Genomic DNA, 141684 nt, shown 5'->3' with positions numbered 1-141684 from the left:
TTCTTTGACACATAAACTTCGCTGCCCTTTCCACCTCCGGCACCCTGTTCCCTGCCAGCTATTCTTATCTTATCCCGGCTCGGCACCGTCCGCCCGCCCGCCCTCGCTCGCGCCGCAAGCCCCCTGTGGGCAGAGATCTATCAGGAGTTCACGAACAGAAACACAACAAACCAACGGTGGGCGTCTGGATATCCTCTCCCCCCCCCCACTCCGACTATAAATACCTCGTCGGCTCCAGACGCAGTGTCATTCTACTCACATCAAATTAACCAATCAGGTCGGACATGTCCCCTGAATTCTCTTCTCGTCAGCTCAAGTGTGATGTCCTAATGACTGCCCCGGCCGTCGATACCGGTCCACATAACAGTGCGCCCTGAGGGGGGACAATTAGGGAGAGTAGGAGATGTTTTCCTTGATAAATGTTGTCACTGCTGGTATTGGTACTAATAAGCTGTAATTTGCTGTTGCAGACTCCGATGACACACACACACACACTGTAACGGCACAACTGCAGACAGATGGGTGAGCCCTGCAAGGCTTTACATTAAAGTGACACAAATGCTTTCATTAACTCAGAAGAGTGGGATTCACAAAAATGTATCCGCTGTTTATGAGATTAGGCCCGTGTGACACGCTGAACATTTACCAAATGTGCAGTAGTAATGTGCTTTAGGTGAGATAGAGAGGGGAAGAGAGGAAGACTAATTTCTCTATCCTGTTCCACCAGTAGTTCTATGCTAGTTTTATTGTTACTATAACTATATTGTAGCTGAGGGTTAATTTTCTTTGACCTCAGCTTGTAACGGTGCGTGGAAACTCATTTATTCTACAAGGCAGAGGGCAGTGAGTGGAAATATTAGTGAGTTTTGTTCTGCTCTGAACATACTTCACAGAAATATTAAAAGGAGTTTGCACATAACTTCCAAGTTCTTTTTAAATAATGCTCAAAATGACCGAATGACAAATAGCCATCACAAGTTATCAACAGTCAAAATACAGTCCGAAACCTCACAGACGTTCAATTTGAAATGATATGACAGCGAAAATCCAAGCAAGTTAAATCCTCATTTCTAAGAAGCCCGACCCGGCTCTAGTGTCGTGTGACACTTTCAAAACTGTCACTCGTGAACTTTTCTGCCAATGGAATTATTGATTATTCAGATGATTTCAGCTACTGAAAAAAACTGTTTTGATGGATTTCCTCCTGTTTGACTGTCCAACAAAACAAAGAGAGCTCATTTCTACCTGATCTACGTGCTTTTGGTACCAGAGACTTCTTTTTTTTCTCCATTGCAGATGGGTGTCGATAGTGACAAGACATAAAAGCTATAGTGATGTCATCTTCAACATGATGCACACACAAACAATGGAGGATACTAATGGGCTGCCAAACAGAGAGACATCTGCACTTTCTCAATTGAGCACGGCGTGGGTTTGCAGGTTACCATGGTAAAAGGTATGGCAAATAAGAGAAACCTAACATTTATGTTAAAGCAGTACTAAAGAACTTTCAGTTTTGGTTGAGTTTGGCGGCGCCTGTGGACCAAAGCGGTAGTGTTTTGCCTGAAGGAAGACTCCATTTCCCATGAACACTAGCGTGAAGCCCTGTAAATATCCTGCATTAAAATTAACAGAAGACATCAAAACTAAGTTTCTGTTTCCAGTGGATCATTTCAAAGTGAAAACACAAACATAATCCATTGCTAAAGTGCCGTTTTGCCTGTTCCCTCCTTGTTGTGACTCGCAAAAGTGAAAGTGAAAGTAAAGTGAGAGCAGGGTTCCTACCATGCTCCTCAAAGCTGCTTAGTGCCAGAGAAAGAGATACAGACCCCCTCAGACCACGACAGAGGTGTCATTCAAGTCAATGTATCATCACAAAAGTTATGAAAATATTTTATGAAGGTTGAAAAGTTCCTTAGTGTTGCTTTAACTCGGATAGCTTTAAAAAAGCTTCAGCGCAGTAGGAAACACTGGTGGACAAAGAGACCAAGTAAAAGAAGTGAACCATAAGTAAAAGTGCTAGTGAGGCATGTTTGGTTGTTAAAGGTGTTGTAACAGGCTACAGTGAGCGGTGCATAGTCCCTCAGCTGCTTAAAAAAGGGCCCTCTCGCACAACTACGACTAATCAGCAGTGTTTTTCATGCCACCTTTTGGTGTCGTCTAAGCTCACCTGAAACCTCAGTAGAGTAGCCTATCAGATACTATCAATAAGTACAGGTGGTGTGGAGTCAAAGGGCTTTGTGTTGCCTTGATCCCGTTCCGTGCAGTGGAGACGGGGTTATTGGGAAAAGTGGCTATTCTTGGCTCCGAGCAGAGGGAGCAGATGAAGAGTTAAGAGGCCAGGGAGACGGATCACCACCAAGACACTGTGAGAACACAGGTGGCGTGAGACCGCGGCGCGCTGTCTGACGTGCGGGTGAGTGACGGCTACCAGTGGAGCAGGGCTGACTTGAGCCCATCAGCAGATGCGACAGCAGCGCCAGTCTGCAGCAGCCAACCAGCATTCAGCATGAACAAGTGAGCAGTAGCCTCATCGGACCGCTCCCCTTGGCTCCCTCTCCCTCTCTCTATCTCTCTTTTCTCAACTTTTTACTTTCCCCCTCTGTGCTGCCATCCTGCCAGAACCGCGACGGACGGATGGACGGACGGATGGACGGGTGTGTAGTACTGTTGACATTGCAGTGGAGCCGTCGCCCTAAACTGTCATGTGCCGATTCGCTTGAGTCAATATTTACCCTGATTTGAATATCCTTGTTAGGCCGTCATCTGACAGCAATTCAACTGATTAAAGGACTTATTCAAATGTGGTGTAGGCAGGGAGCAATCCCTGGGAATTCACTGGGATTGGCAGTGCATTTGGGGAAACATTGGGAGCTTGCATGTAAACACCTATAGCACCGTCACATATCAGCCTGACACTGCTCTGTAAGGGAGAGAGAGAGAGAGAGGGTGGGGGTGGGTTGGGGTGGGGGAATCGCATTCAGCCATCAACAGCAAAAATAACTATTCATTTAAAGATGAGGTGACTCGTGTGTCACCATGGATAATAACTGATGACTGTGGGGGTTGTTCCGCTTTCTGCACGCATAGCATACAACTCAGTCAGCGTTTCATGCATTTATTTACAAAGACCCTTAAAAGTAGCCCAAGTAGATCTAAATAAAATCTACAGTATCCATTTTCTTTTTCGTATCATCTTTCGCAGAAGCCCCCAAAATCCATCCTTTATGCCCCATACCAAGCCAGGTCTTCAATTTAATTCCCCCATCTGTGGCCAGCTTGAAATATTACCCAAGAAATGAGATCCGTGACCCTGAATACAGAGTGCGAAGCAGCACCGGGAGCAGGATGGAGACATGGCCTGATTTCGTGGCTAAGAGGCATGCCTTAGTGGGGGGAGGAGGGGGAGGAGGAGGCTTGGATCCCCTCCCCAAGTGGCATGGCTAAATATTTGCCCTCCTCCACTTGGCTGTCTAGACGCATCCACTCAGCCTCCCCTTCCCCATCACTCCTCTGTTCTGCTCAGAAGCGGCGGCAAGAGCTGGCACGGTCACCCAGGCAGGGCGCCAAAGCCACGACAAAAAGTTTCTCCTCACTGTCATAGGTCACGAAAGTTCGCCAACCTGGTGAGGATGGGCTTCGCATTTTTAAAAACCTCTGGGCCACCGTTCGGGGGGAGCCGCACGCACACCAAGCGAGGGACGGGAGGAGAAAAAACACTGTCAAATGGTCTTTGTGCTTTTCAGTGACTTGGAGAAACGAACCCTCAGAACTCGACGAGCGGTCTCTCCGGACTTCTCTGAGTTAGTGTTCCATATTCATTACCTTTTTCTTCCACACTCACATGGCGGGGTTTTAATTGCCTACATTTCAGACTAAAAGGCAAGAGGAGCGGAGTGAAAGCGTCATGCCTCCTGAGAGGGAGATGTGGGAAGTCCACCACCAGCACACTCAACCTGATAGACGCATAATAAGAGCCCTCATTACACATAACCAGATTATTCCCTTAGCCATCAGCTCAAGTTAATTTTTCCCCTCCGCAGAGACTTGCAGTTGCCGGGCCCCCCACCCCCAACAAACTGATGAACCAGCGCGCATCACTGCTGTGTAGCCACTTAAGGTGGGGTTCGAGTAACCCCATACAGATCATTAAACAAGTCAAATAAAAACACATTTCGTTTAACGACTGCTCTTCTCTTTATCCACCGGGTGTGATGGAGGTGAAACTGTGAAACGGACATGTGGTTGGCCACAAAAGAGGCAGTGCAAAACTTTTCAATTGGTGCAACTCAACACTTTTTTTCTCCTGAAAACCTGCAACTTTTCAAAATTGATTGACCAACTGGCTGCTGATGTTTATTTTCTCATTTATTTACTTTTTTCCCCTCTTTTTAGCTCAATCCATTTACTTTTTTGACTGCTGTGTTGCAGTGTTAGGTCTTCCCTGTCTATGTCTTTATGTTTGTTTAATGTTTGTCACTGGTATTGCACAATAAAAAAAAAAATTAAAAATGAAGCTATGGTCAGCAGCTGGTTGGTTCAGTTTTAGCACAGAGAGTGGAAACAGGAGAAAGAGTCCGTCAAACAGTAATATCCCTTATATGTCTTGTTTATTCTGTACAAAGACTAAACTGTAAAAATGATAAATTTGTCATTTCATTGCAGTGCATGACTATTGTTGTGTCCAAAATTACTTTATAATTCATACATTGCTTGGTTAGTAAAAGTTTTACACTGCTTTTCATTAAGCAATGACTATGAGTCTACTATATCGGCTTCGATTATTTTCACTACACACTTAGACCACTCTACCAAACTGTACAATCACTAGCACTACAGTGGACTATAGGGAGTTATTTTGAAGCCTGGTTGCCTGGCAACTGCCCCACTAACAAAAAAAATGAACACATCACGAGATAAACCCCTGTCAAAACTCAGACTATACTTTTTACACTTTCTACTTTTGCATTAATAAACCAATGAGGTTTAATATGATAATTAGGAAGCTTTAGGGAAGCTGGTCAGCTCATCTTTGTCTCCCAGTGTCTCTGCCGTGTCCCACTGCGCTCTCTCATACCACTTGACCTCAAAGTGAAGTATATATCCCATAATACCTACCTCCTGCTTTAAGCTATAAGGGCTTAGTTCTGATGCCACCAAGATCAAATGGATTGAACCTAATTGCTAAGTAACTTTTCCACCACAAAATCAATGAGCCCTGCCACACAATAAACGTAGAGCGGCATTCTTTCAAAATCTTTAGCTTTGTCTTGCAGAATCAATAAGTAATCGGCACTGTTTAATAGCAACAACCTGACACTGATGGATGGACAGCAGCAGCAGCAAACCCAATGTTACTTGTGTTCTTTAGACAGCTGACATTAAAAGCTACTGTAACGGTAACATGGAAACAGTCTCAGAAGAGAGTGAGGTCAGGAGTGCATGTATATAATGCATGTCGACGAGTGCATGAGTGTTGAGAGAAGGAAATGTGAATAAAAACATAAGTTTGATGTCTTAGCGGTGATAAATAACAAATGCAGGGGAAGATATTTAATTCATTTGAATTATCATCTGTTGTTGCACTTACGGTTGATAAACATTTTAAACAGCACCAGCGACTCTGCAGCCCTCGTTTGGCGCCCATCCACCCGTCAGGTCTCATCACTGAGGTCATATCCTGTACGGCCTGAAATTATGAAAATGAATTATCATTAATTAATCAGAATTTAATAGCACACTCAATTCTGTTATAAAATATTGCACTGCTGCACCACCAATGCCATCAATTTGATTTCAGTCATAATTCACCCCACAGTAACAGAACTAACTGAGATGCTGTAAGTGTAAAAAAAAACCTGGTCTGTGGATTTCAAAGATATCAGATTCTGCATACGTAACAAGTTCATTCAACAGAATTAACAGAATTTTAAACTTTCAGCTCGGCTGCAGTCGAATTACCATGTGATGAGGAAGCAAACTGCTGGAGAAGATGAGGGAACATGCTTCTTACACATGCTGTTTTCCATTGCTCTGCACTGCCTAGTTGTTCTGGGCTCTGGTTATATTCTGTCACATTAACGTTGGGATAGAGGATATGTTGACAGAGAGAGGACATTGCACATTGAGACTGTAGGGCTTTTCTAAGGCTGGTGGCATTGGGACATGAAGACAAGTGCATATCTGTGTGTGTCTGTGTGTGTGTGTATAGAAGTAGAGGGTTGCCTGTGGAGTGGAGCATGTGGATGCCCACCCACTCAGCCGCCTCCCGGCCCTCGTCATTTCGCATCAATCCACAGCCCCTCAATATAAATAGGACAGGCATCCTAAAGCTACACAATACTAAGGGAGGCAATGGCATTATGCGCCGACCCAGGGCCCCTCAGCCTGAGATGGGACCAAACCAGCCAGTTATAATGGTAGTTCCCTTCTCACTTAATAGAGCACTATTTTGGCAGCTAGTATAAAAATTATTGTACCACTTTGTACAGTAACAGAAGACAGGTGAGCACTAACAGACTTCAATTAAACTGTTGGTGTGGAAACCAAAACATAGCTCTTAATATGGAAATCTAGGGTTTATTTGTATTTGTTTATTCTATTCCTCATTTCCTGTGCAGTTATTGCAAATGTCAGACACTTTATACAGCTTAAAATCCATCAACACTGTACTCAAACATCAAGTAATAGGCTATACACAGGCTTTAAAATGTGATGGTTAAAATAATAAGCAGCTGGGAAACACATCAGCAAATCATTATTTGCTTTGTACAAAAGCACAAAAGTAAGAAGCCGGAGCTCTAACTTATCAGTCTGGTTTCACAACTATTCAAGGGTGTTTGATGAAAGTTAGTTTGAATGTTGCCTGCAGAAAGTACAAAGTGAGCCAAATATCTGAGCAAATGTATCTGGGCTGTAAGGAATTAAAGGTGGTTCACTAAAATAGAGAGTAGTTCCACATGGTAGGTTCCCTGTGGCGTCACAAGCTTCACACTTCATTACTGCAAGGCCAGCGACGTGTGAAGCCATTATGTAGGAGCAGTGGCAAAGGGAGTGCGTGTGTTGGGGGTACGACTAGGGGGTGTGTGTGTGCGTGTGCAGGGAAGGGTGGGGGGAAACTAATAACCCCCCCTTGCACAAAGTGCTTTCTGGAAGCAGGATCAAGCTATTCACATGGAAACATTATTTAATATATTCAAACAGCTGGGAGGTGTTGTCTGTTGTCCCTGTGTCAAATGAAGGAGGACGAACAAACAGCTGGCAGGGCATTTTCTTGCTCCACCACGCTGCTTACAACAATACTTTAACAAACGGTCTCTGATGCACATGCATGGGGCAATTTGCAACGAATCGCATGCTAAATAAGCTCTAGACTACTGTCATGCAACTAAATCCAAGACTCATCCATGTCCTCTGTCTCTATCATAGGCCAGGAGTCAACAAATCTGTGTCCTCTACCTCCACCCAGTGGCCAAGAGCAGGACGTCACACTTGTTTATGCTACTCTTGACAGCAACACATCTGTTTCTTAATGCACAGGCAAGGACACGGGTAATGCAAAAGTTAGTGGTGAATGCTAAATATAAATGTAACCTTGATGCATATGTCTCAGCCTTTGAGGAGGTTGTGAAGGCAGTGCCTTATTGGCTCTGTGCTAGAGTGTAAAGAATAGTTTACAACCATCAAAGTTAATCGTAAAATAAGCCTTTGCTCTCACTTAGTGGAAACAGACTGTTTTTCAGTATTTTGGTATGTTGTGATAATGAATATGTTCTGCCAAAGGCTGTTTGACTGCCAGCTGCCCACTGAATTACAAAAGAATAGCTGATTATTTTGAAATCAGCATTTCAATTAGACTGGTACTGGCAAGCCTTGTGCTCAAAGCCTACGAGTGAGTGCACAAGTACTACTTCTGTAAACTGTGGGACAATCGAACATTAATTTTCAATCAAAAACTTTGGGATTCATGGCAGTATCCCCGGGCACTTATGCGTCTGCCAATGGTGGGCATTTAGCACTGATTGAAATTTTGGCTGGTGAAATTAATTCAACAAGCCAGGCTAGCAGCGTGACAAAGTTGCGCACTGACATTTTCATTCAAACAGACAGTTGACAAGACGTATGCTCATAGACTACAAGCTGTAATTCATTACATGGCTGGTACTGAGGACCTTAGTTCACAGATTTACTCTACAGGTGACAAATTAGGCTCCACAATGACTCAATGAGGAACAGGCCAACACAGATGGGCAACAAGATGACATGAGTGTAAGTGGTGATTTGGCAAGATGATTGGTGAAGAGATAGAGGGGGGAAAAATATAAGCTGTATATTACAGGGCAGGGCCAGGAGCAGTGCAAATCCTAATGCAAGGTATAGCCTAGGCCTGCTGTGGCCAGATGCAGCCCCAAATTCAATAGTAGGCCTAGCCTATATTTTGCATCAGAATAACCTGAAGCTGTGAAACAACAGTTGTTAATGTGGAGCTGATTGTGATAAGCTTAAAACTTTTTAGTTGGAAGACGTGGAAATTATTACAGTGGAAATTTTACTCAAGGAGCACCCCCTCACTGTTTTGGAGTGAGTTAGCCTATACAGTGCAAGAAAAACTAAGTGTAGCCTATAAAATGAAGACAGGTGTAGGGAAATATATTTCAGAAATGTAAAACAAATTGTAAATTGACATGTCACATGAACATGCCACAAAACATTACTTACACGAGTATTTTTATGATGAATGGCGAAACATCTCGTCGAGTTTGACACTTTGCATTTACAAACAAACAGGCGGCAGTTAGCAGTGTCAGTGCACTCGCTGTTCAAGTTGTGTACTATTAGCTTTTTTCTTTATTTATTTCTTTTTTTGATTCAGTTTCTCGGACATGCGAGGTCAATTCGTCTTTTGGTTAGGAGAAAGGGATGCATTAGACCCGCGCAGGCCTTTATCATAGACTGTGGCCTTTATTCGCCTTTTTTGACAGGCAATGACAAAGGACAGCCGTGAGCCACGGGAGGACCCCAAAGGGCCAAGATGGCGGCGCCCGGGACAGACGCCGGGGAGTTTGAAAGGTGGCTAAATGATCGGCTGGACGCCCTGGAGGTGGACCGTGAGGTGTACGGGGCTTACATTTTAGGAGTCCTACAAGAAGACGAGACTGTCGAGGAGAAGGAGGAAACGCTTCAAGGGATTTTATCCGCATTTCTGGTGAATAAGCGAAGCGGCGTGTCCCGCTCAGCCTCCGAGGCTGCGGGCTCATTTGTTGCTGTCCGTCTCGTCCGCCATGCGTTACTGAGTATCAGCTGTCATTTATGGAGTAGGATGACCATGTTAAGACGAGACACAGCAGTGTTTATTAAGCTGAAATCCATGCGCTGCAGTCAGCGGTCCAGGCTGCTCTCCCCTGCTGCGCCAAACCCCATTTAAAAATCTGCCATTTTTAAAAAACTTAGTTGTAGTCCTGAGTAATACAGGCGGCAGGTACTATTGTATAACTCGTTACATTTCCTAAAGGTAGTCTGGTACATTCGGCTGTACTACCCAGAATCCATGATGCCATGTCATGCTGATTTGATGTATTTTATTTAAAACCCCGTTAGCTGATGCAATATTACACATCAACTATTCTTTCTAGGGTCCGCTTAAAACATAACAATAGGAATAACAATCAAAGCATTAACAAACAAGAATTATCTACAATTAGACCACACAAACAATGTACAGTATATACAAAATAAAATGACCAATCAGATACCGTCATGTGTTAGAGACGCACATTGTGCACAGCTGTGTGTTGAGTTAATTTGATGAGCTGTAGCCTGAACTTGACTTCTGAATTGTCCTTTGTGTGCAGGAAGAGGACAATTTGGAAGATGTCTGCAAACAGATCATCAAGGAGTGGACAGAGTGCTGCAGCCGATCAGCAGCAAGAAAAGATGCTGATGGTAAATATGTCACTCTGATTAATCCTTATTCCCAAAATAAATGAAATGTGAGATGTTTTTTCTCCTAGAGGCTTTCTTAATAAGATTTTTTTTTTTTTTTTTAAAGATCTGCTCTTAGGGAACAGGTTATTAAGGTTGGCAGGATCTTGGGGAACTCTTGCAGAACAGTAGATACAGTACTGAAAAGTTTCTATAAAAAAATAAAAAAGACACACAATTATTTCAAAAAGAAGTCTCACTCCCAAATCAGGACAGCAGGCTCATCGGCACGTTTAAATCTTGACCAAACAGCAGAGACGGCCTGCTACTGAGTTAAGTCTTCAATACCAAATAAACATACAGAGGGATTAGCTCTTTGAGCTTGAAATCATTTGCTTTGAGTTTTGGAGGCAAGCGCGCAACGATACTTTGTTTTGCAGAGAGATTAACATTTCCTAAAAAAGAATTAAACAGAAGCAGTTCCTGAGTCTACTGAAAAGTTTTAGTGCTCCGAGGGAGTGTTTATGCTAAAAAGTCATTTCCACACAGTTTGTTTTTTTTATCAGTGTTGTTATTACTGCAAAGAGACAGTGTACTGTCTACGTAACCAAAACAATGAGTACTCCAGTTTTAGATGCTTGTCCTCATGGCTCCTTCTGTTACTTTACCCTCAAACTGACTGAAAAGAGATGTTTTTTCATTGTAATGTTCATTGTGATTGTGTTGTTATTGTGGTTAATTTGCAGTTTGACTCTGTTCTGTCTTTTTGTTTTTTTTTTGTCTTTAGCTGAAGTCCAGGCTATCGCCAGCCTGATAGAAAAGCAGGCTCAGATTGTGGTGAAACAGAAGGAGGTGTCTCAAGATGCAAAGAAAAGAAAAGAGGCCCTCCTTGCCCAATATGCCAACGTGACAGATGAGGAGGAATATCCTTTATTTTTTAAGAGGGTCAGTGTACACATCCATGTACTAATGATCTTTTACTGTAACTGTACAGTAACATATACAGTATATAAGGGAGATGCTTTGTCATCCAGTGAATGTTACCCTCAGAAACACATTCAGTTGTTTCCTTGACAAACGCACTGAAGCTGAAGAGGAGGAGCCAATAAGTCCAGTTCCAGGGAATGATAAATGTATCCTTTCTGAAGCTGTTTGTGATCGGAGGCTGTTCAAGTCAAAGATGTGTGTGTGTATGTGTGTGTGTGGGTGGGTGGTGGAACAGTTGCATGACTCTGACTACACAACATACTTACTATCATTTACACCTATGTACTGGGTGACACAGTTTTAGAACAGCCTTACATCTTTCCAGTTTGTATTGGTAGCAGAGTAAGAGGGCCACTCGTGAGAGGGGGGGATCTTTTTTTTATTATGCACTTTGAGAATTGAGTCAAAATGTTGAGAAAGAGTTGAAATGTCGAGAAAAAAGTCAAAATACAATGTCAAGAATAAGTTGAAGACACATCGATGATATCAATTAAGTATGCAGTTGCATAACCTACTTATTACGTTTACACTAGGATGTATGCAATTTTCAGTCACACTCCACTTCTAATTTGATGGACCAGAGAGGAAATCTTGACTTCACTCTCGACAATGTATTTCGACTTTATTCTCAAAGTGCATAATAGAAAAAAGATTCCCCCTCCTCTTCTTTTTTTTTCATGAGTGGCCCCAATACTCTTCTGTAAAAACAGATGTTACGTTCATAGAAAATATAGCAGATTGAGCGTATCAGTATTAGTACAATTACAACATGTCTCTGAAAAAGACATAAGTTACAATCCTAACAACTGGAAAAATGGAAGTGTTCCAAAACTTTTCACCACTAGTGTATGCAGAGGAAATGCATGAGCAGAGTACATTTGCTTTCATCCAGCTGTCCTTCACTGAGAGTATCAGCCCTGTTTAAGAACACCAACGTGGAGGAGGTGCTGAGCAGACAAAAGCAAAAGCGGGACCAGGCTCGTGATGATGCTCAGAAGAAGAAGGAAACGGACAAGATGCAGCGGGAGAAGGACAAACTCGCCAAACAAGACAGGAAAGATAAAGAGAAGAAGAGGACACAGAAAGGTGAACGCAAAAGATAAAACCAAGAGAGAGGACACTTTATTTAGGAAAAGGTTTTCTAACAAGACAAAAATTAGAAAAGAAGAAAAAAGTCATTGCCTATTTTTAGTTGAACCTCATTGGCACCTTCAGTATGTGAATGACTTCATCATAGCCTCCTTGTGAAAAATACTTTCTGCAGCTCTCTGTGTAAACAACAATGTGCTGGATGTTGTGCAGGTCTGGACACTGATATGTGAAGTATGTGGTCATAGGAATAAAGCTGCAAATCTTCATCTGATGATTGCAATAGTCAGTCTTGTGTCAATGACAAAATAAAATACTTATTTAAGTCTCTGCCAGTATCGCTTATGGTACCCCTGAAAGTTACCCCCAACATGAACAAAGTATTCACCAAAAACATAAATTGGATTGATTTTGGTAGTTTCTTTTATCATCCTCTGTGCCAACAACTCGCAAATGCCTTCCTTTTCTGCACAACCTCTAAAGGCAAGTTTTCATTGCTCTCGGTTTGAGTTTTACCGTCTATGCATTGTGTGAGAATAAGAACAAAAGGACCGGTTGCTAAATTATACCTCAAATATATCATGTACCATGATCTGAATGTTTATAATGAGGTTCATCATCTTTTTAAGGTAATAAAAAAACACTTTAAGCAATTTGAATTGTTTATTTTTTTTTTCAGTTTACATGGCAAGAAACAAAGGAAAAACAAAGGATGAACACATGCTTTGTTTTTCAAGCATAAAATTAAAGGGAACATAACAACTTGCATTAATATTCACAAACCATAGTGCTGACACAGAGTAAGTCTCCATACTAATGCCTGGAGCTTTACTCGCTTGGTTATGCATACAAGCTTCAGTCCCTAGTGGACAAACAGTTAATAGTTTAATGATAATGATATCTGATCATACTACATGAAAAGTATCAGGTGAAGCATGTGATTAATACAGTTAAATTTAAAACCCCAACGTTCAAAGTTTCAGTATCTATTGTTACAGTTTAAACCTTTGACTAAATTGCAGATAAATAAGTCAAAATTAAAGTTTCAGAAACTAACTAAAACATTTCAGAAAACATTGTATAATTTAGCACATTTCAAGTTTAATTTTTTAACAACTATGTAACATATCTCTGATAAGAAGCTTAATAATAATGCATGTTTTTCAAAATATGTGATTGATACACTTTATATTTAAAACTTAAATTTTTCTTCAGGAGTTTGAGTACTTTCACAGTTCAAACTTCACCAAATTGCATACAGTATGAATAGAACTTTTTTTCTGATTAAAGCATATTAAAGTTAAATAAGACAACCTGAAGCGGCAGAAACAAATCGGAACATTTCAGAAAACACTTTAATATTCAGCATGTTACTTTTAAACTACTGCCCTTTTGATTCAATTATTGCTTGGGAATACCCACAACTGCGGTTCCTTTACATTCCAATAAATAAGTAAAACAATGAAGAATTGGCTGAAACCCTTCATATAAATAGTGTCTTTAAATATAACTGTGATGGATCAAGATTGGTGTAAATTTAGAACTGACACTAATTAATGATAAATGAAACGAAGTTAAGATGCAGCAGCATAAATTACATTTCATGCAACTCCCACATGACCAAAGTTATTGCCCTGGAGGTCTTTACTGCTAAAACACGCAGTCATCATTAAACTTCAAATCTCATTCATCTCATATTTTGCAGTGATCAATGTGTTGCAGGTAAAACGTCACTATAGACTTGCAGGTGAGTAATACTATTAAAACATGTTTTTACATCACCCCGATGTCCATGGGAATTTTAATCAACGGGCAATTCTGGTGTGGATTTAATTAAATCAAGACCTTTTCCTCATGCTTATTGCCTGTTAAATCCTAATTTAAAAGAGTATCCCTCAAAGGGAGAAGAGTACTGCTCTGGATGTGTGGCCTCCTTGTCAACGTAGTGGTCTGCCCTTTTCACAGGTCGTGGCAGTGTCATCTGGAGAGCACACCACAGGGCTTTGCGGAGCTTCCTCGTAGTAGCAGTAAGGTCCTTCAATGCGATGACCAGTAGCTGGACATCTAAGAAATTAAAGCAAAATTAGGACGGGCTGCATATCAGACAGAGGGTTGTAGTTATGTGTAATGACAATATGAGTTACCTCTGTCCTCTGTGAAATGAGCTCTCTGCTGCTGGTGCTTGGACATGTTGGATAACTCCTCCTTGCGTCGTGCTTGGGTGATGCAGATAGCCATCTGATGCCTGTTCAGTGCCGTGTGGATGCCGATATGGAGGGGAATTTTACGCAGAGACTCCATCCGATCCAGAAGACTTGCCACCTACAAGATGGACACACACATCAGAAAAGGTGATACAGAATATTTCAACTTTCAACTTGTCACCAAAGTTACGGCAGCCGATGGGATTTATGCTTCTTTGCTGTTGGATTTATAAACTGACTTGTTAAGAGAGGTAAAACTCGCTGCTCAGAGTTGAACCTCTGGATTTTTTACTTTCTTAAACAAGGTCCCATAAAAAGAAAACAAGACCAAGTCCCATAAAGTTGCATTGCAAGAGGAACAGGTATTCCCTGTGGTTTTTCTCTGAGAAGAATTCAAATGTACAAAATTAAGCTGCACACCTTCAGAGCATAACATAGTAGCTGTGACAAAACTCACCTGCAGATGTCAGTATAGAAGCAATGTATTCAGGGGTCTCACCTTTGCCTGCTCCCTGTTCTGTTTAACAATGAGATGATCAACTCGTGTCGGGTTCGGTGGGGTTTTGGGAGGAGTAGTGTTGGCCCCTGCTGTAGTCCGTTTCCCAAGAAATGACTTGCTCAGGATCACCTCTGTCTAAATGAGAAAACAAATAAGAACATGACAAAATAACTCTTCTGAACAGTTCTGATTTGGACATTCTCTGACTAGACAAAATTTTATTTGGTAAGCATACCCTCTTTCTCTCCTTCTCCAAACACCTCCACTGCTCGTAACACTCATCCAGGGAGAAGTAAAGCCGAATCATGGGTCCTCCTTGATTCATCACCATTGAAGTGATCATTGCAGACGCCATGCCATTGTAACTGCTCTCTCCTCCACGTCTCATCATGTCACTGACACGAGACTTGAAAGCTGCGGACTCGCTGCCCGACATGTCGCACACATCCATGCCAGGGCCGCCATTTTCATAGGGGAGTGTGGATCTGGAGCTGAGGTTAGAGTTGAAGGGCATGCTGGGACGTCCTCTGAAGTCACAGATGGGATATATGTAGGGCATGCATTGCTGTGTATTTCCTGAACCAATCATGTTGTTTTCTCCATTAAACCTCTGAGACTGCATGCCGCCCTGAAGGTCAAAATGGGAGAAAACCTGCTTCTTCTCGCCCTCTCTCATGCGAATGTTGGTTGAGGGTCTGGTGGAGACGCCTTCTCCCAGAAAGCCGGACATTTGCATCATCATCTTTTCTCTCTGCATCTGTGGCTTGTTCTGTATCTGGTCCTGCTGCATCATGTGGTGTTTTGAAATGTTCTCTTGAATGTTCTCTCTTTGCATGCTCATCTTGTTCTTGTATTGGTTTGGGAGTTTTACAGATGCAGAGAGTGGTTCTGGTGGTTGCTGGAAGTACTCTGTGTTTTGAGAGTTGAAACCAGGTAGAGCTTGAAAGGCATCATGTTTGAATGTTTGTTTTCTAACTCCTCCATTTCTTTCCCTCTGTACTATCCCAAATTCACCCACCAGCTGTTTTTGGGTCTGCATTGCAGGGGCACTTTGTGTTGACACTGCAGGAGCGGTGATTTTCCATCGTTCAACCATGCCATCTTCGTGGAGCATGCCAAATGCCTGCTTGTGCATGTTTGGAAAGTCTCTGCGACTGAGGCTATCATGCTCACCAGCCATGAACGACTGAAAACTGCTGACCATTTGGTTAATGTCTTGTGGCACATTCTGCTCATTAGTCGTGGACTTGGCACCGCTCTGGATGTAGTGGTCTTCATAGTAAGGATCAAAGCAGGGGCTGTGTATTTCGCTTTGAGGTCTAAAGACATCACAGAGGTCAGGGAAATTGTTTACTGGTCGATGAGTTCCTCTGTCTTTATCGGCTGACGTGTTGTCATACTTGCTTTGTTGAATCTGTGTGTGTGGGTATCCATTCCCCATGTTGTGCACCGGCAGGCCTGGTGGCAGTTTCTGAGGACGGAGGGTGTAGCTTTCCTTGTCTCCATTAGATAAATTAAAAAGCCACTGTTGATTGGTAGCAAGGCCATTGGACTGTTGACAAAACTCAACATCTTTGTCCATCGACTGTCCCTGTGCTTTGTTGAAAGCCTCCCGGGATACATAGTTTGGAGGAAAGGTGGGATGTTGTGTTTTGGCCTCTGATTGAAAATACTGTTGCAGGTCTTCTTTCAATGTCTTAGGAGACCAGACAGGATTACATGTAGGTAGGCTCCTAAAAGAAGAATAAAGAATTTCCTGTTAATGTCTATATAAATAATACAATGCATGTTAAATAAATAAATGATAACTACAGACTACAACATGAACATATATACTCAATATCGTGTGTTAAACACTGCAGTATCAATGCCATGAATTATTTAATACAAACTGTAAATTATATATCCTACCACTAAAAGGTTAAAACGTTAAACACTGACATACCCCTCACTGAAGAAACTGTCCTGTGAATCTGCTTCATCCAAAATATTTGACACTAGACCCTGTAGATCAGTCTCTCCATCATAATCAGTATTATCAGTGGGCTTCCTTCAAAAAAAGCAAACACATTGTCAGAATTACACTCAGATTTTCCTTTCTTTCTTTGAAAACGTTAATTTAAAAGCATGGCTGATGGCTTTATTTCTTTTCACTCAGTGTATTGCCTCTCCTTTCCAGAGTAAAATGTCAAATCATATTACATACATATAGCTATGTGATTTCCCAACATTTTTGAATTACATTTAGGAAAGGGCAGAAGTGAATATCACACACTTATTCTGAACATACATACAATTGGATACCTGTTTTTAATGCTGTTTTGGACAGAATTGATAAGTTCATAGGGATCATCATGAGCATTGTGAGACCAAGGCATGTAGGATACTTGGTCCTGTTCCTGCAGTGAGATGGTAGGGACAGAAACAAAGGGCAATATTGTGTTTCCGTTGTTTCCACCACCTACATTTACGCCAGCCTGAAAGAGAGATAATCAAAAGTTAAACAAACTGAAGCTCATCCAAAAAAGAAATTATTACTGTGTTTTTCTTCCCACTGATGATGATCAATGCTAAACACAAGACTTATTGAGAATAACTGTTGTTGGTGCCAAGAAACTTGAAACAATTTAACAATGTAAAAAGACAAATAAAACAATTTAAGTTTGATGATTAATTCATTGATTAATAAGTGAGTTTGTTGATTTAAAGAAATTTAGTTATTTTTATGATGGAACGATGAACCCAATTATAAGGATTTGCTCTTTTTGCTGTTTCACTTTAAACTGGGCTCTAAATGAGATTATAAAACGACTTCAACCTCATAAAACAACATTGGGGGTTTTCTTTAACTCCTGGCTTTTTCACAATGACCCCCTGAGATTTTATGCAGTGTTGTTCACAGTATTATTTTTTTTTAATTCACACTGAATAAAACTAACTCTTTTATTAATTTTCTTTTTTCATCTGCATTTGTCAATATACTTGAATGACTGTGATGGTAAAAAGGTTAAGCTTGGTGTCTGAGGTACGTAAGTGGATTTGAATCTTTTCACCCTCAGGGAGAAATGGCAACTGAATGAGGTCTTTAATAATGTTTATGTTTTTTACACACTACTAACGTTACCACTACAGAACTCTGTAAAGGCAGTCAGTTTGTTTAACTTTTGATTATCTCTCTTTCTCATTCATTACATTTGAATAACTTTGGGATTTTTTTTTTTTTTCAAGAACTGAATTCGGTATTCTTTATCACTTCATAAAACCTAAGTGTCCTATAAAAAATATGAAGGTGACGACCCAAACCTACTACCAAAGATATTCTATATCGTCCTTGCTACTACTGTAAGTTACTTACCTGACGCTGATATGTCGGAAAGAGTGAATTCGCCATTGTGCTGTGATGCCCGTCAAATGCCATTCTGAACTCCCTTGAACTTGATCTGATCTTTTACTCCATTTCTAATGTACAAAATACATAAAAGTGCTCATTGTTAATAGTTTGGTATGACATTGTGAAAGTTATCATTAGCGGACTGCTTTTTCAGATAGAGCTAAAGTTAACTAACGTTAGCTGGATGAAAAAAAACTAGCCGTTAGTGAATCAAGCTAACGTTAGCAAGTTGTTAACGATAATTTGGCTAATTTTGGATTTTGCCTTAAAATTAATTTCCTACCGGTCAAATTTTGGCTAACTTCACCGACACAATGAAGGTAATGTGAATAAAAATCGTATACGTCAAACACGGAGGACTAATTTACCTGTTTTACGTGAGTTAAGACTTCAACAGTTTTTCTTCTTGGTCAGTACATTATCTTCGAGTGGTCGCGTGCCCCCCTGCCCTGTAATTCAACCCCCACCCACGTCCCATTCCATTCACCCCTCGCGACCTGAGCGCCCATTGGCTGAGACGGACGATGATGACGTAACGACTACGATTTTGGTCCAATTAACATCAAGCAAATGATCTGATCGCATAGCAACACGATAGGCACTCTAGCAACACCTGCTTCTGTCACAGGCCGTGGTGTGGCAAGTTACGGTATTGTACACAGTATCAAACAAATTCAGAGTCTAATTTGTAGTGGATATAACTTACCAAAACGAAACGAAATTATGAAGATTATTATTTTCTATTATTGTTATTACTATTATTATTATTATTATTAGTAGTAGTAGTAGTAGTAGTAGTAGTAGTAACTTAGTAGGGGTATTAGTGGTAGCAGTATTTTTTATTGTTAAAAAAATATCATTATATAATATATCATTATTTGCAGGATATCCATATTTGTCCATTTATAGATTAATTAAGTAGCTTGATTTAATTGAAACAAAGGAATTTCGGTTCAACTATCTATGTATGAATACATTTTCTTGATCATTTTCTCACACTGAAACGTGTTGATTGACACATAAAAACACAAATGTTCACAAAGTTGGCAAACGTCTGCCTCCTTCCGTGGACTTATTAGTTCAAAGGGAGAACTTGAAAGTCTGGTTGGGCCACGCAATACAGCTGTGGAGTCAAGTTTTGCCTGTGCAAAAACGACACCGGTAAAAGAGACTTAACCTTCAAAATAAAAGCACGCACTTTTATCAAAGTGGTGCACACGGATTTGAATGAGATTATTATTATCATTATTATAATTATTAGTATTATTATTGAAGGTTAGGTTTTGTTTAGGTTAAGGTTAAAATGGGTTTCGTTTAGTTTTTGTGGCCTTTTAAGAATCCTACATCGGTCATAATTTTTATAGAGTAAAAAAAAAATATATATATATATGAAGTAAACGGAAGTATAGAAAGTGTAGTTGCTATCCTGCTACCTTGGTTTCCTAAACTAAAAACGCTGCTCCGCTGTCAGGATTTTATATTGAAAGTCATTACCGGAAGTCATGCTCCTCACTCTGGTTGCCTTGACTGTGGTGAGGGACGGAGTTGTGGAAAAGAAAAAAAGTCAGCCAGCAGCGTCCGAAGCAGAGACCAAGCGCAAAGATCAGACCACCAGACTTTTTCCTCAGTGGGAAGTTACTCTTGCTGCAGAGGTAGGCTACTACTTGCAGAACTGATGATACACGCCAAACAAAGCAACTACAGCAAGTTAAACGGGATAGAGTTCGTGTCTTAAGACTGAGAAGATGACTTTTTACACGACCTGGCGTGTTGCTCTCCTGCTACTGCCTCTGCTTATATCAGCCCAGTACCAGGGGGACAGCGGAATAGTCGTCCCGGACCATGGATTTTGCCAGCAGATCACAATACCTCTGTGCACGGACATAGCCTACAACCAAACTATCATGCCCAATCTGGTGGGCCATTACAACCAGGAGGACGCGGGGCTGGAGGTGCACCAGTTTTACCCCCTCGTGAAGGTACAGTGCTCGCCAGAGTTAAAATTCTTCCTCTGCTCCATGTACGCGCCTGTGTGCACGGTCCTGGAGAAGGCCATCCCTCCCTGCAGGTCCATCTGCGAGAGAGCCAAGCAGGGCTGCGAGGCTCTCATGAATAAGTTTGGCTTCCAGTGGCCCGATCGGCTGCGCTGTGAAAACTTCCCCGTGCTGGGAGACGGGCAGATCTGTGTGGGCCAAAACGATTCCTCCGCCGCCGCCGCCACCGTCCCACCCATCATGCCTGTGCCGGGGACCCAGGACATGACAGTGGTGTCCACACACGACAGGCCCTTCCGATGCCCCTCTGTTCTCAAAGTGCCCCCGTATCTGAACTATAAGTTTCTGGCGGAGAAGGACTGTGCAGCCCCCTGTGAGCCAACCAGAAGCGGTGGGAACATGTTTTTCACTGACAAAGAGATTCATTTCTCCCGCTTGTGGATTCTGATCTGGTCTGTGCTTTGTTGTGCATCCACCTTGTTCACTGTTACCACCTATTTGGTTGATATGCAGCGCTTCAGATACCCCGAGAGGCCCATCATCTTCCTTTCTGGCTGCTACACCATGGTCTCCATAGCCTACATAGCTGGCTACTTTCTGGGGGACAAAGTAGTGTGCAATGAAGGCTTCAGCCCCGATGGCTACAAGACCATCGTCCAAGGCACCAAGAAGGAAGGCTGCACCATCCTCTTCATGATGCTCTACTTCTTCAGCATGGCCAGCTCCATCTGGTGGGTCATCCTGTCCCTCACCTGGTTCCTGGCAGCAGGTATGAAGTGGGGCCACGAGGCCATCGAGGCCAACTCTCAGTATTTCCACCTGGCGGCCTGGGCCGTGCCGGCCGTCAAGACCATCAGCATCCTGGCCATCGGGCAGATCGAAGGCGACATGCTCAGCGGCGTCTGCTTCGTCAGCCTCAGCAACCTGGACCCTCTGCGGGGCTTCGTGCTGGCCCCCCTCTTCATTTACCTCTTCATCGGGACCTCTTTCTTGCTGGCCGGCTTCGTGTCGCTGTTCAGGATCCGCACCATCATGAAACACGACGGCACCAAGACGGAGAAGCTGGAGCGGCTCATGGTGCGGATCGGGGTGTTCAGCGTGCTCTACACCGTCCCGGCCACCATTGTTATTGCCTGCTTCTTCTACGAGCAGGCCTTCCGCCCTCACTGGGAGCGCAGCTGGGTCATCCACAACTGCAGGAGCCTGGCCATCCCTTGCCCTCTGCAGACCGGGCCCCGCATGACCCCAGACTTCACCGTCTACATGATCAAATACCTGATGACACTGATAGTAGGCATCACCTCTGGGTTTTGGATCTGGTCTGGAAAGACCCTGCACTCCTGGCACAAGTTCTACACGAGGCTGACAAATGGAAAACATGGGGAGACCACTGTCTAGAATAAAAAAAGGACTCTGTATCTGTATGTTGCTGCATGGGACTGACTTGTGTGTTATAACCTGTTTCTCATGAGTGGCCTTACAGCGTTTGCAATCGCCTCAGCTTTACACACGTACGCCATACTGAGGGCTCCAGTTCGACAAAAGGACAAGCTGGATAAACAAGGACTGAACCTCACTGTCTGAACAAATAAAAAGCATCGCTATGGATGCCATGTGCTGAAATACTCACTCTCCCCCCCTCCACCTCTCTCGCTGGCTCTTTTCTTAAAAGCCACCATAAACTCAAGGGGAGTGATGATCCAGCACACAGAGCGGGGAAATGAGCTGTGGACGAATGACTGTTTATTCTCATCCCTGAGCATTTCATGTGTAATTAAGTGAAACTGTAAATAGTATTTGTACAAACACAAAATTATATATTTGTATTTAAAGAAAGTAAATACTTTTCCTTATCTGCCAGTGTACCTGCTTTACTTTTGCACTGTAAAAATGCCACATAAGCATAGGTAGCCATGCTCCTCTTTTTTTTGTTATTATTATTAATCGCTGCTTATGAATCATATTCTTTATTTTTTATAGATGTAAAGAATGTCTACATTTCAGTTTGTTGGATGATATCCAAGAAGCGTTTTTGGTTCAGGCCATTGTATTTTCACTTCATCTTTAACCAGAAACATGTGCCGAGTTTCAGATATCATCAAATAACTATAACAAATGTTTGATTTTTGCATTCCTAGTTTAAAAGGAAAAACAGTATTTGATGTTTTTCTCTCTCTTTTTTGCCCTTCCTTATGTCCACTATATTTCAATGATTAAATACTGTCTTAATTACGAGTTATTTTCTTTGATAAAAAGGTCAGCCATGTTTTTTCAAGGGGGGAGGGGAGGGGGATGGTGTCACACCTGAACATCTGTTGCCTCAGACTGGCAGGCGACAGTAAAAGAGATTATTGGAATTCTTAATGGGAATTAGCTTCTTACACAAGACAGTGGTCGTCTGAGAAATACGAGGAATGAGTTTATGGCAAAGCTGTTGACTGAACTTATCACCCACTCTGTCAGTGGCCTATGTTCTGAAATATTTCGCATCGACGTGTTTTGTGTCTGAGAAACAGGTGCCAACCTGTAAGAATGCGGCGGAGGACTTCCTCGCACATGTACACGAACATCGCCTCCGAGTGCTAAACAAAACAGGAGCCCTCTCTCTGCCTGTTGTTAGAGTGAAGGGCTCAGTTAAATCAACAAGAATCATCTGGCAAGAGAGGAGTTTGTGCTGTTGCATAGGTGTGAAAATGTTCCTGCCTGCCCCGTTTGGTGCAAGGAAAACAAGGGTGTTCAGATCTGCTGTGGTGTTATTTCTCTGGAGCCTCTCCGCTCTGTGCCAAGCTGGAATCCCCCAAGCCATCCATGGCTGAAACTGAACCTTGTCTGCGGTGATGTCATGAAGTAGATGGGTGTGTTGGAGAAAGTTGATCCTCTTGCCTCAGAGCAGAGGCTCCGAGCATTTGAGAGCTGCACGCACATACAGTATTGTGTGCTGTTCACATTGTTACTGCACAGAGGCACATAAGGCTGGTATAGACTTCACCTCTGCAGGCTTTTGTCTAACGACTGACATGAGCTTTAGCAGAGCAATGGACCTCTCATAAAAGTCATGACCTGTTGGACAAGTTGATGTTTGCCTTACTTGCATCCTTATCTGGGGTTAAATAAAGATGGCTTGTAATAACAGACAAGTAAGACTGATTAAAGGTAGGAGCAGATACTCTGAGGGCGGAAAACCCATAAATCTACCTGTGCTCTTTCTATTCTGCCATCTTACACCCCCTCTGCCTCGGCCCTCCCTCCTTCCCTCCCTCCCTCTCTGCGCTCAGATGAATGGGGGGAATGCGAGTGAGTCAGTGGAGCGGTGCTGGGCCTTTGCTTAGTGACAGACAGTCTCCTGTGTGCTGCTCACTTCAAAGCGCTGCTGAAACCTGACTAGCTCCTTGTAAACAGTGCCGTCTGGCCCGAAGGCCCACTTCCTGCGCTTAACTCAACTTAATGGCTGGCTTGTTTGGCTTTGCACTGAAGCAGAGAAACGAATGAAGAGCGAGAGAATGAAGAGAAGCGGCATGTGGGTGGGGTGCTGGTGGTAGAGAGAGTGAGATTGTTTTAAGGTTGTTCTTTTTTTTTTTGAGGAGGGGGGGGTTTGGAGAGCATAATGGAAAATTCAGTGTTATTTGGTTGCCTTTGTCTTTCTCCAGGGGAAAACAACAAAGAGGAGAAGAAAAGGAGAATCCAAATGAGGAGAGACGTGACTGTGATTTTGTGAATATTTCGACTAAAAACTTTGGATCTGAAACCATCAGAACTAAATGGAGTCAGATGCTCTGCATTTAACTCATGCCAGGAAAAAAAAAGCGCTTCTCAAAGTAATTTTCTCTGAGTAGATCTTGATGTACAGTACATGTTGCATGATCCATCAGGGGGATTTTTTTACACAGACTTTACCTGTCGTGCAGGTTTAGAATTGGAAGACACTGAGGTTTGTAACGTAACAGACCCAGTTCGAGGCAGTGGTCTCTAATCCGGAGGAGATTCTTTCCTCTTTAGTGCCGGTGCCCAGTTTTTCAGTGGCTGACGTCTCCCATGTTGTTGATCTCAGATCTTAAATCTTGCATGCAGCCGTTTCCTGCTTGCTCGAGGGCAAGAAGGGACAAGCCGAGGATTGGGGGTAAGACGGGAAGAATGCTCTCAGAGCTGATATTATGATGTTGCTCTCATTGGAAGAAGGCCTTGGCATGTCAGAGAAGGATCACGTTGTTAGTCAGAAGCGCCAGTGTTCTCACTCTTACTGTGGAGCCATTGTTCACGTTTACACCCAGCGTAGCATGAACATCTTTTTTTATTTTTTAACCCTATAAGAATTACAGTATTGGGGCCTATAACGGGTCTTGGAGTGGACAAAGGATTGAGGAACAGAGAAAAACGGGGGGAAATAAAGGGAAAAAAGAACTAGCCAGACATGTAGTAAGCCTGTTTCTAATCAAAGTTTGGCACGAGCTCAAGAAGAACTCATGCTCTGAAGGCTAACGCTGGATTAGTTGCAGTCATACATTATCCTAACCATAGGAGAGCTGCTGAGACTTTCCAGAGCACACACTACATCTATCTGTCTTACTCTGCCTTGAAAAACTCGACAGGAAGTGCAATATGTTCTCTCTCCTCCCATCACGGCTTTCAGAGGTGGCCACTGCGAGTGGGATGGAGCGTAACAAGTTGGCAGGAGACACGGAGGTTTAAATGTACATTTCAGTTTCTGACTTTGATTCAGGGCCTTCAGCCATAAATACTGGGCCTGACAGTCGCCATCAGGGGGGTGTCCTGCTTTTATCCATTAATCTTCTGTCCACTAAAATATAGTTTTTGAAAAATGTCTGAATTCAGAGGAGTCCTTTTCATTGAAAAATGGATGATAAATGCCTGAAAACATTAATATGAACATCATGACATATTTTTCTCAGAGGCCATGGTTGTGTTTCACTGTTTAAGAAGCAAAAACTAATATTGATAGATGAAAATAAATAGCAATAACTTTATTTCTTTTAATATCACTATGATGATTCTGCCCAGTTTCTTGTAAGCTGGCACATCACATTGCCTAAATGACAGTGACATAATACAACAGAAACCGTGGGAAGGGGGTTTAGCCCACCAAGCCCCCTTACTTTATATTCTTGGTGGCTCATTTTCATGCCTCATGCACAACCATTTGGCTGGGATTTTATTGCTCATAGGTGCACTGACCGCTCAGGGGTGGCTCTGACATGAAAACAAACACAACAGTCGGGAGGAGACTGACCCTGTCAGAGTTTTCTTTACCACCACCACCCACTGTCCTTTAGGGCAGAGGTAAAAGTAAGCAAACTGTCCTTCGGGGCAAAGATCAGGGGGCAAAGTGTGTGTATACGGTGTCCGGGTGGAAAGTGAGGGAGTGCCTCAGAGCCTCTCCAGCTGCTGAGCAGAGAGGTGCCGACAGCTGCGTGACAGATATTTTGGGAGCCTGCAGCACGCCTGGGATAATAATGGGCTTGACTGGGAGGGGTGTGTGTGTGTGTGTGTGTATGCGTGTGTGTGTAGAGGAGGGAATGGTTAACGTGCATCCAGACACCACAGTATGTACACAACCATGTCACTCTCGTAAACGTTTGGGGGTGATAGCAAGTAGCAAATGATAACACAAGGAGGGATGAGGTGTCTGGTGTTTGAAGCTACCGTGTTGTGTCACTGCGCAGTTGCTGAAATTTGACTCAGTCGTAGCTTAGTAAATTGCAAATTTTGAGCTGTTGAATTGATGGACCCAAAACCTGAGCTGTAAATAGTAATTCTGAGTTGTTGGATGCTATTTTGGCAACAGTCAGTGGGCGGACGTTAGAGATAATAATGTTATGATGCGTTATAAATCACTAGAATTATTCATATTGTCCCACTGATACAACATTACAGTACAGTCAGCTAAACTGAATAAAGCAGTGCAGCTCTAATCCAGACTGTTACTCTCCCGTGGGCCCCAGTGAGGCCTCAGGCTTCGATGATGACTTATTGAACAGGCTCCTCTCTGGCGAGGGCCGACCCCCCTGTTTTAATGGAGGCCCTCTTAACAGCTCTTCTTGAGGAATTTACAGCCCCGGCCCCGTCCCACTCCGGTCTAGGAGAGGGAAGGCGGGGAGGGAAGCACACTGCAGCCTTGTCCCAACAGAGCCAGAAGTGGAAATGTACAGCTTCAGGCAAGGTGGCAGCAGAGCTCCTGTTGGAGTGCGTGTGTGTGTGTGTATATATATGTGTGTGTGTGTCTGTGCCCGCCTCTCTCTCCCTCTTTCTGTCTGTGTATGTGTGCATTCACTGGGCTGTTATGTGCTTCGGAGCTCGTGTTCATGTGTGTAAATCTGAGTGAACGAGTGAGTGGAAATGGAGGGCTCCAGTTCTGTAGGTTCTCTCTGTAATTTCACTCTCTGCACAGCATAATCGCTTCCATGTGGGCCCTCACCAACAACAGAGGGGTGGAGGGACCTCATTGCAAAGGTGGGAGTTAAACACATAGACACATGCAGGCTCACAAATGCTCTCTCGTGGAGACTGCCAGAGCTTTTCGCTTCACTGCTGGATTGCCTGATTTTTCACAATTGATCTGAAAAAAAACAATACTTTGAGAGTTGCTTACTTACTAAGAGATAATATATATGATTAACTGTTTTGCCATCAGCATATCAAACCACAAATGTGTGATCTCTCAGACTTGCGTGCAACTCTGATAAAATCTTCTGAGTTTTTCAATCTCTTTATTATCTGAAATAGCAGGAAGACTAATATGCCTAATTTATCCTCATTGGTCATTTCCTGTAGAAATACTTTAAACATTTGCGGTTTTCCTTCTTGCATCCTTTTTTTTTTTTTTTTTTGGACTAGTAGCTGGTAGCGGCTCCCACCACACATGTTGAGCTGTCGGCTTGAATGGCCCCGAGCGCTGCTGGACCAGACAGTCACGGTCAATGTGTGAAACCAACGGAGCGAAAAACAACAGGACCTTTTGCACAACAGGGTCAGCATTTAAAGACACCTCTAACCGAGCTCATTTGCTGGTTCAGCCGCAGGGAAGTGAAATAATAAGGCAAGGAAAAAAAATCTCCACAGGAAGGATGGTATTTTAGGATGTAGCTACACATACACATGTGTAATTTAGGGCCATATTTCTGAAATGAACACTTAGTGCTTACCTATAGTGTTGTTGGTTGTGCATTTTATACATATCTGCTTAAGTCAATATTGTTACAACAGTGAACAACACCCCCTGCTGTTTTGGCACATTTATTGCCACAGCACTCACTAAACATAAAGATAAAACACAATGAAATGATCCCACAGGACTAAAATAACTATTAATATTGAATTAGTTTTGACGGTGCTCGATTCTTTGTATAAATGCTGGATGAACTTTAATTTGATAGTCAGTTTTGGGGGGGTTTTTTCCCCAGAGGAGGACCCTTTAAAGAAGTTGCGAGAATAGTTAGTGGTAGGGCAAAGAGCAGCTTTGGCCTCTCAGTAATGTACTACAGCCAGAGGCAATGCAGGACTGTTTTGTCCTGCAAGCCTTGGAGCTGCTGTGGGAGAAGTCAAGGGAGGTCAGTGGTCAGCTCAAGTGTTACATTTTTCACGGCGCCATGAAAGCTTCATGACATTTGTGCGGAGAAGTTTTGTATATGTTTTTGTTTTACCACCTTATGAAGTGAGAGCATAATGTCAATCGATTCTTCAAGCCACAACTTTACTTGTTGTGCAGCCTGCAGAGATCAGGGAAGAGATGGTACTTAAAGCATATTATGTTCATACTATGTCACAGGGGGATGTTATAGTGCCATTTTAGGTTCACCTTTTAGTTTTCCCTTTCAAGTTCTTCTCCCATTGAAGAAAATGCCCTGCAGCCACTTAAGAAAAAGAGCCTGTCTCGATCTTTAGATCTCACCAGTAGTTTGTGTGTGTGAGTACAGAGTGAAATCATTTCACAAGAAAGTTGATTTGAGGCAGAACATTAATTGAAATGTGTCATAAAGCACCAGGAAAACAATCTATGATGAATTCAGATGTTTTGTTACTTTTATTCTGCAGAATTTATAGGTAGGCCTCCAATACCTCAGACTTTTAGCCTGCAGGATTTACATAATTATAGCCTCTAGATGGTGCCAGTCTCCTCTCCAATGATGAGTCAGCCAGCTAAGCTAAGTGGATGTGTAATTAGGTGGACATTCATGTCTTTGGTCATTATTGCATTCTGTGTTGAACTCTGGCTGCTTTTCCAACTAAATGGTTGACCAAATTTTTTTTACCCCCTCTGCCTTTCACTGGAAAACCCATCCTGACTCATTTCCAGTGACAACCACATGTGGCTGCAGGTTTTTCCAGAGAGCACACAGAGACACTAGAGGGCGCTGCAGGTCAGATGTGCAAGTTTATGCAACAGTAAATGCATGCTTTTTGATTTCGGTATTTTCCTTTTTTTCTTTTATATACATCATGATATTTAAGACAGACATGACAATCTAAAATACATTCAGTCTTACAATAACATATCCTATATCAAACTTATACTTGTTGCTTCTGTGCCTCCTGCCCTCTGTAAGTATTAAATATTGAATTAAATGAGCAGTTCACTGTAAAATGTGGTCTTGCTTATAATTTGTTTTTGAAGTTTCTATTAACTTTAAAACATGTTTCTGGTACTAACAATCTTTATAATAGAGCAACTTCCTCAGAGACATGTCACAGGACATGGTGACAAGTGTTCCACTGTTTGGACCTAAATATGAAGTAGCACCTTTATATCTAGCTTCCTATGGATTCACAGTACACATTTGTAGCTTGTTTTATAACAATTACAGGCTGATCATCATTTACCTATTTCTTTTTTTCCCTTTCTTTTATAAATGTCTTTAGGTTTGATTACACACTTGTTGCATCACCCCCATTCTGAGACACAACAAAGTTTCTGATATAGAAACTGAGTCCTGTCTTCACTCTGCTGTGACTATCTTCAGTCTACATCTGTTCCCTGCTCCCTCAGATCAAGGAGTCATGATGGATAAAGACGGATGGGGAACTGCTAGTTTTATCACGCCCGGGCCGTTCAAGCACAGACAGCTGACCAAACTACCTGCTTCATTGATACTATCAGCTGGTAAAAGCTGCAGCATGTCGCGGGGGTGAGACAAATTAATGGGTCATTCAGTACGTCTCCCCTCCTGCTTTAGCCTCTATTGTGTGTAGTAGGTGGCCCTGTGCCTGAACTACATTAATTATCCTTCTACAGACCAAGGCTCTGTGGGACAATGCAACATTATGACTTTGTTTCCTCTTAATGAGCAGCTTCAGAGTTTCTGCCAACTTTCTCTGCATGTGTTTTCATTCCCCCCTGGTGCTTGTCACATCTTATTTAAAGTTTTGAGCCCTACCTTATCACATACTGTGTTCATCTCAATGTGCAACAGACATAAAAATGTCATTTATTTTCGTATTTTGTATAGTAGGCTACTTTTTAATAGTAATTATTAGCTGCAGCCGATGGCCCATAAACACAATTACATTTATAGTTGAGGCCCTTATTGACACTCTTGCACAATGGGATCCAACATGTGTTACAGCAGCTCCCTGAACAGAAAGTAGCCTATCCCAGTGCCCTGACAGATTTTGTTGTAGATTCACCAGTTAATCTTGCTTTTGCAAGTTGGAGCATGAGGCTGTGTTAAGGCATGGACCTCCTATTCGTCCCACAAGCCATCAAACTACTGAACAGCTGTACTTTTTTATTGCACCTAATTCAAGGCGTGTGTCTGTCTCTGTGTGTCTCACTATGTTGTGTTTAATTTTTGTGTGTAATTCAGTGTCCATGAAGTGTCCACAGTTAATGTGTGTCCTGGCTGCAGTTTCACATGAAAACGGGAATGTGCTAAGCAATACAGGATTATTTTTCAGTTTGATTGTGAAGTTATAGTAATTAGTTTCATCTCAGCTTTTTTTTTTTTATCCTCAGATTAACGATAAGGATTCATAACTTTTTCTATTCTAGAGCATTTCACAAATTTGGTCCATACCATAAATGCATGGAATCCCATATCTAATCTACAATGTGAAAACGAGTTTACAATAGCGCCTCTCTGTGTGCAGCCTTTTGGTAAATGTTTGATTTGGAAATTTCTCCTTCACAGAAACTAAAACAAGCCCCTCACAGTGCTTTTCTGTGTGATCACTGATGTGGAATTTGGGAAACCAGGATGGGAGCTGAGCGGAAAGGCGATGTTAGAGCCACCCCAGTGGGGCCTCTGGTGTGTTCACTGACATTTGCCACTTTCAATGCAGTTTACTCGGCTCATTAACACTGATGCACCAAGATTCAGACATGTTACACAGTCAGGTCACGATGGTTTGCTCTCCCTTGTTTGCGTCCCATGATGAAAGATGCAGAGTGTGTGGTTTCACAGCGCTGCTCTGGCTGCGTCGATCGTCTCAGCAACATATGTTCACCATGAGAACAACAGCAGGGCCCTCTTGACACATCTCGGTGTTACCATAGCAGCAGGTGGATCTGCTGAAGTGACGCTTTGAGCCCAGAAACAGCCCCTCCCCGCCCTGCCCGCCCAGGCCCCTCACACTTAAAGCAACATAGAATTTACGAGCCTGTTGTTCACAATCACAGCTTTACAGTCCACAGGCGTAAAATGCATGTTGCCAGCGTCACTGGCATCACAAAGTTCAGTTGCGGCATTGATAAGTGAGAAGGCAAACAGGGAAATCGATAAAGCACAGTGCATTCAACAAATAGCACACACTATGACCTTTGGCTGGGTGGGTAGATAAGTCCCCCGCTCCCTCTCTTTCCCCCTGCCTTTTCTGTCTTTCCTTGTGTATATGTAGTGTGTGTCTATTAGCTGTGACAATAAAGAGAGGGGTTTAGGTAGTGAGTGGTTGAAATGTGGTTGAAATGTGTGTGTGTGGGGGGGGTTGTCCAGCATCAGAGTGACTTTGGAGAGATAAGAAGAGACCTGCCCAGCCTGAAATGGCCAATGTAAAAGAGAAAGATCTCTGATGGAGGTGGAGTTAGTGTAGATCGTGGGAGGGTGAGAGAAGAGGACTCGAACATGTGCAGAGAAGTGAGAAGAGTGAGGGCAGAGCAGCACTGTGCGTGTGTGTGTGCGTGTGTGTGAGACAGTCAGAGAGAGAGAGAAAGAGAAAGAAAGAGAGAGAGGGACAGAGGCTTGTTGGTTTTAAAGCGAATCAAGTTGCAGGAGCCCACAGCGCAGTAACAGAGAAGGAAGTGTGATAATCATTTTGGGAAATGACTTTGTAAAGTTGCTCTTTACTCAGAGTCTGAGGCTGCTCTTAAACAGACATGAGTGCTGATGGCAGCAAACGACGCTATGTGTCAACCTTCAGGATGCAGATCACCATGAGGGCTCCATGTGCATCATCTGCACCAGGGAAAGTGCCGGGAACTATTGACACCGGGGCCTCAGACAGATGTACTGATGCAGGTAAGCACAACAAGAGAGATGGAGAGAGAGAGAGAGGAGATGAATAATTCATCACTGTTTGTTTGTGTTGGACAAAAGTCCACAGAGTGACATTTGGCAAGTTGTTCTTTTTGAATAGACAAGTTTGAACATGGTGATGCTTGGTTTGTTGCAAAAAAACAGAGGACAGTAGATTTGTTTTCATTGTCTCCCGGCACAGTGAGAGATTATTTCTCATTCTCTTATCACATGCTCCACATTTGTTGCTTTTTAACTTAATATCCGGTGTTGTGTTTTCCCCGGGTTTAAATGTCCAGTTGTGTGATTGTTTGTTGTATCGGTCGGACCTTTTTGATTCCATGTGAGTCCACGCTGAACATTGAATTTCCTGTGCTCTCAGAGCTTTGTTGCATTTCAATTGATTTAGTTTCCTATGAACATTTGCGCAATGTGTTGTTTGTCATCTGTTTCACTTTCCTCCTCAGTCACTGCATATAAACTGGATTTGTGGCCTTTGCCCTGAAAAGCTTGTTTTCGAAAGCTAGATGAATTACTGTAACAATAAAAATGTTGCACACGGTTCAAGAATATGTTCTTGTCGAGATCAAAGTCATCCAGCTGTTGATGCTATCTGTTACTTGACAGTGCTGCAGCATCTCTCTTATAGGTCATAATTTCAGGAACTAACGGAAATTAGCTTGGCCACAGTGTCTATCTGAGGCAACCCAAAGTGTTTTGAAAGTTTTTCATGAGCATCATGTGACGTTTCTAACATGCTAATAAAAGCTCTGGGTTCAGTGCAGGGTAGCAAAAAAAATAGCAATGATGTAAAACAACCGTGCAGAGTTTGTGTGTACAGAGCTCAAAGTATTTGACTTGATTGAACAGCATTCAGGGCCTGTCCTCACAGGTCAGGCTGCACAGTAAATAATTCATTCACTGTAAGCACTGGATAAATGTTTGTGGTAAAACAAAAAAAAAAAAAAGTGTTAAGTCGTAAACAGTTCATTGTAGATTGTCTAACATTATAAGATGCTATCAGATTTGGTTCATGTCTACAGAATGTACTGTGTAAGTACTGTGCAACATCTGACAGACCTCTAGTAATTAATTATCCAGGTGACATCATGTAATGTCAGCCTGTGGTTGTGCTTCTGATTCATGAAAGTGGGCGAGAGCAGACCCTACATCTGGCTAAGATAAGTATTTATCTTTAGTTCAGTGGAAATAAACAACTGCATTTGATATTATGCAAGACGTGACCATGAGAGAGTAAAACAAATAAATAAAAATAAACCCACACACACAGTCCAGTCCTCATGATTATTTATGTATTGCATGTGAAGACCAGACCGAAGTTATTGCTGTGGTTTTCTGGGTAATGCTGAGCTGAGTTCATGTGACACATTTAACAAGACAGAAGAGGAAGAATAAAAAACGTGGTGTGAACAGTTACAGTTAATGAGAAGATGAGGAATATCACACCTAAAAAACATTTCTTATTTGTAGCTACAGAGGACTAATGTGATAACACTATAGTTCAGTTTGTGAATTAGTGTTAAACTCAAAATAGAATGGCATTTCTAAACCAAAATTACATTACAAAGACTTACAAAAATAAAGGAGGGAACATAAAAAGACCTAAAAAAGGAAATGTTTTTGAGTTTAACTAGATACACAGAAATTAAGTTTTGTCACTGATAACATTATGAACCCTCGTGCTTGTGTTTCTCTTGTCTTTCGTTCCTCACCTCCCTCTTCTCCCCCACATCCAGGCTCCGTCAACCTCTCCCCTTGTAAACGCGTGGAGCCGCCCGTCTTCGTCGAGCCCCTGGAGGACTGCAGCGTGGACGAGGGACGCGACATCAGGCTACGTGGGGTTCTCACAGGAAGTCAGCCAATAAAAGTGTCATGGCTGCACAATGGTGAGCAGAGGCAATATACACTGTTGCGTCTCAGTGTTTGTTTGTGGGTCAAATGCCAACCCGCATTGTGCGGATACAGTAACCGAAAGTTCATGAATCCCAGTTTGTTTATGTTTGTTTAGAGGAGGGGAATGGGATTGGAGAACCACATGTGAGGTTCATCTTACCACTATTGCAAGCTTACACTGAAGGAAGGAAGCTCAAATAGAAACATTAGGTTTCCTTTTGTACCAGGGAGTGGGTTTGAACAATGTTTCGGCCTTACAAGTCACATTTTCACTCCTGTATTTCATCCTTCCTCTCTCACTTTCCTTCTCTTTATTGTTGCCTTCATGGTGGAAGAGGGTGTTTCTAGTTTGTTTGTTTGCTCCTATGGGCAGGTGAAGTGGCCCGTTTTGGGAGACACTCTTTCGATGGCAGGGAGGTCAGCTTTTCGGTGAGCGAGTGTCTGCCAGAGGATGCTGGTGCCTACACCTGTTTGGCAGAAAACAGCGCGGGGAAGACTTCCTGTTGCGCCGCCGTGTTCGTCAAAGGTGAGGGGGGGAGACACCGGGGACACATTTTCCTGCTAATGAGTTTGTCGTATTGGACACACCACCTCACTAAAGTGAAAAACAACAAGCCAGTTTCATTTCTGATGCAACTTCTTCTCCTTTTCCTCTCACTCACAACCAATCCAGACTTCGAAACTATCTGTGGCGCCAACAGTCTCACCTCAGAGACACCCACTTCTGCATCCAAGGCCATTAAGGAAAATGGAAGATCAGCACAGTCTCCCAAAGTTGAGCTACGGGGACTCGGAGGATCCATTTGCACCTCCCCTACTGGGTCTGATAAGCAGAGCCCAGTCTCATCTCCAAGAGGTACTGAGAGAATGACTCATTTCACATGCAGTCACAAAGCATTTGATCATTTTTGACTATTTAGAGGTCAAATTACTCCTCAAGATAACAACATATATCCTCTCTTTTGTCTCGACCCCTTAACCATTGTTTAAACTTCTTCCGGATATCCAATTGTATATTTATAAATGACGAGGAAACACATCACTTCCAGTCCTTGTGTGATTGGCTGTCAGGCGAACGTGTGGTGTAGCTATAGCAAGCAGGAATTTAGCAGAACTCCCAACAACAATGCAGCTTTCTGAAACACCCACAGAAAGATCACGGTCCCAAGTGAGCACCATGTAGGGAAGTGGACAGTGCACAGTACAGTAAAACTTGCTGAGTCGGTAAACTGATAGCCGTAGACAGAAAAGAGCCACACCTCCAAAGTCCCCGACTAAAACCTACCTGCGCTCCATCTGTCTCTGCAGAAGTCATCCCAAAGAAGAGAGCCAACTCAGGGAAAGGTGAGCAACGCAAACACACATCCATTTTTTTCTCCCCCTCTTCACTACATCTGCTGTACACCTGCTTTTCAATCAGCGTTACTCATCTTTCTCTTCCCCATTCTTCACGTACTTCATGCATGTTCACATTAATGTAGCTGATTACAGTCTGTTTTCAGTGTTTGTGTATGTGTCTGTGTGTATGTGTGTGCTGTTGTGGTTTGCCCTTGAGCTACACTTTATTTTTCAGCCTTTGTTCCTGTTATAATGTTGTGCAGCTATTGTGCTTTCATACACTTGACCTTAGGGTGTGGGCTGCAACAATAAAAGGATGAAAAGCTCATATAACAAGGTCTGAATGTTTGTTATGGGTGCACTGAATATGTCTCTTGCAGCCGAGAGGAATGTGTTTTTTATGGTCTAAAGTAGATAAACGTGTTGCAATAATTAGCTGTGCGAGGAAAGCAAGACTGTAGACACTGGAGCGATTCAAAAGAGACAACACAGAATCAGATTGTCCAGTCAAATTCCCCATCCTGATGCTGTAATATTTGAATACTGACGGCATCACAGGTGATATGAACTTCAGCTCATATATGGGAATTGCTAGTCTATGCGAAAAACATGTGAACATTATATAACTATATAGGTTACACCATTCAAATATGTGCTCTGTGTGTGTTCTTAACAGCTTATTTGTCTCAGTAAATAGTTCAGTTTGTAAAAGTTATTATAGAACTGAGATACATATGTGTCTTCAAAGAACAGGTGATCTGGTTTAGCACAATGTTGATTGCACAAGGACTGGTTGTACTTGTGTGTAGGTCATTTGTGTTTTGTATCTTGTTTCTACTTAAGACACTTTGTGTGCAGTGTGATGCAATAATAAGGGTCTCGGAGGAAGAACGGCACACATCCCACGACCAGACTCCGTCTTTATCTCCCACACCACACTGGATGGTTTCCTTCCAGTGTCACGTTTTAGGAATTTGAATGAGCAGCGATGGATCAACCAGACACCACACCGAGCAGGAAGCAGGACGTTAAGTCAAAACATTCACTGTGTTTTGGCTTCGCAGGTCCGACGTTACACTTTGAAAAACCCCCGCAGCACCTGGAGGTGAAAGTGGGACAGACCGCCCGCCTGACGTGCTTCTTCAGCGGCAGCCCTCCTGTAGCGTCCTGTTGGATCAGAAACAAACAGCAGGTGTTGTGCTTTATATATCCACTCTCTGCCATTATAACTTTTTTTTTTCCTCTTCTCCACAGCTTCTCAGTGTTTACCCACTCTCTTGTCTTTTTCCATCTGATACCTGCAGATAGTGGATGGGTCAGAGCTGTGGACAGAAAACACGGATGGGAGCAGCACACTGGTCATAGCAGAGACTAATCCTCAGCACTCGGGCAGCTACACCGTTGTAGTGAAAGACCGCAAGAGCTCAGCACAACACACTCTCACCATTTCTGTAATAGGTAAGACAACACACAACGCTCTGCAGTTCTCCGCAGCATGCGAGACAGCTACTTGAACACTGTATTCATCATTCTCCCACCAGAGAGGCCGCAGCCTCCCGCCTCTTCCCCTGTGATCTCCCGTGTCTCTGCCTCCAGCCTTGTGCTGTCCTGGTCGGGCCCCTGCTACGACGGTGGCAGTGCCGTCCTGGGTTATGTGATTGAGGTGAAGAAACAAGGACGCGCTGAGCCCGAGGACTGGACTGAACTCACTTCTCAGTGTAAGAGCACTTCATACAGAGTGTGCTCTGGGCTGCTGCAGCCTCACCAGGAGTACTGTTTCAGAGTGAGGGCGTACAACACAGTGGGAACCAGCGAGCCAGGACCAGAGTCACCAGTGGTTACGATGGAGCAGAAAGGTGAGGGGGTATGGGGTTACTAGTGCCACGTTTGAAAATATAGGTGTATTTAAAAATCAGCTTATATCACAACTGTTCTATCTTTGCATAAATTTAGACAAACCACAAGAAGAAGAGGCCTCTCAAACCTACACCTGCGTCACCATCGACTCTTCCCACAAAGTCACAGATCACTACAATACGCAAGAGAAACTGGGAATGTGAGTATCTGTCACATCAAACTTCAAACTAGTTTTTCAAGTTAGAGCTAAAAAGTTACAGCTTCCTTTTAAATCGTGTGTCTTGTCTTGAAGGGGGTAAGTCCTTGCCAAGGGTGGCAGAGGGAAGATTACAGGGCAAACATGTAGAGACACAGTTCTTAAATTGACAAGCTAGAAAATGTACCCCGATGCAGGTGTGAGATCGCCCGTGGTTGCAGTAAATAATGGATGAAATGTACCAGGGAATCAACTGACTTTTTGGTTTAGAGGCAAAATATGATTGAATTCATCTTTTTGTCAGGGGAAAGTTTGGCCTGGTGTTCAAGCTGACACACAAAGTGTCAGGACGTGTGTGCGCTGGGAAGTTCTACAAAGGCCGACGAGCCAAGGAGAGAGAGGCAGCTCGTAAAGAGATAGAGCTGATGAACTATCTCCACCACCCTAAACTGGTTCAGTGTCTCGCGGCGTACGATCACAAGCCAGAGATGGTCATGGTCATGGAGTTGTGAGTATCTTGTTGACGTCCCAAAGTGGTCAAATTCTTACACGCACCGCAGACTCCAGGTGTACCCAGAGAAAGATAATAACAGCTTGCTTTTTGCTTTGCATCTGTCTGTCAGTATTGCAGGCGGGGAACTGTTTGAGCGCATCGTGGATGACAACTTTGAGCACACGGAGCCGGCCAGTGTGCGCTACATGCAGCAGATCCTGGAGGGGATTGCCTACATGCATCAGCAAAACATTATCCATCTGGACCTCAAACCTGAAAACATTGTGTGTGTTGGCACCACTGGCACCTCCGTTAAGATAATTGACTTTGGATTAGCAAGCAGGCTTGGTATGTGAAATGAAAGTCTCTTTTTTATATTTAATTATGCAGGTTATGGTTGTTTTTTTTATAGCAAATTCTGCTCTTTTTGTTTAACAGACAGCAACACACCTCTGAAGGTGATGCACGGGACACCAGAGTTCGTGGCTCCTGAGGTGATCAACTATGAACCCGTGTGTTTGGCCACTGACATGTGGAGCATTGGGGTCATCTGCTACATACTGTGAGTCACACTGTTCTTGCTGAGAGTGACATGGAAAGATCAATACCACTCTCATGTCGGTGCAAAAAAAATATGAAGCTATATAGGCTCAGAGAGCTGGCTTAGCTTAGCAGAAAAGACTGCACAAAAGGAAATCGCATCCACTTATTATATCTTTTATAGCTTTGGCAATCTCTAATGGTTACTGTGTTGAGCCAAGAAACTGTCAGGAAGCCTTCAGGTAAAACCTGAAAGTGGTTAATTTCAAAACCAACAGTATCAAATGACAATATGTGACAGTCATCACCTTAATCTGCTCCTCCCCTAGGCTCTCCAGAGGTTCAGTTCATTGTTTAATTATCAAAGTGTCAAAGTTGGCAAGTAGCTGCTGGGGAAAGAGGAGCATTTAGGATCAGTGCAAAGAAAATTAGTCTTTTCCTAAAGTGCTGAAACAGGGTAAATATTGGACTTTCTTCTTCTGTCTAGAAACATGCTGGGTTTGTAAATAAGCTAACAACATATCCATACCAACTCAAAGGGTTCAGGGTTATTTTACTGAGCTATGGAGACATCAGGGTTTCTGGGCTGAGCAAGGCTGGCTGTCTCTCTCTATCTATCTATCTCTGCTCTAAGCTAATATGTCTTTATGGTAAATATATTTACCATAAAGACATAAGAGAGGTATCTGATGGCAAACAGCGCTGCACAACTCATCTGACCAAAATCTTCCATAGGTGTCCCTGTGTGTTTCAAAAGGCCGTAGTGCAGTAAAAACCCACAGCCCTGTTGATTTGGGCATTGTCACCTGGTCTGTCCTCTCATTCGTCAGAGATGTTATAAAATTTGTTTTGCCTCTGTAACTCACTGCACCTTTATCATATTAAACTAGATTTGATTCAGCTGAACTCAAGAACATCAAACTGATTTATGGTAATCCACTTTATCCCTTGGTAAACAGGTCCTCCGTTAATTGTAACTCCAGAAAAACACTTGAAATGTACCGTGTCACAGTAGACCGAGTGGATAAGTCACGAGGATGAACATGTAATGCCACCTAGTGGATATGGGTTGCAACAATCGATATAATGACTCTGCTGACACTGACACTGCTGTGTTTCTGTCTTCCTGTGGTTTTTCAGACTGAGCGGTGAGTCTCCCTTCCAGGGAAACAGCGATGCGGAGACCCTGGCCTTGGTCACAGCTGCCCAGTGGGAGTTTGATGAGGACAGCTTTGATGAGATAACAGACGAGGCCAAAAATTTCATCAGCTCCCTGCTCAACAAGGACACCAGGTCAGTTTCTAAACGTGGCTGAAGCACAGTCAACGGAGCCCCATGTTCACTTACCTGTCAATTACCCCCTGTGTGCTTCTCAGGCGGAGGATGTCCTGTGAGGAGGCCCTTGCCCACTCCTGGATGGCAGCATTTGACTCTGAAGACCTCGCCGCCACAAAGTCTCTGTCTAAGGAGAAGATGAAGAGGTTTCTTGCCAGGCAGAAGTGGAAGGTAACACATCCGCCCACTTGACTTTTACAAAGCTCTTTGAATTGGTGTTGGTTTTGCTTTCCAGTTCTGACTCTCACACTGTTTGTCTCACAGAAAGCTGGTAAGGCCATGCTTGCCCTGAAGAGGATGGCTTTACTTTCCAGAGGCGATAGCACTGTGTCTCCTACCAGCCCTGGAGGAGGTACCACAGCCTTTTTTTTTTACTTTTTAAACTTATAACCAAAAGCCTGCTGGTTTCCTGGTTATAACCTGGCTGTTTTAGTTGTCCTAAACTTTTGCTCCTCTTTCATTCGCTTCCTTTTTCTTTCTGCTCTATCTCAGAATCACCCCTGAGCCCAGAAGCAGAACATGCCTTGCTGTCTCTGGAGCAGAAGATGCAAGGACCACCGCAGTTCACCCGGTCCCTGGAGGACCAGACAGTAGCTCAGGGGTCCAGTGTCAGTCTCTCATGTCACCTCATAGGTACACACTGACGTCCGATCCTTTTTGTGGCATTTATGTATGCTGTATTGACTTGTAATTTGACAACAACAAACCTAGGTGTTGATCTAGGGAAATGTAATGCCCACATTCAGTCCTTTAAAAGGGTAGTTCAACATTTTGAAATCCGCGGGGAGAGACGCAAGCTGTTCAGCGAACACAATTGAGCTAATGGTGCATCATCCGTTCAATCCATTCAATCCAATCCATTTTAATATATAAAGCGCAATTTTAAATAAACACAAAGGTTTCCAAAGTGCTGTACAGTAAAATAAACACAATGAAAACATAATAAAAAGATAAAATACTGAAGATAAAAAACACAATAAAATATAATAAATAAATAGACTGTCCACCCCAGATAAAATATCTGTGCACATAAAATCAACAACCGACATCAAACTCATCAAATACACAATCCAACAACTCCAAAACGCTCTCATGGACAAGTTGTGACCTGCACATTCACCACACTATGAAATAATAATGTAACATTACGAGACAGAGTTGTTTTTGAGGCAAACGCGTAGCCGGAACTACATCCCAGGCGGAGTGATTTCAAAAGACCAAGTAATTCCGAGTATTTGCTTCATGTGTCGCAATGTTACATAATTATACTACGTTGTTACATGATTATTTCATAGCGTGGCAAATGTGCAGGTCACAACTTGTCCACCAGAGCGTTTTGGAGTTGTTGGATTGTGTATTTGATGAGTTTTGAGGGACAGGGGACCTGTACCGTTCACCTCCATTGTGTTTGCTGAGCAGTTCGTGTCTTGGCCCCCGCAGATCTCAACACAACATGCATCGATAATTAAAGGAAATATATCAATTTCTATGACTATATTATGGCAAATTTGCCAAAATGTTGAACTATCCCTTTAAGTGTTGTGACTCTTGTGACTTGCCCTGCACCTTCTCACCACTCCCCTCCCTCATGGCAGGATACCCTGACCCAGAGGTGGTGTGGCTGTGTGGGGAGGAGCCCATAGAGGAGTCGTCCATGGTCCAGATAGAGTATGAGGAGGACGGCAACTGCACCCTGATCCTCGCCAAAGCCGGGACCAAGGACACCAATGTTTACACCTGCAGAGCCACCAACGACCACGGGGAGACGTTCTGCTCAGCCAAGCTCACTGTCCGAGAGTAGAGTAACTCCTCCTGTAAAGGCACACTTTACATGACCATACACTGAATGCCTTGAACAGTTGTACTAGACATACTTGCTTTAACACAAATGGGGGTCAAACTGTCTGTGGCTGGATATATAAAAAATACATGTATTACTGTACAAAATGTATGAATGTATGAATATTGTTACAGAGCTGTAAACACATATACTATATAGAGGTTATTTGTTCATGGGACTAGAAATATAGTTATACACTGTCTTAATATGTTCCTTCAGCTAAAACTATGAATCTGTTTCTTACTTTGGGTCATGGGTGAATAAGCTTAAGATTTCCTTTCAAACCTGTCGCCTGAAAATATGAATAAATGAAGAAGCCTGTGAATATTCTCATTTGTCCAGGTCATCGTTATCCCCAAAGAAATTTAAATAAAAAGCAACTGGACAAATAACCAAGTCCAGTTGCTTTTGATTTCTTTTGGGATGAATAAATGAAGATATTCATTTTAAAGCCTGACTTTTGCTGGGTAAAACCTTAAAGCTTAATTTGTGCCTGGTGTCCAAGCTTGACACTTAAACCATTGTATTGTGTGTTTACCTATACTTGCTTTATATTAGTATATATTTTTTTAATATTATTGATGTCAATTAGGTTCTAATAGGACATTTTGTGTTACAAAGTGTCCTCATATGGTGCCTGAGTGTTTTAGAAATGATTGTAATTTCCCATGTCAGCGAACAGGTGTTTTATCACCTTATGTTTCATATATCCATGGAGTTCAGGAACCTTTTGCAGAACATCAAGTGGGTCATTTGTGTTGGTCATTAAGTGTATAATGATGGATTGATCTAGTTATGTGATGGCCATTTTCTTCTGGATGATTAGGGTCACCAGATCCCAAAAAACAAATGTGAGACAAAGACAACCATTATGTTGGACAACCATTACCAATGAGAGGTAGTCAAAAATGTTAATTACAAAACTGCATTACAGACTAGAAAATTTCCTTGCAGAAAATTTGCAGAGAGTGCCAAAGGGGGGCGCTGTGGGGGTGTGATCTCTGTCAAACTCACAACCTTAACACGAGATACACATGATCATCTCTCTCTCTGAACACTGAGACAGAGACAGCTGTCAACCTGTCTGTGCGTATATTTGTGTGAGTGAGTATGTGAGTGAGTGAGACTGGATGGTTTGAATCACAGGCGTTACTAATATTTGCCTGAAGGGTCAACAAGATTTGCAGTAGAAGCTTCCTTACAATGAATAGATGTGAAAAGTATTTGCTGTAATTGGTAGCAGAACATTTCATTTATGACTGACGTAGGTGTAATGTAACCTAATTGGATGGTTGACCTGAGCACATCCAGCTGAATAAGTCAGTGGGTAAGTGGACTGGGAGGCTCCTCGTTCAAATCCTACTCAAGCCTAACATGTTGCTTAAGTCTGCAAGATCTGTAGGAGAAGAGCTTGGTTTCTAACAACAAATGTATGTGAGAAGGATTTGCTGCAATCGTGTGTTTTGTGTCATCAAGTATTATCCGGAAGTGCCATGTGAGATAATAGAATGGCCTTGGGCTTGGCCACATGCATTTGTTATTACACAGACATGACATAGTAATTGTCTAAAACTCATCCTACTGAAAAATAAAATGCACTGTCCCTTACTGAATCAATACAGGATGCTTACCCTACTCTATGTCATTATCATCATTGACCTTCATTTAACAAGACAAAGTTGCTAAGAAAGCATTCTTATTTAGACAATTGCCTGGTAAGAGGAAAATGACCTCCTAGGGGCAAAAGGGAGAAGGGTAGCATGTTTTCATATGCCTGGTATGACATCATGAATAGAAAGGAAAATGTTTCATGAGACATAGTGCAGAGGTATTAAATTAGATGACAGGCAAGTTTGTCTGTTACAGTGCCCTGGTTGAAATAAATAAAAAATGATAATACAGTAGGCCTACATAGTCTGTGAAAAAAGTGTTGATGAAAGGTCAGGGGGCAGGGACCCAGTATTTTTTATAGGGGGCCCAGAATTCCTAGCAACAGCCATGACGTGCCACAATAGGATTTCCTCAGGAACCTAACAACAATACAAATAAAGTCAGTCACACTCATCATTATTAAAGCAGAAGTAAGCAGAATATTTGTGTTAATATAAGTCTTAAGTAGTTATATCTTCCGACGGCAATCACTTACACAGAGTGTTTGGTCTGAAACACGGGTCTGTCAGTCACTCTGCTCTGCTGTAAGCCGAGGAGAAAACTTCTTGTATACTTCCTTGTATCCTACAAGCTTTATCCAATGAGGAGAGAGAACGGCATACAGGGGCGGTCCTCTCTGTGTGTGCAGCCAAGGGATGCGCGTGAATGTGGTGACGTAGGGACGAGGACCAATAGATCCATGACGAGGGCGGGGACTGCTAACTCCGCCGCTCTCTCCCAGTCTCTGTCGTAGTGTCCTTGGGCAAGACACCTTACCCAACTTGCCTCGTGTGAATGCGTATGAATGATCATGGTGGTGGTCGGAGGGGCCGTTTGGCGCGAAATGACAGCCACGCTTCCGTCAGTCTGCCCCAGGGCAGCTGTGGCTACATGTAGTTTACCACCACCGGTGTGAATGTGTATGAATGAATAATGGTTACTGTACGCGCTTTGGGTATCGGGTAACGGTAGAAAAGCGCTATATAAATGTAATCCATTATTATTATTATTATAGCCAAAAAGACCGGATCGCTTACTTCTGCTTTAAATGCAACATTTTAAATAAAATAAAAAACAAAATTTACGTTACACTTTCTCATATTGGCTTTACTTGCAGCTCTGGTCAGTTTATTTCAGACTGAATTTCTATATCCAACCCACTAGATGGCGCTCCATCCATGGTTGTGTTTTTTCCCCCTTCTCCCTCCCAGCTACTAAGTATGAGTGTGTAGTTTGATTGGAAGAACAGGCCATAGGACCTTTAATAACATGCTATATGTTCGGTCCTTTAATTTCAGACCTCACGGATCATTTACTTCTCCTGAATCCTGCTGGGCTTTGATTTGTTTGCAGATGGCAGTGATTATAATGTAATAACTCACATGACAAAAATAAGTTCTCTTTTTACTTTCTCCTCTCCACGTTAAGAGCTTGAACCTGTTGCTCAAGGACACTTCGGAGTGTGTGCACTTTGAGGGACAGAACATGAAACCACCACGTTGCTTTTAATTTGTATTAACCTACTACAAATCAACCAAAAAGCAATTTGTGCAAAGAATTCAAGGCGCTTGGCAAATTAATTGCGTTTGAGAGAAAGCACAAAAAACAAAAACTCTGCTCACAACTATCGGTTTGATTAGGTTTGGATTCGTGTAAATTGCTGCAGTGACGAACGATGCAATGATGTGATGATGATGATGAGGTCAAGGTGTGATGATGAGATTTCTGTATCACTGCAGGTAGACACCGTCGCTCTGCAGCTCCGTCCACCTGGGTGGCGTTTTTTTTACAGTGGGAGGGAGCACACGGCAATATTGAGAGAGTCCAATGAGGTATGAGGTAACCCCCCCCCCCCCAGCCACCCCCACCTCCTCCCTCCCCAGAGAGCCCTGCCTCCCAGCGGAGCACTGCATGGGCCAGGCGCACCGGGTTGTTGAAAGTCTGTTGTGTGCATGTGGGGGCCCTTAAAGAGGTGCGCCGAGCGGACGGCACAGACTTTCTCCGTGGAAGAATCAGCGAGATGAAGAGCAGCGCCAACCCGGCACCATGCGCTCCAGGCTCCCACGGACCGCCTGCCTACTGCGACTCATTGCACTCTGCATTCTCCTCTCGCACACTGCAGCTTACTTTGGGTCAGACAATTGTCCTTGAGTTTTGCCTCTCTCTTCTCATCACACGACTTTACCTTTGCCTTAGCCATGCAGTTTACGCACGTACGCGTCAATTGCGCACAGACTTCTGAGCTGCAGTGTTGTTAAGTTGTTCGAAACCTCTGGAGTTTTTTTTGCAAATTGTTATGCGATTTTGTTGCAATAAGACGTGATGATCATAAGTGATGATTGAACTTTATCTCAACCACATTAGGATGAATTATTTTTTGTTTTGGAGTTCGTTCCTTGTGTAGGAATTCGTGTTGTTTGGACATGTCGTGGAAAAACTTCCTTTTCATTTAATTTATAATTATAGAAATTAAGTTTTCACGTGGAAAGAGAGAGAAAAAAAGCAAAAAACAAATTAAGTATCCGAGTGCGCACATGCGTCACAGTGACACCTTTCCTTCAGGAAATGATATTTATGAACTAAGTGTGTAATTATTGGAGGATATTTAATTTTTTACACATGATCATGAACTCTTGATTTCAAAGGCAGGAATATATTTAGCTTTTTAACGAAACCATATGATTTCTAACATCATTTCTTTCTTTCTTTTCCTCTCCCAGGCTGACAGGTCGGGAGCCCTTGGTGTTTTTACCTGGCCCGTTTTCCAATGAGCCCCCCACGGGAAAGGCCCACCTGAAGCAGTGCGAGCAGATGACTCTGACCAGGCGGCAGAAGAGACTCTGTCGCCGGGAGCCTGGCTTGGCCGACACGCTGCGGGAGTCGGTGCGCCTCAGTCTGCTGGAGTGTCGCTATCAGTTCAGGAACGAGCGCTGGAACTGCAGCCTGGATGGCCGAGGGAGCCTCCTGAAGAGAGGTGAGTGAGCTGCTCATCCAGTCGCTCTCCTCTGTCTCATGCTAGTTTTAGCTCTTTATTTAGCCAAAGTGATCAGTGAGCAGGTAGCTACTGTGCGTTCTCTCTCTCGACCTCTTTATTATATTTCCCTGAAGTGAAGCAGGTGCACAGTTGCGCGCTTTTTCTTATCTCCATCACTCAGATGACTGTGTATTTTTATAGACAAGTCTCTGGGAAGTATATGTTATGTCCTACATCTGACTGCATGGCCCTGAAGCTGGAGGCAACAAAAACCAGGTGATCAGATGAAACAGTAAAAAAAAAAAGAAAAAAAAAAAGGAGGAAAATAAGGATGAGCTAATGGGTTTTCAAGAGTTGGAAAAGTTTGAGACACGAATCAGACACGACTCTTGTTTAACTTGATTTATATTGATCCTTTTTTATTAAATCATATAGGAATGTAATGGTGTTTGAAAATGATTCAGCAATTTTCATCTGAATTAATGTGATCTGTCACTGATGATAATATAAAATGGATATCAATTAATTTAGAAAAGGTTAAAAAAAAGTTTTTGTGACTTTATGATCAGAAATTTAAAAAATAAGATGAAAATGTAATGGCAGTTTCCTTTTTGCATCACTGATTTTGACAAGTTAGAAATTAACCTTAGATACTCAAATCATGGTAAACTGACTGACGTCAATGTGGTGCATTTAATTAAAGTCTCTGGCATTTTTTCTTATTTCTAATAGGCCTAGCAAAGCAGCTGAGACAGGCCAAGTTCTGTGAAGTCACATGACTTTATAGTTTGTTTTTCCACAAAGATCTGATCACCTACAAACCTACAAATGCATTACAAAAAATACACAGAGAATATCTCCATATTGCCTATAGCTGATCCCCTGCAGCTCTGCTGTGAACAGCAAATGCTTTAGGATCTCCCAGGCTCCGTGCATATGGATATCAGTGTGTGGGAGAACATGAACAGGTCAGCATAGAGGTAATGAAGGAGTAGGAAGCCAAGAAATGCGGTGCGGTGGAGAGCGCTCAAGCCCTGTGGTTATTTTTATCTGGGGAAAGCGCCCATTCCCAGAGGAAAAGGGTGGCGTGATTACCCACTTTCATCTGGGAAAATCCTTCCCAGTCAAAATAATAATTAATTGGATCAAAATACACCCCGGTGACGGCTCTGCGTGAAGCAAATAACAGTGCGAAACCAAAAGGAAAGGTCGGAGCAGGAATTATGACACATGAAAATTTGCAGTATAATGCTGACGTTGTTTTAAACCATGACAACGCACTGAGCGCTTTGTAAACACTTGGACTTGAAGGTTTATCCGGTGGCACAAAAGACATTGTGATGATTGTAAACTGTGGAATAATCCCTAAAAGCTGCACTTTTTTGTTATCTCAGCAAATCCAGCTCCTCAGACGTGTCCAGATAAAACTTCATTGATGCACTTCTCTGATAGTAATGTTCTCCTCCCTCTCTCTTTTTCTCCTCTGGTGATTTTCGCATCTACTGCAGCTTTCAAGGAGACTGCCTTCCTCCTGGCGGTGTCCTCTGCAGCTCTGACCCATGCGCTCGCCAAAGCGTGCAGCTCGGGCCGGATGGAGAGGTGCACGTGCGACGACTCCCCCGGCATCCAGCACCGAGAGGCGTGGCAGTGGGGGGTCTGCGGCGACAACCTGAAATACAGCACCAAGTTCCTGAAGAAGTTCCTCGGCCAGAAGAGGGTCAGCAAGGACCTGAGGGCTCAGGTGGACGCCCACAACATCAACGTTGGAATTCGAGTGAGTGCGAACAAACAAACACAGAGAGTGGAGCAGAAAAAAAAAGAAAAAACTCTCCTCCACACACACACACACACACACGCATGCACGCACACACACACACTCCTTCTTCTATCTTTTATGATCAAGTTGCCTCCCAAGCCCAAGGCATCGAAATCATCACCTTTACCTGAGCCACACTTTGCCCAATTAGCTGGGCTGCAATTTTACATAACAATTATAGCTCCAGCACACTCCTGCACCATCAGAGGATGCAGGATTGTAATCCTCCATGCCAGCCAGACAAACTCTCTCCCCCCCCACCCCTCCGCCTCCCTGTGTGCTGCCGTCGTTCGTTGGCCTTGGTGGATAACACAGAGGCAGAGGGTGAGGCAGTGCAGCGAGGGGAGACAAGGCGGCTGTGGGATCGTCGGAGCCAGGTGTTCTCAGGCATGATAAAGCTTGCTGCGCAGGGCCTATACAGAAAATTAAAGGTCTCATGTCGGGGGAGAACGATTATAACCGTGGCCTCTTTTTAATATACGAGCGAGCATTTTTTTCCACTTACTGGATCACTGCGCTCTTCATAAATCCACCTAAATGTTCATAACCACCGCTGCTGCTATGGAGCTGTGGAAGAGCAGAGACACCCCCACACCCCCCCTACCATCACCCTCAGGGGACCGTGCTCCCAACAGCTCACACCTCAGTTAGAGAGCCATCGGAGACAAAAAAAAAGGAACAGGAAGAACTGAGGGCCACGATCTTATCTCATCTTTTACTGAGTTAAATGTTTTCCTCACTTTTCACCAATGTGGCTTAGAGGAGCAGTGATAACAAGCCCCCCCCCCACACCACCACCACCACCACTCCTCCCTCCTTGTCTCTCTCTCCCATGTCTCAGTAATGGTGCTCTGAAGCCCCTCAGGCGTTCATACCTGCAAAGGGAGGAACTGAGCAGAACTTCTCAACCCCAGAAGCCCCCTCTGGCTCCCTCTGTCTCTGTGTGACCTGTCTCTGGCCCCCACTAAGACAGCAGGCTGAGTGATCGAGCTCTCATCGCTGACCATCAAGCTCGCTGAACTATTAACCTAAAACCTAGATTTACAAACTAATTTAATTTAATTTTTCTTCTTCTCGCTCCGAAATTCTTATCACTGTTTTCCATGAGCACGGTCGGGCACGTACTTAAAAAACATGGGTGGAGAGATTCCACCGTCTGCAGCGGTTTGTCGCCTCTGCCTCGGGCTTCAGCAAGAGGAGAGACAGGAGCGAGGCAGATAGAGCCAGTTTCAACACATTGAGGGGAGGAGGGAAAGAAAGAAAAAAAAATACAGTGCAGGAGCTGTCCAAGTGAGAAATGTGAGGTAAATGAAATACAGCATCCTGAACAGTCCCCCCTCAATCCATTATGTCAAAATGTTGGAGCTACAGGCAGACTAGCTGCCACCCCTAACCCTCTACCCAACCTGCAGGAAACTGTCTCCCTCTGTCCAGATAGACCTCCCAGATAAGAGGCCAGGTAATGAATCAAACTGAAGGAACTGACATCCCTCCCTTTTTTTTTCTCTTTTCCCTTCTGTGCTTTTTTTTCTCTTCCATCTCAGGCGGTGAAGAGCGGTCTGAAAACAACTTGCAAGTGTCACGGCGTCTCCGGCTCTTGCGCCGTACGGACTTGCTGGAAGCAGCTGTCGCCCTTCCACGACACCGGGCGGCTGCTCAAGTACCGTTACGACACCGCAGTGCGGGTGCTGAGCGTCACCAACGCGGCGACGGGGGAGACGGAGCTGGCGGGGCCCCGTCGTCACGGCCAGAGCCTCCGCATCACCGACCTGGTCTTCCTGGAGGACTCCCCCAGCTTCTGCAGGCCGTCCCGTTACTCCCCCGGCACGGGCGGCCGGTCGTGCGCCAAAGACACCAGCTGCGGGAGCCTGTGCTGCGGACGGGGCTACAACACGGCCATGCGCCTCACCAGCCTGTCCTGCCACTGCCAGGTGCGCTGGTGCTGCCACGTGGAGTGTCAGACCTGTGTGAGAGAGGAAGAGGTGTACACCTGCAAAACTGGATAAGCAAAAATGATGAGACGAAAAAAAATGTGAGAGACAAAGAGTTTGTCATCATCAATCTCACAAAAAATCGACATGACTGATCTCCCATTGACAAATCCACTGCTCTGATCTCATATCAGCTCATGTCTCTGCAAGCATGTTATGTTGGGAGGAAGATACACTTATAACATTAATAGAAAATTTGCTGGTAATTTGCTTACAGTAGATGAGGATGTTTTCAAACCACTCTGCTTTCCCTCTCTCACTGGATGCACTGAAAATCCCACTCTTTCTGGGACGGAGGGGAAACAAGCTCTTAAAAAAAAAAGAAAAGAAAAGAAACACAGGTACTGGACTGGACTGGATGCCACCAGCAGTACGACGTCACACCCTGTCCGCAGGGGGAGCGAGCTCTGACACTGACTTTGCTTGTGTTGTACTGATCCCATTTCATTTGACTATTTATTGTATCAGTCATTGTGTCTGTTGTACTGCTGCTTTATACTCCAAACCTTCTTATAATCCAATGTTGCCACTGAGGCTGAAAGAGCCTGAAGAGGAATCTACCTGTCCTGTCTGTCCTATTCTGTCTGCTGTGTTGTAATTTTTCTGCTGTGGAGAAAAAGCACTTAAGTTGCTCTTTGCTACATATGATATTGTATGAAAGTGTATAGCTAATCGCAGAAGTTAGAATAAAAAATGTCTAGGTCTGATCTTATGTATAAATGGAACCACTGGAAGCTTTGAGGTGTGGTAAATGCCACTGATATACATTGTAACTTCATGTGTAAAGAACCAAGCTGGGTTTCAGTTGCTCTTATGGAAATGTCTATGAAAATCTCTACATGGAGCCTAATGTGTGCTCAGCAGAACAAAGGGAAAATACTGGGAGTCACAGTCAAAGGGAAACACAAAACACTCTTTGGAAATTTCTGCAAGCAGGAATGAAAAACACTTAATTTGTAAACATACCAGCTCTTCTCTGTTTTTTTTCCTTCCCTTCTATTTATAGAGGCGTACACTTTGCAATACTTTCAAGTCTAAAATTGCCTGATTGAACCGTTTTGTCTTCAAAGTCTAATTCAGCCACATCTTTGTTCTCGGTGCCTTTGAACTGGGCCAATCATGCTCCTTATTTTCGTAAATTGCTAATCAAAGGGAAATCACCATGTTAACCCCCCCTCCCCCCCAATACAAAGTGTCCATGCACGCAGGTCACAAGTGCACGTTAGACCCCTAAAAAGGTTTATTTCTATTGGCCAGTTTATGTTTTGTGTGAGCGATTCTGAACTGCACATAATATGATATGGATATAACTCATGCCAGGGCTCCAGGCGTGTGACAATGTGGAATCGTAATTTACTACCTCACTTCAACTTTTGGCAAATATCAGTAAGATTTATGAGTTATGCAGAGTTATTCTCTCTGTAGATACATGTTTTCCTTTGATTATATATATGAATTTGGTCTTATATATATATATGTGTGTATGTATATAAACTTATATACTGTATATATATACACATATATAAGTAAATGTTTCTCTTCAGTTTTGTTGCCTTACATTCTTATTTAAAACAAATAAGATTAATAAATGGACATACATTTGTAAGAGGTGTGTTTTGTGTTTGTTTTTTTCAGTTGCTAGAGGCGGTCGCCCTCAACTATGCTCTCTCTCACGCACACACACACACACACACACACACACACACACACACACACACACACACACACACACACACACACATGCATACACACGTCACACACCACAGGGAAACGGGTGCAATACACCTGCCTGAAACCACTTCCTGCTGATACTGCCCTGCCCTCCTTTTCATCTGAAAGGACTGTGGTCTCGCTGCATCATCCTCAACCGCCCTGTAACAGGCAATGGACTGAGTGGGTGGGTTTTTGGGTGAGTGGGTGGGTGGGTGGGTGGGTGGAGGGCACGCTTACAGGTGTTGTGCCTCTGGCCAGCACAACAGCCGCGATGACAATCATAATGGCGATGATGACTCAGAGGAATGCTGTCTTTTTACAGAGCGTTTGACCCCACAATTCCCGATTAGAAAGTTGCCATCGGTCGCGGCTGCGTGCCGACGATGAGAGCAGTTTACGTGCTATTATCCCTGAATCATAACTTTCCACTCATTTACAAGGCATCAGTGAAGCTCCGGCACACAGAGGGCTATTGTATGAGCCGTTTATGTTTAGTGTGCGCCCTGGTCCTTTTGATGTTGCTCTCTAATTACTGTGATTACACATTATTATTCCTTATTAGAACATCAACTTGAGAGCCAGATTATTGCAGAGAATTATATCATAATTTTAAAATTACTAGGTCTTTCTCACAAGGCTAATTACGTTTAAAATCTCTTTTATGGATGCACACTATATGGCATTGTTGGTGCAAATGATGAGTATAGTGAATGTCATGACGGGGCATTTTGTAACATAACATTTAGGATGAAAAAAGCCTGTTTGAATGCATGGAGCTATGAGATGAACAATATGAAAATTGGAGGAAAATAAAGGTTAAAATCTTTCCTTATGTAAAAGGCAGAATCACTGTAATTGCAGAAAACACATGCCTCATTAATGCATCACTGTTCGATACCGCACAGACAGAGGTTTTGCTGCTTCAGCCTTATTCAACCTGCTATGACCAAGAGCTCATGCTTGCTATAGATGGTTGGTAGCGTTACCAAACTCTGGCCAGATATTGTTTTATAAAGGAGATTACTAAGCCTGTTTATTGACCTTGTTTCATTTCTCCACTTTTGCTGTAGCTAGTGGACACTACTAATCAAAAGTTTCACAGTGTTGCTTTAAGAGTTGAGTCTTATGGATCGAGAAAATTCTCCTGCATGTAAGGTTAAACAAAATATATGATTTTAAAAAGCTGAACACTGAAGGTCTGTTGTCAATGCCTCATATTTTGGAGATACATGGTTTTCACAGGACAGCAGTGATAAGTTTTTGTCCATGTAATAACATCATTGTATTACCAGTATAAACCTCAGCATGTATCCTTTGCTACGATATTAATTTCCCCCTTCTCAGACAATAAAGTTGAAAACTTCAGTTCAGAGATCCATACACGCATCGGCTGACGACCGAGGTCAGACGGGTTCATGTGGTGAGTCCACTGACTCGCTCACATTAACTCGCCATATTATCATATTGTGGATCAATATTTAACTTTATTCAACATGAACGCTGTGCATTATTATGCACCTATGCACCTTCCTCTGGGCAGAGGGATAAAGAACGAGACAGAGGAGTGTGTCGCGGGCTGGAGGGTGGACCGGGGTTGAGATATTGAAGGACATAAAGGAAAGAGATGAGGATGGAGGGATGAGAAGGGATAGTTTGTGGCCCCAGGAGGCCTATCCCCTGCTGCTGCTGTTGTTGTTTTATAATGAACTCCTAAAGCCTTCATTTCCCTCACTACCCTGAGTGGGGGGGAGTGCAGCGATGGGGGCTGCTGAGTCCACAGCCGGATTCGCACGCACAAGCCCCGAGGGTGGCTGCTTTGAGCAGGGTGGTGGTGGTGGTGGTGGTGGTGGTGGGTGGGTGGGTGGGTGATGGGGAGGGGGTTGGATGGAGCAAGGGTGCAATGTGCAAGCTCCTGTGTTGTCTGTGTATGTGTTTGAAACAGTCCTGACAGGAGACAGGTGAGGGCAGAGAGGGTTTTTGCATATGTATGTGTGCATACTTGCCGTGTGCACACACCTGTGGTCACTTCAATGGGGAGTGATATGAGAGTGTGTGTTTGTAGTGAGGTTTTCAGTGCGGGTGGGGGGGTTGAAGGGAAGGGGGGGATAGTCAGCCTGCTGTATGCTAGAGTTTCTCAGTCACCCTGCATGGGACACTGGATGACATAGATAATATAGGATAATGCAGGTGGTAACACTATCTCCTGTGTCTGCACTGGTCTGGTTCAGGTAAAGGTTACTACGCCGGGCAGAAGTGCAGCCCCACACTGAGCTCTGATGGATGAAGATGAATTAACAAACTGAGACCGGGGCTTTTTTTTTTTTTTTTTTTTTGAGATATGTATTATAGTTGTGTTGCTTAGCAAAAGGATATTATCCATAGCAACTTAACATAGCTTTCAGGTTTATACATCACTCATTTGTGTAAGAACAGTAGATGTTAACTGAAGCGTTGAAGGCTCAGTAGATCTTTTGCTCAAGGACACAAAGCGAAGTCGCGTCCTGTAATCAGAACCTCTGAGCCCCGAGTCAAACATCTAAACCCTGCGACACCTTCGCCTCTGAGGAGAGCAGCAGTGTTGGGCCAGACACCCCCCCCCCCAAACACACACACACACATACACACACACACCCCAACATCCCACACAGAGAAAATGAAACAATGAGGAGAATGTGGAAAGATGGATTCGGTGCAGAAAATGAGAGGAAAAGAAAGAAAGAAAGAGAGGGAGAGACGGAGTTGTAAATACGGCATGGGGTAGGAATTTGGAATGTGAAATGACTAATGCAATTGCTCAACCCACAACAAGAACATGCACTGCCTAGAGCTATGACAAGGCTCAGTGCATACCTCTATGGGGGGGCCTAGCTCAGAGGCCGGGGCGGACTGGGGATGGTGGCTGAGCCTCTCGCTGTGGGTGATGACACGGTGTGTACGAGCGTGATGGTCAATTGAGCAGGAGGCAAAGTAGAAAAGATGGATTTCCACCTGAGGCCGGAGGAGAAAAAAAGAAAAAAGAAACAGAAAGGAAGAAGTGGTGAAATTAAAACCACAGACATGAAAAGACAAATTAAAATGAATCTCTGACATAGACGAACAAGCCAACTTCCATCCTGATAAGTAACCTTTTATAAACAGTAGGTTCGGTGTCTGCAGTGGTATCCTAACCTCTATGACCTGTGCCATCTGAATCTGGCTCTGTTTATGCAATAGCAATATCAGCTGGTCACTTTTATTATTGTTGGTCACTCATGATCCCCAGAGGATTAACCCTCATGACACTAGTGATCCTCTGAGTTTTCATCCAGTGTCACCATCAGGTCAAAATCTGCATTTTGTCCAGTTTAGTTTCCACCAAATAGCTGCAACGTGAATGAAATACCATCATTGCACCTTCTTTCTACTTTGCTATCACCACTTTTGACCTGTGCTAGTTGGCTAGTAGAGTCATTGCTTGAGAATCGGTTGCAAAGATGCCCTGCAAATGTTTACTGGCAGCTCCTCCCCAACGACCCCTCCAACCCCCCCCCACCATCTTGACCACTTGTTTCCAAATGGGAAGCTTCTGGGGGAGTTTGTTCCCATGCCGCTCTGCAGAAACACCTGCAGCGCTAACAGCAGGGTTTACATTGCAGCCGCTGCGATAGGACACGATAAGACCTCACGCATCCTCATAACTGATCCCCTCCACCCCTCCCTCCCCCTCCTCTGCTAAATGTATGGTACTACTCCCCTCCGTTTCCCTCACAACAACACACAGTCTCTCTCTCACACACACACACACACACTCTCTGACCTCCATTACAACCGAAACAAAACTTTCCCAGGTCGACAGCGTCCGAGAGAGCAAAACACAGATAAAGCTTAGAGCTATGTGTTCTCACTACCAGCATCAACAAAATAAGTCTGGAAATGTCCTCTTTGGTTATTTGCACATTTCTGCAGCTACACAACAATGGCCTTATTTCCCAGAGTGCTCACACTTATTATATCATCACCGTCATTAAAGGATTCAAACACACAATAATGCGCCATCAAAACCTATTATCCCTTGAGCTCTGCGAACCACACACTCGGGGAAGCTGACACATACGACTTAATCATGAGAGTGTGGTTGAGAGCCGGTGCATGACTGTGGGCAGGGGGGGAAACCCGGCGCAGCGCTCCCGTGCCATGTCGCTGTTTGTGTTTCCACCCTGGCTGTAAGCCGTCATCCACCTACCACAGGGGTGGACAGCATCTCTCATCCTCAGAGGTCTGGGTGTCACAGGTGGTATGGCCACAGGGCTGTAAGTGTGTGTGTGTGTGTGTGTGTGTGTGTGTGTCTGCGTGAGTGTCTGACAGCTGTGTAGGCTCTTTGAGGTCAGACAAAGTGAAGCTGGGATGAAGAGCAAGAGGGTGCAGCAGCGATGAGGCCGATCACTGTCACTGGGGAACGCACACTGGCCCCCGGAGAGAAACAAAAAAGGATTCCAGAGGAACCTCAAGACGTTTCTGCATCTCCTTGTGTTGATTTTGTGTGTCTTTGTGGTGATCCACGTCACTTTGTGCTTGTTTTTCTGTCTCTGTGTGGTTGTTCAGCGTCACAGCAGCGATTTTTTTTTAGATTGCTGTTTTATTTCATCGTCTGCAGAGAGACAGGAAACAATGATGGGAGTCGCTGCAGTTTTCTGTTGGCTAGAAATGCACCATTTATCTTGTACCATTCTGTGTTCATTTTAAGCCTCTTTCAGTTTGTTCGGTTGACTTTCCAACAAACAACAAAAAAAAAAGTCAATAGTCACCTTGTAAAGCGGTTCGGATATCAACAAAGCAACTACCTATAACACATCCCACTCTGGAGGCTTCTATAATGGGACCACCCCTCTGGTCCCGTTTTTTCCCACCAGAACCCACCGAGACGCTGGGAGCTTATGAGTTTCTGCTGTCATCCCTGACAGGCCCTCATTTGCTTTCATTCAGCGTCTCATCAGGGCTTCAAAGACGAGTGGATCATCTGCCTCCAGGGGGAGTGAGTACATCGGTGTGCCTTCAAAAAAATGACTGGTATCCAAAAATTGTTGACCCAAGGCAATTTTGCTCCTCATAATTGGCTTCTCCACTCCACTGTCTGTCTTGGGCAATCACTGCAGAGTTATGATGTATTATATTGCCTGGAAAACATCATTAAGTGTGTTGTGTAAAAGTGATTCAATAACATATCATTTTCCCTTGATGAACAAAACAGTGTTATCGAGGGAGGGAGGGGGGTAATCACAGAGTAGTACACCGAGTGCTTTCTTCCTCTGCTGAACAATAACTCTGCTGCCATGTTGTCTGAGCGGGACAGGGAGGCTGATCCAGCGCTAAATTTTGTTTGGTTCCAGCTGGAGAACCCAAAGCAGCAAAGCCTGGCATCAGGAAATAACCTTCTTTTGACGACGCAGTGCGGCGGGCCACACACACAGACACAGACACACACACACACACACACACACACAGACACACTATATCCACTACATTCATTAAAATCTTCTTTTTAGAAAATACCTATCTGTATCCAGGTCTGCATTGAAACACACATAAGCTGGACAATCATGGGAAACACGTGTCCCTATGTGTGTCTTTTATTTCTTGCATTCAAATAAAAGCAGTTGTGGAAAGTATTGTAAATACAGCACTTAAATAAAATTTTGAGGTATTTTACCTGAGTATTTCACTTTATAGTTTTATTCCATCGCATCCCACAAAGTAAATGTTACATCGATTACATTGTTTGGAAACTTACAGTAAGTTACTTTCCAGGTGAAGATTTTAAATACAATAAACATGAGCTCAGTTTGTAAAATGTACCTAAATAAACTAACCAACACTATAAAGTTGTTAAAGTTAATCATTAAACTGTTGCTAATTTCGTTGTACTTTCGTATTTTTATTTAAATCTGTAATGCAGTGTTTTTATTACTTTGAGTATTAGTTCTAATTTCTTAAATACTTCCACCTCTAAAGAATAACTAAATGACAAAATTGCAGAAATATTAAATGTTGTGTCTCATAATCTCAGTTCTCTACCAAAAGATATTGACAGACAAATCTGTGACAACCGTTTGGAGATTTACTTCGTCTTCCTCGGTCGATTAATGTCTGAACAGATCACCAACTATGTATTACGGTAGCTACAATAACGACTTCAACCTATAGGTGTAACCACGTGGGATCTGTCGGTCAGTCGGAGTGGCGTGATTTTGCTCCACACCTGGAGTCTGGATTCCACTTTGTGCCCGTGGTGCTCAGGTGTGGAGGAAAACCACTAAGCTCATCTCATCCTTTCCCGAGGGCTGAAAGATAAAGGACAGACAGACGGAGAGAGAGAACCCCACGACCTTGAGAGAGGGAGGTGAACGCGCACACCTCATGTACAGCTCAGAAACTCAGAAACAGTTTGACGGGGGCCTTCTTGCTCCCGTTCTCTACTTCTACTTCTCTGTTCCGAGCAACAGGTTAAAGCTGCGCACATCCAACCACATGCCCTGGGGATGTGTTATGACAACCGAAAACGGTGAACAGGGAGAGCAAGAAGTGGCATGAACAGATCTCAAGGTTTCTGACATGTGGGGGTGGGTGAAAAGGACCTCTGTTGAGAAGTATCTAGCCTGAAGATACAACCATCAACTCAAGTACCATCAAGCAGCAGCCATGGAAAACTGTCTGGGCCGACTTCTGACTGCTGCTGGATGAAGTAAACAAATACAACTATCACGGGCAAACAGGAACTCCTAACAGCTCACTGCGCTAATTAGGTCAAAGGATGTTTTAAATGTGAGTTGCTGGCTCCTGGTCTCATTGATTCCCCCCATCTCCGCCTCCCAGATCAGCAGACAGAACCGTGGGGAGGGGTTGATGGTGAGAGTTGATTGAGATGTGGTTTTGTTAAGGTGCCAGGCAGCGCCCCAGGATGATTTTCCTCGCATTAAATCACCATGGAACTATTGTGAAATTATCACACAACTTCTTCTGGGAAATCCAATCATGCCATTTTCACACAGCGCCCCATGACAGAGTCAGACGATGACAGGCACAGCTTCACAAACAACAACCTGTCGTCCTCTCCACAGTGTTCCCAGTGACTAGTGATCTTACCTCAATATGAAAAGTTTGATATCATTAGTTTTGGTGTCTCTGGGCCGCGGGCGGGCTGGAAGGAAGGAAAGCCCCCCTGGATGGACGGACAGGAATATTCTAACACCTATCTGTGGAAAAAAGAGGATAGCCTAATTAGACTGAGTCAGGGTGAGCTGACAAAAGCTACCCCCAGGACACGTTTCCCAGAGTCTTTCCTGTCACATGTCTACATGTCAACAGATTATGCTATATGCTCTCAGAGCTTGACTCAGTAGGGGGAAGGATCTCTGCTATTACACCTGTCAGCTATTATGTTTAAGAGAATATCAAATATAATGGAAAATGTAGCCTGGGGCAAAGATTTAAATGTGTAGAGGTTTAGTATCAGTTGATTAACGGCCCCTGATTGATCTGATTTCAGCAGAAATGCTAAAATAATCACAGCTTTTAGCTTCTTACAGTAAGAGGTGACATTTTCTTGACTGAGCGTGTATTATTAAAACAAATATGATACTGAAAATAATTGTTGCTTGGGGGTTTCTTTATGTTAATTACTTGACATACATGAAAAGCAGTTTGCTAACACCACATTTACATAATGAACTCTTGACACAAGGTCATTGTACAAAAACTACAATGCCACAGGATGGACTATGCATAATTGAACAGAAATTATTAATCTCTGATTTAAAAAAAAGAAGATGTTAATTTAACAATATAAACGAAAAAGATATGTGGTTTCGTTGAACAAAAGAAATTAGGTTTCCTACCTGTGTGTCTGCTACTGAGCTATACTGACACTAAGTGGTGTTTCTTCAGTATTTTGTGTGAGTTGTTGTTATTATGAAGATCGTTCATAACAAAATCAATATAGAATAATTAATTAAAACTTCGAACTATATTATAAACGATAATTAGGAGACCACCTTGTAAACATATCAGGGGAAATGACCGTTAGCATCGCCAACGCTGGAGCACCGATTCTCTACAATTACAATTACCTTTTCAGTCCCCAGAAACCGAGGCGGAGTGAGAGCTCTTCGCCTCTGTTTCACTCCGTTCCCCCTGATGACGTAACGGAGCTTCCGCTTTCCTACTTCCGTACACAAACGGCTCGGCTGATGACGTGTACGCTTGACTACCGTTAGCTGGGCTGCTAACTTAGCCACCTGTCAGAATAAAGGTGTTGTAAAAATAAATTGACGACACAAAAGTGAAAAAGGGAAGGAGAGCGTTTCATTAGAACTGGGAAAATGGAGACGCTTTACCACCAGACGAACAAGTGAGTGCGTCTGCCTGTGTTGTGTGGGAAAACTGTCCTGGAGACTTTGTCCTAGCTAGCTAACGAGTGTTGACTAAAACTAGCTAATTACTTACCTGTAATAAGTCATCATCAATATTGGAGGATTATTAGTCATAAAAATGTGTTTTATTTGTTGTTCCCCGATGCTCTAAAATCGTTCAAAGTCTCCCTGAACATTTTTGTTTGGTTTCATGTATCGGTTTCCTTTTCACTCAATGAATGTTTATGAATGTTTATTCTGAATCAGGCAAATCCAGGAGGTTCAGTCTTTGATGGGAAACCTGGAGAAGACAGACCGTCAGTCAGTACACTGTGAGTAGGCAAAGCTGCTGCTTCTGTTCAAGCTGCTTCTCCCACTATTTAATCCAATCATATAGACAATACAGTCAACCCCTAGATTACTAAATGCAAACAGCAAAAGTCCCAAGTTCACTCCTTATGGTTTGGGTCCATATGATTCGCAAATTTATTAGAAACCTGCACCACTTAAGTACAGTTAATGTCATGTAATTATCATATGAAAAACATTTTCCATCACAGGACAACTGTTTTCATCATCATCGTGTGTCTGTCTGACAGTTAGCCTATTTTCTTTTATAACCGAGTAATTGTTTAATAGAGTAATAAAATATAGCACTCTCAGATTATTATAAAATGATCTCACTCTTATTCCTGGAAGCCCCAAGTGAAGATAATTAAACTGCTTCTATAAAACTGATGTTGAATTTTGATTTTACTGTCATAGAAAACTAAGCAACGAACAAATATTCACATCTGAGAAGTCTGCTTCAGTGAATGAAAAAAAAAAATTCTAATTCAGTTCTCATTTTCCAAATATTTCAATGTCAGATTGTTTTTTGGATGCGTTTGTAAATAATGAAATGACCATGTGTATGTCAGTAAGCGGGCCACTGCCTCATGGCGCCTCCTGTAGACAAAGATTTGATGTTTTTGATTGATCAAAAGAACAAAAGTAAATAAACAACAATTGGACAGGTTAATTGATAACAGACAGTACTCATCATTGTGTTCTTATCAGCTGTGACGTCGGTCCTGTTTATGTCTCCACACCCAGCTTTGTTTGTTGCTGTTGTTGTTGTTACTTATTTGATCAATTTGGGGGAGAAAATAAAACTGATGTGAGAAGACAGAGTCATGGGCAGTAGCTACATGATTTATCTGAAGCTTCCAGTCCACTTTCCTTTTAACAGTCTTCCTAATTTCTTCTCAGTACTTGGTCTTTGTTATGGCTGCATGTCGGCATGTCGTTACCCTCTGTGACATAATGACCACAGCGGGGGCCGGTGTCTCCCTGGTTGATTGTTGTCTGTGGTTGATCGCTGCCCCATCAGTTGTGGGCCAGGCTGGTGCCGGGACAGGAAGCAGCGGGGTGGGTGGGTGCAGTGACAGGAGCAGGGAGGGCTTCTCCTAGATAATGGTGGGAGCCAGGCCAAATGATGACGTCAACTTGTGTTTTAACGCCGGGGGGCAACGCTTATATGTTAACCTTATAAAGTTACTGATGAAAGAGGGTGACTCCACTGTAATGTGACTTAATGGCCAGGTGTACAGGTATAAACACGTATCCACAGTCTCAGCAATGTGAGGACTGGATGAAGTTTAAAAAACAACAAAAACAAACTGTAAATCTATAGTTCAAACAAATATATGGTTTATCTTTAACAAGTCAGCCTTTGCAAATAGAAAGTGCAAGAAAATCTATTGCTGAGCTACAAGTATTAGTTGGTTAGTTTATTAGTCAATCAACAAATTATAATCTGCACCTTTTTTGATAACTCAATCATATTTTAATCATTTTCTAAGCAAAGAACTGAATATGAACGGGTTTTAATCTCTTAAATGTCAGGTTTGTGATGGTGGGGTTGCAGCCCTAACCCAATTCTGGTCATTTTTCTCTATCTTCTAACTTTTCTCTTCTTCTTTTTTCTCAATACCCAAGTGTTAGAGAACGACCTGCAGGCTAGAATCGACCAAATCTTCAACCATCTAGAGCGACTTGAGATCCTGGCCAGCAAGGAGCCACCAAACCGCCGTCAGAACGCCAAATTGTGAGTTTGGAGTGAGTCAATTGATGGTGACCCTAAAGCCCCAGAGCTGGCAGGGTGAGCTGTATCTCAGAGAGGCACAGGGAGGTAGAAGATGAGACAGGCTGCCCTGTCCTGCCCTGTGGCGACGTGGCTCTATGAAAACATTTCCTCAGAAGCCCCGTCATCACCAGCATTCCTGCTGCATTGGGCAAAGATTCATTTCTGAGCTGGGTAAACAGGCCTTAGGGGACACGGTGTGCACCCCATCCCGGAGCGCTGCTCTGATCTTGGTGGAGCTCTAGTGGAGCCGGAGTGAAGCTCAGGAGAGGGCGAGACGCTTCATTCCAGCTGCGTGAGATTTAAGGGGAAACGAAATGTTTTCATCGATTGTGAGAAGTCAGAATTAAAAAGTGGTGCAATGAGCGTCTTTGAGCACTTCTAAAAGCACATTATAAATACAATTTTGTATTATTATTATAGTATCATGAAATACATCAAACAGGTCATGGTTTCCAAGACCTATAACACCATACAGAAATCTATTTAATATATTTTTAATAACCATACTGTTCAAAGATTGAGCAATGAATATGTCAATTTATTGATGTTTGTATCACATTTTGTCAATATAACAATAAATCTTGATAATGATTAACAAAATGATATGACCTGGTTTCAGATAACCAGCACAAAATTATGCAATGCTAATATTGCCCACAATGAGATCATGGGTTTGAAGTCTACTTTGGCTAAACAGCCACTGTCAGCACAGTCCACTGCTGAGATGATGTCACTTTTATAGATACTTACCGTAATATCTCCTGACATCAAATATGTTAAAACTTATCTTATTGTCCAGGATTATGAATTAAATTAATACATTTTAAAACCTTTTCAAGCCCATGTTGGTCTGTAGTGGAACAGAGAATGGTTTGCATAGTTTTAAGAAAGCGTTTGTCCCCTTCATAACTAAGACTTAGAGATACTTTATTGATCCCAAAGGAAATTCAAGTATCCAATAGCGCAGACATACATATCATATAAGGGCGTAGAAGAGTAATATGACACAGATAAGAGAAGTATGAAAAATAATACGCAGTCAACAGAGTCTCATTTGTATTCTTTGCTTCCCCTCAGGCGAGTGGACCAGCTTAAATACGATGTTCAGCACCTCCGCACCGCTCTACAAAACTTCCAGCACCGACGCTACGCCAGAGAAGCTCAGGACAGAGAGAGGGAGGAACTCATGAGCCGCACCTTCACGACCAACGTAAGTCAGACGCAGCTGAAAACAGGCCGAGGAGCTGAGTGTGAATGCAGCATCCACACGGCCGTATACAATACAAACGCCTCAGTTTGAAGCTGAGTAATGTCTGATCTTTATTCAACAGGATGCAGATACCTCCATCCCCATAGATGAGACCCTACAGTTGAACTCCAATTTGCACAACGCACACAGAGGCATGGACGACCTCCTGGGCAGCGGCAGCAGCATCCTCAACGGTCTCAGAGATCAAAGATCCACACTCAAGGTGTGTTTCATGGGGTGTAAGGGACAAAAAAAGGGACAACAGATCCAGATCAGAGCAGACTGTGTGAATCTATAAAGAAATGAAGGAATATAAATGAAGTATAAAGAAATCACATATGTAGTAAAGCAGAGGACTTTTCCTTTTTTTGTTTTCAACACACAGGAAGTGGTATAGAAAAACGCACGTTCGCTTGACAGATACAGGTTAAAAGTTCTGTGTCCACATTCATCACAATAGTCTCATTGTGCTCAGCGTAAAGGGTGAGTCCTCATTTCCAGGGAGGAGATGGTCTTCCTGGTTTTAGCTTCAGGCCTCCTCTTATCAGGGTGTGTCTTGTTTCTTAGCCATGAGAAACTTGTGACGGAGCGGCGCGTCAGGCTGGGTGTTGGCGATCACTCGTCGTCTCCCAAAATCAGATGAATTAGTTTGGATAATTACAATGTCGTCATCCTCCAAAAACATTCTGTGTCTGTGTGTATGTGTATTTTTAAGGTTGTTATATCCTAATGTAACACATGTGATACTGTTTGGGCTGTGCACAGGGGACCCATAAGAAGATGCTGGACGTGGCCAACATGTTGGGGCTGTCCAACACAGTGATGAGACTGATAGAGAGGCGAGCCGGCCAAGACAAGTTCATCATGATCGGAGGAATGCTGCTGACCTGCGTCTTCATGTTCCTGGTCATCAGATACCTGGGCTGATTTTCCCTTTTCGTCCACTGATGAGTCGTGGACATAATATCTGCAGCACATCGTCCCTCATGATATGAAAAGTGACAGCTCGAATTTTTAACATCAGATTAAAGTAGTTTTTTAAAAAATTGTGCCATTATAGTTTGTTTTCCATCATTTAAAGTATTTTTTGGCACCTGTAAAATGGTAAGAAAGGCAGAAGACCTTAATTACAGACAGTATTCTCATTTCACTTGAAGCTTTGAACTTTCTGCTGCGGTCGTCAGATTACTGCCACAAATACATGATCTATTTTTTTTCCTTTTTTAAAATCACAACCACTAAGAGACTGTAAATCATTCATGTGACTGTACCCAAATGGCTTCTTAAAGATACTTCAACTTGATATTTATCTTCAACTTGCTTTTTCTTCTAGTGAAAAGCCAGTTTTTTTTTTTGGTCCTTGATCTGTCATTAATATTGTAATTCTGCCTTGTTCAGCATGGTTCAACAGGAAAATATGTATACAACATGTTCCATATTTCTTTACGTTGCAGCTTAAGAATACTCCCAGAAGTTGTTTACTCAGTTGTTCACGTGCCAATGCGGTTTAAAACAGCAATCCTGCAGAAAATCCTCCTGTCATTTAACTTATAATGTTCAGTTTTTGTTGAAATTCAATGTGTAACACATTTCAATCACATCTGCAGCCTCCAAAATGTTGACTCTGCACCCAAAGGAGTTTTGACAAAAACTAATATAAAACCCCTCATGAAGGGAGGTTTTTTTGCACAGCTGCTGGTTTAGACTGCATCAGGTTGAGCTGTACAGTAGGTGTTCCTAATAAACTGGTGTCTAATCTCGTCAGAACTGAACAAAGATCTTGAGAAGTAGCAGTCATTTTGTAATTGTTACATACCTTCTCTTGGATTTATACTCGCATCCAGTCTCACTATGTGAGTGATTTAATTCTCTTAATAGAATAAAACATGTTCAATTTCCCCAGTGACTCTTAATCTAATGAATCTGATAAAAAAAAGAACGGATATTTGCCATTGAGCTATTATCAATAAAGCTCCCTTTCATTGTAAGCAGCATACTGTTACTACACATTTGTATTTTTACTGCTTCCACAAGTCTGTTCAGGGAAACTACGGCTCCATCTAGTGTTTCATATTCAACACTGACGTCTGCAGGAGCTCGTGTGAATCAGTCATTGACTGTTTGGGGTTGAGTGTCTACATGTGAATTTCATTAACCTGTTTACATATTACGGAAAACGACACATGAACTCAAGATTTTATTTGCTGAAACAGAGTAAGTCTTTTAAAAAATACAGAGTTGCTACTGTTTGACCGATAACTATCCTTCACCATCCCTGCCCGTCGCCGTCGCCGGGGTAATTTAGAAACAACCTTGATAAAATACATAGTGTCCGTTTTTCATCCAACAATGACGCTCTGCTCCCCATCCCGCCCCGCCCCCAACAGCAGTTTCAAACCTCTAGAGTGTTAATAGGTTAATCTACAGCAGTTTTATTTACAAAATTACACAAAAGCAAAAACACTGCTCTTCTTTTGAAGAGCATTTTGGAAAATAATTTAAAAACAGAAAAATACAATTATTGCAGTATACTACAATCTTATTGTTACTTGATGCCAAAGCACCATCTTGATGTACAGAATTCAGTGCAATTCATTCAGGTGTACCCTCACCACAAGGGAACATGAGCTTTGCCTCAGAGCATCAGGGATGTTAAAACCCCTACATCACATTTCCCCTCACGAACAGAGGAGGTTCTTAAGTGACAATGTCATACTGATGGAGGACACCATAGCTGTAATTATTTCATATGGTCATCATTGGTGGGATTCTTCACATTACACACTGATATATGTACAAGTTTACTGCATTACAAGTTACAAGTTTAGAGACCAGGGATCCAATAGAAAGCGAGTAGTCATATGAAAACAGAAAGCGTCACTAATTCTGAAATAGTCTGTCTCTGACGGTTACATTACACAGTCGAAGCTGTACGTCTCTTTAACAATACACTTCCTCCTCCTCATGACATAATTCTGCTGAGAGCTTCAGCCATAGTGTCCCTCTTTGGCTGCCAACATGAGCAAAAACAGAATAATATTTCTATGTGGAAAAACAAACAACAAAAAACTCCAGTGGTTTCTCTGATTTGTCATTGAAACAAATGGGTTCTGTTACACCCTCCCCCTCCCCACCCAACCACACCACATGGGATATAAACCAATGACTTTAGGAAGTCTCTTTAAATTGAAACCCTGTCTGAAAAATTCAGGGCGAACCATGAAAAAGTCTCACATGAGCCAGAACAAAATTTTAGTGTCACTTTTAAAGCCGACACATGCAGCACCACTTTGTGGCAACAACTCGCTGCACTGTGACGGCCAGTAAAAATGGTGGTTTTACCGACGAGCCTCGTGTCTCACTGCCTGCACAAACTAAAGACTTGATCTAAAAATCTGAAACCGAGACAAGTTCAGGTCAAGTCTTTCTCACAAGAGTTGTGAACGAACTTCCTTCACTTGCACCGCTCCTCAAGAGCCGTGGTTGGGCGGGTGCTGGAGGTCCTGTCCTGAAAAGATCGGGTGTAGGAGCGGGTGGAGCTGGAGGGCGGCTGCTGCGGCGGCCTGCGAGGGCCGAGGGGTGAATAGTGTCGGGTACAGGGCCGCGTGCGGGACGTGGTGGAGCGCTAACGGGGTGTGATGCAGTGCAGAGGCCGGGATGATGTGTATGGGCTGACCGGAGAGGAAGGCTGTCGGGTGGGCGGGAATCAGTCCGGCGTGTTGCAGCGAGTGTCCCAGAGAGTGACCGAGGGAGTGGCCCAAGGGAGACAGGGAGATGGGGGTGAGGTGGTGCTGGGGAATGTGGTGTACCTGGGCTAACTGGGTGTGTGCGGGGTGCGGGTGATGGGGATGCGCCGGGTGGATGCCCATGGCTGCAGCGGTGGCGGCGTGGTGCTGGAGGATGGCGTGTTGAACCGTGGTGATGGAGGTGCCGGACGCCATCGACACCGTTGGCTGCTGGATGTGAATCTGTTGCAGTTGCGGTGGAGGCGGGGCCGGGGCCATGTTGGCGGCTGCTGCGGCGGCGGCGGCGGCTGCAGCGGCGGCGGCGGCGGAGGGAAAAGTCTTGACCTGCTTGGCTAAAAGCTGCTGCTGGATGTGCTGCTGCGCGGCCTGCTGCAGCTTGCTGTACTTCTCCATTTCCTCTGGTGTGAACGTGATGGGCTGACTCTCCAAAGGAGCCAGTCCGTCCTCCTCCGCCTCCATGCCGTCCTCCTCCAGGTTGGGTGGAGGATACGCAGGGTAGGCATGCATTGGAGGCTGCTGCTGCTGCTGCTGCTGCTGCTGTTGTTGCTGCTGCATTTCGGGCATCAGCGTCTCCATCATGGGGTTCTGGGAGGGGTCCTGGCCCGGCTCTCCTTGGTACGGAGGCATCATCATGGTGGGTTCCTGTTCAAACAATGGCCTGGGCTCTTGGAGCACCGTGGCTTCTGCAGTGGGAAGTGGTGTCTCTTCTTGCACCACCACCGTGGTCTGTGGAGCCTCCTCCACCACCTTCTGGACCGGAGGAGCTGGAGGCGGCGGAGGAGGAGGGAACTCCCGTATCTGCTCCACCAGGATAACCTCCCTCTCGGGCTCGGAGCCTTTCCCCGCTCCGGATTTCTCTCCCTCGTCCGGTCTGGTTAAGGGAATCACTGGTTTCTTCCCTGCCTGCAGTTTACCAAAGAGTGGAAGCATGGCTTTATTTCCCAGGGTTGGCGGGAGTTTGGGACCAAAGTAACCCTGCGGTGGGTCCTTAATCTTAATGCCAGATTTCGTTCCTGTGGCGGAATCGTCGGAGCTCTTTTTGGACTGGACCTTCTCCAGAAGCTGGCGAGCGGTGAGGCTGTTTTTCTGTTCCCCTGCGTCCCGGGAGCCTCCCGGCCTCAGAGCCTGAGAGGACGACGAATGGGTGTTGCGGTTAAGGCCTCGCGATCGTGGCGACTGCGAGCGGTAAATGCGAGAGCGGTTGAAGTCTCTGCGGTGCGTGTCGCTGTCCCCCCGACCTCGGGGCCCGCCTCGCCGGTGAGTGGAGCCCTTGGCCGAGCTGGAGGAGCGGCTGGCGGAGCTGTGGCTTCGGCTGTAGCTGCGCCGCCAGGATCGGGCGCTGGTGCTGCGGCTCCAGCTGCTGGAGCTCCTCGAGCTGCTGCGGTGGTGCCGTCGGTGCCTCTTCCGGCGGCTGTAGCTGCGCGACCGTGAACGGGAGTCGTCCGAGGAGGAAGAGGAGTACTGGTGTCTCCTGGATCGCCTGCGTCCTCGGCTGCCCCTCCGCTCGTACTCGGAGTCCGACGAACGCTTGGAGCGCCGCCGTCGCCGACCCTCGGTGCTGTAGTCGCTGTAGCTGGAGTAGCTGCGGCTGCGGTGGCTGTAGGCGCTGCTTCCTGCCGAGGAGCGCTCCGAGCTGCTGGAGTAGGAGTGACTGCGGGAGTTTTGGCCGCGATGGCGCCGACGGCTGCTGCCCCGCCGTTCCCCTCGTCTCGACGAGCGACTGCAGGACCGCCCAGATTCCTCGCTGTGGTGGCGGCGTTGTTCCCGAGGGCTTGACCTGTGGTGACGCGAACGCTGAGTGTTGGAGCCCCCTTCTTCCTCGCTCTCGCTGCTGGGAGGTCGACCGGGACCGGGACTCTTCTGGGCCGAGGTGGAGCAGGAGGCACTTTGAGGAGCGCTGGAGTCCGTCTTCTGCCTCTTGCTGCCGCTGTGCTCCTCCGAGGAGTTGGCCTTGTCGCCGCTCTTCCTGGCTCCTCCTTCCTCCGCTCCAGACTTGGAAGGCACTTCCTTAGTAGTCGTACGTTTTCGCTTCCCCAGCTCTACTCCTGAATTCCCTGTGGCTCCACTGCTTCCAGTTGTCACCTGGACAGACGAGGAGACGGTTTTATCTTCGGACTTTGGTTTCGCTTTCTCCTTTTCTTCACCTGTCGCTTCATCTTGATCCGGAGCTTTATTTTTGCTCTTCTTCCGTTTGTGTTTTTTCTTCTTTTTGGGCTTTTCTTGCGTTGCCTCAGTGTCTCCCTCTGCACCCTCCGCTGCTCCCTTTTCTTTTCCTTTACGCTTTGAGTGCTTTGCAGACTTCTTATGCTTCTTCTTTTTCTTTTTTTTCTTGGCACTGCTGCTGCCGGTCGTGGGCTTTTGCTCATCACCTTCGCCATCGCCATCACCAGCGTCTCCCTTCATCGCCGGCTTATCTTTGTCGCCGCTGGTCCCGGGTTTAGTCGTTGAATCTACTTCAGCTGTTGAGGTTGCTACCTCTTGCCCCTTGTCATCAGACTCTTCAATGGGCTTAGTGGACTTTGCTGCTTTCCCACCACGCACCCCTTTGTTGCGGGACAGCTTGAAGTCAAAGTAGAGGGGATTACAGCTGTAAGACAGGGACGGCTGTGCTTTTGTAAATTCGAGGAGCTCAGACGGCCACTGCAGGGTGGTGCTCTCATCTTTGCTAAGAACTGGGAAGAAGGGACCAGTAGGGATTTTAGGGCCTGAAGTGGAGTCCAGAGTTTCCTGCGTGCTCTCTGCTTTCTGTGGAGGCGAAGTGGGTACCGTGGAAACTGTGTCTGCTGCACATGACGACACCTCCTCTGCCTTCACTTTAGGTGATGGAGGAGTCGGCTCTGGCTCGGGGGTTGCAGGGGCAACGCTCTGCTCTTTCTCAGTCTTACACTCTGTAACACTGGGCTCCGTCTGTTCAGGACTAGCTTCGACCTTTTTCTCTTCCTGCGCGTCCTCTTCCTCTTCCTCTTCTTTGTTCTGACACTGATCTGTGGCCTTCATGAAAAGCAAAAACTGGAAGTGGGGCTTCACCCTGCAGTGAGCCGGAGGCATGTAGTGATAGTACTGAGGCTCCAGTCCTGCACATCCTTCCTCCTTTTTCATCATCATCTTCAGTTTGTTAAGTGTGGAGGCTAGAGAGGCTCCGTCATCTGGCTGCTGAGCCTCCTCTGTCGCTGCCACGCTGCCGCCCTCTCCTCCTTCACCTCCTCCTCCTCCTCCTCCACCTCCTCCTCCTCCTCCTCCTCCTCCTCCTCCACCTCCTCCTCCACCACCTCCTCCTCCACCACCTCCTCCTCCTCCACCTGACACTACCTTGGGGCTTTCTGTGCCGCCACCAGATGTCTCCTCTTGTACGACAGTCTTTTCTCCCTCCTGGCCCCCCCCTTCCTCCTCCTCCATAGCCTCCTCGCCGTGATCAGCAAACACTGCAGCTGCGGTCTCCAGCTTCACCGGAGCTTTCTTGGCAAAGGAGAAGGACACGCTGACTTTGGATGCACCACTCGGGGTTGGGGAGGAGGAGCTGTTCTTCCCCAGAGAGAAGCTGATGGCCGGGCCAGGCTTTGGTGAGGCCTGCCCAGTTTTATCTGTCAGTGATCCTTCCAGGGCGACGTCTGTCAAAACTGGGGTCTCTGGCGTCGTGTTGTCGCCATCCTCTACCTTCTCTCCATCCACAGCTACTGTGGTAGTTTTGAACATGGGCCCACTTCCAGGCGTGCTGAAATACAGAAGCATGATGACAATGTGACAATGTTTCCAAAACCAGATTTCAGTAAGAGTTTAAGATCATAACCAAATGCTGGTTGTCTTTGCCATGACAAAGGACCTGACAGAAATCAATTATTTATTTTTTTCACCTTAAGTAAATGTGAATTGTTCAAATATTAGAGTTTGGGTTCATATCAAATCTATATTTTGTCTTGTTTGGGCTGCACAATGATCAAGGCTCAACAGACTCTGTGCCATAACTACATAAGTGTTGAGTCCAGCCAGCAGAGGGCTCTCCAGGAGTGAATTCTTACCAGTCCTGGTGTTTCCTCTGCTCTGCCAACTCATGCAATCGCCGCAGCATCTTTTCCTGCTTCTTTCCACCTTTCCGGGAACGTGATGACACGTTACGAGCAAACTCTCTCTGCTTGAGCTCTTTCAGCCTCTACATTACACCAAAGCATGACAATGACAAGACAAGACAAGACAAGGAGAAACAAAACTTTTGAGCATCTCATCAATTTCCTTTGTGTTTCAAAGCAGAACATGTCTCTATGAGCAGTACCAAAAAGGACACGGTGACAGTACCTGCTTGTGAGCATGATCATAAGAGTTAATGTGGTTGTCAAACTCCTGGTGTTTGGTGTACTGTTTGTCACACAGCTCACAGTAGAAATTGGCTCTCAGGTCTTCCAGAGCCTTTGCAATGGCTTTCTCTTTTTCCACCTGGTCCTAGAATATGAGAGAGATAAAGGAGGGTATGAGTGAATGAGTCATAAAGTAGAAGAAAAACACCCAATTACAGTAAATAGGGCGCTTGTCACCTTGCTCTTTTGTGTGGGTTCACACAGTATCAAGGTACAGAATGAACACTGATCATTAGCATGACAAAAGGCTGAAAGGCTTCACCTTGTATTTTTGCCGCAGTTCCTCTGTGTCCTCCTTTTCCACTTCGAGCACTCTTCTCTTCTCTGTGGCGTCCTCTGCATAGTCCAGCTGAAAGGACACACGCAGCTTTTACAACGCTGAACAAAACACTCCTGAATCGTCGGCAGCAGCCCTAATTCATCTTATACTAAATGCATGCTGTGGTGTCAGCTGTGGTTTCCCTGAAGTGTAACACGTCAAGGCCACGGGCTATGGAGATCGCAGTTTGTCTCGTTTGTGTTGCCAACATGCGTCTGATGCAGACAGATCATTGATGGCTGAGACACGAGGCATAGCGGGGGCACATGGACACAGATGCACCAATCCTCCCGATGAGTAATGGTGCCATTTGGGGAGTGGCAGTGAAAGAAGCGTCTGTCTCTCTCCATTACTAGTCAGTGTACCATTAAAAATTATTTGAGGCTTTAAATAAAAGGAGATGTATAATGATACAACTAAGGATGGGCATTTCAAGCAAAAGTACTATTCGATAATCGCAGGGTACTAATCGATTATTAATTAGTCTTTCCATGCTTCTCCTTCTGCAACATTTACATTTTTTCAGACAAGACGATTGTCTCATAAACTATTCGATTTTTTTTTTTAACTGAATTCGAAAATCATTGTCCATCCCTAGCTACAACCAAAAACAACATTTGCACAGAAGAGCCTGTAATGTCCCCGAGTGCTTTAAGCACCGATGACTTCCAGTCAGTGGAGCCAGTAACCCAGTATGAGTTTTTCTCCACTGACTTATCATTCATACAGGTGGTGTTCCTCCTCACACTTGTCTATCAGGCTGCCAGTTGCTGAAAAAGGGTGATTGATAACTTCAGACAATGTTTCCACTGCTTCACAGTCCAGTGCTGCTGAGCTTTCCACAACTCCAGCTCGGGAATTGGCGCTTGGTATTGTCAGCGCTGCTCTTGAGCTCGTATGTCATCTCTGAAGCGGATTCTTCCAAAGGCTGTCTACAAGTGAGCGAGGGGGGGGGGGGGGGGGGAGGGGCAATGCAACTAAGGACAAACACTTTTAAGTTGGCGATGAGCTTCGCCATTTGGCAGCGGTTCTTTGGCTGAACTGCTGATGCTCCTAGTTTCTGCCTCACAGGAACAATTCACACAATTCACCAAGAAAACTCAAGATTTAAAAAAAAAAAGGAACTTTTTCTAGTTTCCTGCGCCAGACGCTGAGCTCCTCAGTGCTGCTTCTACAAACAATAGTTGGGACCTTTCATCACGTTCTTTATTTTATACACTGCTCATCAAAGCAGCACTGGTTGTTGTGAGTGAAATAAGGTTGAAGACACTGCAACAAATATCTTAAAATATCAAATAGTGTCTTTGTCTTACCTCCATCTCCATCCGTCCCATCCCCATGACATCATATTTGAGGATAATGGGCACAGGGTCGGTGCGTCCTGAAGGAAAAGAGACAGAGAGAGGACCAGGTGAGTTTTTGAGACGGGGACAGGGGGCCAGCTCGGAGACAGCCTGCTTTTAGAGCATAGGGTGCTGGGGTTAGAGAATTTTGCCTTGAAGTGCAAAGAGACCAGAAAGCTACAGTGAACCAAACACCAGCCATTCTCACAGCTTACTGCAGCCACCAAGTAAAGTAAAAGTACAGATGAATTTATCCTTCCTGTCACATTTGACCTGGCTGCGGATTTGCATTTTGAACGAGTCAAATTAGCCGCACTATTTATCGTTGTATTCCTAATGGATTAAATGAAGTCGAGGGCATCCGGGCTGTTCAGCTTAGATAAAAGTTTGACTGTCAGCTCTAACTCAATGTGTTTCTGTATCTTTTTCGTGTTGTTATGCTGCCCACTAACCCTCCTCCACCCGTTCGTTGCTGCAGTCCTGTTAAACTAGAATCCCAAGTTTATCAAGGACGCTACAGCTCGAGTGTGTGGTGGCGAGAGAGAGGGAGCGTGTGTATGTGTGAAGGAGTTGCAACAGGCCTGCGCAGCTGCTGCCACTGCTCACTACGCGCCACTGCGACATCCTCCATGAGGGGAACAAAGCCTCCCAATATTAGCTAAGGCCGATTGCATCATCTTGTTCTGAACTGTCAGCAGGCTGGCTGACCCTTGCAAGCCCCTCGCACTGTTCTCAGGTCCAAATCTGTTCCCTTGTCCCAGGCCCCCTTCCTCATCAAGACTGAAAGCTGAAAGGTTATTTTCCTTTGTCTACTTAAGCCATATTATGTAAGCTGTGAAAAGAGCTAGATCAGAAGGAAATTAACTGTAGAAAAAAAAAAAAAACCAAAGACAACCAAAAGAAAAAAACAAAACAGAATGAAACATTAAAGATATAAAATATATAAAAATCAAAACTACTTTGGAGATTGACACAGAATTGCTTAATCCACTCATAATCAGCCAAACAAAGCAGAGAGAAAGACAGTAAAAATTAAAATAGGACACAAGCACTGAACTACAGCAGAGTGACGTCACAGGCCAGGTATCGCCATGGTGACAGTGCAAGGGATGGGGATACTTACCTGGTAAAACATGGGTATGGGGAGGAGGAGAAGGAAGGGGAGGACAGACAGACAGATAGACAGGGGAGTCTCAAAAAAAAAAAAAAGAGGCATAAAGAGAATTTGGACTAGTCTGCTGCTCCTGTTGCCAGCCAGATACAATAATCCATCTTACTGATAGTGATTATCAATTCGGTTTGGTTTCAGTTTTTTTTCCTCCCACATTTTCAAGTTAGGTTTTCGGGTTTTCATGAATCAATTTTCTATGTATACCATTGGGCATATGGAATAATAACTACAAGCATCGGGGCTGTTGTGGTTTTAAATTTTTTTTTTTTATCAATTTGACTCAAGAATTAAGGACTTTCTCAAATAGCAGGAAGGCTAATGCTGTACATTTGCCAATGTCCTCCTGCCAAAGTAATATTTCGAGCCAAAAAAAAAAAAACAGCCCCGCAGACTAAATGTATAATGTATTAATTTTTTATGCATTCGAAGGCTTTTAGCTTTTCTTAAAATATTAATTTATTCATTTATATGGGGGCTACTTCCTGTCATATTCTTACCTTCCTGGGCGGAGAAGGGTAAGAATTTTAACATTTTGAGGTAAATATCGGTGTCATTCCTAAGCCTTCCTTAGAAATTGTAATCATCACAGCCCAATGACATATTAATTCTGAAATCATAGATGCATGGGCATTGTAACATATAGTGGCCTGCCTGGACTCTCAGTCCCACTGCAGTGTCTGTCAGCTGGGAGCGCAGGCTGCAACTGAAAAACCCAACTGATGGCATGATTATTACTGAGGGCCATGATCCGCAAAGCCAGTGAGATAAGAGGACTGATTGTGTGATATCGAGATCATAAGACCGTCTACTGATAGACATGTGTGTTCGTGCTGTTTGCCCAACAGCGATAGGGAAGTGAAACCAAAAACAGGGTTTGGTCTGTTAGCCAGCCACTGCAGTGGTCTGCCTGAACTCAGAGTCACAAGCCGGGGCCCAGAATTAAAGATTAATGAACAATTACAAGTCATCCCAAACTATCACCAATCTTTAAAAAACACAGTGACAATACTTCCACATTACCCATTCCAGTGGAAAAGAAAGGGACCAGACAAAAACAATGTGCATCTAAATCACGGGGTGTGAATCACAAGGTTTAAAAAAACTGAAAACAAACAAAATGACAATGTTCTAAGAGTAATACATATGCATGATAATATACAAGCAGCAGAATGAGGACTAATACAGAAAGATTTGAAAGCCTATGTAGCATTGGTGCTCTGATGAGAGGAAAACAAAAAAAATGGAAGAAATTAAAACGAAAAAAAAAACAAAAAAAACAATTCAATTGGGGGATAAAATAACATTTACCACTAAGTTTACCATCAGCACAACATGGGCAGGATCAAATCGCTGTAAAAAAGAAACACCAATTGGTTAAGCAGGAAGATTGAGGCACATAGAGAAGGGAAGGTGGGGTTGGGAGTGTGGTTGTGGGGTTAAGGGGGGTTCATTACCAGAGGGGCATCAGTGTTGTCACCCCCCACCCCCCTCGTCCCTTCACTCAGGGCTAGGTGCTTACAGGGATTTCCTCTCACCACTCTCTCCCAACCACTGGTCCCAGTCCCCAGGGCCCCTAACCTGGCATCATCTCGCTCTCTCAACCACAGTTTGCCCCACGGCTACCAAACTACCACCCTTTACAAAGTGCAGCAAAAGTCCTGTATTAGTAATAAACCTAACAATCCACTTTTTTTTTTTTTTGCCTCATCTGTGGGACCATTACTAATACTAAACCCCCGATCAGATGAGTATTTTAGGAGGAGCTGTAGTGGGTGAGGGAACGATTAAAAATAATAACTACCTGGTGGTTTATCAACTGGTGACAGGTAAAGGAAGAAAGGAGACTTATATAAATAATCATGAATCAAAACTAACTTCTTACTTTTTTTTTTTTGCAAAGTCTAAGTCTGAGATGACAGATGCCTCTAGGGACGACCACCATTTTCCCCCATTGAGCTTTTTTGCCTCGCAGACGCTTGTCAGCCCAGTTAGCAAATCTCCCTGAGATTCTTTCATTTCCTCGCTAGCTATACAGCCGGCAAGCTAGTTTTGGGGATGTGCTTAACCCCGAGAACACGTGAACACATGACACACATAAAATGTACCTGAGGAAAAGAGCCAGCAAGGCTTTAAGCAGTGCTTAGAGCAGGTTTTTACCAAACAGCAGTTCTGCTTTTGTTTTTTGGGTTTTTTTTTTAAATCAAAGTACGCTAAAGAAATGTGAACTGTGCACCTGTCTGGGTTGTTGCATGTCGCTCTTTTCATGTGAAATTAGTAGTTCAGTGTGCTACCTCCAACACTGCTTAAAGCCCCAGGTGAGTGTGACAGTTTGAGGCAGGCAGGAGTGCACCTCTGGGACAAACATGCTGTGCAGGAGGAGCAAAGAAAACAGGGGGAGGATGGGAGCGTGTAACCATGGGGACAGAGATATTCGGGGTGTAGAAGGGTGGTGAGGTTTTCCCTGTAAGTTGACTCTATAGCCCGGTCAGTAACATACACACACACACACACACGCACACAAACACACATACATATCTCAGTCCCACGTAATGACAATACACATACACACACGTTTCACAAGTTTGGAGGTAGAAACAGGCAAACAAGCAGAGGAGGGGGGAAAACTTGTCTACTCTGCAAGCCATTCAAAGTCTGAGCCGTGGTTACAGCCAATCAGATACCCGACAGCAGCCACGGACACTCAAAGAGGAAAAAAAAATCTAAATACATGAAGATGATGATTTCTAAAAGGGATGTGATGGAATCATGGCTTCCTAAATCTACCTCAATTTTCAAATGGATTTTTGCTCTTTTGTTCAAATCGAAGCACTTTTTTACTCTCGAGCAGATTGAAATAAAGGTTAAGTGATTATGAAGCAAAGAGGAGGAAGCTGACAGAGGCCATTAGCCTACGGTACACTGTAAAAGGGGTGTTACATTGAGGTCAACTGCCGAGTGGGAGAAAGAAAACACACCCACTCACACGCACGCACACACACACACACACACACACACACACATACTGACATACAGAGGGGATCCAACAAACCTTACCTAAAAAGGGGCAAAAAGGACAAAAGAAGAATAAGAACAAAGTCAATACAGTGAAAAACTTAAAAAAGGGGACACAATGCTTTCACTTCAAAATTCAGAAACCGTTCTCTTCTGGCAAGGAGGACAGGAAATGAGAGTAAGATTGTAATGATTATCCAGCAGACTTCAATGAGATGCAAGGGGTGCGATTGTGTTGTGAGCCTACTCCTAAGTGCATTAGCAAATCTGAACTGAGACAGTGGGCTCGCCTCGCTCTACAACACTGGGCCATTAATTCCTACACAACAACTGGACACACTTTGCCGCAGTCTCATCTGCCCACAAAGCAGGATGCTTATGTAACCACCCATCAGTGGTGCCAGCGGCAAAAACAAGAGCACAGTCAGCTCCTGCAACTTGTTCTCTCAGCCACACAAAGCACACATCCTTATCACATCAAATAGATCGCGATTCACGCTGTTCAAGGACAGATTGGAAATTTAAAAAAAACGACGATGGACGTGCGCTAAAAAACTAAGCTCTGCTTTTTTTTTTCTGTTGTGTTGTGAAGTCTCCGTGCAGCACTTGTCAGGCTGCCCAGAGTGAGACAGCTCCGTGATCTACTCTGGTCCCTGGCCATGGTCAGGCTGAGAATACCTATGAGATGACACGAGGAAGCAAGGCCATATATGTGCATGAATCAGACGACACAGCTTAACGACCGGTCATCAGATCTGCAAAGCTCACCGATACACGCACACAACAACATTTCAACGTCCAATACCTTATACTTAAGATTTTTAAAAAAGCGCGGCTGAAGTTGTTGAATTGACCCCTTTTCCGCTTCTAGGTTGTCGGTCTTACTTCTCGGACAGAGGACACACACACACACACACACACACACAACTGCAAGGAGCCGAGCACATGCACAGGCGCAGCGCTCTGAAAGACGTCACAGCAGGAACGGGGCTGAAAATTAGGGGGTGCTGTCAGTGTTTACATCAATGCCGCTGTTTACATAAATACTTGTGTCGACTGCAGTGTCATTTGACCCGCGTGTGAATGCTGCTGATCGTAGTCTTTTCCATTGCTGACAAAAGCCCGAATTTTTATGTTTGACCAGTGGAAAATAGGCTGAAGTGTGGAGAGCAGATATGAGTGAAGATACGAGTGGTTTACAAAAAAACAACTGCCTCTCGACTGTTTCCTCACTGCGGCAAATCTGACACCAAAGTGACATCGAAGACCACAGTAAAACATCTCAACATTGCAACAAAAAAAGGGGGGGCTATGCTACATCTTCTTCTCTATCCTCAAATATTCAACATTACAGTCATTACCTGGTAAAACAGATGCAAACGCAGCTTGAAGTCTCAGCAGCTTAAACCTCAGGGGGTTTTATCACCACCTGAAAGATCATATTCAGAACTATGCTTGGGTCAACAAGTCAATTCAAGAGTCCTCCTATAAATATATCTTTCACTTTCTGTTGTCAGACAACTGTGAAAATGTGACAATCTCACACAGGCAGAAAATCATTGACTTGATGGAGGCAATTTCCATTATCTAACTATGCGGCGGCCGACAAATTCAGTTAAGCAGCACAAGTCTGAACACAGACATCTTGGCTTCTTTTAATATAAATTGTGAAATTCTTGACTCACTTTGCCAGTTTTGCACAGGCCCTTATATGTTAGTGTGAGGCTATAACTTGTCCAAAGTTTGGGTGTGTGCTGGAAACTCTGTTTAAAATAATGAGTGGTGTTTCTCGTTAAAATGCTGATATTGAGCACAGATGTTACTGCTGAGTTTACAGGGGAGAGCAATGCACTTGAGCAAGAGTTGCAATCGAGCAACAAATAGAGACAAAGAGGTCAGAAATGAGTGCATGAAGAGTTATATAAATGGAACAGGTAGATCTGCTGTTAAAGTGGGATGGACCAGGAGGACAGAAGAAGACGTGGTGGCGGAGCTAGACGAGACTAAATGCCAGAAATGATGTGGAAAAACAAGCTCTTAGCAGACTGCGAGGACTCCATCAGCTTGCCAGCGATGACATCACTCGTCAACAATGCTACACATCATCCTCTTTGGACAGAGCACAGGCAAAGGGTGAGGCTGTGAAGGGAGAGTTAAGAAAGTAAAAATGATGGAGAGAATGAAGATATTGATGATGGGAGAGGGGAAAGCGGGTGAAGAAGGAACAGGAAGAAGCACGGTGGAAACATGCCAGGCCTCTGCACCACTGCCTCTGAGCCAATGAGCACAGCAGGGTTGAGCTAATGAGGTGCTGACGTTGGCCAAGAAGACCAACCCACACACTCACTCAGCTCCGTTCAGCCGGCTGCCTCTTAAAAGCAAGTCAATATCGACTGGGCCATTCAATCACAGTTGTCTCTCCAGAAAGTGAAGCAGCTTTCTGGCAGCAAGCCCCGCGCACGTTGTACTGAATCCATTCAATGTGGAGCGCATTTGGAGCGTTTAATTGTACATCTTTCACTCCACTCAAAAGGCGACAACAATGCTCAATCTTAAACCAGAAGAGAGAAACCGACACAATGTTACACAGATCCTCCCCGAGAGCGCTGCTGTCTGTCACACAGACTGTCGATAACTGCGTAGAGAGAAACGATCCGATGAGATTCAGTGAGCGATTCGGACTGGGGCTGTGGTGGTGAAGGAGTCTGTTGTTGAAGTTAACAGCAACACAAAGAAACATGATCCAGGAAGTCCAGTTGGAGTAGGAGATAAATACATTTACAGGCCTAGCAGATGCCAAAATGTTGCCCAATGGGATTTTTACAGCTGTGGAAAGTTATCCCCAACTATTTGTTGGGATGATCGCACAGTAGGTAAATAATAGAAATGTGTTCATGTTACAAAGTGTATACAGGGATGTGCAGTTGACTGCATTTAATGGCCAATGCAACACTTTTCCAGATGACATTACATTGGAGCAAAAGTTGAATGTGCTTTAAATGTTCTGTCCGAGCCGGTTCGCTGGCCCCTGACGCTACTGTAACTAACCTGAGCTAACGTATGTTTTAATGTGGCCTTAGACTGGCACTGCAGGTCTAGAAATACCGCAGGACAGATTGTGAACCTCTCGTGTACCTTTGTTTTGGATTGGGTCCAATTTCGTGATACCACAAGGACCAGGTCTGAAAATATAAATGTAATTGCCCCGGACAAAGAACAGACTCGTATTTACCCTATTAGTTCAAGTGCTTCACATTCCTACAGTGACAACGCGGACACGTTGGTGTTTCCAGAGTCAGGCACATGCCCTTCATTATGTGCATCACTGCCCAGAAGGAAAATAAACACCAATGTTTCAAAAAGGAAACATTTATCTATAAACACAACAATTTAAGCCGATCAAAGAGGAGTGCATCTGGAGAAGGTAAGAGATCAAGGTAATCTAAAGGTAAATAAACAAACTGGCACAACAGCAAATTATAAAGTTCAGAACCACTGTTTCTGGAAGCTGAAGGATAAAACAACTCCACGTGAACATAAAATGTAGCCGATTATACTGTGATTTGGAGGAGAAAACGCCCACTTTAATCTGAACTGCTACTGAAGTGAACACTTTGCTTCCATCCCCCATCGCCAAGGGTCCCTGCTCTCTGGCTTATTCCTTTACAAGGCTCCCAGGATTTTCTTTCCCTGCTCCTGAAGTTCGAGGGAACAGCAGCGTGAGAGCGACAGGAACAACTACAGTGATGTTTGTGTAAATAAAAAAATCAATTTTACCCCATAACAGACACAAAGGAAGAGGTCAGAGAGAGGATATGAAGAGAAAAGAAAAGTTGCTAGTACCAAAACAAAAAACAAACAAAGAAACAAAAAAAAACACCCCTGGAAATATGAGGGGAAAGAAAATGGCATAACAATAGTGGGCCAGTTGCACCAGCATACATTGAACATTTCTGTACAGAAGACTGAGTCCTTACCCTGCATGGTTTTGCCAAGGCCTTGCCCCAACTTCCAGCCATGTTTCTGAAGCAGCCGGTGTCCGATGTTATCCTAGTAGAGAGAACAGAGGAGAAAAAAACCAAAAATATTCCAATAATAAGAGGAGCTTTTCCCCGTGGGCATGAATCAAAAAACAAACAAAACAAAAACAAAATAAAAAACACTCAGATCACACCATCATCATCAGCACAACCACCACCACCATCACCATTATCATTATCGTCATCCACATCACCTACAGCGTGTAACATCAGTGTCTTCCAGCACAAGGAGTGGTAGTTGGGGGGTGGGGTTGGGGGAGGAGGGGAGATAGAGGGTAGGAGACTGCGAGGAAGGATAGGTTTTTCCACTATGATGAATACATGAGGCTATGTGTAGCCTGTAAAACACAGGATATCCTCCTAAAGTGGGAGTTCAGTTTTAAAAAAAAACTGTAAGAAATTGGGCATTAGCATTTCTATTATTATTATTTTTTTTTTTTGGAGGGGGAGGGGGGTGATAAAGATAGCACATCAAGTCACATCCACTAACTGAGAAGTTAAAGAGGAGGAGGAAGGACAGGGCAATATATGTATCACACGCATACATATATGAACCACTACAGAGCAAGATCTTAGTACACAAAGAAAAGTGACACAAAACAGGTATGGAAATCTTGCATTAACAAAACGAAGACCAGAAACTCCAAGCTTGCTGTGTTCCGTAAACCATGACAAGGGGAGCACCATGAAACATACGCAGCTGTCACAAAAAAATAATATATATATATATATATAAAAATAGCAAGAGGAAGAGACAGAAGTGGAGCTATTGGGCCTTGGATTACCATTACAAGGCCCAGGGTGGACAGAATAAGCACGTGTGAGGGGGGATATGTGGGTGTGCAGGTGAAGAGAGGGAGACATTGTGTGCATGTAGCCCCGTTAGATATACTAGAAATAACTGTTGTGCTGTTCTTGGACAACTCCTGCGTCTCTGGTTGGTTATCAATGGTCTGGTCCCAGCCACGATCACACTTTTGATTTGAAACCATGAAATGTTGTTATTGTTCGCATCTCAAAGTTATACACTAGATGGCCCTTACAACCTTCAAGGTAGTTTTTACCTCACATGACACATAAAAATGGACCCCCAAAAGTGTGCGACTGCTTGAGACCATCTGCTTGATTTATCTTTTTTTTTTTTTTTTTTTAACACTTTCCTTTACTTTCCATGCATGTGAAAGCTATAACAGACACACATCACAACTAACTATGTGTGGACAAGACCTGGCGACTGATAATGAATCAAAGAGGCTCGAGAGGAGTGCAGGAACAAACATAACAGGAATTCCTAGCACACTGTGGGGCCCAATGTGCATGTCTGAGACTGTTATATCACTAGTGTGGGTCAGCAAGAAAATAAAAAAACATTAAGTGAAATGCAAGACCGTCCCACCACTACACACTACAGTACATCCTCAAGCACAAATAAACAGGAAACAATGAGATTTCTTATTAAAAGCAGTGGGTTGTTTTTTTTCTGTTGTGATTATAACTATTCCAAGCTTGTCTAACATTCACCAGAGTGCTGCATTCTACCAAAAAACATACAAACCAAACAAAAAGGATATTTATAATCACAGAGATTGACATCAACTTTCACAAACAGAAAGTGAAGGGGTTGGAACAAAACAAAAACAAAAAAAAACAGCATGCAGCTTTTTGTTAAAGTGTTTTTTAACAAAAAGGATCGTCGGTGTTAGTAGCGCACTGTGAATGGTACACATACAGAGGGGTGGGGCGGGCTGGGGGTGGTTGTTGTGGTGGTGGGGTGGGGGGTGTTGGGATGGGGTTAACGAAACTCCAACTGTGTTAGTGTCAGGTGGATCAGGCACAGAGAGGGAGGTGATGGCTCAACAGGGCTCAATTAGTTCTCTTTGACAAAAGAGGTGGTCAGGACGGGGAGGGGATGGGAGGGGGGGCAGAACAGAGCAGGCTGAGCCATGGTGAAGGTGAGTTTTCTAGGGTGGTGGAGGTGAGCTGGGCTTATATGGGTTAGTGCATGTGAAGGGGAGTGGTAGTCACACACACAGCACACACTGCATCTCCGCCCATAAGGTCTTAATTAGGATAATTCATTTGACTATCATTTTTTTGTTTTGTTTTTTTCTTCTTCCCTCAATGCCTCAGTGTTCCAGAGCCAACTGTTGCCTTCCTTTGCCCCTTTCACATTTCTTGAAGGGAAAAATACGACGTCAGCTGAGCAAACACGACCAAAAACATCTGGCTGGCCCGATGTTTGTCTCTATTAATACCCATGAGAGCGAGAGGGGCTAAATTGCCTCACTTCCTGTTTCTGAGAGTTTGGTATTTTTTTCCCCCTCCATTTCATGGATGTTTGGGCTGGACGACTGTCACATCCCTTCCGCCGTTAGATAAGATAAGAGAGGAATCTGTTTCTGGGCCTCTTATGGTGGGAAGAGACAGAGAGATCAAGTCATTACTAGGACACTGGAGGCTGCATTATCATTCCATCAGTGATGTATAGTTTGTCCCTACACAGCGGTTTCTGGACATGTCCTAGGATTGATTGATTAATTAATTAGAAGCTGTGTAGTGTGGATGGGCAAGTGTTTTCTCCTGCCTGGTGGACAGGACAACATGTCCCCTGACTTCACTGTAAGAAGAAACACTGCAGAATCTGCTGCAGTGAAGAATGCCTCCCCTCCCACCGACATTGGGCATGCTTCTGTCCCTTACTGCAGTGTAACTGTGGTGCAACAACACTAGTCTCTGCACATGAACATTTAGATTAATTCGGAGCTGACGTCTAATGCTTTGGAGCAAGGAGGGGGGAATAAAATGCATCTGAGAAATGCTCTTGCTCAGCTTCAACACAATTACAGTTAGCTGACCTGGTTCTCTTTCAGAGGTCCGACCAAGCGAAACATAAACCCTGTGCAGGCTCAGGGAACATAAGCCCTAACTTAAATTAAAACATGTTTCCTCTTACAAATCTCTCACATTTTCAGTTCCATGTCTGTGTAATCTGAAAACAAAATAAAAACAGGAAGGAAGGGCAGGGTTGGATGAGGCACCAGTTGCAACTGCTAAAGAGATCAGTTCAAAATGGGCTCAGGAAAGGTCAGAGGGCGGAGATGAGGCGCAGACTGCATGTTGAACAACAGATGAGTGCACCAAAAGAATAGACAGACAGACGGATGAAAGCAACGACGGCGAGTCCAACAGCAGTGCAAGTGGAGTGAAGGCATTTCCATACGAACCTGGCTTTAAAATACTGGGCTGTCAAAAAAACAGTCACACGTGACACAACGTAAGAAACCGGCCAAACGCTTTCAACTGCAATTCTGCTAGCTTTCTCTAGATCTTAAAAATGCAAATCTCTCTCTCTCTGATTTTAAACAAACATAATACTGTATACAAACAGAAAAGGTAGGCATGTCAATAAATCCACCAACTGACTGTTAATACAGGAGAAAAGAAAAAATAGAAAATGTTATCCAAACAAAAGAGTTCTACAAGAAGGGGTGTTTTTTTTTTTTTTTAAAGAGTGCATTGTGCTGTCAGCGGCACAGTGCATGGCAAAAGATGTGGGTAAGGGGAAGTGATATGCAGGGGACCCCACCTAGAGACCTCAGAGTATTTACAGCATGTGTTAGTTCAATCTATACAGTCATTTATATATGTACAGTATGGGTGTGTCACCGAGTACCGTAGATTAAAAAAAAACTGGTGGAGATTACTAAAGAGGATGTAACATGAAGCAGGCGTCCATCTTAGTTACTAAAACTAAACCAACGGACGCCAGCTCAGAGGTTTAGCAGCACGTTTTAAAGAGAAGACCGAGACGAGACTCTTTAGGGATCCGTCTCGCAAAAAGTGGGCCGCTGCAGTTACTCATCATCCTTTCTCATGTCCCAGAGGAATGTCTTCTGGCAAGGAGCTGGTAGTGGACGGGCTCTGCTGTCTGCTGCTGCTGCTGCTCATAAACTCTTGCAAGCTCCCTTGTGTTTGATGCTCTGTACATTCCTGCTCCGCCTCAGCTACTGTAGGTGTAACTAAATGGAAACAACTGTCTCTGAGCATCAAAAGGCAGATGACTGAAACAGAAAGATCCTACTTCCGCAGAAACTGTGTCAGATTTATTGTGCGGGGGATTAAAGATTTTTATCAAACCAAGTGTGTGGGGGACCTGACAGAAAAGCATTAAGGTTCAATTAGGATGATTTAAGTATACAAATGTAAAATACATACTTACCTCTGGCAAGCAAAAGCTTAGCAAAGTTAAGTAAAGACACAAAGATTCAAGAACTGGTTTAGAGACAAATGAAGAGTTCATTTGCAAAAGCAGACAAGTGCCATTTTGAAAAAAAGGTTGTAATTATTCTTTGCATAGTGATGTTTTCAATAATACTTTATTTTTTTGAGATATGTCTGTTTTGTTACATCTCAAAGTCACTGAACTTTGGTTTGACTGATATCACCTTATGTAAATAAAAAATAAAAAATGAAGATCCTAGAATTGTATAAAAACAGAGTTATCTGCTTTTGCAAATGAACTCTTCAAATGTTTTTTCTGATATTTCTGTGGTTTGATTTTCTGTGGTTAATTTAACTCTAAACATTTGAAGGGCCTTAGCAAAGACCTTTAACTCATTACTCACCGAGATAAGACTGTTAATATGAAAATATAGGGGTCAAAACATGAGAAGGTTTGGGGTTTGACCTTTTCCTTATGTTCTTCTTCACATCTATGTGGCAGAAGTCTAGCTGTTAACAGGGACAAACAGCTGTGTCAAGTATGGGCCGACTACAATGCCAAAATTTACACACTTCATAGCTCAGTAACAGCTGATACGCCGACACCTAAAATGTCCCCCTTTGTTTTTAGTTCCACTTGATATAACCAACTCCTGCTGGGCTTCAGTAGCTGTATTAGAGATTAATATGAATCATTCCCACTTGAAAAACAAGAAATGAATCTTCCTGTAGCCTGTGAACATGTGTTTCTCATCTGTTATGTGTGCTTTCTGTGGCTCTGAGGCTGCCCGCTGCATATCACTCTGGGACGGGGGTCAGGTAAGGAGAAGAGGGAGAAGGGGAAGGTTTGAGGGACTGGAGGTGGGGCAGGAAACGTGGGAGGAATGAGTCTGGGGAGGGAAAACTGTAGTAGTGATTAGGACAGAGTGTGGAGAGGAAATAGTACTGAATGCTACCAAGTTAACACATGCAATGCAAAAACAATGTTAGAGAGAATGAGCAAAAGATCAAAGGGGGAAAGAGAGAAAGAGAAAAAAGATCCCAATAAAGTACCACAGACCTCTAGCTGCCTATAGATCACACACAATAAGTGGCAGGTGAGGGGCTCCGAGAGGCTGGGCCGAAGCATTCACCAACAGCTCCAACATGTAACACGTGTGGACAACTGCCACATAGCCTCCCACCTTAGAGGTTGCACTAAGGAGGCAGGGGCACTCCTGTTTTCCTACTGGTCTATCTCACATTATATGTTAATCCGTGTGTTTTATTATGTAAAACTAAATATTCAGAATTATTTCATATGTAAATCCTGCTTGAAAGTTTACTGCACAGATTTTGAGGTTAAGCCAGAATAGATTAACTTTGACCTGTACATATTTCTATATTTTCCCTTTTTGAAAAAGGAAGATGAACTGTTATGTTTCTGTATTTTCTATTATAGTGATTAACATCCTAACATCATTTTTAATGTTCGGCTGCCTGATGAATACAAAAATCTGCCACCTTACTTCTTCTAAGGGAGAAAACACCAGGTGTGCAAGCAGTACTATTGGTGACTAAGTGATAGTCGACGGCACCTCGGATGTGGCCGTTTTTCCACGGATGTGTGAAGAACTGTGTGATGCTGCGGCGCGGTCCTCAGCGCCCCTCCACAAATAATAGCGCAGGAGCTAAAAAAGAGCCACTCAAGCCGGGTGAGCAGGCCACCTCTCTCCCTTCCTCCTCTCCCTCCCCACCACCCACACACAGTGGGCCGTGCATGTGAGAAAGTGCGTCAGACCTAAAACTCGACCAGGATGAATTTTAATGTTCACGGTTCACTGGATTCTCCCTATGAACACATGTTCAGACTACGGATATAATCTCACTGTGTGATACATAAGGAAAGCATATGGAAATGGTGTTTTTAGCTTTCTGTAAGAAACATGGAAATTAGGGATGACCTAAAAACCACACAAGATCGAGAGCTGATAATATTTAGAATTTGCATTCAGTGGAATAAATATGTAAAAAGCTGTTGGGTCTCATTAAATTTGTCCTGTAGAAAAATTAATGTTTTGCATATGCCTTTTATGATCTTAGTTGTTAGGCCATTTTATCTATGATACCAAGAGTCATATACAGTACTTACAGTGTACACTTTATCATGTCTTTTTAGGAAAAACTGCCTTTTTCTGTGCTGGTTATATATATATTTATGCTCAGTACATCTGCCGCAGACTGAAAAAGACAAGGTTCAGAGAAGGTCGTTCTTTTGATCTGCATCTGGCTGCTGAATGGATCTGATTGGCCAACAAGGTGCATTCATGACGCTGAGGAGAGGTGACCCACTGTGGAGGTAAGAGGAGTTTCGGGCCTGCTCACCACGATGCTTCAGAGACGGAGGAGGGGATGGAGAAAAGTGGGAAAGACAGAATGAAAAGAGCTGCCTGCGCTATTATTGATGTGCCTCTTCAGCGAAAAATGCAGTCCCAGTTGCACAAGCACCATGCCAGCACAGAATGACAGAGGGTACTGTACACCGAATCACTGTGTAGTAGGGAGGGAGCGAGAGAGAAAACAGAGGTTGAGAGAGAAGAGAGAAAAGATGTAAAGAGTGTGACAGTAGTGAAACAGAAAGAGAGAGATAGAGAGTGAGAAAGAGAGAGAGATAGTCAGAGAAGCGTTACAAGGACCCTAAAGATAGGAGTAAGAAAGCAGAGCGTGCAAATACAAACCGGGTCATTGCTGCTTAGCTAATAGGGGCCAATTCGCTGCAGGAGAGAAATGTCGAACACCCCAAGTTGTGTACAATAAGATAACTGTCCTATAGACACAAACACTATAAACTAACACATGAATTCTAAAGCTACATAGACACACACTCACTCAAGCACAAATGTACCCATTCACACCATCTAATGTGTGCTCTCTTGTACACTAAATGAAGTGGAATAAGCACTGCCTTTGTTTTTGTTTTTTGGAGCCACTAAAAAAAATTAAACCAGCTTTATAACTGTAAACTAACTAATTAGGCTGTTTTTAACTCCAAATTCAAGTGAGATTATATTGTTTGTCCTTGTTCACTGTGATTAGAAAGAGACTGAATATTTATTTATAAGACAGATCTTTAGTTTATCATACTGTAGGAAAATAAGAAAGCTCCAGCTGAATCTAATAACCAAGATAAAAAATCTGGTCATTACCAAACATGGATTTTCCATTTGAATGAATTTATAAAATGTGTGCAGTGTGCACAAACAGCTCATGTATTTAGACAACAGCCATTAACGTCAGTGCTTTATCCACCTCATGATTTCAGAGTCGTCTCATCTCAGTGCTAAGATGACTAACAAATGACTAATGGGAGACTCATACAAAAAATCAAACTTTTATCTGTAAGCTCTACAAATAGACAAGAAAAGATCTAGCATATGTATAAATATTTTAACTGTCACACAGGAAATGGAATAGGCAGAGGACATGGGAGGTGGAGGGGATGGGGAGGGGGGCTTTAAGGGAATTAATAGACATGAGACAAGTGATTCTACAGGTTACGTGGCAAGTGTGTTCAAGAAAACACTGGATGCATCTACATGGACAGAATGAATGGAGTAAAAAAAGGTGTGGTTCTTATTCCTCCCTGGACCAATCATATCCACTCTCACAGCTGGTCCAATGGTTCAGGATGATGGATGTGGCCTTACCGATTCGATGGGCTTGTCCAAGGATGCCTGCTCCAGCTCCAACTGGCCCTCTTCATACTGGTCAAAGTGATTCCCACCCTGAGGGACACACATTTCAGAAACACATCAGAGCATTGGCTTAAATGACTGGCAGTACTACAACCTGTTGACTAACAGATGAGTAATCTGCAACTTTTGTGATGGTTGTTTCATCAGTCCTTTTCCTAGATTTTTTACAAAGGAAATGTTTCATTTTTGAGTTACAAATATGACGATTGCTCTCTGCAGGGAGGCCTGCCAGCTGCCTGTCATTTGCAATGAATAATGCTAATTCATACTGAGTAATAGCAGCTAGACCATGCCATATTTCCAACATGTAATTGCATGTTTGCAGTGACACAACAGACAGAATGATAAAAACATGTTACAACTGGAAATGTGTGACTGTGTTTGTCCCTTTACTTCTGTCATAACTAATCCTGTTTTTTCTGTCATCTACAATTTAGTTAGTATTGTAACCAAATTTCAGCAAGGGAACATTTTTTAAAGCCACAGTTGAAAATGTACTTGACATGGTTGCTTTCTCTTCCTTTATTTCTTGGTACGTGTATTCCAGCGGTGACAGCAGAGGGAGGATGCCCTCGGGCTATTTGTAGTCTGAATTTGGAGCAAAACTTTACATGTACAAACTGAGCATTTATGTCCATGCCCTGGGTGGGACAGAGCAGAGGCGGTGAGTAACTGGCCTGCTACCTCGACCAAAAGGAGTGTGTTTATAGAGCTGTTTCTGCTCGGAGACAGATGGCTTCCTCTCCTCTGCAGCAGAGGAGAGATGAAGGTCATGTTTGTGGGTCTGTTTTCTCCTGACCTTCACACTAGTAGAAAACTGAAAAGATACCAGAAATAGTCCGTGCTGTTTTAATATTAACTAGCAGCTTGCTTGCAGCTACTGGTATTATTAGGGCATGTGTTGGCAACAAAATCTGAATTAACATATTATGACACACAGGGGTTTATTTATGTCTCGGGTTGAAACATGAACAGCAGGATATTTACTTTGCTTTCTCTGCACTTTGCAGCATTTTCTGATTATTCTGTTGAACGCCGGCGATGCAAACATTCCTGTAAAAACACAATGGTTACATGCCGGGTCGGGCCACGCAAGAGGCTTTACCCACCACCACATTCTCTGGGGAATCTGGTTTTGCAGAGATAAGCAACTGCTCAAATCGGCCCCACAATAATGAGGTGATTTGATGCCACACTGGCAGTCATTAATTCAGATGAAACAGGCCCCTGCATCAGCATGAATGAAGGCAGGGATTATGAGGAGAGGAGATGCCGGGGAAGAGCAGAGGATTTCTTATGAGCAAATCAATGCCCCCCCCTCTCTCTTGTCTCTGCCTCATGGCTCTATGCTCAGACCACTTAATGTGCTATCAGCAGCACAGCCCCCCCCCATACCACAATAACTTCACTTATTTTCTTGCTTGCCCCCCCTCATGGTGCATGGAAATGATCTTTGCTCTGACCTCTGTTCTGCATTAAACTGTAAATTTCCATCTGTGTGACAACTGCGAGGTGGACGCTTCACCCCCCCCCCCCCCCTCCCTCCTCCCACCCCCCATTAGGAAATGGGAGAGCTGCTGCTGGCACACTGTGTGGATGCTCATAAATTTCCTGGTGCGTTTCTGCAGCTCAGGATTAGCCACATGCTACAACTCCAACACCGATGTAAATCAAGAGAGCTGTTGGACTGGTTTGCGCTGTAGATATTAGGTAGTCCATCTGTGGGTGTTTTCTGCACCGTGTTGCTTGGCAGCGAGCTTCAAGTCCATGGAGTGAGTGAGAAACTTTCTGAATACTGAGCATATGAATGCCCTCACCGCAGATCTCACACACAGAGCCTCCACTGTGCTAAGCTGGAGCTGCCCTCAACAGACTCATTCAGACCACACACACCAATTCACCTCTCACTGACAAAATAGGAGAATACCGAGTTCCCACTGGGCACCAACACTGTGGGTGTAAAGGACAAAACACAAACCATTTTACAAACTGCTCCTTCTATACATGTTTTAACTTGTCATGGGTGGCAATTGCAACAGCGGTTAACTAATTCACCACAGCCTTGCTGCAGCAAATAGTGGGCTACTTCTAAACCAAACAGCATGACATAGCCTATATTCAATTCAGCAAAACATCTAGGCTATTTTCTTTTACAATGACACCACTGTGACTCTATATGCAATAAACCAAAATGCCCTCAGCCCAAGCCAAAAAGGCATCACCGGCAGCATCACTGTCAGAAACGCTTCCTTTATTTTTAGTGGGACAGAAATGATAAAACAAAATGTTGTTATCAAATATAAGGAAGAGGGGGACTAAATAAACAGAGGAAGTCAGGCACTTCCCTCTGGGTTTGTATTTAAATTACTCACCCGCGACCTTAATCTGACCTGACCATCACTGTTGTTAAAGCAGCTCTCCACTACTTCCTTCACTACTCCCCAAAACAAAGCGCAAACAGTCACACTGATGACGGATAGTGAGGATTAAGAGCGGATACATTTAATATCCAGATATTAAGTGATTGCATTCTTAAGGTTTATACAGAATAATATACATTCATTTCACACAGATTCAGACTATTGAGTAATGACAACACATTGCCTGAAAAGCCACACCAGACCCCATGTTAACTCAAAATTATTTGTTTACGGCTAGTTTTATTCGATAAATCCACTATATATATTACTGCAAATATTGTGCGATAACTTATTTTGACACATTAACTTGTATTGGACCACATGTGCAGCAGAATGACGCCAAAGGTTCAGGTGTCTCTGTTGGCAATCATCCACTCTGCGGAAGCGTCCCTGAACCCGACACTAAATCACAATTACAATCATCGATGCTACATGAAGTTTCATTTTTAGAGGCAGTTGGTAGATTAGCCAAAAATGATTTCATGTCAAGATGAAGGAAATTCCCTTGAATTAAAAACCTGTTAGGTGGCTAAAAAACAAGGATGGATACAAAGCATGCCTTATGCCGGTTAAAGCAGAGGTATTACGATATCATCTGAGGAATTCAAGGAAATTACCTTTGATGAATGACACGATGTTTTAAGCGAGAAACAAACTCTAGTAACAAACTGCAAATATGGATCAAGTTTATTTTTATAGTCTTGCCAGGAACAATGTGTTTGGTTTTTTTTCTGGGTGTGGTCATAGATCGCAGATAGACAAGTGAAAAACAAACGGCTCATAGATGGGTTGTGACATTCAGCAACTCAGCTCTGGCACCAGTGTTACAATCCCGACCTGAAATAATGTTATTGTCACAAAAGTGAGTAATCCATGTGCAATGGTGACATAATTATTAGTACAACTTGTGAACATACGTAACATCTTACGAATGCAGCATAATAACAACATCTTTTAAAATCCTAATAGTTTCAAATGAAGGACCCATGTTCAATTTTAAGTATAAACAATTATTTCATCACCATTTAACCAGGTAATTGTTTTAAAGATGATTTATATCCATTAACAGGCAAGTTAAAACTTAATACCCACAATGCCTTATTCAAATGACTAACATCCCACAATTCAAATATTAATCTTAAAATCCTCTTTGTCAAAGAAAAACATAAAATTTTCACATCTGAAGAGCTGATTGGCAATAACTGATGTCAAATTTCGCTTAAACAATAATGTGATAATCGAAATTAAAATGAAATGTCTGTTTCAAGCAATTGCTTGCTCGACAAATCTTCCCAGCTCAGGGGCTGTTTTTGTGTTCACAGAGCACCTGACTATGGTGTTACGACAGTCTTAAAAATGTGAACTTTTCCTCTGACTTGCGTTTAATAATAAACAAAATCAAGGCGTAGTAAATCACACGGGAAACATCAAGCAATACAGAAAGATAGATCACAAAATGTATGCTGATTTTAGAGGGGGAAAATATAGCAAAATGAGCGACAAGGACATGTTTGTTTATCTTAAAAAAACACTCGTCACACAGTTGTGCAGTATTTTAGCTAGTGGGGAGTTAACCTAGATTATTAGGGGTTAATTTCACGCAATACAGCCACAAGTAGGTCAACATATAGCCGCCTGGGTTAATTTAAACGTGCTAACTAGCTGCGGTGGTCGCACTGTAGTTGTCAAAATGATACAGCCGTTTCTACCCAATGCATTTACACGTTAGCTACGTGCTAACTAGCTAGCCACCTAGCTAGCTATTCATCGGTAGCATATGTCGATAAATATCCAGTATACCCAAGGTCACTAACGAGCTAATTGGACTTCAGTGCCTATTTAGCTGTTGCTCATTTGATAATATATATTGTTGTTAGCGATGTTACACCCCATACGATATGATAGGTGTCCAATATAGCACGCAAACACTGAGGGAAGTTAAATTCAAAAGAACCGCAGCGCACTAGCGTTAGCTCCGTTAGCTTGCAGTGCTAGCGAGCGACATCTGCACCGAAATGCACGATGCCGTTTGGACTATAATGTATCCACTGTCCAACTGCGTTGACGTCCGTATATGCATGTGTAAAGGAGCACCCCGGCTGTATTTTCTTTTTTTAAAAAGCTGTGCAAATATCCTGTTGTTTAACGTGGTGCATTACCTGGAAATCACGCTCTTCGTTGAACCTAGAAAATCTGTCGGCCATTTTCTCTGAACACAGCAGCGGCAGCAGCAGCAGCGGCGGCTTCTCTGCTCGCTCAGTCCGTGTCCGTCCGACAGAAACGCGCTGTCTGCTGCGCTGCTGCTGGTGCTGGTGGTGGTGGTGGTGGTGATGCGCACTCCGCAACCAATTCACTCTCTGTGAACTGACATCTCACTAACACTTTCCACCAGGATGTTATAATGTTGCCCATGGGAATTCAGTTCAGCCATGGTAATGATGCAGTTTTCTATCATTTATGTTTACAGTCTTGATCTATTGATAGACCGTATAGATAAGATGTAATGTAAGTGCGTGTAACAAGAGTGGCCAAAACAGGCAACTGCTCGGTCCCCCCAGATCTTTAGGGGCCCAAAACGAACATATGTCAGCTCCTTTGTTCATTTGTTTATTTGCAATTTGGTCTTTATGACAAATTCCTTATAATTGTTATTATTATTATCATTAGCCTATAGCCTATTATTATTATTATTATTAGACAGCAACTACTCTGTGTACGGATTGATTGATTGATTGATTGATTGATTGATTGATTGATTGATTGATTGATTGATTATATTAAAAAACTGCATAAATACATTTTGGATCAGACCTCAAACCCTGCCCGCCATCACCATTAATTGTGCCAGGTGAGTGGTCCCAACCAAGCCCTGAATCCTGCACAGACTTAATTTAAAAAAAATACATAAAATAAAACTACTTTACTTGCTGGATTGTTTTTGCCCCTGCAGCTTTTCCTGTTCTTGTGGCATACTGTGTAATTTGGACTTCTGCTCAGTGCACCTTTATGTAATGGTTTATCCAACTCTGCAGACACACAAATGCTTTCAAATAAACATTTAGCCTACATTTCAAGAGTAAATGAGTGAAAGCTCCTCTTGAGCTTGTTTTGTTTGAATAAAACACCTCTGTTGTTGTTGTTTACCTGTAAATTCCCTCGGCTTTAGTTCTCACATGTCAAAACAAGAAGACATCCAGAGATTTTACATGGAACTGAAAAAGAGGAAATTATTAGATGATTTAACGTCCTCTTTGACACACACAGGCTACCACAGACATTACAGCACATTTCTGCAGAAGAGACCTATGGTAATCTAAGAAACTGACATTTACTTTTGTTCAGAATTTATCAAACAAATCCAGGTGATGATAATTGCTTAATGACATGATGACTTCATGAAAAGTTGTGCAGTGTCAACAATTGGCAAACACTCATTCCCTACTCATAAACTACAGCATAATAGGAACATTCGTGTTTATGACCAATGTTCAGATTATGTAAGACATTAATATTTATGAAGTGATATTTTCAGTGGTTTATGTAATAATAGATAATTATCATCTCTCTGAGTGCACCTCAGAGAGAGGATACCTACATATTAATCAGAGTAACAGTGTGTGCAGCCTTCAGTCTGTAGTTTATGACTCCATCTTGTGGTTGTTTTGTTTCAGTGCAAAGGTGTTTTGATCTCTGCAGGTGAAATGTCTAAAGAGAAAAAGCAACACTCAAGATATTCAAAGGAAGAAAAATAACTAACAAGAAAAAACAAATAAAGAATCAAATAATGGCTATAATTTGGTCACTAAGGTACTATTGAGAAGATCAAATTAAAAAGAAACGGCATGCTACATAGCTTCTGATTTGGCCTTTAAACACATGTCCTTTGACTGGATAAACTGGGCTAAAGTACTATTGATTATTCATTGTAACAGTGGAAACAATGCCAGTCATACCTAGGTAATGTGTTATTATCAATAAAATATTACAGTAATAATATAATGACCATTTATTGCAGCGGCAGATCTGGATCCTCCTGTTCCAAAACAGAGATACCTGCTGAATGAGGACAGGTCAAATGTCGAGTAAAAGGGGGATGGATCAGGACTCACCTGGGCCATCCCTAACTATAAGCCTTATTAAAGAGGACAGTTTTAAACTTGATCTCGTAGAGAAGGAGTCTGTCTCTTGAACCTGGTCACCCATGAGATAGATAGCAGCGTCTCTAACCCATCATAGAAACTTTACAAACCACAAGACCTGCATGTTGGGAGTTTTGTGTGGATACTCTCAGCTGCATGTTAAAGGTGCAGTTCTAATGCAGGAGCCTGTATCATTCATGACATGTCTGTGAAGCTGAGTGTGGTCCGTTTTTTTTTTTTTTGCTTGACATTCAGTCCGTTGGAAAGTCAAAGGCAGAAGTTACAATGTTACAAGTTACAAAGAATTTGCTATCTTTGTCTGTTTTATGTTTGAAAATGACAATTAATCTATAATGACGATCAAAGCAGATTGATTTAGCCTATAAATTGCTGCAGGTAGGCTATAGATAAAATAATCAATTAAGGATCAAATGATTTGTTGATGATAAGTTATAGCAGCGTCTGACCATCATGGCTTTGTAGTCTATGGAGACAATTTTGGATTTTGAATTGTTCTTGATTTTAGCAGGAGCCAATGCAGAGAAGGCAACACAGGGATGTGATCTCTTTTCCTTCTCTGCCAGTTGCCTATATTGACACTTTACTTCACTGAGTGACTGGAATATCCTGATAACAAAGATTTTCACAGATAACAAATGGATTAGTTTTTCAGCATCCCTTTGAGACAGATTGTTTCTTTTCATAATGTTTCCCAGGTGGAAGAAGACAGCCCCACTAACTTGTGTGTGCCAAGTAAAAGGCATTTGGTCCTGATCAACAGTTTCTGTCACATTTCTGTGTGATCAGTTTTCTCACCTCACAGCCATTTCCTCCTCTCAATCTTCAGGATCTATAAATTCTTATAATAAAGGAAGTGCTGAGCGCTTTGCTTCAAAATAAAAGCAATCCCACAATTTATGAAAAACGCGAGAGAGAAAAAAAAAGTCCCTCAGACCCATATCACAGTGTGTCAATAAGTCATTAACACAACAACTATAATAACACAAATAATCATCATCATAATAACAATAATAATGATAATGTACCGTGCCAATTAACACTATCATCGTGAAAAGTGTGATTGGTAAAACATCCTACTTTGAAAATCAACCGGAAGGTGCTCAGTTAGTTAGACATCTCACCGATGATAGCCATCGGCCGACGCCTAACTGGAAGCACGGTATGTATACACACTCTACTGTGTAATTACCATAAAATAAGTATATTTAGTCTGGAAAACGACCGTTAGACTTAAGTTGTCCCTACTTTATGGTCGTGAGAATGGTTTCATGTCTTAATATTTGATTTCTAAGCGAGTAGAGAAACATTTCGGGCGATGCGGAATGGCGGTGAATGTGTCGAGAGGGAAGTTCATGGTTTATTTCTCAGAGAGCGACTGTACGACCCTGAAGAAGTAGGTAGCCAACATCATAATACTCGGAGATGTTTAGATAACACCCTCATTGTTCTTCTATGAGCTAAAACCGCAAATACAAACGATAAGTTTGGCCCGTTGTTACTGTAAGTGTGGCTGTACAGGTCACAAAAAGTTTTTGAAAACCGCATATACGCCTATTGAAGCCAGATGTGTTTGATTACAACAACTGGTGAGCAGAGCTCCCTGCTTGTACTTTTCACTGGTGCTGCTGTTGTTGGGCTGCTTTTGGCTTTTATAAAGGAAGCATGATGACAGAAAAAAAAGAAAAGAAATAGCCTGATCATAATCTGAAGATAGAACCACAGGTCTAATCAGGACCATGATACGCTTGTAATAAGGGGAAAAGGTTGGAAAACATGTAGTGTCCTGTCAATGCACATTTTGAAATGCAATTTCATCTGCAAAATAGAAAAAATCATTAAATATTCTTTAAAAATAGATTTTATACATAGGCCTATGCATGTTTAAACTCTGTTCACTACACACTGTACATCATTTTATAGTCACATAATGTAGACATACACACAAATACATGTCTACAGAATTTAAGTTATACAGTATGCTAATTGAGTGACAGCATGGTTGCTTTCCATTCCTGCCATGGATTTGAACATTATGCATAACTGCAACAATTAGGCTAGGTAATGTGTTTTAGTGTTAAGTTTATACATTTGCAAGTCTCTCCTTCCAAAATATGACATTTTGAACTTATTTTGGTTCATAAGTCAGCAAACTGAATATCTTGAGAGATATTGAGGATGTCATCTCGGGGGTGTCAGACATAATAAAGGGCATGTTTCACTATAGCCTACTCTATGTTGTGATTTAAAATGATTAGTGGATTAAATAAAATCAATAAAAGAAATAATTGCTTGTAAACTATGTTAGTTTTAAGTCAATTTTAGTTTTTTAGTTTTTTTTTTTTGCCATTTGCAACAATGTCCTGATAATGATGTTTGGATGCATGGTTTTGATGAGTTGTCACATCAGTATGTTAAATGTAAGGTTCCCAGTAGCTATAATTTTCATTATTTAAACCACTGATTATCTTTAGATATACAGAAATACATAGGCCTAGTTATACATAAATTGATTATCTTTAGATAATCAGTTTTTATTTATAAACCATTGGAAGATACTGTAAGACAGTCAATGTAATTTCCCAGAGTTGAAGGTCATGTATTCAGATGTCTGTAAAGTTCATCCAAACAGTAATACCAATTACCATGCTTCGATCTTATTGTCTCTCACCCGTAATTGATTTAGAACAGAGGGACCGTGACTCTGTGATGAAACAGTCGCATGCACTGATTGTTGTCATTGAGTCACATTTTTTGCCATTAACCTATTTTTCCATGGTGGCAGTCAGTTGTGAGGAGGAAATGGGAAGTTGCTATGGGACACAGATAGGTGCGCCTGAATAGTCCGAGTACCTTTTACATGCAATGCAAAGCATGCAGGCAGGCAGGACTCTTAAATGCTCTGCACATGTGTGATGCAGGATATTTTCCTTAAGAAGCAGCCGGCGTTTTTTCCTTAAGGAATGCTAGGCTGTGTGTTTTCTGTAGCCAACTTCAGGTTGAGTCCCTTTTCTCTGTCCTTACTAAAAGCTTTGGAATTTCATTAATCTGTGTGGGTGTACAGAAGTTGGCCTCCGACTGAATGTGGCCCTCAGCTAAGGATTTCTTAACAAAACTAGATTGTAATGGATTCCACCCCTTTGTATTTAGGGCTTAAGGATTTTGTGTGTATATACACTCAGCTGCATGTTAAGTAGGTGCACTTCTGATGCAAGAACCCTGTAGTAACTGTTATCATTCATGTCTGTCTGTGGAGCTGAGTGGGGTCCAGTTTTTGTTGACGTTGTCAGAGAGGTGTTTATTCAAAGTAATTGGAGAGTCGAAGGCAGCAGTTAGTCGACTGTGTTTGACTGCTATTTTATTTGCATGATACACATTCATTGGTTTTCAGTTAGTCATAATGTGAGAATTTGCTGAATTTGTTTGTTTTCTGTTTGAAAATGACAGTTGAACTATTAATCTATAATAACAATCAAAAGCAGACTTATTTATGAATTGCTGCAGATATAGATAGAATAATTAATTAACAAAGGATCAAATTACGATAATTGCATCTTTAACTGCATTATCTTATTATATGCTGCTGTAACGCTGCGTCGTTGTGCTCAGCCATGGAGGCTATAAATACTCTTTGCTCACTTGTTGCAAATGAATCTTTTCCCACGTGAAATATGAAACATGACTTTGTCTGTAGAAATGTTTGAGTGTTCAACCAGTTGGGTAAGTGGGTAAGAGAGTAACACGACCGAGTCCTCGTAGATACAACAGTGCAGCGCAGCCTAGGATGTTGTTGCTATGTCAATAAACAGTTCCGCATTACAAAGAAGCAGTGAGCAAGTTGCATTTCAGCTTTATGCCGGTTGCTTTGCAGCAGAGGCTCTCAAGTGGTATTTTGAATTTCCTGTGTTCTAGAAAGTTTTTTTTCTTTTTTGGTGCTTATGTCACTTGTTTTGCTGCTGAAAAGAAAAGCGAGTGAGATTATTTCAGAAAGGACCTTTCACATTTGAAGTGACAGTTCATACGCTCGCTCCAAATTCTCCTGGTGGCAAATATTTTCCATAAGAAGAAGCTCGTAATATCAGATATCAGATTGTCTCCTTTGAACACGAGCGTGGGTAGTTTGCTGTCTCAAGAAAACCCTGTATTGTTGTTGTTGTTGTTATTAGTTTTGATGACATGACATACAATGGAGAGTTTGTGGGGGTGTGACATGACATGTGACAGATATATAGTATAAACAGTACATATCATGTATATATTAGTGGGCTAAAAGGCTCATGAAATGTCACAAAACTGTTTACATTTGATTCAGCGTTTGGCTTTGCTGCCACTCTGTAATGATCACATCCCTCATTTTCTTCCCAGCTTATAAAAAAAAAACCTGACAACATCTTGCGAGGCGTGGGCAGCAGAGAGCTGACATTCTAACTTCAGTCGCCGTCCATAGTTCAACGTTGATCATCAAAAAGCGTAACCAACCGTGTTATCCTTTAATCTAGTCTGAGGGAAGAGCAAAGTAAAAGCCAGCCCTGTTGGAGGGACCAGAGGGAGGGGGGAATATGGGGAAGTGGAGATGCATTTCCCATAAGTCACTGTCAGGCGGCTCCTCCCCCCCCGGTCGGTTGGCTGACAGCCAGCATCAGGCAGAGGAGAGAGCAGAGAGGCAACTGTGAGCAGAGACACTGCTGAGAATCAAAAGCATGAAGGACGAGGCCGGCAAACAGAGCACCTTGTTTGTTTTTTCACTAATGTAGATGACAGCTTATTCAGAGCAGGAGGGAGGATTGCGATTCAGGCTGGCATCCGTTGGTAGGTATACACACACACACACACACACACACGCCCCACTGCCTCACACATACACAGAGTTGTTTTTTTGCGGTTATGTTTATTGCAGTGGGTCCTCTATTTCCTTTCCACGTAAATTCACTGGGGTGTGGTGTTGTGTCGTGCTCTAGCTGCACCGGTCTAAAGAAGGAAGTGGCAGTTCAACTGCACAGTGCACGAAGCTGGTACGGCAAGGTAACAACATTACTAAACTTTAGCACCTTTAACTGAAATGTAGCTGCAGCTGGATGTCAGATTTTCTTAAGTATCAACGTGTGTTAGTATCGTCAAGATAGCACGAATATGCAAGAATTCTTTTCTGTAGTCCGATTGCTTTATCCGTGACGTCGTGATTAATCCTGGTATGTCAAGAATATCTGTGAGTAAGTAAATGTGTAGTGTGTAAAGTGTGTGAGTGATAAGAGGATGCTAGGATCAAGTGTAATGGATCCACTGATGCAATATGCTGCAACTCTAGTAGTCTCAGCAGTCTGTAGTCCCACTTTCTCAGCTTGTACCCTGCATATAACCACCACCACGTATAATGAATTGAACCAGTGCTGCGATGAAAGCCACGTCTCAGAGCGCGTCAATTTCACGGCAATACACGCTTTGCTTATTATAAACCTCCGGGCCACAGGCACTCAGGCGATGCAATAATGCAGGCCTTTATTGGAAAGTTGTGCCTAATGTGAAGTTGCACGGCACGCTTCCTCTGAGTGAAAAAGAGCACTTGCGTTTGACACACTTGCAACTGTCAAAACAAGGCAAGGGTTGAATTTCCTGCTTCGTCTGCTGACCGCAAAACTTTCAAAGTTTCGATGAACAAGTGATCCCCTCACTGCCGAACTGACAGGTCTCGGTCAAAATGTGTTGAAATTTAAACAAGCTATAAACAAGACATGACAACAAGACTCACATGTTGATATATTTTGGACGACAAGAGGAATGATTTTGTGCCTTGAGCCTGAATAGATAAATGAAAGGTGATATTTTGGTTGTCATTCTTTTCTCTCAGCATTGTCCCGCTCACATGAGCTGGCAGGGGAAAAAAAAGTCCTGTGTTGCATTGTGGGGAGACTTTTTCACAAACTTGACAACATTTGTAAAGGTCACTCTCTGATGAGGATATGCGGGGACCACGTGATTTACTGTTAAGACGTGTTGTGTTGTGTATCACATGTTCAGCTAAACCAGTTCTCATAACTTTGTGAAGCAGATGAAAGTGTTGCCAATGTGTTTCACTGTAAAATACTCTCAACATGAGCTGCAGAGATTGAGTTGCTACACAAAAAAAAAAAGGTTTTGATAGTCAAAGCTAAAAAATATCAAACATGTGCTGCTACTTTAAAGCATTATTAGATGCATTTCTTTGTCATATATGATTAATAAAGTGGTTATGTTTGAGTTTTAGCATTTCTAAACAAATAATCAAAAGCAGCCTCTTTAGTTGCAGCTCTATTAATAATGGTTTTGTTTTAAAAGGTCTCGTGAAACAAAATCTTCAGTCACCTTTGTTCATCTGCAAACATACTTTATCGGTTCTGAGTGGGTTTCCCAATAAACAATCAATATTATGGTCAGTTAGTCTCTTATTTGGCATCAATGTAACACTAAAGAGAGAATCTGAAAACAGAATGATATTGTGAACTCATGTTGCTTGTGCTTTTCTGTCTTTGCAGATCCAGCTGACGAAATGGCGGTGAGGCAGGCGAGGCTTTTCAACTCTACAGCACCATTCTCCGGGTCGCCCAAGGCTGAACTGAAGGGCTCGTACCCGCCCTGCTCGGCCGCTGACCAGGGGACGGACGAGGACGATGACGAGGCGAAGGAGAGCAAAATGTGCTACATGCCTTCACCCCATTCGTTTCTGAATAAAGTCTGGACCCAAGGAACTGCAGAGCAAGTGGCCGAAATGTCATCGCAGAACAAGACCATCATTGCTCAGGCTGAATGTAAATATGACTCTTCTTCGAAAATATTTAAACAAATCAAATACCTGTGCCTCGACATAATGTGACCCCGATACTGTGCTTCCTTCAGGTGAAACCCAGGAATCCCAGGAATTCAGTCCATCTTATCTTGAACGATCTCGTTTTGTTATCACCAGGTATGGTGTTACTTTGACAACATTGCCTGTATTTCAAACTTATGAATTCATCTAATTTACAGTGATTGTTGAATACCGTATCTGGGATTCATTTGGTTGCCACTTTGTCTTTTTGTTTTCCATCAGTAATTCCTCTGAGCACAACAACGTGGCGTGCCCAACAACAGCCTCCTTCCAGGAGCCAAACGGCTCATCGTTACAGCTCACACCCAGGAAAAGGATCAGAAAGAGACAGAAGCGTAAAGAGAAGAAAAGGCAGCAGAAGGAGAAACAGCGGCACAGACATCGAATGCCCTCTGGAGTGCCCGAACAGGAGAGTGGAAGATTTCTGGTCCAGATCCTGGTGAGAATCCTGTTTATTCTTCACACCTCGTTGAATATTGCATGTGAGAAAGCTATTAGTAAGAGGTAAGAAGAAGTCAGTTGAACATAGTAAACTATTGTATCATTAAAGGAACTGAAACTACGTGAAGTGTTTTCCTTGTGAATCATCTTCAAGGATGAATTGAAGCATTATTTGGCAGTTATAGGCTCGATATCGAGACTTTATCTGCAAACATCAGCTTCTTTGTAATGTGGAAGTGAAGCACTTATTCCAAACAAAGCACAATGAAGTCTGATTGATTGTGTTTTTGCTTTTTTTTGTCTGTTTCCTTTAGGAGGAGTCGTCTCCCAGGAGGAGAAGCAGCCTCAGCGCCTCTAGCTGCAGCAGCGTGGAAAGCTCAGAGGAGCAGGACAGAGGACCTCCTCTCTACAGCCGACAGGTTTACACCACATCCAGCTGCTCTCCCCTCACCTGGGGGGAGCGCGTCCGCGGCCCCGCCTCCAGCCTGCGCTCCTTTGAGCAGGACAGCGACTCGGACTCCCTCAGCAGTGTGGGAGACTGCTCGCTGGCCCTCGCCGGCCTCAGAGGCAGCGTCAGTCAGGGGGACCCGTGCTACACACCGGCCTTTTTCAAAGAAGTGGAGAGGGAAGTGAGGGAAGATGAAGACGAGCTCTCGGAGGCCGATTCTGTCAACGAGGGAATCATCTTTTACAATGATGTATGTTCTGCATTTACCTCAGTCCATCTTGTATCTGCTTTAAAATGTGGTTCAACCCAGACTAACTTGTTTGTCTGTTTTTCCCGACAGAAAATTCAGCCCGTGGACTCCGAGTACAAGGAAGGGAGGGAGTTTGTCCGCTCAGATTTCATCAAAGAGGGCTCCTACGGCGAAGTGCACAGTGCTCGAGATGTCAACACAGGCTTCAGATTCGCTGTCAAGAAGGTAACACAGAGTGCACAGAGTTTTTTTTTTCTTTCTTTCCGTTGCTTGGTTTGAAAGTGTTGCCTGTGATTGATTCATCATTTGTTCCACTCCCTCTGCCTCCCAGATCGCCCTGAAGAGGTTCAACAGCGAGGAGGTGGGTGCGTGGAGTGCCCTCAGATCTCCTCGTGTGGTGGAGCTCTTTGGAGTCGTCAGAGAGGGGCCCAATGTTTACCTCTTCATGGAGCACAAATCTGGTAAACATTTCTTCCCTTTGACACACAAGCGCATTCTGTCAACATGTTGCCGCATCTGCTCAGATGGAGAATGTGTGTGTGTGTGAGTGAGTGAGGAAATGAGTGCAAAAACATGCACAGTAGGCGCACCATGAGGATAACAAAGTTCAATTGTGCAGAAATACGGATGTGATTGGTGTCGAGATGTGGAAGTGGGTGTTTCTGGGACGCTAGAGATGACTGTTTAGCTTTCTTAAAGCCAAGTCACACCAAACATCTGCAATGGGAGATGCCTGCTCGATAAACACAATGGCTTACTTCACCAGTTTTTCCTTTGTCATCAAACTCTTAGTTCTGCTTCAAACACTTCCTCACAGGCTGTACGGAGCTGGAAGAAGAGTTGAATCAGACACTTTGTATTGGAACATATTAACAATAGGCAGTCTTTGTCCTGCTCTGACCTGCTCTGTTATTCCAGGCTCTCTAGGCCAGCTGATAGCCCAGCGTGGCCGCCTGCCAGAGGACTTGAGCCTCCACTACCACTCACAAGTCGCAACAGCGCTGGAGTACCTACTGAAGAAAAAAGTGGCACACCTGGATATTAAAGGTATGACACACGAAAGGATATTTTTGAATATTAATACTAATATTCAAGTCAAAACACAAAACGGCGAGGCCTTATCTTATCTACGTTGCTACGAAAACATATAAAAAGTAAATCTTTATCTTATCTATGATAACCTTTCTCTTTCCAATTATTGTCACTGTGATGACACCAAAACATTTTCAAGTTTAGTTTTAACTGCAATGTTCAGAGTTGGAAATCAAAGTCAAGCAAAACGTGTCATCTTGACTTTTACTTGCTGTACCTTTTTGAAAGACAAAACATACAGAGAAAGTGAGGGTTAGCTCCCATCAGAGGTTTTTGTGTCTTCACGCAGCTGTCGTGTGGAACACAAGTGTCACGCAGTCTAGATTTGATCTTCAGCACCTGTGTTGTGAAACTAGACTACCACAGAGAAACCGAACGAGCTGGGAATTTCCCACAGGGTGACTCACCGCTGCGCTTAAGACACGGCGCATGTGCAAAGAAGAGGAGAGCGAGGGAGAGAGAGAAAAAAAAGGAGAGCGATCGAAGCGGGGGAGGGAGGAGAGGGGCTATAGGCAGGAAGTAGTATGAGAGAGAACTACGTGAGAAAAAGTACAGAGGACAGAGAGAGAAGGGTGAAAATAAAGCGGTGAAAAAATGAGAGAGAAGGAAAGAAAAACAGAAAGGGAACTACATTAGAGGAAGAACAAAAAAAGGAAACAACAAAACAAACCAAAAGCTGCAGAGCAGGCAAAAAGAAAACAAAAAACAAGATGGTGCTGTTGTAGCTCAGGCGCCACCTGGTGTCTGCAGTGGCTCAGGGAAATCAAGGAAGTGATGCCGGCTGCCTGTTTACCAGTCTCCACATTCATCCCACATAAAAAGTCTTTTCTAAAGCAGCTGTTCCTCAGGGACCTCGTGTGTCACTTTTATGAAGCTCCTTTGTCCTGTAGGCTGGATTATATTTGTGCAGCTGCCCTGTTTCCAATCACGTCATCCACACTGTAAACTGCACAATACAAGAAGTGAAAATGAACAAGTGGTGTCAAGATTAGTCAAGTCTGTATAATTATAGAGCCCGTTTTAAAAACAACAAATGTCGGCCCAAGCAGAGTAATACAGTGGATCTTTGTCTGTGCTTGTTTCCCACAGCTGACAACGTGTTGTTATCGGAGGACGGTAGAGACGCTTTCCTGTGTGACTTCGGACACGCTGAGCGACTGGACAACCAGGGGCTGAGCCTGAGCGGATCCAACGGTAAATGCCGTGTTAACATTCGGCGAAAGAGGACGTGTCAGTTATCCACTCGCATGTCCTTTAATCCGGTAATGTAATTCGATGCAGATCTGAAGGGCAGCGAGACCCACATGGCCCCTGAGATCGTCAAAGGGGAACCCCGCGGAGCCAAAGCAGATGTGTGGAGCAGCTGCTGTGCTTTACTGCACATGCTCAACGGGTGTCAGCCGTGGACAAGATACTACACCTGTAGGCTTTACCTGAAGGTACAAGACGCCACCGCCCTGCTGTTTTTTCTTTTCTTTTTTTTTTTTTTGTCTCAGATGTTCGATCTGATCGTCACAGTCCCACATTTTTGTGTCGGTTACAGATTGCCAACGAGCCGCCGCCTTTAAGAGAGATCCCACCTGACTGCAGCCCGTTCACGGCTGAAGTCCTGAAGGCAGGACTCCAGAAGGATCCATCCAAGAGAGCATCAGCCTCGGACCTCAAAGAGAAAACTGACAGAGCCCTGAAAGAAGGTAAATAATTGATTCATCCATGGTTGCAGAAGAAGTTGTTTGTTAAAAAAATGAGATTACATTGAAATAGTTATATTGTAACCTTACCTTAAATGTGTTTGTGTGGCTGCAGCTGGAGGACTCACCAGCCCAGTGAAGGGACCCTACACCAGCCCCTTGTACATTTCCAACAAACCTCCTGACTCCCTGCAACTCATCAATAGCAGCGTCGACTTTGACGATGAGGAGGAACACCGAGGCTCTGTCGAGAAACTGATCACAGCAGGGAGGAGGATTGAAGATCTGGAGGGTGATGAGAGAGAAGAAGTAGAGGAAGAAGAAGTGAAGGAGCGGGGCTTGCCGCTCTGTCCGCAAATGCTTATCTCTGAGCCAAACCACAAGAGGAACAATAAGATAACCACTGTTTCTGAGATGGAGCTACGTAAACTGGAGCGAGGTGAGGCATCTCTCAGTCCTCTCAGCCCCTCTGGGTCCAGTCTAGTGTGCGTTCATGTTTAAACTCAGTGTTTTCTGATTTGTTTGCAGATTTCTACCTCAGCAGTCTGTCCCAGCCTCAGTCTGCTGAGATGCAGGTGCAGCTCCTGTCTTGTCTCAGCAATGAAGCTTATTCAAACTGGGAGCCGTGGGACAAAAAGGTAAACCAAAACACACAACTGGCTACAGCTAAAAATCATTAAAAAAAAAATACTCAAAGAGCTTCAGTCTTCATCCGTTATGGCTGAAATCTTAACAAACTTTGTCTTGGGTTTCCCTTTTTTTAAACAAATCCCAGGACTCTGGCCGCTGGTCCCTGAGTCCAGGAGATGACTTCAGCTCTGGCGTCTTCTCCTACAACAGTCAACCAGATGTGCAGGTCTTCAGTATGGATTTGCTGGGCCACACACAGCTACCGCCGCCATGTTGTTTTGAAGGTGAGATTAAAAAAACATCACATTTGTTTTTTTTCTTGTTATGGAAACACGTGGCATCATTCCCCATACGTCATGTGCCTCTGTTCTTTGTGATTGGCTCAGGGGTGGATGTCTGCATCAGAGACTTCAGCAGGAGAAGCATTCGGATCAGAGAGACACGCCGGGTGAAGGTGGGACACATCGCCACTGGAATCAGCGATCAGGTGAGGACAAATGGCGATCCGAAACACACCGAAACTCATGCTCAATGTTTGTGAAAGGGCAAATGCTTAATGTGTGCTTCTCCTTTTAAGATCTCTGAGAGAGTTTTCACTCTGGAGACGCAGAAGGGCCAGCAGATCGCTCACGATGAGGAGGTGCAGGAGTCTGGTCTGGAGCTCTGCTGTGTCCCCGCCCCCGACTTCAGCCCCGCCTGGAAGTGGAGGATCAGGGACGGGGTGCTGGAGACGAGATAGAGCCAAGAGTGTCATCTCCACCATCGAACATCCCGCCTTGTGTTGAACTGCTTCGAGCATGTGCCTTTAGTTTGTCTGAGGCATTCATTAGTGCGCAAATAAAATCTATCCCACACTCCTTCATGCTTCATATGACCTCATGCTGTTTGGTTTTTAGCCTTATGTGCATTGAAAGCACTGAACTTACTGTGATGTTTACATGTTGCTTGTCCTTGTCAATAAAAAGATAAGTGACCTGTGCATTGATGTTGCTTATTTATTAATTAACACCACATAGTAAATATGAACAGTTGCCTTTAATGCAGTGGTTCCCAACCTTTTTTGGCTTGTGAGCCCATTTTGACATCACAAATTTCTGGCGACCCCCGCATCCGTCAATCAAGATGCGCCAGAACTCGATTTATATTCAAGAAAGTGAAAGTATTGAATACAGTTGTTTAAGAGTGTGTGGTGTTTTTAGTCATAATTTTCAAAGAATAATAATTAGTTAAAAAAAATATTTTTATCAGTATTTTTTTTTTTAATTACTAGACATTTCAGGCGACCCCATTTGAATTCCAAGCAACTCCACATGGGGTCCTGACCCCAAGGTTGAAAAACACTGCTTTAATACCACATCTTAAAGCAGAAGTAAGCGATCCGGTCGTTTTGGCTAATGCTGCGTTCCAGGCAGGCTTTTGAAACCGTAAATTACAGCTTCAAGTCACAACTTACGACTTTGTAGCGTTTCAGGCAACCCACTCGTGTTTTTCCGACCTGTTTTACCGGTGAAAGTCACTATAACGGCCACTCGTAACTTCCGACCCGTGAACTCGTACCAGATTGAACTGGTATGACTTCACAGGTCGGAAAAACACGAGTTACGAGTTTCCTTGAACGCACCATAACAGTCCTCGTCCCTACGTCACCACATTCACGGCGTCCCTTGGCTGCACACACAGCCCTGCATGCCGTTCTCTCTCCTCATTGGATAAAAACTGTAGGATACGATAAATGTTTTCTCCTCGGCTCAGAGCAGAGCAGAGTGACTGACAGACCCGTGTTTCGGTCCAAACACTCTATGTAAGTGGTTGCTGTCGGAAGATATAACTATTTAAGACTTATATTAACTATATTAAATATATCACTTACTTCTGCTTTAAGATGTTTAAATGCTGTTTCAATGTTATTTTAGTCTTTTTAGGCCACGTTCTCAAATCAGATTCATACTAATGATAATTAAATTATTTGTCAGTCATACCCTGTGTGATTGCAGCAGACAACATTCAAGTGTTGTTACAGGAATTCAGTCTCCAGAAAATGATTCGTTGAACATTGACCCTTGAACAACCGTTGAGGGGTTGAAAAGTCCAACTGAAAGTTTGTAACCGTTGGACTTCAGTGACATTTGCAATGTATATCCACAACCCAATCTCAGTGGTTGTGGTTGGCCACAGTGACCTTTCCTCTACCAGGGTCATCATTACCCTTGTGCGAACAAATGAACACCAATAATTGAAAAAAACAATGGGTATATAATGAATCTCGCAAGCAATAAGAGTCTAAAGGGGTTCAAATTACTGCACAGTATATTCATTTATATGTCGGTACTGCTCTTAGCATCTTAAATCATGCCTTGAGTAATTAATACATATACACAATAACAGTAAAAAGATTTATTTTCCATATTATAACATACAATGTCACTGCAAAAAGATTTTTAAGGGAGACTTCAAACTAATATCAGCTTTACAAATGTGATAGAAAACAGTGAAAATTGGAGAATATCAAAGTGATTTCAGAATTTAAAAAAAAATACAACAAGGCACTGACAAACAAGAAAAATGTATAAAAAGCCTTTTTGTTGTGTCCACAAAATTGCAGTTTGAATAACTCAGGTAAAAATACAGTACTTTGAAAATGTAGAAAGTGAGGTAAGCATCTGTGAGCAAGCCAGTGCTTTCTGTTTCTGCAGCGCAATTCTTCCACGGACCGCAGGAAGCATCAGTTCATGACTCGTGGCTCGTGGCTCGTGGCTCGGTTCAGTGAGAACCACATTAGGGTCACATGCTGGTCAATATACCCAAACAGACAGCTTATCATTGAATGTTACACAGGAGTTAAGAATCGATTCCCATTTTGCTGAGATATTATGACTTTTTAGACAAATCCCTGCAGTGGCACTTTTATTAACCACTGAAATAAGGCAGACTTACATTTTTATTGGAAGAAAACAGAGAAATAATGACAGATGTGTCATTTCTCCTTGTTTATATCATGTTCTTACTTTATCTGGAAATTGTTTGCAAAAATATATTTTTTTAAGTACATGTGACCACTTTCTAATAGCAGATCATTGCAGATTTACACCAGTAAACACTCACAAATACATATGAAGATGGAATTGCTAGCATACGGACACCATGATGCGATGAATAGAAAGAGTGGGAAGATCAGAAATGCAAGTTGAATGGACCCAAAAGAAAACGACAAAGAAAAGAATGCAGACAAGACCCTCTTAAATCAAGAAAGAAATTTCAGTCCATATATCTTTTAGGGCAGAAAACAGAATGCAGTGACTTTTTTTTTATGTACCTAGTAAAAAATAAATTACTTAAAATGCATTCCCTGTTCAAGTCTGACAACCTCTCCACCCACTGCATGTTGTGCATATAATCATGCAAGGCTCACTTCCTCAGTGGCATGGGGATCATGGGTATGACAGCGCGTTCAGGCAAACTCCCAATCCTTACACATGACTAGGACGCAGAAATGTTTGTCCTTGTCCAACTACAAGTTCTGCTTGTTCAACTTGTTCCCTCTGCCATAACTTTCTTTCTTTTCTTTCTTTCTGTTGTGTTGTCCTGATGTTCGCTCGTACTTTTGATCCGGACCCATTTTCCCCTCAGTCGCAGTTCTTCCTGTCCTTCATCCATCTGCTCTTCCCGTACGCCTCACATCTTGCGGATGACGATAACAGTAGTGAGAACACCTGCCAGGAAAACGCCCACTGTCTGCCATGTTGGAGTTCCAAAGTGGGAGCGGATGCCCTCCTAGAAATTATAAACAGACACAAATATTTTTTACATACAGTATGTTTTTTGCACAATCTGGAGCAGAAGTCTAGTTACCAATCAGTGATGTGCTACTTACCCAGCCTCCTTGCTCCCTGATCCAGTTGATCAAATTTTCCCGGAGGTAGTCTATGGTCCAGTTGATGATGGTTTTGATGATATCTGGAACTTGAGTCACAAGAGCCTAAGAAGAAGTGAAGAGAAGACGCCTTAAGGACATTTTTTACACAATGGCAATTCCAAATAACCGATTTCTTTCACTTCGTTTCATTTTCATAATGACTAGACCCACTACACAGCTACTTCACATACTTTTATGACGAGTCGACAGGCAAAGTAGAACAAGGCAACCACCCTGCCCCAGTTGAATCTGCCATCTGAGAAGATCTCAACGGCAACTTTCAAGAACATGTCTTTTGTTGGACTAATCGAAGGGTCGTTTATCATCCTGGGGGAAACAAAGATTCAGCAATTAGGAACATAAATACATGATACAGCTATTGTTGGTAAAACATTTTTTCAATTCAAACACTTGAAGTAACAGGTTTTCTACCTCTGGAGCTGTACATTTCCATCCAGCTCATCTCCAATCTGCTGCAGGCACAGGGCAAGCTTCTTATGGTTTGGGTCACACAGCTCTCCTGCACCCAGCTGTGCCCTGGTCACGACTGTATCTCCATGTCGCTGAACCCGCTCAAAGATGAAACTAGACAGAGGGACATAGATGCATGGATATATATATAGATATATTTGAATATGATCTGACCATTTACACAGGTCAGTGATGAGAAGGCAAGGTAAATAATGCTACTTACTCCTTTAACAAAACAGCTCCTACTTCCACTATCTGATCTTTGGTGTTTCCTGTAAGACAAGGTCATAGTTAAACCCTCCAGATGCTGATAACGCTGTTTTACAACCATAGTTAATAAACCAGGGAATGTCAAATCAGGGAAACACTACCGCGCTTCTCTCAACTACATTGAAAAAACACACACAAAAACTGTCGTTTCAGTGTGCAAATAAGAAAACATCATATTGTGTTTATTATTTTCCCGTGAATTCACATTCTGTTGTATTTCTCTCTTCGTATCAATTTCGTTGAATGTCAGTAATCCCGTGAGAAACATTTGCTGTAAACATAACACAGCAGATAATTCCCACACAGTTGGTTGTTGGGCTAATTAAATTAGCTTAAGTTAATTTGCCGCTGTTCGACACTGTGGTGACTGGCTACGTGATATTAGATATTCCCCACCGAGTGGCGAGTGGATATTTTGGTGGTTTGAAGAAAGCGTAGCGATGATGTATGTTCCGGTTTTGTTCAAACATATTATTTGCTAACTCACTGTTGTAGCTAAGCGAGCTAACGCAGTGTATAAACACGCAGAGCAAGTGCGAGCTAACTTAAGTCTCGCCACAGTGAGTTCAGCAGCTAATGTTAACGCTAGCAAAGGGAGAAAAAAAACTACAGCAACATAACAAGACTTTATTCTTAAAATATCATATTGTCTGTGTCTAGCAAAGTGCCGAGGGACACTGTCACTGTGTATTTATTTACTATAATATTATTGCTGATGCTAGCTAGTACCTTGGTCGCCTCCTCCCGGGTGAGATGCCATCTTGTTGTCTGTCTGTTTAGATCACCTCTACTTCCGTACAATCATGTGACAAGAAGGTTTTATTCGCTTGTGAGAGGAGCTGCTGGAGCTGCTGGAGCTGTTGCTGCTGCTGCTGCTGCTGCTGCTGCTTCAGGGCTCAAGTCTTCGCCGAGACTGTTGGGACCACAGATATTGTTGTGATGTCATGGCGTTCTATCTGGGGCGGTGAGGTCACTCGCTGTTGCCAAGGTTTTTGTACATCTTTTTTTTTTTTTTTAATCATGAAAATACAACCTCTCGTAGAGCATAATTATAATGATACAGGTAAAAAAAGGGAAAAAAGGAGAAAAAAAAGTACAATATAAATGTGCGCACAAAAAAAAAACATTAGGGGGCTCATGAAGGAAAGGAAAAACAAAGCAAAACAAAACAAAACACTATTATGAAATAAAAGTGGGATAGTTTTTGATTAACAGATATGTTGAGTTGCCTACCTGTCTGTCTGGCTGCCGGTCTGTTGTTTTTGTTTTATTTAGTTTCAGAATAAAAAAATATATTTTTTGAGCCTCGCCTTTTCGTAAACGTCACTTCCTTTGTCTCGCCGTTTTCCGTCCGTCGCGCGCATGCTTAGGCCTCTTTACGACTCTGCTGGCAAAGATGGCGGACGCACAAGTACGTTTGAGAGAACGGCGTGGTTAAGTAAAATCGATATAAATACACTTAAATAAGCTTACTACCCAGGCGATATTACGTATGTGACATTATGGTGTCCTTATACACGACTCAGAGCCATTCAAATGAACGCAGAATATCAAATAGCGGAGATTTGTTGTTGCCGACCTGCATCCGCGTGTAACGTTAAATTAGCCTGGGTGCTAACTTTGTTAGCTTCGCCTGCTTCTATCTTTTCCTCTTCATCAGCGCATTGCTTTATTCATGCTGTGAGCGACAGCGATTCTTAACGGAGTATTTTATCAGTAATGTCCCCTAAAGTTAATCGCCGCATAGAAGGGTGATGTCCTGTATAAGAGGAAGTAAGTTTTTACTTGGCTAGAAAGGCCGGGCGGCGACGTGAGGAACGGGTCGCCCTAGTGTGTGTGTGTGGATGGCTGAGCTCAACACGAGTCTGTGTTTCACGCTCCTCTTTTCCTGTTGTTTTCGTTGCTCCACAGACCGAGAGGGCTTATCAGAAACAGCCCACCATCTTCCAGAACAAGAAGCGTGTTCTGGTCCCCGAAGGTGCGAAGGAGGCCAAGGAAAAACTCCCCCGCTACCACAAGAGTGTTGGGCTGGGCTTCAAAACCCCAAGAGAGGTAAGTCGTAAAGGTTATTAAAAATATATTTTAAAAGTAAGTTATTAAAGTCCAAGCTGCAAGTGATGCTTTTCTCACGATGGTCTTCCAAGCCCGCAGGGTTTTGACGACAATGCCTTATGGCTAAACTGATGCAGTCATAAACTGTAAAAGGACTTGGGTGCTTGGGGAATGTTTTTAAGAGTGATAACACTAACAATGTTGTCTTTCGTCTACAGGCTATTGATGGCACTTACATTGACAAGAAATGCCCCTTCACTGGAAATGTCTCCATCCGTGGTCGTATCCTCTCTGGTCAGTTTAACTCTTAATCTGTTGGCACTGGCTTGGGTTGTTTCAAAGTGTTTTGAATGAGTCTGTGAATTTGCCATAGCAGCTTCTAAAAAGGCACACTGGTATTTTGGTACTCGGATATTATGTAACCTGATTCTAGATGTGTACATTTTTGCACAGTATGATTTACAAAATCTGATGCGTGTACTCATGTTAGAGTTTGCAGACTCTACTCCAACCCTCCAAATCAAGAGTAAAAAATGATTAATATCCTGTGCTACAATGGCATGCAGTTCTTAGATGCAGTTGAAGCAACCCAAGCAAGAACCACTATTCTAACTTCAACACAAATACATTTTGCAACTTTATTTTCCATGTCACTGTCCTGCAAATGATGTTTTTCTCACGATGGTCTTCCAAACCCTCTGGGTTCTGACGACAATGCCTCAGGGCAACGCTGATGTAGTCTAGTGACGACAAAATTGCCTGTAATAAAAGTGGGGTGACGTTTTTCTCGGATCCTCCCTGTGTCTGTTGACCTCAAGTGCTTTCTGTAATGTCTGTAAGGTAGCTGTTTATCTAAGTCTTTCTTTCCCTCTGTCCTAAAGGTGTGGTGACCAAAATGAAGATGCAGAGGACCATCGTCATCAGACGCGACTACCTGCATTACATCCGCAAGTACAACCGTTTTGAGAAGAGGCACAAGAACCTCTCTGTCCATCTGTCACCTTGCTTCAGGTACTACCCCTCACATGCTTATTTAATTTTATGCAGTAAGATCAAACTGATGTTGACTTAATGGTTCACAATACATAGACACAATCTCTGTAAAATATTAGTGTTTCCCCTGCCTTAATTTTGTAATTATTTGAAGTGTAGCAGAATCTGTTGCTGCTCACAAAGTAAATGTTACTAAATCTCCTGTCTAAATGCAACAGGCCACAGTCTTGTCAAAACATTAAATCAGACTTTGCTGCAAGTGATGTTTTTCTCACGATGGTCTTCCAAGCTCATGAAGCTCTGACGACAATGCCTTTGGCAAACACTGATGCAACTCAGCTGAACCTCCAATTATCTTCACAGTGGACAGAGTCTCCCTCCGAACACCTGTTAATCTGTCTGAATTGTGTTTTTTCTGCAGAGACGTCACAGTTGGAGACATCGTGACCGTTGGTGAGTGCCGACCACTCAGCAAGACTGTGAGGTTCAACGTCCTCAAAGTGACAAAGGCTGCAGGCGCCAAGAAGCAGTTCCAGAAGTTTTAGGCGTTTTGACTATGAGCAGGAAGGTTACTTGTCTCACTGTCAAATAAAGAAACATTGTTTAAATAGCTCGTTTGCCTGTTGTCTGTCTTTGTCAGTCTAAAACGTTAACTGAATAATACATGCACAAACTGATTAGCTGTGTTTTTGTTTCATTTCAGTTAAAGGGACAACGAGGAGTTTTGGAAAAGCGAAGCGTTTTCACACTATATTTATGAGCCTCCGCGCGCACCGTGAAATTCTTTGACCGGCGCAAGACCGACTCATGTTTTCATTCATCAAGAATTAAAGTCAGAGGTTCGAAGACGATCGCATACCGTCGTAGTTCCGACCATAAACGGCGATTCGGCTGCGTTATTCTCATGACTAGCCACAAAACCGAAAGTAAAGAAAGCTGGTCGGCTCGACCAGCATCTCCACCACCACTAATAACAAAATAACGATAGAGACAAAACGATATATTTATCGAAAATGGGCCCATTAACAAGTGTGGGTAGCGTAGATTCATCCACAACGTGAGACTTTTTTTAATAACCAATAGAAACTCCTCGTTGTCCCTTAATGACAGCATATTATAGATGCAGCGGTACACTGCATATTATCAGTTGTATGGTAAAGATTATACAAAGTGTTTCTTTCATCAAATATTCAATCTTTAACAAATTGTCATTGTATGGGGCTAAATACTAAAGCTTAGTATCAGTAATTTGAGATGGTTGCATCGGTAAGTGCTCTTCAAGATAGTGCAGTGTTTCTCCACTCATTAACCTAAAGTCAGATGGGAAGACACTTGACGATAAAGCTAGTCATTCATTAGTGGTCAGTCCTGATGTGAAATACAAACTGATTTATTATATACCATAGACTTGTTTCTAGGAAAAACTGTCCACATACAGGTAAAACTTTTGCATAGATGGTATCTCTGAGAAACCGGGGAATTTAGTGGCGGATTACTGGATGATGGCCCATCCAAAGAGCACAGGGGGTCAATGAACGGTCTTCGTACAAAATAATGTGAATAATATTCTGAGGCCTTAACTGAGTTGAGCACCTACAGTGCATATGGAAAGTATTCAGATCCCCCTCAAATTTTCACTATTTTGTTATTTTGCAGCTTCATAAAAATATTTTTTTCCCCTCATCAATCTACACTCAACACCCCTAATAACATAACACAGAATTATAGAAATCTTTGCAAATAAATAAAAAAAAAAAGAAAAACTTGACATGTCGTGTGCATAAGAGTTCAGACCCTTTGCTGTGACACTCATGTGGGTCATTCAGGTGCTGTCCATTTCTTTTGATCATCTTTGAGATGGTTCAACAACACCTTCATTGCAGTCCAGCTGTGTTGAATTAAGTGGATTGGGTCTGATTTGGATGGCACACACCTGTCTAAATCAGGCCTTACAGCTCATTGGGGCAAAGGTGGTTAAAGAGGAGCCTGCTGCCATGTCCCATCTGTGAGAGACGGCCGGGGGATGTCAATCAGTGAACGCAGCTGAAGCCCAGGTTAGCATGTCACTTTCTTTGTCTGTCCCTCTTTGCTGTTTTTGGAGCCCCAACAATCAGTCATGACTCTGGTGCTTGGGGAATGTTTTTAAGAGTGATAACACTAACAATGTTGTCTTTCGTCTACAGGCTATTGATGGCACTTGCATTGACAAGAAATGCCCCTTCACTGGAAATGTCTCCATCCGTGGCCGTGTCCTCTCTGGTGAGTTTAACTCTTGACAAAAACTTGAACACTAATCTGTTGGCACTGGTTTGGGTTGTTTCAGAAGTGTTTGAATGAGTCTGTGAATTTGCCATAGTAGCTTCTGTAAAGGCACACTGGTATTTTGGTACTTGGATATTATGTATCTGATTCTAGATGTGTACATTTTTGCATCAAGAGTCAAAAGTGATTAATATCCTGTGCTACAATGGCATGCAGTTCTTAAATGCAGTTGAAGCAACCCAAGCAAGAACCAGCATTCTAACTTTAACACAAAAATACACTTTTGCAACTTTTTTTTTCTATGTCACTGTCCTGCAAGTGATGTTTTTCTCACGATGGTCTTCCAAACCCTCTGGGTTCTGACGACAATGCCTCAGGGCAACGCTGATGTAGTCAAAGTGACAACAAAATTGCCTGTAATAAAAGTGGGGTGATGCTTTTCTCGGATCCTCCTTGTGTCTGTTGACCTGAAGTGCTTTCTGTAATGTCTGAAGGAAGCTGTGAATCTAAATCGTTGTTTCACTCTGTCCTAAAGGTGTGGTGACCAAAATGAAGATGCAGAGGACCATCGTCATCAGACGCGACTACCTGCATTATATCCGCATGTACAACCGTTTTGAGAAGTGTTGGGCTGAGCTTCAAAACCCCAAGAGAGGTAAGTCGTAAAGGTTATTAAAAAAATATTTTAAAAGTAAGTTATTAAAGTCCAAGCTGCAAGTGATGCTTTTCTCACGATGGTCTTCCAAGCCCGCAGGGTTTTGACGACAATGCCTTATGGCTAAACTGATGCAGTCATAAACTGTAAAAGGACTTGGGTGCTTGGGGAATGTTTTTAAGAGTGATAACACTAACAATGTTGTCTTTCGTCTACAGGCTATTGATGGCACTTACATTGACAAGAAATGCCCCTTCACTGGAAATGTCTCCATCCGTGGTCGTATCCTCTCTGGTCAGTTTAACTCTTAATCTGTTGTCACTGGCTTGGGTTGTTTCAAAGTGTTTGAATGAGTCCGTGAATTTGCCATAGCAGCTTCTAAAAAGGCACACTGGTATTTTGGTATTAGGATATTATGTAACCTGATTCTAGATGTGTACATTTTTGCACAGTATGATTTACAAAATCTGATGCGTGTACTCATGTTAGAGTTTGCAGATCTACTCCAACCCTCCAAATCAAGAGTAAGAATGATTAATATCCTGTGCTACAATGGCATGCAGGTCTTAGGTGCAGTTGAAGCAACCCAAGCAAGAACCACTATTCTAACTTTAACACAAAAATACACTTTTGCAACTTTATTTTCCATGTCACTGTCCTGCAAATGATGTTTTTCTCACGATGGTCTTCCAAACCCTCTGGGTTCTGACGACAATGCCTCAGGGCAACGCTGATGTATTCTAGTGACTACAAAATTGCCTGAAATAAAAGTGGGGTGACGTTTTTCTCGGATCCTCCTTGTGTCTGTTGACCTCAAGTGCTTTCTGTAATGTATGAAGGAAGCTGTGAATCTAAATCGTTCTTTCCCTCTGTCCTAAAGGTGTGGTGACCAAAATGAAGATGCAGAGGACCATCGTCATCAGACGCGACTACCTGCATTACATCTGCAAGTACAGAAGAGGCACAAGAACCTCTCTGTCCATCTGTCACCTTGCTTCAGGTACTACCCCTCACATGCTTATTTAATTTTATGCGAAGATCAAACTGTTGTTCACTTAATGGTTCACAATACATAGACACAAGCTCTGATTAGTGTTTCCCCTGCCTTAATTTTGTAATTATTTGAAGTGTAGCAGAATCTGTTGCTGCTTACAAAAAAGTAAATGTAAATGCAACTGGCCATAGTCTTGCCAAAACATTTAAATCAAACTTTGCTGCAAGTGATGTTTTTCTCACGATGGTCTTCCAAGCTCATGGAGCTCTGACGACAATGCCTTTGGCAAACACTGATGCAGCTCAGCTGAACCTCCAATTATCTTCACAGTGGATATAGATTCCCTCCAAACACCTGTTAATCTGTGTGTCTGAATTGTGTTTTTTCTGCAGAGACGTCACAGTTGGAGACATCGTGACCGTTGGTGAGAAGAGGCACAAGAACCTCTCTGTCCATCTGTCACCTTGCTTCAGGTACTACACCTCACATGCTTATTTAATGTTATGCATTAAGCTCAAACTGATGTTGACTTAATAGTTCACAATACATAGACACAGTCACTCAACAGGCCACAGTCTTGCCAAAATATTAAATCAAACTTTGCTGCAAGTGATGTTTTTCTCACGATGGTCTTCCAAGCTCATGAAGCTCTGACGACAATGCCTTTGGCAAACACTGATGCAGCTCAGCTGAACCTCCTTTATCTTCACAGTGGACAGAGTTTCCTACCAACACCTGTTAATCTGTCTGAATTGTGTTTTTTCTGCAGAGACGTCACAGTTGGAGACATCGTGACCGTTGGTGAGTGCCGACCACTCAGCAAGACTGTGAGGTTCAACGTCCTCAAAGTGACAAAGGCTGCAGGCGCCAAGAAGCAGTTCCAGATGTTTTAGGCGTTTTGACTATGAGCAGGAAGGTTACTTGTCTCACTGTCAAATAAAGAAACATTGTTTAAAAACCTTGTTTGCCTGTTGTCTGTCTTTGTCAGTCTAAAATGTTCCACTGAATAATACATGCACAAACTGATCAGCTGTGTTTTTGTTTTATTTCAGTTAATGTAGTGGTACATTGCATATTATCAGTTGTGTGGTAAAGATTAAACATCAAGTGGGAAGACAATTGACAGTAAAGCTGGGCCCTTTAACATCCTAGCAATTGCCAGATTCTACGATACTCTTGCTGTCTACATGTCCACATTATAGAATCATTTTGATTAAGTGATTAGTTGTGAAATACAATAAGTGATTATTTATTGGCTGAATATTATATAATAGTTTCTAATATTATATAATAGTTTCTAGGAAAAACGTAAAACTTTTGTATGGTATCTCGGTGTTATTACCGGTATACAGTTATGTAAGATAAACTTGTATACATTATCAATATAGTCAAACAACCATCTATACATGGATGTAGAGGTTGGTGAAAATTTAACTGAGAAACCGGGGAAATTAGTGGAGGATTACTGGATGATGAGCACAAGGGGTCAATGAATGGTCCGAGTATGAAATGATGTGAATCATATACTGAGGCCTTCACAGTCACCAGACTTCAACTGAGTTGAGCACCCACAGTGCATATGGAAAATATAAAATTTTTCACCATTTGTTATTTTGTAACTTAATAAAAATCTTTTCCCCCTCATCAATCTACACTCAACTACCCCATAATGACAGCAAAACAAAGAATTAAAGAAAATGTTGCAAATTAATACAAAAAAAGAAAAGAGAAAACCTTGATATATCATGCGAGCATAAGAGTTCAGACCCTTTGCTGTGACACTCATGTAGGTCATTCAGGTGCCGTCCAATTTCCTTTGATCATCTTTGAGATGGTTCTACACCTTAATTGCAGTCCAGCTGTGTTGAATTAAGTGGATTGGGGTTTGGAAGTCACACACCTGTCTAAATTAGGCCTTACAGCTCATAGGGGCAAAGGATGGTTAAAGGGGAGACGGCCGGGGGATGTCAATCAGTGCACTGCACACAGCTCACAAGTTAGCCTGTCACTTTAATTGTCTGCCCTTCCTTGCTGCTTTTGGAGACCCAACAATCAGTCTGAGAAACAGACATATTTTGATAGAAATTCACCATTTAAATCTATGTCATCTTATCTGGACTCGAGTGTGCGTCATAAAGTGGAAGTACCCCGTGTACATAATTTCTCTGCAGGAAACTACAGTGTAGTTCAGTGTAATTATACTACTATTTTGGGTTGCAGTCTGTCTTGATATTTGATTTGGATTTTTGAAGGTGTGTTCCTGTTTACTGCAGCGCCTCCCAGTGGTCCCAGAGGTGCTCAGCATTAGTTTCACATGACCAGTGTAACCAGCAGAGGGCAACAACTCCCTTGGTATGAACTGAACACAAGGAGCTGCTCTGTCGATCTGCCTAAGAGGTAAACTCATCTGACTGCAGGTTTCAAAATGAATGTGTCCTATCCGATTCACCATAGTAATAGTAAATTGACATGGTTACATTAAATGAAATTAATCTTCTAAAGACCTAATTAATTAAAGCTTTGGTCAGGAATGAGATTGAATGATTGAATGTTTCTCATGTGTGATTTGAGTATATTTTCCTCTTAATAATGTGAGATTTATTTAATCACAGCATTAGTGAAATAAAGATACACAAGCAGGATTTAGCCAAACCCATTATGAGGGTGCTCAATCTGGGATTACAGTATTATCTGGCCTGAGAATATGCTGGAAACCTAAATGAGGGGAAGGAGGGGGGACAATCATCACGGAAACAAGATGCTATTAGTTTTTGTTTTGCAAATGTTTCTTATTGATGAGGCTGTAGCTGTGCATCAGAGTTGACCACTCACTGTAAATTATGCATTGCTGTATAGCTATAACATGACCTCCTTCTTTTGTACACTTTCAGCAGTGATGACGCTCAATAGCGTCTGAGATCCGGATAAACACATGCAAATGCAACAAGCATGGATCTCGGTGCATTCATGGCTTGTCTGCATCAGCTGAGTCATTTGCATGTGTCCTTATTATTGCCTGAGAAGATGACAGCTTCTCTGTATGGGAATCAGCGAACCCCCACTCCCCACTCCCCTCCCTCCCTCCTCCGGTCAGCCGGGCCTTCTGTCTGCTTAGTGCCACGGCAGAGGGATCTCTATTAACATAATGATGCTGTACATGTTCCTCTCCCAATGCTCCAGTGAATGTGGACCATATGGTGTTGACATGAAGAGGAGAAAGTGGTTAATGCGAGCTCAGCCGTACAAATAGTCTCATTATTTAATGATTAGCAGAACAAGCAACAGCCACTCTGAGGGTTTGCTTTGGGGGGAAAAAAACAAATATGTCCCTCAATGACTGTTTTCACTTTGTTTTCTTATTGTACTAACAAAAATCCCAGCTCTCCATCCGTGCTACAATGTTTACCTAAACAGCAGCAAACTCAGCTTCAAACCACAAATTGTCCTCTCTGGTGCTGGGGCTTTCCCAGCTCCGTCTCTCCACAGGCGCAGACACTACAGGAGGGTGGGAGGGCCTCAGGATGTTCTCCGAATAACAGGCCCTCTCATGAGCAGACACCCCAGGGAGCATTATGGCCCAGTGGGCCACCCAGTCCACATGAGCGCATACATGCTCCCACAGAGTGTTTGTTCGAGGGCAGAGGTCTGATCCGTCAAAAAAGTCTGAGCAACCATAATAAATCCAGACCGACAGTGTTAAGCTGTGATGGATATATGCTGATAGTGATGACTGTTGGGTGTAGCAGCAAGTAATCTGTTGATCTGTCTGTGTTTTAAAATGTTTGTTAATCAGAAAGCGAAGATAACACAAGTGAACCATTCAAACTTCTGGGTCTCAATTAAATTGAGTTTAGGAAAGAATAGAGTTTCAGAGTTTACACATCACACACATAAACATCAGTGTTACTAAGCAATAAAACAAACATTTGACTTGTAAATCAACTTTTATGACACAATTTCTTGGTTTAATTGCATGTTATTATAGATTATTTGGACAAACATGGGACATGAAGGTGATATGCTCTATGAAGCTTCAGACACACAGGATGAAAGGCTAGTTCCTGTTTTTGACCCACAGCATTTGCTGGATTTGGAAAGAGTAGACAGCAATCCATATTTGTAAATTTCCACCCTGACATCTTCAGAGACAAACACACGTCTCCTTCCTGCTCGTGCTTCTGCTAAACAACTCTCAGTTTTCCATTTGGAGACCTCACCAAAAGGTGAGGGTGACCCGTACAGATTGAGATTTAGTGCTGCTGCGTCCGTCAGAGGACGCTGACCTGTCCAGGCCGGTGAGGTCACAGTGGATAACCCTCTGTGTGCAGCTACACATCAAATCCAGACTCCAGACTATTTTGGTTTGAAAGCAACAAGCACATGCAGTGACACGTTTCATCCTCAAATTTGACACATTGCTGCCTATATAGATTCTCTGATTGTATGGACGTTCCTCTTGTCTGTGGCAGCAAGCAAACACAAACACACGCACACACACCACATTCCTTCAGTTTGCCAACATGTTTACCCAGTGTCATGGGGCATGCTTGCGGGCGTCCTTACTTGTGTATCTAATGGTAGGGATGTTAGCTCAGAAGGTCAACCCAATGAGGGTAATGGCCACTGTCAAAACAGCGGCCTTCTGGTGGCTCAGCAGGAGGTTTGGGCAGGACAGGGTTGGTGGTGGTGGGGTTTGGGGGGAGGGGGTGTTGGACCTTTATTCTAGGTTGCTCAGAGGCTGTTAACAGCACCCAAACTGTTTTCCAGCAGAAGCAGCAGCAGCAGCAGCAGACAGGACCTGACGGACTGAACAGATGGAGAACATGTTATATGTGATGGAGCCAGGGCTGTAACAGATAAAGCCCTTCATCCTCTGCTCTGTTCTGCCTCGTTTTGGACTGTGCAACAACTAATTCCTTAATTTTTAAATGTTGTTATCACCATAATGGTCTGAAATAAAATTAATATAGTGGTTAAATGGCAACTGACATTGGTGTAAGGAAGAACTGAGATTTACTCTGATTAAAAAAAAAAAAAGCATTTGTACAGAAAAACAAATTGCGGGATAAATATTTACTACTGACTAGCACAGCAGTTTGAGAAAGAGCGTCCTGTTCGAAAAGGTCACTTCACAAATAAATCCTTATCAAAGGGAGCTTTTTGGTGTGTGGACTCATTCATCTTCTTTAGGGATAAATATTTAAACATTAATTCAAAGTGGGGCTAGTTTTAATTGCTATATGGGCCTAATATAATAACACACCTTAACTTGTGTTGATAAGGTTTAGAGAGTGGCTTGTAACTAAAGTCAAAAAAGTAAATGTCATTCATGGGGTAAAAAGCACAATATAGAAACATTGTATGGTAAGGTAAGGAAATTTACTTTATATTAATATATTTTCAGTGTTACTATCCACAGCTGCTGTTTCATGCGTCATTTCCTAACCAACAGATTCCTGTTGTGACTGGATATCTCAGTGTCATTAAAGTATAAATTCATTATCATAAATACTGGATGCTAAAGATAAGCAGCTATAAAGAGTTACAGATGTACTAGGTCTCAATATAATTCATTCAATAACAGAATAGGTGGACGAAGATAAAATATGACTTTAAAAAATAGTTACCATTTTTCCATGCGTTACTCTCACACACTTTTCTCTTGTTAGATTTTTTCCACAGTAATATAATTAAACATTAAACCCATCAGTGTCTAGCGTCTCACTGCTGGGGTGCACAACAGGAGCACTGTGGGCTCTGCCAAGCTAAGGGTCAGCACAGGGTCACCGTCCACATCTGGACATGTCATCAGCTCTCCGGATCTGCACAAAGACAGCCAGTGTTCCTGGACCGGAGACAGACTTGTGTCCGACAACATCCTATTGACAAAAATATGCATCATCATATTCAGCATTAAACAAACTGTCACGTGTCCTGGCCACAAACTGTACATGAACACGTTACATCTGGGCAGGGACGGTCCACCGTCAGGGGTTGGTGCCAGTGAAAGTAGAGATGGTGGATAATGAGCATGTCATGATCTATTACCTTCAGGGTAAAAGGCTGTGGTCACACTTATCAGTGTCTGATATCCACAACAGCACCGTGAGCTTCTTAACTGATTTTAAGTGATTTAACAGATGCACAGACGTCTTATCTCATCAGTACTGCTGAGCTGTGTCTCTGAAAATGCGTCTGCCAGTGTTTTATGAAAACTCTCGTCACTTATACCACTGACTCTTATTTACATGTGAGTGAAAATCTGATCTGATGGGTTAAGTTTCAATCCTGCAGAGCTCCATATCAAAGAGTATCAGCTACAAAACCTTGATTGATCGTCGCTCACCTGGCTGTTCTGGTAAGCCGAGATCCTTGCAACTGCATGCTACCTAGATTTGCACGACAGCTCCTAATTCAATATTCTCATGTTCATGCCTGCCTGTCAGACCAGACTGCGTGTCTGGCATGTGTGAGTACGATGGGCATCTCTGGTTTTACAGCATGTTGTCAGATCAAAGTGTGGGGCTGGTGGTAGCAGGTCACAGGACGGGGTGTTGCGTGCAGCAGCGCTCTCGGGTCATGTGTGAACCATCCAGCATGGCTGTCATCAGAGCATCCCTGGGGTGTGCTCTCGCTGAGTGATGGTCTCACACTGGAGCCCCAAAGCCTGCAGCCCAGAAGAGCTATAGCAGGGTCTGGACAGCATATCGAACAAGTGGTATTAGGAGAACTTCATGTGTGATACCAGGTGTCCTGGGTCCTGCAGGAGGAACATACTCTGTTTTTAGACTCCTCATAAAAGTTTGGTTCAGTCAGTCATTTCTCCCCTTTAATTATACCAATTGGTTTCTTTGGAAAGCCTGATTAGTCACCTTTACAACGAGGTACAACTTGTAAGGATTGTGCTTCCGTGGAATGAGCAAGACAGCTAAACATGTGGTTAGCGCCCAAAAAAACAAGAGGGAAAACCAACAGGAGAGTATTGCAGGGGATTTTGGCACATTTTTGGAGGGTGCTACCCACACAATTAGCTGTGTTGTCATTTCCATGAATACACGATTCTTACTAGTTGTACCTCATTATAAACCATACTCTGGCTTTCCATGAATATAAAATACAACACCAATTGGTATTATTAAAGGGGAGAAATGATTGACTGAAATGATGTTTCCAAACTTTTTTTGAGGAGTTTAGTTTAAAAAGCACCATGGATAAAGCAGATCATTGGTACTGAAGGCAAAAAAAAACTACAAAAGAATTGCTACACACAAACACCGGAAGTTTCCGTCCTTTGTCAGCAGGTTTCTTGCATTCTTTGAGCTTGTGTTTGAATCTGTAACAAAAGAACTGTAAAGTGTAACACTTCTGTCTATAAAGGTAACAGGAGAAACTCAAAGCAACGCCCCACAGCAACAGTTTGTGCTGCTATCGAGTGGTTCCTCTCCAGCAGGAGGAATTCACCCTGGCAGATGGCGGGGCCGAGGCCCCCGAGGCCCCCAGGCAATGCTACACCCTGGGACCCGGATATCTAATCGTGCCCTGTTGAGCCTCTCACCTGCTGCTCCGGCGCTCACAATGTTATCTCATCTCCCTGACCTATTGTGGCTCCCATCGGTGATAATGACAGTGGAGAGACCCACGCAGACCCAGAGCAGGGGCTCGTTCTCCCCGGAGAGAGGCAGGACCATGGGAAACCTCGGAGTAATCGATCTCTCCATCTCGCCTCCTCTGGTGGATCTTGTTTCTTATCGTGACCTGCAGACATCTACTGTGTTGTTTGTGTTTAGGACACAGATTGCTTTGATTTTTTAAAGAGCAGCTATTCATCTATTCTGTCATTATTCTTTACAAATGAGTTGTGTATTAGCTTCTGTGCTTAAGAGGGAATATTTTTCTTAGATAGTGGAGCAGATTGGCATGCAGAATGTCAACAGAGGCTTTTGATTTGTTTATCCATGTTCTCTTGTGCAGTCATTCATTTTGGCTTTACAATGGGAGAACATTTTCACTCGTTTACCATGAGCTCATAAACTGCCCGACCATAAATCATAAATCTTGGGCAACCACAGTTGGTTGCATTTTGAAATCCCAAATCTTGCAACCTACTTATAACCAAACCACGGTGTTGTGTTGTGGCCGATTTTGTTGTTGTCGTTGTATTTCTTTTTCATGCTTTCCACTGTTTTAATTTTCTCTTAGTCACTTTCCCTGAGAAAACTCCATCCAGCTCCAGCATGACCTCGGTTCCCACCATCTCAGACAGATATTGTCACAGTGGCCCAGTTCTCACTGAGCTGCACTGGATTGTTAATGAGATTTTTCATTGCTTCATCTTGAATGTACCTCTTCAGCACAGTACATCACTCTATGGATGGGAAAGTGACCTGTTGTGTCAGAAGTATTAATGTTATACTTCATGTCAAAAGAAGTTCCACTTCCTCTTTGTATGAGACCGCAGCTATTCCTGTCAATTGTCCTTCTGCACAAATATTTTGACAAAAAGTTAACCCTAAACATGTATCCAGTCCTCAGGCAGTAATCTATATGCTACCTGCATAAACATTCACAGCAAATGTCATTTTCTTGATGCACAACTGAAGCACACATTTTCTGTTAACCTATCAAGAACCTGACATTGTCTGCAGATCCAAGTCCATGCCCTCAGATTTCAGATTTAAAATGGCAAAAATAACCTCTCAAAATGTCTAAACTTTAACTCCACTCAACCTGACTGCAATGTATTTCTAGCAGCAGATTTCATGTGCCAAGAAAGGACATATATCATCATCATCAGACTGCATGTTAACGTTAATGTTAAAGGCTCAGTCCAGAAGGAAATTTGAAACACTGTATGAATATGATATAGCTTGACTTTTAGTGCATGATAGAATGGCTGGATCCTATATTTGTCATTATGCAATAATATAACAAACTCTCAAACTTTTGGAAAACATTTTCAGAAAATATAAAACCAATATTTTCATAAGCTGAGAGAAGCACAAACCATGACCAGAAAGTGTCAAAGTGGGGAACTGAAGTGAATTGTGCATCATCATCATGGTCATCATATGACCTTTTGCTGAATTTACACCTGTGTGTGCAGGAAACCATAGTTTAAACTTTAAAGAGTCTAGTTTAACATGGTGTATTTTGAGTCCTGCTGCAAACATAAAGGGGAGGAAGTGAAAGAAGCTTCACAATGATCTGTTTCATCACCACTCTCTATATGAACAGAAGAAAAAGTATCTTCTTGCTTCAGTAAACTTCAGCTGAACAGTGAACAAAAGAGATCAAATGCAAAGAGCACACCCAATTATTGTCTGAGCTGCTTAAATTGTGTTTCCCTTTGTGGCCACACAATCTATATGTAACCAGGAGAAAGGAAATAGAGTTCTTTACATCAGAGACAATGCATAGCGAGGCACGGTCTAGGGTTTTTCACATGAGATCTAGCACAGACTCGGCCTCAGTAAAGGTCACAGTCAGTTTTTCCACTTCAGTGCAAGTTAAGGAGGATAAGAGCATTTGTGGAGTGAAATGTTCTCAAATCTAATACAGTTTTACATCATGGCAGAACTTTGGTTTGTGATTCATGGTTCAGGAAATCTGGAGGATAGTTTGATCTTTTTGGGTTTGGCAGAACAATGCACTCTAAATCAAACGTGGTTGTTACATTTTTTTCTATAATCTTGAGATTATGAGGCTTTTTCAGGCTCAAATGCTGATTTAACTCAGTGTCTTGATGTCAAGTGAAGCTGGCAACACATTTAGCCACAAAAACAGAGCTGGATTTTCTGCTTTGTGACAGTTCAATGTCAAGAGAAAGTTTCCTCTTAATTACACATTTTTTCCCCATTCAGATCTCTCATTAGGAGATATACTGTAGGTAAATTAAAGACATTTACAGACACAATCTTTGTGATATTCTATATTTGTGTTAATTAGCATTTAACCCATTTAATCCCAATTTTTTCCCAGACATGAAAATATCCAAACCATGTGCCATTAGCAACCCTTTGAAATAATCAATCATTATTTTTTTTAATTTTCATGGAAAAATAGGAGAAAAAGTGTGTTTTATAGTCGGTCACAATTGTGACCGGTGGGATAATATTATACTAATTTTACATATCCATCATAGCTATCAAATTGCTTATATTCCAGCCCAATTTTAACTGGGCTGTACTACAGAACTTTTTTTTTACTGTTACCAGTGCCAGCATACATAACAGATGCTTGTGTGCTTTATCACATGTTAGTGTGGCTATTTTACATATCAAAAACATGTAGAACAACTAAAAGCAAAAACGAAAAGACGCCTATCAACATTGCCATTGTCACTTTTGTGAAAAATTTAAGACATGCATATTGTAACTTTGTTATTGGATTTACAGTGTGTTACAGTTAGTGCAATATTGCTTTAGTGTACTTTTCATTTTACCATTGTAAATGTACATTTTTAGTGCAATATTGACTTATTGACCTAGGGGTCACTCAGAATAACCTGCATAACCTCAGTCTTACTTTTGTTCAGGTTCAAATGTAATTTCAAAAGACATAAAACCAACATGACTACAAAATGCACATTTTAACAAATTTGATGCAAGCTTTTAAAATAGTTTTTTAAGAAAATTCATGAATTGCTCATCTTGCCAACCCTTATTTGTCACTGACCCATGTATGAGACTTCCTTCCTACAACATCTCTGTAGAAGAGGTGGCTGCTTATGAGTGCATTGAGGGACCATGTAAAGGTGGGCCCCCACCACTTCTTGGACCTGATTAAGATAGGACACCTTATGAAGGTTGTTTGAATGTTTAGATTTTATTTTTGACCACCTACAACCTGCACCTGCTGCTTGGTTGGAACAGAAACCTGCAGCCGCGAGGCCCTTTGTGGGAAGGTTTGCCCATAGCTGCTCAGGTGGGTATAGGGATTTGCCTCTTCACCAACAGTGGGTGGAAGTGGGGTGGTGAGAGGGAGGTTATCATCCCTAATAACATTGTTTCTTACATAATCTTTTTGCCTAACTTTCATTCAACAGCCTGGCTGGCAATTGGCCTGTCTCGCCCTTATAGTCACAGTCACTGGGGACAACATCTATTTCACTTTGAGAGATAGGTTAACTGAAATGCTTTAGGGTCTGTATGTAAGGTCCAACATATACTGTGTTTGATTCAAATTTAAATAATAATAATAAAAAAATCAAGTTTTTAAAAAGTAGAAAGTTAGCTACTTACACTGTGTTATCCCACCGGTCACTATTGTTGCCGTCAACAATTTTACTCATGCTGTGACCACACTAAACACAGTTGAGTGATTGTAGATGCATATATCAAAACTATACACCTTAAAGATGATGTGTGCCAAAAATCTTTCTCTTATCTTTATGTCAACCTTCTTTACTAACCTTCTTTGTTGAGGCTTTGATGCAGCCATCTTCCTCGGATGGTGCAACCAGGAAGTAATCAGCTCTGATCATGTGACAATTTACACTAAACATAGAAACTGCACATATGTGATCAGGAGGGTTTCTTGCTTCAGTATTTTTTGGAAATATGTTGATACTCCATTTACTAACATTTTTAGGGCCCTTCAACTGGAAATATTTTTTACGGTCACTTTTGTGACCGATGGGATTAAATGGGTTAAAGGTGACCCCTAACCCCTTAAAGTTGCAGATCTCTATAAGGTCTACAGTAATACTGTGAAAGTGTCAATCTCAGTTCACGGCTTATATTCAGATACTGAACCTTGAAATGAGGTGTCAGAAATATTCCTATTAAACAATGATTACAATCAGAATATTCAATTCAATTCAATTCACCTTTATTTAAAGTGTAAAATCACCAAAACATGGTCTCAGAACACTTTACAGGACAACACACACAGAAGAGAGAATCAGAGATGACAATTAGGCCAACATGACAACAACAACAACAACAACAACAACAACAACAACAACAACAACAACAACAACAACAACAACGACTGTGGCACAACAGTGACGATTGTGGCACAACAGTGACGATTGTGGCACGAAACAAAGAACAAAAATCAAGCAAAAACAAACAACAGAACAGAAATGAAACGTGCTATCAGGGTATACCGTATGTTTGAGAAAATAGATGGGTCTTTAGTCTGGATTTGAAAATGGTTATGGAATCTGCATCTCTAACTGATTGCGGGAGCCTGTTCCAGAGGAGTGGGGCACGGTGGGAAAATGCTCTTCCGCCTGCTGATTTTTTGTTGACTTTGGGGACCATTAGGTAGTTACCATTCTGTGAGCGGAGGGCACGTGTGGGAGTGTATGGGGTGAGTAGGTGTGACAGGTATGGAGGTGCAAGTCCATGTAGGGATTTGTAGGCCAGTAGGAGTAATTTGAAATCTGATCTGGATTTGATTGGGAGCCAGTGGAGTGAGATTAGAGCTGGGGTTATATGATCAAATTTCCTAGTTTTGGTGAGTATTCTGGCAGCTGTATTTTGGACAAGTTGTAATTTGTGTGTGCTACGGTGTGGTAGGCCGGAAAAGAGAATATTACAGTAGTCTAATCTGGATGAAACAAAAGCATGAACCAAAATCTCTGCGTCTGAGGTACTAAGGAGAGGATGGATCTTTGAAATGTTACGGAGGTGAAAAAATGCTGTCTGGGTGATTTCCCTGATGTGTCTGTCAAAAGACAAGGTGGAATCAAAGGTCACGCCAAGGTTTTTAACTGTATGGTGTGGAGTGATACTACAGCCATCAATGTTTAGTCTAAGGTCGGTGAGGAGTGGTAGTTGGTTGGTCGGGCCTACGACTAATATTTCAGTTTTGCTTGCATTCAAACGTAAGAAGTTTTATGACATCCAGTCAGTGACAGCAGCTAAGCAGGATTCAAGATTTGCAAGATGGGAGTGATCGTTGGGTGTAATTGGTATGTAAATCTGCGTGTCATCTGCGTAACAGTGGTAGTTAATGCCAAATCTACGAAATACTTCACCAAGGGGGAGTAAGTAAATGCCAAAAAGCAAGGGACCCAAGACAGAACCTTGTGGAACACCAAACTGCACTGAGGAGGATTCGGATGTAGTGTTGTTATATGAGACACAATGCCTTCTGTCGCTCAGATATGATAGAATAGAGGAGGCTCTGAGCCGCTCGTCTGATTGGTTAACTGAGAAGCCTGACAGAGGAGATGAGGGGATTTGTGGTTCTTATGACCACACACTCTTGTACAAGTTAAAAAATATGGGACTTCAAATGGTGTTGAATAAAAATGTACATTTCTATTCAATAACATCCAGAGTTCATGACCTCCATGTCCTCAGTGGAAGTTATAGCCCTGGTTGATGTGCCTTAAGACAAACTGTGGAGCTAGACTCTCTCCCTGAGAAACAGAGCAGGGTCTCACTCTGAGAGAAACCAACGTGACACTGCTGATAACCCTGTGCCATTGTGTGCCTGGCTGCCAGATCATCTCTGTTACACTGCAGTGTGTAAAACATGTTGGAGATAACAGCCAATCCCAAACATTGCCCAACAGAAAAAACAAATATTACATTTTTCTTCCACAAAAGCAAACACCAAATCTCCTTATCTTAAGACAGATTGCATCTGTAAGAGACCACCACCATTCAAAGAGAGGAAACGCTGTTGTTTTGTAGAATGTTATGCCTCGGGGGACAAAATGGCATTTTGTAACTTATATGAAAATAACTTTGCTAAAAGAGGGAGCAGACTAATGTGTGTATGTGTTTATAGACTTAAGGAAATACATGTCACTTATGGAAAACCCCAGTGGCCTATAAACTGCATCATGAAACAGTTTAAAGTCACATACAGGAAAGTTATTTTTATGGAAATTGAAATTGAACTGCACCCACTGTGACATTTCATTTGATTTAGCCTTCAAAGGACCAATTCAGTGTGTCTCAAAACAAAATGAAAGTAGGCTATTGAACTTAAGGTGGTGCAAAAAACAGACTTTCAAAGCCGGACAACCTCACAGTTTGAAACTCCTGAGCCACCATCTGACAAAAGTGTTGATATCTAGGACAAAGACTGCTTCAAACTACTGCACTCTGTCTCCAACTAGCCTAATGCTAAGCAGGATGCTCTGGGCTGTGCTAACATTTTAGCATGTACACTGGATATTTGGTGACAGTCCTCTTTGTTACATAAGAGGACCAACCGGGCCGACTCACAGTATCAGTGTGTCACTGCAGTAATGACAACAAATTGCCTCAACGACGGTATGTGACAGCGCTGAAGTAACAGAGGAGGATTAAACTTTCTCTAAACCTTTCTCAGGGGTTTATCCAAGAGCCACATCCTGCGCTCCATCAATAAAAACAAAATCAATTTGTTTGCTTTTCACTTATCATGTGGAAAAAAGTGACTCATTTAATGACACACACACAGTAAGAATGAAAGAAAGAAGAAAAAAAAATCAAAGCTATGCTCAGCATCCTTGCAAAGTGGCCCCAACATAAACAGTGATCTGTTGAACAGCAGAGTAAACTTCCTCTGCTTGCACTGGTGCACACACTTCCTGAGGGGATTGAGTGATGCATCGGGCCGAACCCCGTTCTCCATAAAGGCTGGAAGAGTCTCACCCGAGAGGCAAAAACGGGCCAACCGAGCAAATTCAAGCCACATGCTGGCCACTCGCATCTCTTCCTCTTCTCCTCTTACTGTAGGTTATCTATGCAAATCACCTGAAATTAATTGTATTTTTCTCTTCAGATGATATGTAGATAGATCTGTCTGCCATTCTGGTCCTGACTGAAATATCTCAATAACTACAGGGAACATGAAATATGATACAAACGTTTATGGTCGTCTAACATGCTAAACCATTAGCTCGACACACATGTGCTTTAGCAGCATGGCTATAAACTGCCATTCATTCATTCATTCATTCAGTAGGCTACTGTCTTGGGAAATTTTCAGTTTCTGCCTGAAAAAAAAACCAAAAACGCAGTAACGGCTCAGTTTCCCACAATGTCTTGTGTTAAGATAATTTTCCTTTCTTATGGACGATCTCAGCACTAAGATGTTTTCTGAGAAATATGTCTGTTACTTTATTGTTCTGGAGAAAGTGGATTAACTAGCTGTTTCCACTAATTCAGTGTGTTCTACAGCTTATTTTTGATTTCCTGCTCCATGGGTGCAGATTAATATCTCTGGTGGCAGCAGCCCAACTGAAACAAACCCTTGACGAGGAGGTCCCTAACCCCAGCACCCTGAGAAACACTATAGCCAGTGCGAAGAGCCGTAGCACTACATAATTGGAGACATGATTGGGGGAACAGTAGATATGTGTGAGTTTTAGCCGCCCGGGGGGAGTCCCACCCAGGGAGAGTGGGGAGGAAGCTGTGCAGATGGAGGTCAGAGTTGGGTGGCTCACATCCTACTCACTATTTGTCCTGTTATTCCAATCTCCGCCAACACACAGGGATAATGCTCGGAGAATCCTACAGCTTTTTTTGTTTCACTCCATTAGTGAGTTTTACATGCAATACGCTACAACCAACTCATAAACATAAAAGCATAAAATGACACTTTCTAAGCCTCTAAACGCGGTCAGTTGGGGTGAACTTACCATGAAATCTTGTAAAAGTTTCAAAGAGTCATATAATTAGAACTTTTTTTTGTTCTAGACGACCATTTGTCTCTACAAAAGACGCCAGATGCAACATTTACAGCTTGAATTGGCAAATGTGGCGTTCTCAAAGGCTTTGAAGACCCTCCAACTGATGTTCATCATTTCATATGATGTCCCTCTGTGACTTAGCTGCAGGACTTTTATTATGTTATTTCCAGGCTGCTGCTTAATATGGCCGGCAGAAGCTAAAGCTGGCTGTTGTAATGTTTTTCATGGCTTAAAGGGAGAAAGGCCATTCTCAGATGTTAAATATATCTGAGCAGATATCTTTCACAGGGCCTTCTTAGGACAGGATGAGATAGTTTGGTCGGGTCGTCTCCACATTGACCGTTGACACCGACTGAATGATATTTGTTATTACCTGAAAATCACCCTAATATGTCTCTGAGGTATTTTTGGTGCTATCGCCGGAAAAAATATCCCGCATGAGATTCTCGACATACAGACTACAAAGGCAAAGTCACAATGAGGAGTCTTCCTGGAGATGTGACTGTTCGCATCGTCTCCACCGAGGTCACGGTGAGCGGGTCAAGGCAGACGACCGGCCAAGCAGCAACAGCAGCAGCGACGATGACCTGGGAAATCAGGATCTTTTCCGCCAATACCACAGAGACAAAGAGATGCCAGAGGACGATGACCCTTTCCTGCTAATCAGAGGGAGATTCGTGGAGAGGAAAGGACTCCTCCCTCCACCTCTGCTCCGGCAGTGATGAGGTTTCCATGTTTGTGTTGGCTCGTGGCGCTCTGAAGGTACCTGTATCCTTTCTGGCAGAAGACAGAGACACACAGACTTATCCTCACTCGGGCCAGGAATGGAAAAGACGAACTCTTGAGAGCTTCATCAGTCACGTTTGTTTATCATCCCCTGATTTTGAGTAAATTTCCTTTCAGTAGGTGATGCTCAGCTTGTTTATGGATGGTGCTCAAAATGGTTGTCAGAGTATGGAGTACTGTAATCATTTGATTTCCTTTCACATTGTTTTGCCCACATTCCTGTATAATACAATCCATTAACAAAGTTCTTGTAAAGCACAGCTAAACTCCACTTGTATAAGCAATCCAGGCCCAGATCTACCTGTTTGCATGTCAGCCACTCATCTCCTCCCTCCTGTTTTCCTCTCTAGCCACACGAACACACAGCTCTAGAGATGGAAATATCTCACCACTTTGATCCAGACTTGTCAACTATACAGGATGGATTGACATTAAATCTTATACAGACATTCATGCTCCCTTGAATGTGAATCCTACCGACTTTGGTGACTCTGCGACTTGAGATTTCAGATTTATACGTGTGGTTTGAGTGATTTCTTTTAGCGAACAACACTTACTAACATTCATGTTCCCTCCAGGACAATGCTAACTAGATTACCTAGGGAGCTAATGGCAGTCCCATGAGCCTCATGTGTAGTTTAGTGCTATAGCAAATCTCCAACTGCAACTCTCTGCGTCTTCATGGCACAGACAGAAAAAAATAGCTTTGGGATGAATTCTTTCTGTATGTATGAGGACGTGCTCGTACTCCTTTGAAGCCTTTGATGCATAACCCAAACTGAAATTATATGAAACTCTCTTTGTCCACTCGAGCTGTTCCTTCAGGTTCCTCAACAATAGCTCCTTTGAGCGGTGAGCGGGACCTTTGAGGAGCTCCTTTTTTAAACATTATGGCCGAGCAATGGCTAAAGATGCCTATCTAAGTGTGGTTTGACCTCTCCTGTCTTGAAGTTCAAGATTCGTCCAGAGCCCTGTGACCCACTTTCATTCACTCGCTCTGATCGTCTTGACTGTGGGCCGTGACCCTGGTAATGTTATACAAACGTCATGTATCACAGGACTGACAGCTCCCGTAGAACAGGGCAGCATTTGGGCTGCGAGCATTGTCAGAGGACCCTTTGTGGACGCACAAAGACCACTGGAAGAGTGAACAATGGAGTTTTGCAGACAAGGTCGGGCAAAAAAAGAAAAGAAAAGTAAAAAACATACCATATGGCCATATTTCTGTTTGCAAACTCATCTTAAAAGTTATTCTGTACAGTGTTTCATACTCGTTTGTTTCCTCTGTCTGTGAGCAATGCTACAGAGGAACAAAGCTCTTTGTGTTGCAGTGCACTGTGGCTCATTAAATATAACATAACAAGAGTCTAAAGCTTTATCACAAAGAGTTTATGGCTACTCTGACTCAACTCAGCTTTGATGTTCAAGGTCAAATGTTTTAACGTTGTAGGACTGTAAAATCCCTGAGTGGTGAATTGTCCTTTAGGAAGCAAAGCTCATAACATGATGCCAAATTAAGCGGCATGTCAGGATGCGAAGTAAAGATTTCAGTTGTATGTTGGATAAAATAATCAGCTTCACGCCCTCATTTAGATTTCACTGCGCTGAGGATGTGACCAGCGCAGAAGCTTCTTTCAGCTTCACTGAAGTGAGTGTTTGCTGCCGGTTTAGTGCATCCTGAGATAACCTGATGAAGCGCAGCGCTTGATCAAAGACATCGGCAGACAGTCGCATTCCTCTGCAGCCGTCACCTCAAAGGAAGTGAATCACAGTCCAGCTACAGTAAACAGTCAGGAGGTCAAGCTGTGCTGTTTTTTTTTTTTATCTCTGTTTTATTTCTGCTGCACCCTGTGGCTTTGAGGCTCCGCAGCTGAAAGCCTCCCCGTCAGATTAAAGTTTCTTATTATAGTCGCTGTGTAAAAACACAAGGAAGGAATGATGAGAATGAGGCACAAATATTGTTCTTAAAAATGACTGTGGCATGGTAAGACACTGTCAGTGGCCCAAGTCCACTGCTCATAATTTACTCAAATTTTTTGAAATGCTTGTTCTTTACTTGGGTATTTCACTTTTATCTTAAAGCAGAAGTGAGTGATCCGGTCGTTTTCGCTAATGCTGCGTTCCAGGCAGGCTTTTGAAATCATAAATTACAGCTTCAAGTCACAACTTACGACTTTGTAGCGTTCCAGGCAACCCACTCGTGTTTTTCCGACCTGTTTTACCGGTGAAAGTCACTATAACGGCCACTCGTAACTTCCGACCCGTGAAATCGTACCAGTACGTCTTTTTGTACGTCTATGTACCAGATCGAACTGGTACGACTTCACAGGTCGGAAAAAAACGAGTTTCCTTGAACGCACCATAACAGTCCTCGTCCCTACGTCGCCACATTCACGGCATCCCTTGGCTGCACACACAGCCCTGCATGCCGTTCTCTCTCCTCATTGGATAAAAACTGTAGGATACGATAAATGTTTTCTCCTCGGCTCAGAGCAGAGCAGAGTGACTGACAGACCCGTGTTTCAGACCAAACACTCTATGTAAGTGATTGCTGTCGGAAGATAACTATTTAAGACTTAAAGCAGAAGTGAGTGGTCCGGTCGTTTTCGCTAATGCTGCGTTCCAGGCAGGATTTTGAAATCGTAAATTACAGCTTCAAGTCACAACTTACGACTTTGTAGCGTTCCAGGCAACCCACTCGTGTTTTTCCGACCTGTTTTACCGGTGAAAGTCACTATAACGGCCACTCGTAACTTCCGACCGGTGAACTCGTACCAGATCGAACTGGTACCACTTCACGGTCGGAAAAATACGAGTTTCCTTGAACGCACCATAACAGTCCTCGTCGCTACGTCACCACATTCACGGCGTTCCTTGGCTGCACACACAGCCCTGCGTGCCGTTCTCTCTCCTCATTGGATAAAAACTGTAGGATACGATAAATGTTTTCTCCTCGGCTCAGAGCAGAGCAGAGGGACTGACAGACCCGTGTTTCAGACCAAACACTCTATGTAAGTGATTGCTGTCGGAAGATATAACTATTTAAGACTTATATTAACACAAATATATCACTTACTTCTGCTTTAAGTAATACCTCTCACTCTGTCTCTCACTCTCACAATCAGAGGCCACTATTTTAAAAAAGGGCAGCTTTCAAAATCCCACAGAAGTATAAGTACAAGAAGTACTATCAAAATGTTTATGGTGTCAACAGTGACATAACTTAAAATGCTTGAGTTATCAGTCGAAACAAGTCAACTGGGTAGTTTAGTCCTGTGATTCTGGAGAGTCTCATGTTAAATCTGGGGGACAAGAAAAGGAGAAATTAAGTAAAATTATGACTTTACAACACATATTTTCAGTGTTTGCATTTCCATCTGTCTTTGTCCAGTGTGAAATATTTGGGAAGGAGTTCAAACGAGATATTGTTCAAGATCGAACCAGGAAGAGGAGCTTCCGCTACAAACAAGCTTGAAATATCAACTTATTTAATTTTTTTCGGAACAATTTCGCATTTCGGGGCTTCAATACAAGACAGACATTACATACGAGCAGCATGGAGGTATTTGGATGTTTTTTGGTGTGTCTTTTTGTTACGAGGAAAAGTGGTGTCCATTTGCAACCGTTATATGGACATGCACTGCTCCGCCGAGACCCCCTGTAACTCAGAGAAGCCACGGATAACTCTGAAACTTCACCCAGCCCTTAGTCGAGAGTGCAATTTTAATTTTGGGTGAACTATCCCTTTAATCTTAGACAATGTTTGTCACACAGGTGCAATTTATATTTCCTCTCTAAAATGGGTGTAGTTCAAAATTGTATTTAATCAGTGAAACTCGGTTTTGTCTGCCTTGAACCTTGATGTCAAATTTATTGGACCTGCAAATTCTCTCAGAAGTAAAAATCTGCTCCTGGCTTCGATTCTAAACCTGACTGTGATTAAAGCCCTGTTTCGTTGGCGATCCCAGACCCTTAAGTCCTATTTCATGTCCCAGAGAACAGACGGCTTAGTGATGTAGCAAGCTGCCATGGAAACCAGAGTTGTCTGTTGTGTTGGTTGTGTGTCGGAGATCCGCCCTCTTGCCCTGACCTCATCGCTCTGTGGCGGCACACTTTCCCCGGGGAGTTTCAGATACAACATCTGCCCTGGGCAGTGGCACCCCCTCACACACACACACACACACACACACACACACACACACACACACACACACACACACACACACACACACACATACAACCTCCCCCTGACCCACCCACTCCAAAAGCCAGAGAGCTTCTGGACTGACCCTCCTCAATAAAGGCCGTCCACACACACCTGCTGAGAGGGTCAGAGGTCATCGTCCAAGCAAAGGCACAATGTGACCTGACAGGGCTGCAGCCTGCATCACACTCTGATGCCTCACATTGCAAAGCAGAAAGAAAGAAAGACAGCAGTCGTTCTTACACTCCCTGAGAAGCACAGTTCCTCTCATCCTGCTTCAGCGTCTTTTATTGGGACGTCTGCTGCTGAGAACTGAACAATGTGGATTTAAAATAAAACACATTACATCAGCTCCTCCAAACACTTTCCCTTTTCATTTTCCCAGATTGTTGCGTGACGTCTGTCTGGCTGTTGCATCATGTGACCATTAAATGTGGAGACAGCGTCTGTGCCTGTGGTGCCTGCTGCCTCCTCGGGCCCTGAAGGAATCACCCGGCCCTCATCAATCTGCCTCCACATTCCACAATAGCTGACAAAGGGACTCCACTCTGTCAGCGGCAGATGGCCTCGCCTTGGGCTGTCCACGCCAAGCGCCCATTGTTTAGGCTCCGGGGTTTGATGCAAGGACCTTTGCTCCTCCTCCTTCGGTGTCACAAGAGGATACTGGGGTGCAGAAGTTGAATTCTGGAAATAAACAATGTCTGGATTTTCATGTATGATTGAATATAAGATGCACTACATACTGCCATAATATAAAGATTTTTTTTTGATTCTATGCAAAATACTGTGGGTTAAAAAAGACAAATGTCTGTGCTGTGACAAAAAGCTGTGATCTCTGTGGATTATCCTGATTCCCACAGGGATACAGGAGGTAAGCGTGGCCCCAGCAGACGAACAGCTACAGGCCTCCACAGCTCGTTATCATACAGGAAGCCATGTTTTCTTTTGTTGTCTGAAACCAAGAAACACAGTATCACATTTTAAGAAAAATAATGATAACAGTGTTTAATGGTAAATTACAATGATTGCTGAGTCAGAACATGAATTATCTGCCACGAAAGTGATATAGAGGATCAATTCTTTGTATTGATCCATTCATCAATACTCAAAACAAGACTATGTGGTATTGATTCTGGCCTAATATGAAGTAACAGCGATCCAAACATCTCAGAAACAAGGTTCGGTTGTAGTTTTTTTTTTTTTACCCAGATAAAGTTACACACTGGCTCTTTGTGGGATCTGAAGGTGCAGTTTGGTTAAAGGTCTTGTAACAATTTTATGGCCCCTCTTCTTTTTTGCCGTTCTCTTTTTTTTCCTGGAAGTGGAGGGAAGTGAAGTCTTCTTTTATGACGTGAGATTCTTTGAACGTGCTCACCAAAAGCTTGCAGCAGCAGCAGCAGCTTTGACTGACTCCATTCAGCAATTAACATAAAGCTGCCTCTCCATTAGAGAGCATGCAGCCTGGCTCTCTGGGCTTTTTGTGAGGCGAGCTGGCTTGGTTTAACACATCTGTTGTCTCCCATGTCTGAGCAACCCACAGACAGGTCCGTTCACAGTGATCCTTTTATTTGGCCCTGAAAGGACCTATAGGGGCTCCTGATAGATGGCCTTCGTTCCAATGGGAGTGAAAAGCCGGATAATGGAAAGAATGGTGAGCCACCACTCCTGCACCCCCTGCTCCAAGCCCCTAAACATCCTTTTAAAGGGCTCCTCTTAAACAGTCTGCTGCTGAGCGTAATCATGTTGGACCAAGAGACCATGTCTAAGCAAGTTTAAATTCCCGCCTTTATAACAAGGCTTTTTTGCGTTTCTTTAACATGTCAACAGTTAAATTAAAATGAAAGGTTATGAAAATATTAAAAGAAAACTGGTCCAAAGTCAATTTTTTGTTTGTACATTTGTTGTTTTTAGTAAAACAAGTTCTCAAAACATCTAAAAACTACAACTTTTCCACATTTGTTTTGTGATATCAGAACTTTTTTACCAATATTTGTGGTGTTTTTTTGTTTGTTTTTTGATGCACAAATTAAAAATGTGCATACCTGACTTGATAATAAAGCACTTAGTTTGCAAGGAGGCAGAGGTTCAAAAGTAAATGTAAATTGTCAGCATGAAGTTTAAAGTAAATTCAAATTGATATCATAATAACCACATATTTTCTATAATGCACTTGGGACTTAAATCACCGATCGTTGGATTTGAATAGATGAGACGAGAACGTGGAGGTCAGACTTTCATCCCTCAGAGTGTGGGAGGGGGGGCGAGGAGGGTCAGAGGATGTTTACTGCAATGTTTCAGCATCAGTGATCAGGACAGCACAGGGATGGAAAGACAATAGACAAAACAATGTCCTATTTAAAGATGGGTCACTGCTATTTATAAATCAGTGAAGAGGCCCGAGGAGGTAGGATGGAGAGTGAAGACAACTTTTCATACTGTCGGTTCAGGAAATGTCTCATTTGTTTTTGTACATTCAGCACTATTTTGGGGTGTGCTCATGACATGTGTCAGGCCTGCATGGTTGTTGTTCTGTTGTGTATGTCAGGCTCTGTCTTACCGAAGACTAATCCAATGATG

General features: G+C 43.0%; 10 protein-coding genes across 23 annotated transcripts; 8 read left to right on the top strand and 2 right to left on the bottom strand.

Annotated features, from left to right (window-relative positions):
• The first annotated feature begins 9013 nt into the window (after window positions 1-9013).
• On the top strand, window positions 9014-12414 carry ccdc43 (coiled-coil domain containing 43). Of its 2 annotated transcripts, XM_083977827.1 has the most exons (5): window positions 9014-9205; window positions 9852-9942; window positions 10709-10844; window positions 11005-11054; window positions 11824-12414. In XM_083977827.1, the coding sequence occupies exons 1-5, from the start codon at window positions 9032-9034 to the stop codon at window positions 12009-12011; spliced, it is 639 nt and encodes a 212-aa protein (XP_083833953.1). In that variant the 5' UTR covers window positions 9014-9031; the 3' UTR covers window positions 12012-12414. The 2 variants fall into 2 exon arrangements, with proteins under 2 accessions (XP_083833953.1, XP_083833954.1); XM_083977828.1 differs by lacking the exon at window positions 11005-11054 and having other exon boundaries at window positions 10709-10866; window positions 11801-12414.
• Window positions 12415-19679: 7265 nt separating this feature from the next.
• Window positions 19680-22311, top strand: LOC310990476 (frizzled-2-like). Its single transcript, XM_083977860.1, has one exon. The coding sequence runs from the start codon at window positions 19837-19839 to the stop codon at window positions 21481-21483; it is 1647 nt and encodes a 548-aa protein (XP_083833986.1). The 5' UTR covers window positions 19680-19836; the 3' UTR covers window positions 21484-22311.
• Window positions 22312-30822: 8511 nt separating this feature from the next.
• mylk5 (myosin, light chain kinase 5) lies at window positions 30823-41386 on the top strand. The gene is made up of 17 exons (XM_083976799.1): window positions 30823-31547; window positions 33302-33451; window positions 33832-33984; window positions 34132-34314; window positions 34767-34802; window positions 35861-35988; window positions 36101-36254; window positions 36338-36652; window positions 36750-36852; window positions 37154-37357; window positions 37473-37690; window positions 37781-37904; window positions 39023-39175; window positions 39259-39388; window positions 39482-39569; window positions 39710-39850; window positions 40813-41386. The coding sequence occupies exons 1-17, from the start codon at window positions 31406-31408 to the stop codon at window positions 41016-41018; spliced, it is 2628 nt and encodes an 875-aa protein (XP_083832925.1). The 5' UTR covers window positions 30823-31405; the 3' UTR covers window positions 41019-41386.
• Window positions 41387-44753: 3367 nt separating this feature from the next.
• Window positions 44754-49503, top strand: wnt9b (wingless-type MMTV integration site family, member 9B; the record flags this gene model as incomplete). The annotated part of the gene is made up of 4 exons (XM_083976993.1): window positions 44754-44839; window positions 45428-45681; window positions 47190-47455; window positions 49042-49503. 4 exons carry the CDS (start codon window positions 44754-44756, stop codon window positions 49501-49503), a joined length of 1068 nt encoding a protein of 355 aa, XP_083833119.1.
• Window positions 49504-59414: 9911 nt separating this feature from the next.
• Window positions 59415-64796, top strand: gosr2 (golgi SNAP receptor complex member 2). Its single transcript, XM_083978038.1, has 6 exons — window positions 59415-59584; window positions 59853-59917; window positions 61566-61674; window positions 62791-62923; window positions 63045-63185; window positions 63728-64796. The coding sequence occupies exons 1-6, from the start codon at window positions 59556-59558 to the stop codon at window positions 63887-63889; spliced, it is 639 nt and encodes a 212-aa protein (XP_083834164.1). The 5' UTR covers window positions 59415-59555; the 3' UTR covers window positions 63890-64796.
• A 350-nt stretch (window positions 64797-65146) lies between these two features.
• Window positions 65147-93644, bottom strand: gpatch8 (G patch domain containing 8). Of its 11 annotated transcripts, XM_083976755.1 has the most exons (12): window positions 93477-93602; window positions 88850-88927; window positions 87881-87916; window positions 84167-84185; window positions 80880-80952; window positions 75199-75240; window positions 72690-72757; window positions 71320-71406; window positions 70999-71142; window positions 70725-70855; window positions 70008-70420; window positions 65147-69947 (listed from the first exon to the last, which is right to left on the bottom strand). In XM_083976755.1, the coding sequence occupies exons 7-12, from the start codon at window positions 72714-72716 to the stop codon at window positions 66433-66435; spliced, it is 4317 nt and encodes a 1438-aa protein (XP_083832881.1). In that variant the 5' UTR covers window positions 72717-72757; window positions 75199-75240; window positions 80880-80952; window positions 84167-84185; window positions 87881-87916; window positions 88850-88927; window positions 93477-93602; the 3' UTR covers window positions 65147-66432. The 11 variants fall into 11 exon arrangements, with proteins under 11 accessions (XP_083832881.1, XP_083832872.1, XP_083832880.1 ...); XM_083976746.1 differs by having other exon boundaries at window positions 80880-84185; XM_083976754.1 differs by having other exon boundaries at window positions 75199-80952.
• A 2958-nt stretch (window positions 93645-96602) lies between these two features.
• On the top strand, window positions 96603-107724 carry map3k14a (mitogen-activated protein kinase kinase kinase 14a). Of its 3 annotated transcripts, none has more exons than XM_083976609.1 (16): window positions 96603-96636; window positions 101984-102256; window positions 102345-102411; window positions 102538-102754; window positions 103071-103454; window positions 103545-103679; window positions 103786-103915; window positions 104373-104501; window positions 105636-105740; window positions 105828-105985; window positions 106090-106240; window positions 106353-106676; window positions 106766-106875; window positions 107013-107151; window positions 107254-107354; window positions 107445-107724. In XM_083976609.1, exons 2-16 carry the CDS (start codon window positions 101998-102000, stop codon window positions 107604-107606), a joined length of 2571 nt encoding a protein of 856 aa, XP_083832735.1. In that variant the 5' UTR covers window positions 96603-96636; window positions 101984-101997; the 3' UTR covers window positions 107607-107724. The 3 variants fall into 3 exon arrangements, with proteins under 3 accessions (XP_083832735.1, XP_083832734.1, XP_083832736.1); XM_083976608.1 differs by lacking the exon at window positions 96603-96636 and adding an exon at window positions 100045-100283; XM_083976610.1 differs by lacking the exon at window positions 96603-96636 and adding an exon at window positions 100479-100496.
• Window positions 107725-110439: 2715 nt separating this feature from the next.
• baxa (BCL2 associated X, apoptosis regulator a) lies at window positions 110440-112767 on the bottom strand. Its single transcript, XM_083976606.1, has 7 exons — window positions 112755-112767; window positions 112251-112434; window positions 111475-111523; window positions 111213-111365; window positions 110972-111107; window positions 110739-110843; window positions 110440-110638 (listed from the first exon to the last, which is right to left on the bottom strand). Exons 2-7 carry the CDS (start codon window positions 112279-112281, stop codon window positions 110540-110542), a joined length of 573 nt encoding a protein of 190 aa, XP_083832732.1. The 5' UTR covers window positions 112282-112434; window positions 112755-112767; the 3' UTR covers window positions 110440-110539.
• Window positions 112768-112884: 117 nt separating this feature from the next.
• On the top strand, window positions 112885-115177 carry LOC310989904 (small ribosomal subunit protein uS17). The gene is made up of 5 exons (XM_083977057.1): window positions 112885-112932; window positions 113433-113573; window positions 113792-113867; window positions 114455-114584; window positions 114988-115177. Exons 1-5 carry the CDS (start codon window positions 112918-112920, stop codon window positions 115109-115111), a joined length of 486 nt encoding a protein of 161 aa, XP_083833183.1. The 5' UTR covers window positions 112885-112917; the 3' UTR covers window positions 115112-115177.
• A 1570-nt stretch (window positions 115178-116747) lies between these two features.
• On the top strand, window positions 116748-119435 carry LOC310989400 (uncharacterized protein). The gene is made up of 6 exons (XM_083976438.1): window positions 116748-116825; window positions 117364-117483; window positions 117702-117777; window positions 118364-118483; window positions 118870-118950; window positions 119247-119435. Exons 3-6 carry the CDS (start codon window positions 117731-117733, stop codon window positions 119368-119370), a joined length of 372 nt encoding a protein of 123 aa, XP_083832564.1. The 5' UTR covers window positions 116748-116825; window positions 117364-117483; window positions 117702-117730; the 3' UTR covers window positions 119371-119435.
• Window positions 119436-141684: the final 22249 nt, after the last annotated feature.

The sequence above is a fragment of the Trachurus trachurus genome (genome assembly GCF_905171665.1).
Source record: "Trachurus trachurus genome assembly, chromosome: 8".
NCBI classification, from domain to species: domain Eukaryota; kingdom Metazoa; phylum Chordata; class Actinopteri; order Carangiformes; family Carangidae; genus Trachurus; species Trachurus trachurus.
Note: the sequence above shows the minus strand (reverse complement) of the source record. Positions and strands in the feature narration are given on the sequence as shown.

Coding starts and splice junctions, on each gene's coding strand:
- ccdc43 (XM_083977827.1), top strand. CDS start 9,032: ATGGCGGCGCCCGGGACAGACGCCGGGGAGTTTGAAAGGTGGCTAAAT. Junction 9,206..9,851: donor GGATTTTATCCGCATTTCTG/GTGAATAAGCGA, acceptor CTTTGTGTGCAG/GAAGAGGACAATTTGGAAGA. Junction 10,845..11,004: donor AACGTGACAGATGAGGAGGA/ATATCCTTTATT, acceptor TGACAAACGCAC/TGAAGCTGAAGAGGAGGAGC.
- LOC310990476 (XM_083977860.1), top strand. CDS start 19,837: ATGACTTTTTACACGACCTGGCGTGTTGCTCTCCTGCTACTGCCTCTG.
- mylk5 (XM_083976799.1), top strand. CDS start 31,406: ATGAGTGCTGATGGCAGCAAACGACGCTATGTGTCAACCTTCAGGATG. Junction 33,985..34,131: donor CGCCGCCGTGTTCGTCAAAG/GTGAGGGGGGGA, acceptor CAACCAATCCAG/ACTTCGAAACTATCTGTGGC. Junction 34,803..35,860: donor GAGAGCCAACTCAGGGAAAG/GTGAGCAACGCA, acceptor TTGGCTTCGCAG/GTCCGACGTTACACTTTGAA.
- gosr2 (XM_083978038.1), top strand. CDS start 59,556: ATGGAGACGCTTTACCACCAGACGAACAA. Junction 59,918..61,565: donor AGACCGTCAGTCAGTACACT/GTGAGTAGGCAA, acceptor TCAATACCCAAG/TGTTAGAGAACGACCTGCAG. Junction 61,675..62,790: donor CGCCGTCAGAACGCCAAATT/GTGAGTTTGGAG, acceptor GCTTCCCCTCAG/GCGAGTGGACCAGCTTAAAT.
- gpatch8 (XM_083976745.1), bottom strand. CDS start 93,521: ATGGCCGACAGATTTTCTAGGTTCAACGAAGAGCGTGATTTCCAG. Junction 88,928..93,476: donor ACGAAGAGCGTGATTTCCAG/GTAATGCACCAC, acceptor TGTGTCCCTCAG/GGTGGGAATCACTTTGACCA. Junction 72,758..80,879: donor CCTTGGCAAAACCATGCAGG/GTAAGGACTCAG, acceptor CTTTTCCTTCAG/GACGCACCGACCCTGTGCCC.
- map3k14a (XM_083976608.1), top strand. CDS start 100,229: ATGACAGCTTATTCAGAGCAGGAGGGAGGATTGCGATTCAGGCTGGCA. Junction 103,680..103,785: donor TCAGATTCGCTGTCAAGAAG/GTAACACAGAGT, acceptor TCTGCCTCCCAG/ATCGCCCTGAAGAGGTTCAA. Junction 106,677..106,765: donor GCTACGTAAACTGGAGCGAG/GTGAGGCATCTC, acceptor ATTTGTTTGCAG/ATTTCTACCTCAGCAGTCTG.
- baxa (XM_083976606.1), bottom strand. CDS start 112,281: ATGGCATCTCACCCGGGAGGAGGCGACCAAG. Junction 111,366..111,474: donor GGAGCTGTTTTGTTAAAGGA/GTAAGTAGCATT, acceptor CCCTCTGTCTAG/TTTCATCTTTGAGCGGGTTC. Junction 111,108..111,212: donor GGAAATGTACAGCTCCAGAG/GTAGAAAACCTG, acceptor TGTTTCCCCCAG/GATGATAAACGACCCTTCGA.
- LOC310989904 (XM_083977057.1), top strand. Junction 113,574..113,791: donor GCTTCAAAACCCCAAGAGAG/GTAAGTCGTAAA, acceptor TTTCGTCTACAG/GCTATTGATGGCACTTACAT. Junction 114,585..114,987: donor CATCTGTCACCTTGCTTCAG/GTACTACCCCTC, acceptor TTTTTTCTGCAG/AGACGTCACAGTTGGAGACA.
- LOC310989400 (XM_083976438.1), top strand. CDS start 117,731: ATGCCCCTTCACTGGAAATGTCTCCATCCGTGGTCGTATCCTCTCTG. Junction 117,778..118,363: donor CCGTGGTCGTATCCTCTCTG/GTCAGTTTAACT, acceptor TCTGTCCTAAAG/GTGTGGTGACCAAAATGAAG. Junction 118,951..119,246: donor CATCTGTCACCTTGCTTCAG/GTACTACACCTC, acceptor TTTTTTCTGCAG/AGACGTCACAGTTGGAGACA.